Here is a 106,795-nt window from a genome sequence, read left to right as displayed (position 1 = left end):
CGTGGAAAGCCCCTTCGTCAAACTCGGGTCTATTGAGTAGAACGTTGTACATCTAGGAGACTTCCAGGCAGTGAACAGATAGATAGCCAAGCTTTTCAGACATAAAACAAAGGCTTTTGCGGTTGCCGACTGAGAGAAGTGGCGCCTCAGGGTACAGCACAGGCGTTTTCCAACACCCAAGACTAGTCAGTCTTTCTACTCATGGAAGTGCCAGCAGAACTTTGGAAATAACCTTTTTGTTTACTAAAGCTTTGCATTTTCATTGAGGAAAGGACAAGCATCAGTTATGCATCCTGAAGAGATTCCTACAAGCCTCAGTAAGAGGTTATGCTAATTATTACTACGAAATACTCTTTAAGGTGGGATATGAAATACCATCTGCAATGGAAACATTAGATTGTGAGCCAACTCAAATGGTTTTAAGCTTTCTTTTGTGCCTAACTCTACTTCTTTTAAATGAACACCTAGTAGGATAATGTCCTTAAGTTCCATTTGAGGTGTTTTTGGGGTGAACCAACAACATTGGAACTAGATTTAGTATTGGTGAAAACACAGGGAATAGTGATGTGACACAGAGGTAGAAGTGGTGAGCCAGGCTGGGTCACATCAGGAGCTATCCTCTCTGCCTCTTAACTCATGAAGGTTTTGTTAGTATTTAGGCAGCCTGCTGTGGGTTGCCTAGCAATATATGATGTCATCGTGTGTCCTCTGCCAGGTAGCCACACCTTATAGGGGTGGTTAAATTACTCTTTAAAAGGACCAACCTGCCACTTTGTCTCTCTCTTGCCCTCTTGCTCTCTTGCTCTCTTTCCTTTCTGTGTCGGGGCACCCCTCCCTTTCCCCTATCATGTCTTGCTCTCTCCTCTCTCTCTTCATCTCCATCTAATAAACCTCGTTCATATAAAATCTGTTGTGTGCATCATCATTTCATTGGTCCTAACACTCTGACTGTCTTTGACCCTAAGGAATAGAAGGAGGAGATATGGTATTGAGTGAGTTTCAGATAGGAGGAGGGCTCATCCAGGCTCCCTGGCCCTGAGTCCTCAGCGGGCCTCACAGAGCCATGGGTAACAGGACACTGTTGGCTCCTTTCATCCCACTTGTAGGGGCTTCAGGTAGTTTGCTTCAGGTAGCTGAGTTAGAGCTTTCCTTCCTGTTACAAAAGCTGGGCTTGTGTGTCACCACAAGGAAGTATACAGCAGTACTTCCTCCTAAAGTCAGTCAGGAGCCATACCTCCCTGCTGACCATGCTGAAAGGTACCCTCCCATGCTTATAGATGGACCTCCCACTGGCACAAGCACATAGACGATAGAGGCTCTGGCTCTGACTGTGTCTCCCCAGACAAGTGTTAGCGCTCAGTAGCTATGGGCAGAGGGTAATGAGGAGCCAACAAGAGAGACGTACATTAGGAAGACTCTTAAGCAGGGGCTCCACAAGGGAAGAATAAAGCTGTGGCTGAACCCACAGTGCCTGTCGTCCTTGAAGGCAAAAGCTGTTGCTATCTCAAGGAGTGAAGCAGGGGTAGAGGAGACTCCCACACTATTCCCATTGCTTCTCCTCTTGAGGAGGCTCTGATCCAGGGCCAGCTTGCCTCCTGTTGCAACTGTCCATTCTTTTTGTTTTGTTTTGTTTGTTTTGTTTTTCGAGACAAAGTTTCTCTGTATAACTTCTCTGGCTGTCCTGAAATTCGCTTTGTAGACCAATTTTGCTTTAAATTCACAGAGATCCACCTGCCTCTGCCTCCCAAGTGCTAGGATTAAAGGTGTGTGCCACCACACCCAGCACAATTGTTCATTTTTATAACTCTTCTCCCTAGCGGTATCTCCACCAATCAAGATCAACATTAGTACTTGGCAGTTATCACTATATTACCCCGAATCCCCGCCCACTGAAATATACAGATGTCATGCATACAGCCATGTTCTCATGGCTGCTTTGCATAAACATAGTTGGTGTGGGCCTAGGGGGCCTGCATTATGTAAGTATCTTACCTTACTCATTAGTTTAACTCCAGTGAGGGAGACCACATCCTGCTCTTAGACTTTGCCCATAGTAGCACGGGAAACAGTTTAGTGAGGAACGTGAGCTGGAAGTGATCTTTGATATACTGTGTGGATAAACTGTGGAGTCATTGGGTCTCATGGCTGGCGGTGTGGCCAGGGAGGGAGTCTGCTCTGTCTGCGCTGGGCTATAGCTCACCTCTGATTATATTTAGAAAACACCTCTGGTTTGAATTCTGTCCCGTTTATGAAAAGGTGAAAGCTCAAAATAGTGATCCAGGTTCCACTAATCAGAGCCTGTAAAGTCGGCTGAGACCAGGCTGAACTCACCTCCTGAGTTCCTGAAGCTGGGCTCTCCGGGAGTTTGAAAACACTGTTATCAACATTGGAGCAACGGTGAGGATGAGCCATTGGCACTGTCCTGCCCTAGGGATCCAAGGCTGGACCATAGTAGCTGGGTTACCTGTAAGAGTTGTAGTTCTTGGAAAATAACAACACCACATGGAAATATAGTGGCCATGTGGTTTGCCCTTAAAAAGCTTCTACAACATGTGACTCATAACCACTTGCTGAGATTCTAGAGAATCACCTGACCAGTGTCCATCCTGGTCAGTATTTAATTAAAGCCTGCTTCAAATTTGGCTCAAAATTGTACTACCCAAATCCAATGGTCTGGGCCACACTGACAAGAAACCCAAAGACTCCCCCATGGTCTCATAGGCCAGAGTCAAGCCACTTCTGTCCAGGACTGGACAGCCTTAGCAGTTATCTAGCAGTGAGCCTGAAGGAGCTAGTTCCCGGCAAGCTCATGTAAGGGAAATGTCTCTACTTCCAGTTTCTACAACTGCTTGAGCTCTGTATCACAACATCATAAGTGGTGGAGGCTCCAAATGTATCCACCAGACCCAAGAGCTATGATTCTTCCTAGGTGAGCACAACAGCTGAAACAGGCAAATGCAAGTTCCTTTTACGGGCATCACAGTGGTGATCACCAGATGGTGGTCCTCATAGGCTTGGTTCTCTGATATGGCACTCTTCCTGTGTGTGACCTGCCAGATGGTGACCCTGCTGTCCTCACATTGCAGGTGGAGAATCCCCAGGCATGACCCTCCAGGGAGAAGCTCCCTGGGCATGAACCCCGAAGATTCTATCCTTTAGGCAGAAATTGCCCAGGGCCTCACCCCATAAGGAAGAGCCTTTTAAAGTAGAACCCTGTGGTTCTCTTCCTGCCTGGGGAGCAGAGGAGCAGGAGACGAAAGAGCTTGGAAGGCCATTGAGCACTACAGAGATCAAACACTCTGGGAACCACTTTAGGGAGCTAGTTCAACTTTAATTCCAGAGAACAAAGGCTATATACCCATGGGAAGTAGGTGGAGACTCCAAGGATAGGTGTACAGAATTGATTGGAACTAGGCACTTCAAGGACGCTTGATTCCCATTAAACAGCAAGCTCCTATTATATGAACAGGAACACAGCACCTAATTATCCGATAGACACAGGGAGGGGTAAGCTAGCAGGAAGCTGTGTCAAAGACCATATATCAAATGTGGTTAGTGGCATCTATGTCCAAAGACACTCTCCAGATGAAGTCAGGCAGAGAGCAGAAGGCCCTGCTGGGGAGAGGGAGTCCTGCACCTTAATGCCAATCTCAGAATAGCTGTCTGGACTAGGAGGACTGCAGCCTCAAACAGTAGCGTCCTTCCAACAGACCTCTAAAATGGAGACAAGCCAAATGTGACCCCAGATGGTGCTATCTAAGGCACAAACTCTCAGGCATGCTCCCACAGGCGTGGTGCCACATGTGTGCCCCTTCAGGTGGTGATTCTTCACTGGCAGTGACTTCCATGGTTGTGCCCTTCCTGGTGTGACACCGTTAGGCAGGCAGCTGCTCCATCAATGCTGAACTGTGACCTTCAGAGAGGAAGATCAGGTAACTAAGCAGCAGCCACACTCTGGAGCTGTATCTGCAACTCTCAGATAATAACCAACTGCAGTGCTGGGATGTCTGAAGAATGCTGTGGCACGCAACACCCCATAAACACTTGTACCCTTGTCCTCACCAGGAACTACCCTATTACCACCCCTGACTTTCCCTCAACCATGTACTCAGACAAACTATCTGTACTGAGGCTTGTAAGTTGCAACAAGAGACAGAGTAAGGGCCCAGTCTAGGTGGATCAGGCACCTTCTGCCAAGGCCCAGACCTTCTGAGATCCAGGCCCACTCTGTCTAGAGGAGCTCCACATCCCCTAGAGGCTCTGGAGTTGGGAATTCACTCTCCATCTAGAGTAGACAGTGTGACCCAGGTAGCCAGGTTGTAGAAAGCCAATGGCCACCTATAAGTTGGAGCTTGCACCCAGCCTCACCTATTACCATCTCACAAACTTGCCTTCACTTAACAGCCTTAGTCAGCAGGCCCAGACCCTACTAGCTATGCCAACCAAGCTCTGCTCTCTTGGTCCTCAGGATTCCCAGTGTCAGCCCTGCCATGGAATACTGTTCTCATTAGGCTTTTACATAGCAACACACTGTGTATATGCTCTATGAGGCCAGGACCTGGGTGAGCACTGCCACCCATTTCTGTTCTACATTCACATACCTTAATGTGACCACAAAAGGCACAGAGCATGGGCCAAAGTGTCCTCTCATATTGAGTATGAGGCTGGGGTTAGTGCAAGGATCAGAGGGAGACCTGGCTTTAAAACATATCAGCATATTGTCAGGGTCCTAAGAGTGGGAACTCATGGATTCTGTGGCTCTGGACTGGATTCACTTCAAACTTCAGTTTCTTTACCTCTAAAAAAAATGTAAAAAATAAAAACTTTATTCAGGGAACTAGTGGCTTCTAACTCTCTGAGCCTTGCCTTTCCCATCACAGGGGACGAGACCTATCTCTTACAGCTCAGGACAGCAAGTTCTGACAAGTGGGATGTAGGTATAATGCTACAACATTTTAAAGCCGAGTTTCTAGACAAAGAGTCAAGCCACATACCTTCTCTCTTTTCTTTGAAGCCAGAGCTGTGGTAGCCAGAGCTGTATCAGCCACCTTGGAGCAAAGAGGGGGAGAAATGGAATCACAGTGGTGCTCAACTTGGGCTCTAAACTAATTCACTACCTACTGCCATGAGTAGGGGAGAAAACACAGGCATTGTGTGACTGCCGTTGAGGCTGATCCTGAGGTCTGCCAAGGTGCTGGATGCAATCAATACATTTGTCACAGGCCACACCCACCACATAGAGGATGTGACTAAGGGAAGGTTTTAAGGACTCTACATGGGGGACTTGGGCATAGTTAAGGAGATCCAGTACCTGGAGCATAGGGACAGTTGGGAGCAGAGAAGAGGGAGGAGCTAAAGCTTCTTTAGAAGGGGAACCTGAAGGAATGTGACACCCTTGACAGGGATCCAGCTGGCTGAAGTCCAGGCAATGTGGGCAAGTGAAGGTGGATCTGGGCAAAGCACAAAGCAAAACTTGGGAGTTGTTTACCTGGTTTCCTAGTTGTATAGGCAGGGAGTAGTCTCAGAGCTTCATGCTGGCTTTTGTCATTTCTAATCATATGTTGACTCAATCCTTTCCCTGAGCTGAGGGATATGTCAGTATAGCATCCAGGAAAATAAAATAGAACTTTGCCTTTTAGAAGCTCTCAGTTAAGTGAGTGATGTGAGAGGAAAGGTTCTTTGTTAAGCTAACGCATGTTTTGTTTTATGGATGGCATGTTTATAGCCCCAAACCTACATATTGAAGTGTTAACCATAGTGGAAAAGGGTTAGCTCTAGATGCCTTGGGGAGGTGACATGGTAGAACCTCACACTGGGATCAGTCTTTTTCCAAGAGGTGTCAGCGAGCTGTTTTCTTATTCTCTGCAAGAGAAGAAGCAGGGACCTGATCCTGGATGCTAGGACTGAGAAGAAGCATTGCTGTTGAAGCACACAGCATCTCACAACAGCACGAATTGCCTGAGGTGCCCTGAAAAGTGCTCACATGGCAAATGTCACCTCATAGGACAGAAGACAAGGCTGCCCAGGAATTTTGAGATGACTTTGTTTTGGTTACTAGGCTGGCCCAGGTACAGTCCTTGTAGGAATCAAAAGATACTTCCAGGAGGAGCCAATTGAGGCTGAGGCAAAGGCTGAGGTGAGGCATCCCTAGTCTGAGAGCACCTGCGGTCATGGGAGCTAGAGGAAGCAGGAAAGACCCACACTGGCATCGCAGAGGGAGCCCAGTTATGGCCACACTTCTGTGTGGGGCTCATGGCCTCCAGGACTGTGAGACAAGAAGGCTCGGTTGTTCCAGAGCAGGTTTTTAGTAATTTCACAAAGCAGCCACAGAAACAAGATATACGCACATGTGTCAACCTCAAACAGAGAGTCTCTAAAGACTCTGTTGCATTTGGAATTGAACGCAACAAGGAGACCATGTAAGCCATGTATTGGAGGCATACTCGGGACATGAGGCAAAACAAAGTTTTCAAAGGTAAAGTGAAAAGCCTGCATAAGGTTTTTTGAAACACTAATCCTTGGGTATCAGGATCAGAAACCAGGATGTCAATAGCCCAAAAGTGGACAGGCAGTTATCTTAGCTTCTGCCTGGCTCTTACTCTGGCAGAGTCTTAGTCCACAGCTACTGCTTATCAGGCACTCTTTTCTGCTCCCTCCTATCAGGCACATGAGCATGAGAGTCCCCTTCTTCACAACCCCAGGTTGTTTTCAATTTATTTTGGTTAGTTTTGGTACAAACTACTCCATTTGATTATGACAACCTTTATACACTCCAAAAATGTATTAAGACATTAGAACATAGAAGACAGATTGATGAGGTCCTAACATAGAAAGCTGTTCACAGGTATCCACTATCTATCAGAAGCTCCAGAGAGGGCTGGTCAGGTCACACCATAGTCTGCAAGGACCGCTGTTTTGCAGAGTTTTCATCCACATCTCAGTGTATGTCAGCATGCATGGCTTCAGAGTCCTAGTCCTCTCTAACTCTCAGAGGCCATGCAGGGCTCTCATTGACTCTCTGCCCAGCTGACTCCTGCTGTAGCTCCTGCCTCCGCCCCTCCCCACAGGAGCGTCTAAGTTTGATTAGGATCCTAAGAGGCACCAAACCTACCAGTTCCCCAAGGACACCTGAGGCACAGTAGCCCACAACTTCACCTTTGGGCTGTTTGGGTGCAGGAGCATTATGAGTGCTATCAAACTTGAGAGCTCACCTTACAGAAGAGGAAAACTGAGGAACCAGGGATCCAGAGGCCTGACTAGGTCTGATCCAGAACCCATGCAGAGAAGGCCAAGCTTTCATCTATTAGACATAGGGATCCCTGGGAAGGCCTACCTTCCTTATCAGCCTGCTGTTTCTGTTGGTATATGTCTGCAGGTTTTTCTGTACTATCTCTCACTGGAGTAGTAGTACCTTCAAAGAAAAGACTGAGCTGTCTTCTGTGCACTCTGCTATTTTCTGTGCTTGCTTGGCCTCAGACAGCCATTTCAAGAACTCCATCCTTGCAGAACTTTCTCTCTCCCTCTTTCTCATCTCAGGTCCCTTTTAGTATCAAGGATCAGGAAGCACATCCTTTAAAAACCAATTAGCCATACACTTTTTCTGGTTAAATACATGTTTTACTTTGGACTCAATTGATTTTTCAGATACATGGAACAATGGGCCTGACTCACCTATTTGAGCTCACAACCTCTTTCCTGCCCAAGACCTTTGAAGTCCTAAGTCACTCACACCTGGTCCACCAGCAGGGCCAGCCAGCACACACCTGAATTCCCAGCAACTTCAAGGGGTGTGTTTGGCAACTGGCTCTTGATCTGCCGACTTGACTGATGTCTTAGAATCCCAAGGTGGGATGCACAGTATGACATGAAGTAGCAAGAAAAATGGGAAGGCATGCAATGAAGGGATGGGCAGGAAGATCCACCGGGCAGGGGGTCATTGTGTGTGAGGTAGGGGAGGGAGCTCCAACCCAGAGGCCCTCGCCCTTGCCAACTTCTCCACCCAGTTTCAGGGTCCTGACGCGGCCTCAACCTCTGACCCTTGGCCTTGTTCCCTGACTGCTATCTTTCTTGGCTTCCTGTGTTCTGGGAAGGCAGGTGTTCTGGGTCAGAGCCCAAGAAATTTCTTTGCTGGCTCACTTCCAAAGAAGGGCCTCATCCTTTGCTCTCAAGTGTCTATTGCAAGGCTCATAGGCCCTCGGGTCCTATTCTATGATGTGTAGCTTGCAAAGCTCTTGAAGAAAAGCAAATGATAGATGGAGATTACAGACCTAAAAAGTCAGAATGTGGCTCAATGAAGTAGGAAAAGACAGGCTGATCAGGAGGGTGCTAGGGACTTTGGGGAGACATCCAACAAAGAAAGATTCAGGCAATTTGGTGCCCTTGCCAGAAAGACTGGGAGTAGGGGTGGGCATGCACCTGTCTTACTCTTAACAAATTCTGCCGTTACTGACCATTGCCAGTGAGGATCCAGACACCGCTCTTCCTACGTCATGTTTCTTCTGCTTGGGATTATTTCTCAGCTGGCCTCCATTTCTTTATCTAATCACTGCATCTGGTCTTTCTCTGCTTCTGTGCCAATCTGCACCATACAAAACCAAATGGTAGCTATGCCACATACTTTACTCAGCTTTATTTTAATTTTCAAAATAAACATTACATTATTATGCAGTGCATTAAATGACTAGTTTAATACCCTTAAGTAAAAAAACTCTTAGGGATTTGAAGAAAAATCAAAGTTTCAGAGAGGCAGAACAGACGAGGAGTCAAAACTTGTGATCAAGTGTTTTTAATGAATTTTTTTTTCCCCAGACGTGTGCCAGTTTCTCTTTGCGATAAGCTGTTTCCTCTTGTATAAATCCAAGGCAAGGCTTTGCTGTCTTGTGTACCTTGTTCCCTTTCTTTTCTCTCTCTTGTGCTCTCTCCTAGATGCATAGTGGTATCACATTATCATTTTAGAGCTTTTCCCTCTGTGGCTAGCAAGGCTGAACATCTTTTCGTGTTCTCAGTTTTAATCCTTCTCACAAGGGATGGCTGAACTCTGAGTTGTGATCCCTATGTGTTCCCTGCCTATGAGTAAAGCAGAGCTGGTTCTCTGTGTGTCAACACTGGGATTTGGGACCTTGCCTAACTAGTTCTATCAGGGCTTGCCTCATTGTTAATTCCCTGGAATTAAACAGTGATGCCCTCAGCAGACAAATGGTTTCATTTCCTCCTTTGCCTTGGCTGAGTGTTGGGCACCCCTTGTTTTGTGACACGAGCTGGGGTTATTTCCGATGTTTGCAATCTATGATAAGAGCAGAACTTGTGCAATGTCTTTTTATTTCTTTAAAGAAAGACTTATATCTGTGTGTATATATGAGTAGGAGAGGTACCTTTGGAGGCCAGAAAAAGATGTAAAATCCTGTGGAGCTTGAAACAGGCAGTTGTGAGACACCTGCTGTGGGTTTGGGATCTGAACTCAGGTCCTTCAAAAGAGCTACAAGTGCTCTTAATAGGTAAACCATCTCTTCAGCCCCATTCAGTGTCTCTTTAAATATCAAACTTGAAGAACAATAGCTAGGAATGAAAGCCTAGTTAGTTTAAACTAAGCCTGATGTTAAGGGCTTGGTTTCAAGTGAATGAAGGCACCAGAAAGTAAATGAAATCATATAGAGATTCCTGAGGGAAATGGAAATCTGAAGAGTCTAGGATAGGGCTGTACTCCTGTGGGCTCTGCCACTGGCTATGCTGAACTTACTGTTTTGAAGGTACCCTGAGGTCAAGGGGCAAGTGTTGTCACTGGGACCCACAGGAAGGCAAGCTCTTCTTTCTAGCCTTTACCTGGTTAAATGAGTCTACTGGTGTCAAGGCTAACACCTAGCCTTGAGTATTTCAGGTAGCCCTATTCCTCCTGCTGGGTCAGAGCAGCATCAGATGGGATGTTGTGTCCAAACTTATGAAGAATCTAACACAAGTTCCAGGTAGAGAAAGAGAGAATGATATGGTTTCAGCTTGTTTCTATGATAATACGCACAGTGAGCAATTTAGCACATGTACCAGTGTCTAAAATGAAAGAAAAGAAACCATAAGCAATAAGAAGACAGACTACTGTGCAGGGAATTAGCCTGGTCATCACTTACAATCTTCAAATTGTCCTATCAGAGTATTCAAAGGGATAAATGTAAGGCTGAAAATAGAGAGCCAGACACTGAAAACTGAGCCATCAGGTTCAAAGACCCAAATAGAAATTCTAGAGCTTTATTACAATAGCTAAAAAAATTAAAACACACATGTACATGCAATAATGTGAGTTCAACAGCAGGGCAACAGCACTGAAAGACAGATCAGAGGAAAGGTCAAAAATGAGGCCAAGAGTGAAAAAGGAATCAAAGAAAGGGTCATGGGAGGAGGAGAGAAAATTTAGTAGGTACTGAATCGGCATTGGGAGAGAAAATGAACAAGAATCTTCAAGTACCATCAATAGATTTGGAATCTAGGCACAATGAGCTAGAAAGAAATCCATGTGTTTTGCACATTACAGTGAAACTGTAGAAAAGTAAAACAGAACAAAATCACAAAGGCAACTTGTAGATAGAATCAGATCAAGTAAAAAAGAACAACATTCCAGGAAAAAAAAATCACATGGCCATGAACATCCTGAGACATTGCAAGAAAAAATGACTTCTGGGCTAAAATTTATTTGGTATTAAAAATATCATTTTAGCATGACATTTTTATATCACAAAGAGATCAGTCTTTGGAGAACACAACACAGAAGCCACAGAGCAGTGGAGATGAGAACTTTTCAGAAGCTGAACTGACTGTATATCACATGGGGAAATTAATTAAATCCACCCCTTTCTTCTGAGCCCCTAGGATATAATAATGTCCTGTATGTCCCATCTGTCTTCCCGCCATAGGCACAGAGCCCACTCCCTGTAGCCTTCTGCCTCCATAAAGTTTCTCAGTGCATACAAGCTTATGGTAGCTGAGCATACTTTGATGAAGCTCTTTGTGGAGAATTCTTCTCCCCTGACTGGCTCTTATGGAAGGAAGTCTACAACTATTTGTTATTAATATAAGTGGAAATTCACACTTTAACATAAATTTAAATTCCTTTATAACATATTGTCTTACATCAACATTCTTAATAAGAAAATTATTCTTTGGGACTGGTGAGATGGCCCAGCAGCTGAAGGCACCTGCCTCTAAGCCTGATGACCTGAGGCTCTATATGGAGGAAGAATAGAACTGACTTCCACAGATTATCCCCTGACCTTCATTTGTGTGCTGTGGCATGGGTATATGCATGAGTGAACACACGCGCACAAACACACACAAACACACACACACACACACACACACACACACACACACACAAGCAACAGAGAGATGGAAGGTGGGGAGAAGGAGATGGGGAGGGATCGATCTAATAAAAACTCATTAAAATATTTAAGGACTGGAGAGATGGTTCAGCAGTTAAGGGCATGTACTACTCTTGCAGAGGACCAGAGTTTACTTCTCAGCAGCCATATGAAACGACTCACAACCATTTGTAGTTCCAGTTCCAGTGGATCTAACACCCTGATTTAACACTCCTTCAGGTTTCTGGGCACATACCCAGTGTGGACACACTTACATAATTCAACATAAAATAGGGATAACATTGTTAAGAAAATTATTCTTCCTGTTATCAGAACATATCTAGTTGCATTAACATTTCTTTTTATTGGTCATTGGCTACTAAAATTTATAGAAACACAAAAGCCACTGATCTTCATTCATCTGTCCACTTAAAAATCTTTTTGTTGTATATAAATTAACCTAAGAACATTTCTGAATCCCTAAAGGCAAGGGCTATGTGTCTTTCTTCAGAGATGAACTAGAAATCGGGATTAGATATTGATCACAGCTCTTTCATGAGTTAATTGTGACAAACCTCTGTCCCTCTCGGTAAGAATAATCCCTTTTGCAGCGATAGGAAGATCCAACAATGCATAGTTGTCTCCCTGTCCCTGAGGATATGTCCAAGAGTCTCAGTGGATGCCTGGAGCTTCAACTGGTACTAACATGTCATACATCATACCATGTACATGTGTATCTATGGTAAGGCTTAATGTGTATATCAGACACAGAGAAAGAGCAACAACAGGAAGATAGAGCAATTGTGAGCGAATGTTGTAACATACCTCCTGTGAGTGTCCTCTTCAGCATCTCCCTGTATGGTGCGTCTCCTCCCCTTCCTCCTGGATCCTGTGGCAGGCTGCAGAGTCCAAGTGATGAGATAGTGAGGCAAGCTGCTGAGATCACTGGGAAGCTGCCCTGAGTAGCCACCTGAGCTGCAGGCTGCCCAACTTTGTCCTCCCAGCATTGGACAAGAATCAAGCCTTTCGTGCAGCATGCTCTCACTAAAGAAATCAATGCCTATTTAATTATAGAGCAGGTGTCTCAGTTGGCAGATTAACTATCATGGTATAGTCATGTGTTCAAGTATCCCTCAGAAAGAGAGAGCAATTTAAAAACTTTCTGAAGATTTTCTTTTACTATCTTTATGCCACACTTGATGTTGGGTTAGCCTGTGGAAGACGAATGACTCATTTTCAAGGTCACACATCAGGCTGTTAATCAGCAGTTATTCAGAGCAAAGCAAAGCTGCCTAAACAGTGTCAGCTCCAAGCAGGTCCTGTTCACAGGAACCATGTAGGTGAGTGGTTTCTTGTCGTCACATCAGGGCTAGACTTTGGAACCATTTAAAGGTATCAAATGTGGTGGGTGTCACCTGAGATTCAACGGTAGACGGCTGTGGTGACATCCTAAATGCCAGCTCTGGATTGCCAGCTCTGGCGGCCTTAGGAAAGGTTTCAATGTCTCTACTGGCTTCATGAACATGACCTGGAAAAGACACAGCTTTCAGTGGTCCACTGCTCTATCCAGAGCTGACACAGCTACATAAAACCCTGTCACAGAACCAGCCATCCTTGTCCCTCCCAGATTCCTCATAAAGCTTCATCAAGGCTTGCTCCTATTTTAAGTTGACAAGGTCCTGGAGCTTTGTTTTTTGGCAATACTGGATGATGTAGGTGAAATGAGTTGGTAGTTAAAGCTCTGTGGCTGCTTGGCATCTTCCTTCTCATGTTCAGTGATGGTTCCAGGAGCCTTAGGTCTTCAGGGTCAACAGCGTGCATCTAATTGTGTTATTTAAAGTTCAAGCCAGTGAGACAAGGAGATAGCAGATCACCTACTCAGGTGAGAGTCTAGACAGCAACATCCTGCTGAGCCTGGGTTTCCTAAAACCACCCACCAGGCATTAGAGAATCCCCTTCTCGCCAGGCGGTGTAGACCTGAGCTGTAGGTCATAAGAAGCTATGCCATGCTACTGTGGGAGAGCGGGTGCCAAGAATAATGCCATCCCTGTGCTTCACCACAGTCCTGAGGGGAATTGGTTATGCCTGTTTGGTCCTATGATACTCAGCAAGCTGCCTTTGGCATTTTATGGATCTGGGGAATAGGATCTCACTCTGGCTTTTCTCTCTGGTCCTTGAGTTCTCTGCTAAATGAAGTCAGGAAAGACTCAGAGTGTGGTGTAGAAGAAAGAAACTTTATACAGCACAGCAGGAGCATTCTCAGGGATGACAGTGGGCAAGGAACCAAGGGACCACTGTGCTGCATGTGTGTTTAGATAGACTTTGCACTATCTCAACGTATCTGGACTACACAGCTTTCATGAGGGGCTTTTCCTATTTCATGATAGGCTTGTTTGAAATCACAAAGTTGTGTTTACATCTAGGATCAGTGACACAACTCAGATCCCTTAGATAAAAAATCATGTAGTAGAACAGATTGATATAAATAGCCACTTTTTCCTACTAAGAAACTTTACTGAGTCTTTTTTAAAATTTATTTTATTTTATATGCATTATTTTATTTTATATTATGTGTGAAGGTGTCAGAGCCCTTAGAATTGAGGTATAGACAGTTGTGAGCTGCCATATGGGTGCTGGGAATTGAACCTGGGTCCTTTGGAAGAACAGACAGTGCTGTTAACCACTTAGCCATCTCTCCAGCCCCTTTACTGAGTCTTAAGTTCTCTACCTCCACTTTCCCTTCATCTATAGCTATTTTTTCATATAACATTTTAAATCTGAAGGACAACATTTATGATACTTTCCCCATCGTTAAATCATAGTATTAACAATGACACAGAGGTGGGTCGCATAGCTGATCATGAACAGAGAGGTCCATCTCCAGTAACTTTCAAGCCTCCTAATTTCTAACTAATTGCCTAACTGCTCAGTCTAGACTGGAGACCCTAAAATGAGTTGGAAAGGATGTCACATAGATCTGACGTGATGCATGAAAAGTTTTGTGGCAAAAGGGTATCTTGATGATCAGAGGGCTGAGAAGTGCTTCAAAAAAACCACAGCACACAGCAGACCTCATACAAGAGTTCTGTTTGGGGGTGTGTGAAAGGCTGCTTCAGTGAGAGCTAGAGAGAGATAGGACACACACACACACGGACACACACACACACACACACACACACACAGAAAGCAGGCCATGATAGCATGGGCTTTATGGGGGAGGGATATGGAACATTCACATAGGAAAAATATGCAACAATGGTGACGTGGAACATGTCACATTGGCCAATAGTTATGAGAAACTGAGGGCGGGTGTGGACTGTGGTTGGTTCTTTCTTCGGTCTATTTTTAGGCCTCCTGGAATGATTAAGAGGTCCCAGGTATGCAGGGTTATATAGTCATAAAAGGGTGAATTGGCTGCAAATAAGAGGAGATAAAATTACAATAGCAACAAAGCACAGAGGTCAAAAGACTAATTGGCTTAGCATCAAGATTATATTAGATGTAACCCATTTCTACCACCTAAGTCTGAAGATTCAGTTACAAAGCTATTCTTCAGAAGAGATGGTAGTATCTAATGAGGCTTGATGCTGGTTTTATAGGTCTTGTGAAACAGAGAAGACATTGGTGGAATTACCAGAAAAATACATGTAGCAGTAAACCTTGATAATAGTATGAATGCCCATTTGAGCAGTCTTAGGGGTTGTCTTTTTGTTATTACTGTTTTGTTTGTGTGTTTGTGTTTGTTTAGGGAGGGATTCATGAGTCTATGTGTGCACATATGTAGAGGCCAAGGACTGATATCAGGTGTCTTTGTAAAGTGTTCTCCACCTTTATCTATCCATCTGTCTGTCTGTCTGTCTATTTATTTTTATTTTGAGACAGTTATCAGTAAAGAAACCACTGAAGTGGAAGCTCCATGGGTGGGGAAGAGTTTTATTGTAGGTTGGAGAAAAAGCAGCTAGATGTATCTGGAAGAGTCCAGCACGGAGAGAAAAAGGAGACTGGTCACGGCCGGGACTAGAAAAGCAGAGAGTGGAAAAATCGTGTGTGCTATTAGTAGCTGATAGCTGAGGGAAGCAAAGCCTGTGAAGTGGAACAGCCTGGGAGTCTAGGGTAGAGGGGGAGATGAGAAGGACCAGGAAATGCATAAGAGGTTCTTGTGAATAAGTGTTCATATGTAATCACAGAGCAGCCGCCCTTTCTGACAGGCAGAAACCCATTTCACAGGTTCCTGAGGAATGCTGCTTCTGCTATAGTCAATCTTAAACTGAGTAAAGACTGACATCTTGGGGTAATCCACTGCCTTTTGGGGAATTGGGGTTCCCTTTGGACCCGAGAGGTCTTTGTACATAGCCCTGGATGTCCTGAAATTCACTACACAGACAAGTCCGGCCACGAACTCAGAGCTCTGTCTGCCTTTGCCTTCCAGTACTTGGATTAAAAGTGTGCAGCATCACACCAGGATCTGCCTTTATTGTTTGTTTTGTTTTTTAGACAGTCTCTTGTCTCTCAATGAACCCGGAGCTCTGCAATTCAGCCCAAAGCGTCAAACCCTGGGGATTATCCTGTGAGTCCCTAGTACTGAGATTAAAGGCCAAACCTTTAACACAAAACAAAACAAGCAATCAACAGTAACAACAACAATGAAAACAATCAAAACCAAGCAAAAATGGGTGCTGAGAATGCAGAAAAAACTCAGGCTCTCAGTTGGTAAAGTGGCAAACATTTTACCAGTTGAACCATTTCCCCAGCCCTAAAGCTATATGGTTTTTATAACTGCTCTTTTATTCAGCTGGATTTTAGAAATTAAAAAGGGAAACAAGGGCTGGGGAGATGGCTTACTGGACAGAAGTACGTGCTCTATAACCCCGATGACCCAAGTTCACTTCCCCCAGAACCCACAGGAGAAGAGAAAACCGACTTTGGAAAGTTCTCCTCTGATCTCCACACCTCTGCTGTGACACATGTGCCTGTACTCACACATGTACATCAGACACACACACACACACACACACACACACACACACACACACACAACTATAAAAAAATTTAAAAGAAGAGAAATTCCTTTGGAGATGTCATGTAAAGCCTTCTGAGAATATTTAGTAAGAGTTTGAATGTGCCAAATGATGTCCTCCAGTGCTATAGATGAAATAAAAGTGGAAGCTAAATGATCATACCAATGGGAAACAATAAAACAATTATTTCTGTAACATAAGTGTAACAAAAAGTTGAATAGAACTAAAGATGGACAGTGAGGCATGGCTGCTTATTTAAGCATGTGCAGTGACTTCTGTGCTGACTTTTCCATGCTCACTGGGCGGTATTTTCTTGTGAGAGTCTTTCTGCAGTCCATATTCTTTGATACTTTGCTGAAATTTGTTGAGTCTAGAAATAAGTAGCTTAAAGATTGGGTTTCTTCACCTAAGAACAGATCTGAACATAAAAAGAGTACCCATCAAAACACCTCAACTGAACAAGGGTCTGCATCAGCAGTTTTTTACCTGTGGGTCGTGACCTCCTTGGAATATCCTGCATATAAGATATTTACATTATGATTTATAACAGTAGCAAAATTACAGTTATAAAGTAGCAACACAATAATTTTATGGTGTGGGGGGATTCACCAAAACATGAGGAACTGCATGAAAATATCACAGCCTTAGAAAGGCTGAGAACTTCTAATCTACATGAACTCTGAGGAACACAAACGATTATATTACCTTCCAGGGAAGGCCAGATTCCTGGAAAAGTGATTTAACAGATGACTATAGTCCTAATTAGCCCACCTTCCTCTCACTGAGGTCTTCAAAAGGAATGAGGGTTACTTATTTCCCACAGATCTAGCTGTAGACCAAAAGATCTAGGAAATAAAGGAAGGAATATTATGGCTTTGAAGCGATGTGGGGAGATCAATCAGGGGAATAACTTTAACGGTAAACATTGGAGCATGACCAGGTGACTCTTTAGAGAGGACTGTACTGGCTATAGGTTGGCGCCCTATTCAAGCCAGAGCAAATGTTGTTTATGGTCAAGGAAGGCGTTCGAGCGCCTTAACTAATTATAGCTGAAATGTCCGTGATTGCCCGACTTCCATGGGAGTAGCCCATGTCTGGGGATAATGAAGAGTCCTGTAAGTACTGAACCATTGTGCCTTGAAAAGAGGTGATCATGCATTTAGTATGCAATGCTGTAGGGGGGTATTGGGCAGGGACCTAATTAAAAGAATGTAGGGATCTAATTTTAAAAAAATAAAGTTTAATGCAGTTGAATGCTCCCATTTCTTTTAATTAGCTCCCTGCATGATACAGGGTGAAGAAGGCATTTAGGCATGACTAGAAAAGTATGGGAGCCTAAATTGTTATACAGAATAAAGGAAGACTAATATCTGCCCATAGGAGTCCCCTTTGATGCCGATTACATGGTAAGAGCCACTGTCCATCCATCTACAATCAGTCAATAAATCCTTTATCCACTCACCATCTACCCAGCGTCCACTTACTATCATTTCATTTATCCATCCACACACTACCCATCCATCACCATCATTTCACTTATCTACCTTCTACCATCCTTTCATCCACTCACCCTACCCCTACATTTATCTACTTATATATCCATTTATGCACACACCCATTCACGGGTCATGGTGCCAAGCCTCCCATTATGCTGATATAAAAAGCCTCTGGCAGCAGAGCATAGAATGTTCATTCTGTGACTGAAACATTTCATTGCTCCTACCATGTGTCTTGAGCAAAGTCCCAGCTCTCTACTTGTCAGAATTATCACTCTTGGCCTTTTGCTTTTGGCTCTGCTTAGACGGACGCTCTTCTTACTCACTCTCACTGCTGAATGCAGTGTCTAGCGCTGCCCCCTTCACCTGGTGTCAGCCCCTTGAACTTCACCTGGGATTGCCTTTTCTATTTTCTATCTACAGGTTTCAAAGGATACCCATGGTAGGAAACTCTAGGTAGCTGAGTGTTTCAGCCAACAATTTATGAAATTTTTGGGGAAAAAGGCAGATTTTACCTGAGACTAAATCAGCAGAAGGAAGTAAAAGTAAAATGTGGGTATAGTGATTTGAAGAAGATTTGCTCCCTCCCACAAGCTCATATAGTTGAATGTTTAGTCACAGGGAGAGAAATTTGGTAGGATTAGAAAAATTAGGAGGTATGGCTTTATTGGAGGAAGTATGTCACTGGAGGTGGGCTTTGACGTTTCAAAAGCCCATGCCAAACCCAATCTCTCTCTCTTTCTGCCTATGGATCCGAATGTAGCTCTCAGCTACTACTCTATCACCATATTAGCTGCCATACTAGATTATAATGGACTAAAACTCTGAAACTGTAAACAAGCCCCCAATTAAATGCTTTCTTTTATGAGAATTGCTTTGGTCATGGTGTCTCTTCACAGCAATACAACAGTGACTATGACAGAAATTGGTACCAGGGAGTGGGATATTGTTATGACTGGCCTGGCCATCCTGCTGTTTGTTGTAGAAATATAAAAGACTTTGGGACTTTGGACTAGAAAAGCAGTTGAACACTTTAAGGTTTAGTGGGCCATCCTATCAGGACCACGGAAGGCAGTGGTTTGAGAGTGTAGGTTATGTAGTGTATAATGGCCCAGCTCAAGGGACTTCAGAGGGGAGGAATGTCAGTAAGTGGCCTAGAGACTACTCAAGAGCTTTCAGAGGAGAAAAATACTACTAAGTGGCCTGCAGACCATTTTTGTGATATTTTAGTGAAGAATGTGGTTTCTCTCTACCGTTGTCCCCAAAAATCTCCCTGAGGCTAAATTGAAGAGTTTTGGGTTAATGATATTGGCAGGGGAGATTTCAAGACAGCCTAGTATGGACTTTATCATGGTGTTATTAGTAATTGCTCTTATGTGGATCTATAAAGAAAAGGAGCAAGCTGGACAAAGAGTTATACAGAATGTACAGTCTGAGGAGAAAAGGAGCACCGGGAAGTGTAATGGAGCTAAGTCCAGTGCTCAAGGAACTAAAAAGTTCAAAGAAAATCCTGAATCTAAATAGAATAAAGAGAGTGACCTCAGGGCAAGACCCCATCCAATTAACCTTCCAACTTGTGAAAAAGAGTTAAAGGGAAATGTTAGCAGCAAGGGAACCATTAACAAAAGAAAACTGATGAAAATACATTTGAACAAAAGGCCAAGTTTCAGTCCCATCAAGAAGCAAAACATGACATCTTCCACCATGGGGCTCTGACTTTAGAGACAAGGGTTGTGAAACCTCCCTCCACAGCTAAGGAAAACCACCGAAGCTAGGTGTGTCCCTGCATGGAAGCCCAGAGAGGCATTGCATGTAGCTGTGAATGTAAAGCCTGGATTGTGCTGGAGAGCCCAAGATGTTGGAAAGGGCAGAGTTATGGAATACCTGGCAAGGAAAGCTGCAGACTGGGTGTGGCACCAGTCCAAGGGAGGGAAGTATGTTGCAGTCAGTTGTTGGAGTTGACTCAGCACAAATGTTGGAGTGATGTTTTTGTGCACTGTGTATTCAATGCAGACTTCTATACCCAGAGAGTTGAGTACAGGTGGAACTTTGGAATTTCCATTTTTATATCTCAATGTTTTATAAACATTATTCTCTATCATGGTTTTAATAAAAAAATTAATGGCCAATAAACTGAAGCAGGATTAGGAGGTGAGGCTTCTGGGCAGAGAAAGGGAAGTCTGGGAAAGAAAGGGGCTTGAGAGGATTCACCTAAGAGACATGGAGAAAGTCACATGTACAAAACTGAGGAGAGGTAATGAACTGTGTGCTGGAACATAGATTAAACATTGGTTATAAGAACTATTTGGGAACAACAGTAAACCAAGGCCTAAAGCTGTTTAGTTAGTTAGTTAGTTAGTTATTCACTTTTTTAATTTTTATTTTTTGCAATTTATTCATTTTATATTCTGATTGTATCCCTTCCCTCATCTCCTCCCAGTCCCACCTCCCTCACTTTCCTCCTTCCCCTTTTCCACTGAAAGGGGGAGACCTTCTCTCCTATCATCTAACCCTAGCCTATCAAATCTCATCAAGACTGCCTGGATCCTTTTCCTCTGTGTTCAGGCAAGGCTGAACCATCAGGGGGAAGTGATCAAAGAGCTGGCAACTGAGATTCTGTCAGAGACAGGCCCTGCTGTCAGTACCCGCATGGAGACTGAGCAGGCAGTCTAGGTGACCTCCATCATGGTCATTGGTTGGTGCATCAGTCTCTGAAGGCCCTCCATGGGCCCAGATATTTTGGTTTTATTGGTCTTCTTGTGAGCTCCTGTCCCTTCCTTCTATCCTTCCCTTCTTTGAAAAGACTCCCTGTGTTCTGCCCAAAGTTTGGCTGTGAGTCTCTGCATCTGTACCCCTCTTGGGTGGAACTTTTCAGAGGACATTTATAGTAGGCTCCCATCCTGTTCCCTCTCTTCCACTGTTTCTGGTGTTTGCCAGACTATCCTGTTTGCCATTCTGAAAGAGAATTAAGTATCTTCCCTAAGGTCCTCCTTGTTGTTTAGCTTCTTTAGGTCTGTAGATTTTAGTATGATTATCTTATATCACCCACTTATAAGTAAGTATATACTATGTGAGTCTTTTTGGTTCTGGGTTCTCTCATTCCAATTGTCATTCCTCCCTTCTTTCTCCTAGTCCTACCCTCCTCCCTCTTCCCCCTCTTCCCCTTTCCCTACCCCTCAGAAAAGGGGCACTCCCCTTTCTACTAACCCACTCCAGCACATCAATTAACACCAGGACTGAGCACATTCTCTTCCTAGGTGGCCTGGCAAGACAGCCCCATCAGGGGAAAATGATCGAAAAGCATGCAACAGAGTCCAAGTCAGAGATAGTCCCTGATCCTCTTATTAGGGAACCCACATGAAGACCAAGCTGCTCATTGGGTACATATGTGTAAGGGGCCTAAGTCTAGTCCATGTATGGTCCTTTGTTGGTGCTCAAGTCTCCGAAAGCCTCCCCTCCTGGTTCTAAAGCTATCATATATAAATATAAGTGTCCATGTTATTATTCAGAACTAGGTCAGACATAGAAAACTGAACAGTTACACACAACAAAGTCAGAATTGAGAGATTGTATTGAGCCAGAGAGAAGTAGTTCTTATAGAACACCCTTGAAAGTATTTTACAGGGAGCTTTTAAAGGCAAAAAATACAGAAAACTGCATGCTGGTTGGCAGTTGCAGGGAGAAGTAAAGCAGGCAAGCAGTTTAACAGAAGCCAAAAACATGCAGTTAGCTGGGACCTTTCAACCCTGAGTTTTCTAGAATAGGGTTGGCTACTTTCCCATGTGACTTTTCATGATGGGACAGTTTTCATGAGGGGGCCAGTTTCAGGTTAGATAAAAGATGGCTCCAGCTGAGACAAGATGGAGGAATCTTTGCCCTGTCAGACAAAACTGAAAGGAGCTGGAGATCTGAAGAGCATTTTGACATCAGGCATGGAGATACAGAATTTGGAGTTTTTCTTTCATCCACTATTTCCTCACTATGTTCTCTTTCTTCCCTTTTGAAGTGGTAATGTACATTCTGTACCATTTTATGTTGAAAACATGTGATCTGTTTTTTTTTTTAATTTTTATTTTACAGGGGAGGGCATTTACAGTTAAGAGATTGCTTGGAGTCTCAGAAGAGACTTTGAAATTTGGACTTTTATACAGTGTTGGGACCATTAGACTACGGGGATGTTTGAAATTCGACTGAATGCATTTTTACACTATGATGTGGCTACAAGCCTATGGGAGTCAGGGAGTGAAAGGTGGTAGTCTGAGGAAGAATGGCTTCTGTAGTCTCATAGATTTGAATGCTTAGTCACCAGGGAGTGCAACACTTTGAAAGGATTAGGAGGATTAGCAGGTGTGGCTTTGTTGGAGGAAGTGTGTCACTGGAGGTGGGCTTTGAGATTTCAAAAGCCAAGGCCAGGCCTCTCTTTTTCTCTGTCTGCCTACAGATCAGAAGGTAGCTCTCTTCTACTCCAGAACCACGTGTGCCACCATGCTTCCCACCACGATGATAATGGACTAAACCTCCGAAACTATAAGTAAACTCCTAATTAAATGCTTTCTTTTGTAAGAATTGCTTTAGTCATGGTGTCTCTTCACAGCAGTAGAACAGTGAATAAGACAGTGGGCTTGGCAGATTTATGAGCTTGTCATTTAAGACCCTGAACACAGCCATTCCTGAAGAAGTTAGGCTGTCCTGGAGTTCACTGAGGAGATAATTCTGACTCCCCAGAAATTTTCTAGCCCAAGTATGCTGGCTTCTCCCATATAATCAGTCAAAGAAACATCTTTGGCAGTTCTATAATAAACGTAGTGCAAGATTAAAGATATAAACCAGTAAATATCTCTCTGGAGAAAGGACAAATAACCTACATTTACATTCATTGGTGTTATTGCCAAATGTACAGAAAACACACAGTGAAAAACTGCAAGATTAAAGTGTGAGGATGAGAAAATGTTAAGATAGAGTGGATAAGGTTAAAGAGAGGCAGAGTGATGGTGACACTGGCCTTACCAGAGACTTTTGGGTCCTCGCTGTAGGCCGTCTGTGGCCTGTGAATCTGTGTACATTCATAACATGAAACCAAGAAGTAAACAAGGAGTGGGGAGCTAGCATCGACTCTCTCGTTCTCTGGGCTCTTTTCACTCCACACAGGGGAAAACTGGAAAATGTTTACATTTCCATTATTAGCTTGAATGTATTAGTTAGGATGAAATGTCATTTGTGACATGCTTCCCTTAGAACAAGTCAGAAGTCAGCGTTTCAGTGGTTCTTCATCGGAGGGACCTTGATCCACATCTTTTCATGCGGCACACAATACCATCACTGTACTCGTGAATTGAGCTTCTCTGACAGTAAGATCCCAGCTGACCTCAGAACAGGCCCCACCTCAGCAGGCTTTGTGGATGCCTACATTCTCATTTTTCATGGGCCACATAGTAAGCCATGTGTTGTTTTCTGTCTGTTCTCCTGGTATGCTCTGGCTTGACAGAGATCTTACACTGACCATAGTAAGTTGGAAAGTCAGGCACAGAGAATCTGGTGAGTTGAGGGCGCCAAACAGGATAAGGAAACCGGGGAGGAGTTGGCGTTCTGCAGACACCCTTTGCTGCAGCCCCACAGTCTGCACTGTGGCGTTGTCTTGAACTGTTGTCTGAAGTTTCTCTTGTCTCCTGTGTGCTCCTATTAGAGGCCAAATCCTCGATAAAGAACCCATTAAACCCTGCTTCTTCATTCACTGTTATTTTATGTGACAGCAGTAGCCAATCTCTGCAGACAGGTGGCCTTTTATCTTCCAGGACAGGGAAGTGGGCAAAGGCTTTGAACTCCTGCCTGGAGGAAGTGGTTTGCTGCTTTGTAGGGAGATGTCTGAGATGGCAGGAGACATGGGCTGCCCAGAACAAGGCTGGGCCTGTGGTCAGCAAAAGGGAGGGTCTGGACAGAGGAGGGAGAGCCAGATGTCCCTCTGATATCTATAGAGCAGCTGGGCATGTGCCTTCTCAGATCAGGACTGCCTGTTGACAAGCTCAGGCAGAAACCCAGCCTGTCGGAGCATAGCCCCCACCATGTGGACATGGGAGTCTGACAGTTTGTGTGCCCTTGTTCTACTGGCCTGGCTGGTGGGTACGGCTTACCCCCAGGGACTTTCGGGCCCAGGCATGGGACCAGAGCTTTTCCATCCTTGGAACAGCAGTGGGCTCTCAGTGGTCAGTCTACAGTGGCTCTCTGTGCGGGTTCCCTTCTTCACCACTGTATGGATCTTGGTGGCTCTTTTCTCTGTCCTAGGTAAGCAGCCTGCATTGGCTTGAGGTTTTTTGTTGTTGTTGTTGTTGTTCTGTGTTCATTAACAGAGCCTTTTCTATTTTGTGTTCTACTTTCTGAGTATCATGAATAATCTAGTAGCCTTGCCCTTTCCATATAGAAATGGCCTCCAAAGACCTGGCATGTGTCTATTGGACATAGTCACTCAGTGATCTTCCTGAGGCTTCACAGAGACCCGGATGCCCTCTGGGCTCTCAGTCCAAAGAATCTCTCAGCTGGTCTGATAAAAAGAGGCTGCATGTTGAATTTTGATTAGACACCGAGGTGAAATTGGTTCTGAATACACTAGATTGAGTAGCTCCTGAGAACATACAAGATGCTCTACAGGAATCCTTTCTCTACAGTTGGGGAGGGCCCCTGGGCCTGGTTGCTGTCCATATGTGTACAAGCTGCATAGAGAGGGACGTGTCCCTTGCATGAGGTCAGCTGTCCCATCTAAGTGCTTAGTATCTTCCTCAGATTTTATGCTACCTATAAAAAGAGACTGAAGGAAGCCAGGCACGGTGCTGCATGCCTGTAATCCCAGCACTTGGGGAGGCAGAGGCAGGCAGAGCTCTGAGAATCCAAAGCCAGCCTGGTCTACAAAGCGAGTTCAGACCAGCCAAGCTTACACAGAGAAACCCTGTCTCAAAAAAAAAAAATCTGAGGGGAGAGAAAGAGAGGGGGGAGAGAGAGAGAGAGAGAGAGAGAGAGAGAGAGAGAGAAATTGAGGTCTAGCGTCATTGTTTGTACTGAACCATATACCCAATGAGTAAAACTACACAGAATTGGTAACTCATCTCTAAGGCAAAATCTTATCTGGGTTGTTGTATCCAATTAAATGGTAGCTGACCAATACCTGGAAATGATCAAATCAAGATGAAGAAAACAGAATGTTGGGGACAAGAGTCTGCCCTTGTTAGGAGGATCCACTGAGTTGGGGCACTTCTGTACAGTCTGCTGGTCACTTTTGTTGGCAGCTGGTCTAGACCCACTTTGGCACCAGGGCCATTGACACAGATTAAGGAGTATGAAGAAATGACATGTCAGGTGGAAGCCTGACCGGGCCATAGATTTTCAACAGAAAAGTCATCCCTTGACTGGGGCAGCCCTTCTCCACTCCTCCCCAATCAAAACATCCCAGCAACCTTGCATGCCAAACAAGTGGGGAAATAAGCTCACCACATAGAAGGTATGAACTGATTTCTCTCTCTTAGGAAGAGGTTATGTCCCACGACTGGGGCCATAGCTCTCCATCCTTTCGGACTTTCATATGAGTATGTGTGTATCATCTATCATAACCAAAGAAACCTAGGCCCTCATTATTCATCATATGCCCTTTTGATACCCAACAACCCTGAACAGTTTTTCATGGCTTGGGTGCAAAGCCTGGGTGAGATAATGTCTTTTCTTTTCATTTGCTGCAAATACATTCAAGTGAGCAAGTGGGCTCCTGGTGTCCCACTGCCATATATGGCAGCACTCAGGAATTGGATTTGGGGATTCAGGGAATTGGGGTTAACATCTGGTGAAGGGTTCTCTCAGCAGAGCACTTACAGGGAGAGCTGGGAGATGAGAATCTTAATAAGAGGATAGATCTTGCCCCTCTCAGGTGGGAAACCAGAAGATGGGGCAGGCTAGAGCTGAGGTCCACTGGTCCTTAGGAAAGTGGGACATTTGGCAAGAGAGTATAGCTTCCAGTATGGGCGAAGTAAACGAACTGAGCCTGAGGTCTGTCTGACGGCCTTCACAAGGCCATCGGCACCACCACACATTCCTCTTGCGCCAGGTTCTCACACCCTTTCCATTGTTTCCATGTAATATAGTTACATACTCTTCGCAAGTTTCATCTGTGCTGAGGTCTCATGCCTTTCCCAGGGTCTCTGTATGCCGAAAGCCCGCAACCCTTTTGTGGTCCCTGTTTATTAAGGTCTCACATACTTCCCAGGGTCCCTGTGTGCCGAGAAATCATACCCTCTCAGAGTCTCTGTGTGCCAAGGGCTCACAGCCCTCTGCAATCTTAGGGACTTATTCTTGTTCCAGGGTCCCTCTGCTCTAGACAAATAGATGAATAGATCTTCACTATGGAGGAAAACAGGCCCGTAGTGGAGGTTCATGGTGTGTGGGCAGCTTATGAAGGACCTGAAGAAGCAACTGATGCTCCATCTAGCCCCAGGGAAGGTTGGCTGGGATGTAGAACCTTGGGAAGAGGAGACTAGAGGGTATCACATAGGTGGAGAGGTCTAGAGGAGGCCCTGAGGCCACCCTCTGGCTATTGTGAATTGGATTCTCTATGTTAGGGGAAAAATACTCTTCAAAAAACACTCAGAGGAGTCAGGGAGGGAACCTTGCTTGATTCTCCACCCCTTCTAGAGTGATCGCACCACTATGCCCATACCCATGTGGCCTTGTGTGGTGACACCTTCCTGTACTTATCTTTCAGTTTCATGCAGAATTGTGCTGTCCTACTCTAAAATCTCTCAAATCCTCAAAGGGTGCATTCCTGACTTTCTTGTCTTCTAGAGTACTCTAGATTATCGTGAGAGGTGTGTGCAGGTCTGTGTACTGTTTGGAATGTATTCCCCTAGTGGAGCTCAAACCAGCTGAGATTACACTGAATTGTCAGTGAACTCTTTCCTGCACTGTCAAGCCTTCCCCTCTAAGAATCTTCTACAGTTTGCACCAAGTGAGGCTCCTGCCGGAATGCAAGGCCTTTAGGCTACAGGCTGCTACAGGCTTTCCTTCCTATCTTATCTCCAGCAAGGAAGCTCCAATTTTTAGGAGTAGCTGGGGAGCACCACCTAGCCCTAGGCATGTCCCTCTCTCTAGGAGAAGTTACTGGGCTGAATGGATCATTTAACTTCTGTTTATCCTACTGAGTCCATGTTGCATGTTTTGCTAGTCACTGGGTGGTGACTTTAATGCCTGCACTTGGGAGGCAGAGGCAGGCGGCTCCGAGTTCAAGGTCAGCTTGGTCTACAAAGTGATTCCTAGCCATTGCTACACAGAGAAACCCTGTCTTGAAAAACAAAAACAAAACAAAAGTTTTCCTAGTCAAGTTATGACTAGCAAACTTGTCCACAAGTTTCAGTTGTGAAAACTGACTGATCTTACCTAACTTGCAATGAAGAAGTATGGATGCCATCTAGCCATGTGTCATCCATCTCCTAATGTCTTTCATCATAAGATGTGCCCTCTCTCTCCTCTGTTCCAGCCAGTTCTATGCACATTGATGTTACTTCTTATGCAATGAGACTCAGCTTCGGGTCTGGTCATTGCCCAGTCTTATTTCCTCCACTTTCTCCTCCACTGAGATTCCATCTCTATTGTCTTCCACCCAAAGAGACCCTATCGTTCTGCAATGGATCTGCACTGGCTCCCCAGAGCCCTTCATCTCCCCTTTGTGGCGGCAGGGCAGTTACTAGCAGGAACAGGAGCCAGAGCTAGCCAGCAGAGCTCCTTTTCAGAAGTTCCTGTTTTGTTCTGGAGAGGTAGCTTGGTCAGCAGAGCTCTTACTGCTGGAGCACCAAGAGCCGAATCTGATCCACAAAACTCACATAAAAAGTTTATGTGCTCTTGTAATACCAGTGCTGGAGAGGTGGAGCTAGGCAGATCCTGAGGCTCGCTAGTTAGCCAGCCTGGCATGGTCAGAAAGCTCCAGGCCCCAGTGAGAGGCCCTTTCCCAAAACAGGTGGATGCTCTCTGAGGAGCATCACACAAAGTCGGCCTCCGGCCTCCTCCACACTCATGTATGCACATATGTGCCCGCACATACATAGTGAACACTAGGATCAAAGCAACTGGGAGAAGAAAGGGCTTATTTCATCTTACAGTTGTAGTCTATCATCCGGAAGTCAGGACAAGGAACCTGGAGGCAGAAGTAAAGCAGGAGCCATGGAGGAGTACTATGTACACTGGTTTTCTCCTCATGGCTTTCCCAGTTTGCTTTCCTGCACCATCCAGGACCATCTTCCTAAGTGGTACCACCCATGGTAGGCTGGGCCCTCCCACATCAATCATTAACCAAGGAGATACCTGATAGATTTGCCTATCAGTCAGTCCTATGGAAGCATTTTCTCATTTAAGAGCCCCTCTTCCCAGTCATTCTAGCTTGTGTCAAATTGACAAGAACAAACAAACAAACAAACAAACAAACAAACAAACAGTAGCCAGAGCACACAGTTATCCTTGACAGTGACCTGTAAATTCCTTGTGACTCCTTTGGAGATAAATTTCAAAAGTTATTTATAAATTTAATGCAGTTCCGATCTTAATCCCATTGGGGCTTCTGATTATAAGCTAGCCAGTTGGGTTGAAATTTACACAGAAGGCTGACGTTTCAGAAGAGCCGTGCAGCACGGTCAAGAGCAGCAGGGGTCATAGCACGTCCTTACAGAAGTTTGCTCCCTATTTGTGGATGTTTGGTCAGTTTTCTGAGCTGTGTTCAACCTCTCCTGATCAGTAGTTTTGTTTTTGTTTTTTTTTTTCCTGCTTTCTTTAAAAAAATGTGTTAAAACATGAAATTAATTTGCTATGAAGCTCTCCTTTATGTCTTTGCATGGTTCACTAGTACTTTTCCACTAACCTTCCTCCCCTGAAGCCCACACCGTTCTTACTAAGCTGTTGTTTTAAAAAGCATGCATATGTTTGTTTCATTAATGATAAGCTAGTAGGTCGTTCTAAAGTATGTGGAATGATGCCCTTGGAGGGACTTGTTTTTCTCCAGCTGTGTCAGAGACCCAGGAACTCCCAACGTTCTGCGCCATTTTGGGGGAAGTACAGGGCCACGGAGGACGACAGTTCTAACAGCGGCCCCAGTGTGCTCAGGGGACTCATGTGTGTTTAAAGAGCTGAGCTTGGCACAGGGCCAAGACTGTGGTGAAGGCTGCAGGCAGTGTACACTGTCCTGTCGCCCAGAACTGCCAGCCGTAGCCTGTGCAGTAGCTCGCCAGGGCATGTACACCTACCAGGGGTGTGTGTGCGCTGGGCTTCTACCCTTTCTTCCTTTCAGTATTTGGCCTCCTGGGCTCTGGCTCCTCAGGGACAGAACTCTGCTCTCAAGCCTATATGGAACCATACTCACTTTCTCTTCCTCATCACTCTAAGCCCAACTGAACACAAGCATTTGGGGAGAGTGTGGAATACCAGAGAGACTCCAGAGACCATCATCTCACTGGCAGTCCCAGGTCTGCTCCCCACCCCTACCTCAGACCACCAACTACAAAGGACTGGGTTTGAAAGATGCGGACTCCTCTGAGGGCCCTTGTTCATATACCTTTATGTGAGGCCCTCAGAGGCCTGAGAACATAAAGCAACTCTTCTTGCCTACACAATCCCCTTAAGTTATTTTGTTTTTATTGACATGCATCAAGTATGCACGTTAGTGGCATTCTGTGTGATATTTCCACACACATACACGGCATGTACTGATCAAATTCATCTTCCATTGTTCTGATCTCTAACAGACACTTTCCTACACCCAGATTAACATTTTTAGGCTCCATGTAAGCAGGAATAGCACATGCACCTGGCTCCTCTCCTGTTAACATGTTTTGCAGCTTCATGTATTTTGCTAAAAATGACATTTAGTCTTTATTTATGGCTTGATAATATTCCATTGTGTGTGTATCACATTTTATTTATCCATTTTTTCTATTGATGAACACCTATGTAGGCTAATTTCATATGCTGGCTCCTTAGAATAGTACAATAAATACAGGTATGCAGGTGTCTCTCTAACATGATGTTTTAATTTCCTTAGGACATGTAGGCAGATAGTAGAATCATACGGAAGTTCTAGTATTTGTGTGTGAGAGGTCTCCATAATGTCCTCCATGTACTAAGTTACATTCCAGGCAATGCTGTGGGTAGAGCTCATTCCTCACACCCTCACCAGTACGGTTTTTATATGCCAATAACAAACTTGCTGAGAGAGAAATAACATCAATAATGTTTACTATAACCATAAAAATAAGTAAAATAAAACCTAGAATAAATTTAACCAAGGGTGTGAAAGACCTCTACAGCAGTAATTATAGAATTTCAATGAAAGAAAATAAACAAAGGAATAGAAATGCCTCCTGTGTTAGTGGATTAGAAGCAATGTTATTGCTAAAATGTACACACTGCAAAGCAATCTGCATATTCAACATACTCCACCATCAAAGCGCCAATGACATTTTCCACAAAACTAGAAAAAATGATCTCAAAATTCATAATGATTCAGAATAGCCAAAACAATCAAACCTGAGTAAGAACTGCAGTGCTGATGGTAGCGCCACACCTAATCTCAAACTACATGGCAGAGAAAGGTAGTGAAAACTACGTGGCATGGCATAAAAATGGACAGGTAAACTAATTAAACAGAACCCAGAACCCAGAAATAAATTCACCAAGTTATAGCCAACTGGATCTCAGCAAGGGCACCCCAAATATACATTGGTAAATCAGCCTCTTCAACAAGAGATGCTGAGAAACTGGGTATCTAGGTGTAGAAGATTGAAATTTAAATGGTCTCTCTTGTCCTGTCCAGCAAACAAACAATTAATCAAAAATCTGAAACTCAGGCAAAGATATATCTGGAATAGTATCTGTATAACAAATGCTAAGTCCTGCAATCTATTCCTAACACTGGAAGAAAAAGATGAAGGAGGAGAAGGAGAAGAAGAAAAAGAGGAAATTCCATAATCACTAGAGGAAAACATAGGGAAATGTTTTAATATTTGTATAGAGCAGTGAAAGTGAATCAAGAATTGAAGATGGAATTGCATCTACACTAAAAGGTAGTGTTAAAAGAAAACTGGGAGAAAAACTTTGTCAAGTATTCATCTGACAGGGGATTAACATCCAGACTGTACAAAGAATTCAGAAAACCTCATAAACCCAGCAGTCCAAATTAGAAAATAGTCAGATGAGCTGAATAGACACTTCTCAAAAGAAGAAACACAACTGGCCAACAAATGTATGAAAAAAATACTTAATATTATTAGTCACCACAAAAATGCAAATCAAAACTGTAAGGAGATGGCATTTCACCCCAGTTAGAGAAAGGAAACAGAGCTTTCCTTCTTCAGAGCAGAAAAGAGAAATGATTTCTTCAAAGAGTTATTGTTATAATACTTCGACAGAGCCCAGTGAAATTATGCTGAATAGGATAATATCTTTTAAAAAAAGTTTGAGCAAAAATGAAACATATTTTCTAAGTTCAGAATTTGTCAAAGGACAGCTCTGCTGCCCCTCAGCTCTCATACTCCTGTGGGGCTGTGTGTCAGCTAGGGCCATTCCACAGTGAAAGCCCATCATTTCTGCTTCAAGAAGCCACATGTTCCAGAAATGCCTAGTCAGAGAGTACACAGCATGTTCAGGGGACCTGAAAGTGACTAAGAAGAGACAGGATGTCTGCCATGGTGCCCACAACTGCTCAAGAAACAGTTGAATATAGTACATTCTAAACCATTTATGTCAAAGAAGGTCATGCAGGTTCTTTAGACTGATGAGACAACAATGGAAACACATACACGGACATAATAGGCAAATAGATTGATAACTGGCACATATAAGGCAGGTGATAGAGAGAGATGACAAATGTGAATAGATAGATGTAGGTGTGTAGATGCATCCGCATAAAGATGATAAGCATGTTAGACAAGAAAAAGACAGACGATGACGGTAGGTGATAGGTGACAAGAACAGAGAGCTTAGATAGGTGACAGTAGGTAGTAGATAATGGACAGATGATAAATGTACACTATTCAGACTGTTAGTACTAGAGAAAAATTAGGGAAATGTTCCAAGGTATTGACAGCTACTCACAGGCAGAAATTTCCAAGGCATTTTGGAAAGTGTATTACAGAGGAATGTATTTCCCATGCAAGAAGAGTGTACAAAACAAGTGTCCAGGCAAGAGCCCTGCACCTGAGCTTATACAGAATGGGCCAACACAGAATTATTTATCTCTCTCTCTCTCTCTCTCTCTCTCTCTCTCTCTCTCTCTCTCTCTCTCTCTCTGTGTGTGTGTGTGTGTGTGTGTGTGTAGGTCAGAGATTGATTTTGGGTATCAAAATTACTCTTCAAATTATTTTTTAAGAGTAGATCTCTCACTGAGCCTAGACCTCACTGTTTTAGTTAGATTAGCTGGCCAGTGCGATGTGGGATCTTCTTGTTTTTGTCTCCTAAACCCATGAGGGGTTATAGGTGCATGCTGTCATGGCTGGCCTTTATGTGCATGTTGAGGACCCAGACTCAGATCGCCAGGTTCACACAGCAAGCGCTTTAACCACTGAGCCATCTCCACACTCCTTAGTCTGCCTCTTTATTTTTTAAGATTTTTTAATTATGTTAAATTTAAACACATATAAATATGTTTAATTAGGTTAAAATGCACCATCACATAAACACCACAAGACAGAACTTTTGTCATTCGTGAGCCTAGGACAGAACCTGAAACATAGAAGACGAGTGAAGGGTGAGAGGGTGGAGGGAGGGAGGGAAGGAGAGAGATGGTGAAAGAAAGAGCTATAGAGGGAGAGAAAATAGAAGATGGTGGAGGGGAATAATAGCACTAAAGGTTGGTTTTCTGGAAATAGAATACACAATGGTGTAAAAAAAAAATGGGATGAAGCCCAGAAGCAATACTTGAAATGGTAACATAATAGATATAGAGAGATAGAAAGAAGTTTCTAGAAAAAGATAAATTGTCATTCAAGAACATATAAACTCACGATACTCCCTTAAGTCAAAAGCTCTGCCTGTCTGATCATCAGGAAAGCGTCCACAGAGCAGAAACCTCTGTGTCCATCTTCTAGCCTGTATAGACCCAAGAGAAGGTTGTGCTCCACTGCGCTCAGAATGCCGGTGGCTTTGTGCTTGAACAGTGGTTCTTCTCTAGCATTCAGCCATGACCTAGGACAGCGTCAGCAGGGTTTGGTGGCTCAGAGTCACCCACCTATGCTGGGGCCTGGAGCTGCCAGACCTGCAGAGTCCCAGTCTACTCAAGCCTGCTAAGTTTAAAAAAAAACAAAAAACACATCTTACAATGTCTCGGGGCTTCTAGGTGATGGAAGAACGGAATGGCACTGGGTGGAAGGGTCTCCTCAGTGAGAAAATTAGCTGTGAGGAGATTCTGTTTGGTGGGTGTGATCTTATTCAGGGCTCAAAACACCTTTGCACACAGACTTGGCTTTCATATGGCTTACTGTCCATCAAGATGGTGTCTGTGCAGGGCTGGAATCTCTGCAGGACTGGTATATAATCAGGGCTAAAGTTCGTGTATGGTGAGGTCTGCATATGAGCCTAGCTGGGGTCTACACAGGCCTGAGGTATGTGCATGACTGGTCTCTGCATATGGCAGGGGTCTGGGCAAGAGTGTTGTTCAGAGCTGGGGTTTATGCAGAGCTTGGATCTGTGTCTGACTGATACTTGCATAGGGGTAGTATCTGTTCAGGCCTGGAGTCTGGCTGAAGCTGGGTCTATGCAGAGCTGAGTTTGTGCATGGTGACATCTGAAGTTCTGGTGCTGCAGTAGAGGTTTTCCTCAATAGACACACCAAAGCCTGCCATGTTCTCAGCAAGGCTGTCCACCACATCTACCTGTGTGCTCATATGGGCAATGGCTCTCCTTCCAAGGGCCTTTACTAGGCCACAGCCAGCAGGGGGCAGGCAGTCCCCTCTTCAGGGTCACCAGCAGCGATCTGGAGGGGAGTCTGCTCCACTAACCAGTTTTGTCTTGGGAACCTATGTGCTCCTTTTGTTTGTCCCCGTCTATATAATTTTTATCAGAGATAAAGATTAGAAGTCAGAAACCACAGCTGAAAAAAGAAATCACCCTTGGGAAGGGTGGGACAGGTTAGGGATAAGAGTTGGCTGCCTCCTCAGCCCCACCTCCCCAGTATGCGCAGAGGAAATAACAGGCTATGAGGAGCCAGGCCTTCTCAGCACTTCTGTCTCTGACCTCCACATAAGCCCTCATGGGTGCAGCTGCGAGCACCAGGGTGGCTTTTCCTGTGCTGGGTTATCTCCCACACCCAGGATTCTGCCTGGCTTTTCCATCAGGGCTCAGAGAGAAGGTGCCATCCTGAGATGGAGGCTCACCTGTCCTCTTCCGTTGCTAGCTGAAGCTCGCACCACTTTCCAACACTGCTCTGATGTTAAGGATTTTTCTAGCACTGGCAACTTTCTAGGTTGGTGTCAGAGACAGTAGAAAACCTGATGGTTCATGGCTTAGCACTCCAGCAGAGGTACGAGCTGTGGCTTCTCATGGCTCCTGGTCCTCCAGGACTAACAAGCGTTAGGCTGTCTCAGGCCCCTGTGGTCCAAGCCTCAGCCCAGGGGCAGGTTAGCAGACTCAGATCTTCCCCACACAGTCCACTATAGAAGGCAGCAGGGCCGGAGCCTGTGTTCCCACCAGTGTGAAGTTCAGTCTTGTGCTCATTCCTACCCCAGTCCCACCAGCCAGGCCTACAGGGGTCCAAGAAGTTGGGACCTTAATTTTCTGGTGGTCCAGGAACTCTGCAGAGAAAAGGCTGCCCTACACAGGTTATTTTTTCAGTGGCCCGGGCCCAGCCCAGTCTACCAGGGCTCTGGCTTACTTTGGCTAGTTCTCACTAAATACCTGTGGTTATTTCTCACTAAAGATCCTGGAACAGTGGCCCTGGGATTCCCGTTCATTCTTCATGTGGGCCAGACACACTGAAAGAAGAACTGAAGACAGGCAACAGGCATTTCTAGCCTTGCTCTACTCTTCCTATAAATCCTACTCCCATTTTGAGTTTTGTATGCAAGATATCCAAAATCCATCTCTGGCACACACACACACACACACACACACACACACACAGAGAGAGAGAGAGAGAGAGAGAGAGAGAGAGAGAGATAAATAATTCTGTGTTGGCCCATTCTGTATAAGCTCAGGTGCAGGGCTCTTGCCTGGACACTTGTTTTGTACACTCTTCTTGCATGGGAAATACATTCCTCTGTAATACACTTTCCAAAATGCCTTGGAAATTTCTGCCTGTGAGTAGCTGTCAATACCTTGGAACATTTTCCCTAATTTTTCTCTAGTACTAACAGTCTGAATAGTGTACATTTATCATCTGTCCATTATCTACTACCTACTGTCACCTATCTAAGCTCTCTGTTCTTGTCACCTATCACCTACCGTCATCGTCTGTCTTTTTCTTGTCTAACATGCTTATCATCTTTATGCGGATGCATCTACACACCTACATCTATCTATTCACATTTGTCATCTCTCTCTATCATCTGCCTTATATGTGCCAGTTATCAATCTATTTGCCTATTATGTCCGTGTATGTGTTTCCATTGTTGTCTCATCAGTCTAAAGAACCTGCATGACCTTCTTTGACATAAATGGTTTAGAATGTACTATATTCAACTGTTTCTTGAGCAGTTGTGGGCACCATGGCAGACATCCTGTCTCTTCTTAGTCACTTTCAGGTCCCCTGAACATGCTGTGTACTCTCTGACTAGGCATTTCTGGAACATGTGGCTTCTTGAAGCAGAAATGATGGGCTTTCACTGTGGAATGGCCCCTGGGCTTTGGCTCTTTTGAGACACAGTCTTGCTTTGTAGCCCTGGCTGGCCTCAAACTCACTGACCTCAGACTTGTGGCAATCCTCCTGCTTTGGACTCCTAGGTGCTGGCATTACAGGAACATGCCAACACTTCGGCTATCCCATTTGTTTGAGACAGGAGCAACTGCAACCACAAGCCAGATTTTATGCTCCCCCATGGTCCTACTTGGATACATGTAAGAGCCATGCTCAGTTGAACTTGGCCTTTCTCACACATTATACTAGACTGGTAACATAGGGGGAGTGGCCACTGATCACACGTTTCTGTGTGTGCAAAGAGCCTCTATCATTGGGTATGGGCAAAGGTTGGTGGGGGTGTTCAGGATTCACACATAAGGGTTAGATCCGGGAGCCTTGAAGTCAGGGATTCTTTCATCACGGCTAGACATCTGGGTAGGTCTTGCCTCCATCCCTCAGGCAGTGGTGGGCACACGCTCTCCCAGAGGCACTACCGCTTACCCTCCTTAAGCGAAGAGGCAATTCCCTAATTTTTTTTTTTTTACGGGTAAGCCACCAATTTCCTCAGCTGCCGTGAGTTAAAATATGATCTCCGGAAGCAGATTACCCAGTTGCCATACCTGCCCTGTGCTAACTGGAATGGCTGTGCTGATTATTCAGGAGACAGCAGTGTGTGGAAACAGCATTGTCCCAGGCTGTGCACAGAAGCAGAGCCTCGTGGGAGTGCAAAGTCACCCAGTGAATTGGCCACACGTCATCTCAGAGCCCACTTCTGTAACCTTCCAGGCACCCCAGAAGAGGCCGGCTGCAGAGTTTCTTTTCTATTTATAGTTAGCTTGTTCTATGTTGAGGATAATTTTATAACCTGCTTGAAATTCCTGTAGGACGTGGGTAGGGGTGTATACTGTATGTACAGTGCCTTGTGATTTGGCAAAAGGTAATACTCATTTATTTCCCCTGCTGTAAACGTGATCTACACTACGAGTGAAGCAAGAGTTGACAGCCTGGGAGATGCCCCAAGGGGTGGAAGCAGCACTTGCTATTTTGCATACCAAACTCTAAAGGGGAGGCAAGTTTGTAGGAAGAGTAGAGCAAGGCTAGATATGCCTGCTGCCTGTCTTCAGGGATCCCAGGAAAGGGTGCTCAGAGGGCAGCAGCCTCCTCCTCAGCTGAGGCTGTCAGATGAATTCTTTCCCTCCTGCATGCATAGCTTAGAAGGAAAGACATAAAGATGGGACCTTGCACTAGGACAAGAATGAGCGGACATTTACTCTGGCAACTTGAGTGCCCTATGCAGAGAGCACTGGGATGTGTGTGTGTGTGTGTGTGTGTGTGTGTGTGTGTGTGTGTGTTTTAAGTAAGAACCAATATAAAGTTCCTCACTCATCCACTTTTTATTTAACAGCTTTACTGAGGGGTAATTGACATACAATCAACCCTGTAAAGCATCAATTCAATGTTCTGACATGTGTCTTCACTGGAGAAAATGCCTCCATAAACAAGATAAGAGATGTTTCCATCACCCATAGGTTTTTGTGTCCCTTGAAGCTCCCTCCCTGGCCATGACCCATCTCAGCAGAGCCAAACCGGCTCACCCTGTCACTAATAGCTACAATTCACCTTCTAGAAATCTTCCAGAAATGTGACTGTACACTGTTACTTTTAATTTTTTGTCTTTCTGCCTTTCCTCGGAAGAGCTGTTCTGAGCTCCAGCTCTGACCTGAGGCACAGCCTTCGTCCTGTTAAGAGGCTGTTGTATTCTATTGTATAAGTGTACCATAACCTTTCATCCTTATAGTGCTCACTCAGATTCTTTCCAACTTTGACACTGTTTTAACCTCTCTCACTTGCTTTGATTAGGACCAACACAATGTGGTTTTCTTCCAATACTTTAATTCTGGCTTAAAAACGTTAAGACAAAAGGTCTTTATATTTAAAGGTTTTGTTTGTTTGTTTTGTAAGAAGCAGATAACTGGGCCTTAGATGCTCCCACCTTCAGTCCAGCACTCTTTTTTTTTAAATTGTAGTGTTTAAAACATATGTATTTAATGTGGTTGTGAAAGGCTGAGTTTAAACATGAAAGTTCTGTTTTCTATTTATTCCATCTACTCTTTCTGTTCTGTCTTATTTTGTTTTCTCTTTTTCTGTGGTTCCATTTTGTTTCCTTTGGGACTTGGTTTTATATTTGCTGTCTTAGTATCTCTGATGCACATCTGGGATCCCTCATAGTCTACCTCCAAGTGAGAGCACTGAACTAAAGGTCTTACAACTTCGTTTTCTGTTTCCTCCCTCTTGGCCTTTGTGCTATTTCTGTCACACACTTTCCCTCCATATGCTATAATGCTCTGTATTACGGAGTAATAATTTTCTTCCCATATCTCAGAGATCATGCTACACCATGTCTGATGTCTAGAGTCTTGAGAGCTTTTGCTTCATGTCTTATTTCTGAGTCTTATTTGGTTCAGACCGCTGGCAGTGTAATCTTTGTCCTAGTTACTCTTTCTTACTTGGAAAGGGGCCTCAGCTAAAATAGTTGTTAAAAATAACCTTTCAAAATAACTTATTCTAAAAAAATAACTTTTTTTTCTTTGCTTCTATGTCATATGTGTTCAATATAAAAAGAAAAAAGGGAAGCTGTAGATGAAAAAGCTTCATATAAAAGTTAATAAAATCAAGTACAATATATCCTACATCTCAGCTTTCAGTGTACAGGAAGACCAGACTACATGTCTGCCCAGGAGCTTTTTTTTTTTTCCACACATCTGTATATGATATTATTTTTCTATTTAATGACAGTCACAGTATATATGGGTCTGAGTTTTTTCTCCTGACATCAAATAGTTTTCTATACCCTTAAAATTCTGTGATAACATTGCTTATTTATAACTTTTTATTTCCTGAGTTCACATAAGGGCCCATGCTAAGCAGAACTTTAGGTACATGGTAAGTCAGCTGGGATGATGGGACAGTGGCTCAGGAAGGGGCTCAACCTCCAGAAATAGATAACCAGCCTGTCACAGAAGTGGCTCATAGGCCTGCGGGAACTGGACTACTCTCCTTAAGGTGGTTGCTTGTCAGTTGATGATTTGGAATAGGTTAGGCAGGGACCACACTCCATTCCCTCTGTCGAGGCACACCACATGGGGATAGATGTGTATCTACTCATCCGATTGCCAGGATGGCCTTTCTCTCCCTCACTTAACAGCTCATTCCCTCTAGAGAACACACCTGAGTCTGGGCACCCACCCTTAAGGACCTGGGGGAATATCTACTTCCAGGGAAGGTGCAGGAGGACCTGAGTTTTACCAGGTAAAAAGCTAGATGTGCTAGTGTGGGCTTAAAATCCTAGCACTGGGGAAGCAGATCTCTAGCTAGCTAGCCTAGTGTACTTGGCAAAACCCAGGGCCAGCAGTTAACATGTTAACACGTTCCTAGACCATGGGGACGTTGACCGGGAGCTTTTCCAGAGCGAGCACTCCATCTTTTTATTCTTAGTCTCCACCACCATTGGAGGTCTGTCTACTGTTGAACCTCAGCCTTACCACTGACAGCCCAGAACTCTGGGCTGTGGCTGTCAGGCTGATGTCAGTGCTGTGTACTAAGCCTGGGGACATGACTGGGCTCTAAGCTGCTAAGAGAGTGAGGCCTGCCTTACATATCTGACATGCAAAATAACCTTATGTCAGTGATTCTGATGTTTAGTCTGTTAATCCATGGCAGCCCCCTCCCTCCCTAAATCCTGTGGTTCTTTGGCGTCCCCACAGCAATGTCTCTTTCTACCTTCTGAGCTGTCTTGTTTCTCCCTGTGGACTGAGGACCTCTAGCTGAACTCTTGGGAGCCTCTTGACCTGCCACACAAACTGAGGTCCTAATTTGTTTGTAGACAGAGGCAGCTACAGGCAGGAGCTGTGCTATGAACATCTAGAGGGCCTAGCCCTGAGGAGCTGGGCTCTGCAGCAAAAGGAAAGTTTCCTGCCTTATTCAGAAGCAGGAAATTTGTGTGGCTGTCTGAGAGGCAGGAATAATCAGATGTCACAAAGTCCAAGCCTTGTAATTCTGTGAACTTTATTAGTAGGAGTGGCTGTCTCGCAACGTGCTCACCCTATCCTAAACTCATTCAGGCATAAGCATGCGGTGTCCCAACCCAACAGCAAGGCTGTTGAGTGCATGAGGCTCTGAGCCTTGGCCTCCAGTGGGGGAAAGGGCATAGGACAGGAACAGGAAGACCTTGAGGGCTGGCTTCCTGGGACTGGAGCTGCTGGTGTAGGGGTCTATTGAGACACTATTATATGTTGTCACTGTGTGACCCATGGTCCCACTGACACAACCATACTTCAGACTAAGACCCCCACTCCAAGCAAAATCATAGTTTTTTTTTTTTTTTATGTCAACATTGGGGTCATACCAGGACAGGTGTGGCCTTGAGTGGACTTTCCTCCTGATAAGACCCTGGCAGCTGCTCTGGCCTTGGCAGGAGCCAACAAGGTGACTTTTCTCTACCTCCTCTTTCCTGTTATCTTCCCAAAGCTATCCAAGCTTTCCAGGAACTACAGAGGCCTGGACAGAAACATAGGCTTATGGCTCTGGGCCTACTAAATAACAAGAGGCTTACAAATCAGTTCAAGCTACAGGCATAGGCTTTGTAAACTCCACAGATGGCAATACATGGATGGAGTTAGGGAGGGCAGGGTCCCTGGAGCCTGAGGACTTGGCCACAGTCGTAGTCCCTGACCTTGTCCTAAGAGGGAAGGAGGCTCATTAAATTCTTTAATAGAAAGCTAGACATTTACCTCAGTCCTGGCATGAAATAATCTGGTTATCTTGGTTTTGCTAGTAGGTAGTCCAAGGCACACACTAGCCTGAAGTTACCCACAAAGCATAGGCCCTCTGATCATGTGGGCAGCTAGCCAGTGATGACCACTAAACTAAACTACCAAGCTAGTTTAAAACTATAAACTATAAGACTGCTTCCTGGGTGATGACTTAGGGCATGGCTGATCAAGGGAAGAGACAGAAAAATGTAGGACTAGACAGTAGAAGATTTGCTAGTCTGAAGCGATTATTGGAACAGATTTTTGAGGCATAAGAATGTGTGTCCCAACCCAGAGTGCTTGCTAACCTTCCACCATGAAGCAGAACCTTTCACCACAAGGCAATCCTGTGTACCCACAAATACATCATCCATGGAAAAGACCCTGGACAACTAGCCAGGACTACCACAAGGCAACCCTGTGTACCCACAAATACGTCATCCATGGAAAAGACCCCAGAGAGCTAGCCAGGAGCTTTGTACTATCAGAGCTCCATATTGACCAGGGTCCTTCACTAATCAGAGCTGGTCAATGAGCTAATTTGGCCACTAGCCACCAGGGACTAATTCTGACAAGGATCCCCTCATGACCACACTTTTAGATAGACAGTGTTGGGACTGAGGGAGATAGCTCAGCTGATAAAGTGCTTAAAATGAAAGCAGGAGGACCTGAGTTTTACCAGGTAAAAAGCTAGGTGTGCTAGTGTGGGCTTATAATCCTAGCACTGGGGAAGCAGATCTCTAGCTAGCTAGCCTAGTGTACTTGGCGAAACCCAGGGCCAGCAGAGAGGTCCTTTATTAAATAAAGAGATGGACAACTTCAGAGGAATGACATCTGAAGCTGACCTCTGGCTTCCACATACACATTCACACACATGTATATACTTTCATATATACAAACACACATGAAATACACCAGAAAAAGAGAGGAAGAGATAAAGACATAGATGGGAAAGAAAGTCTAGGAAGCCAGGTGTATCTCGAATCCCAGCAGTTGGAAGGCTGAAGCTGAAGACTGTCAATTTGAAGCCAGCTTACATTACATAGCCAGAGCATGCCACAAACAAACAAACAAACAAACAAACAGACAGACAGACAAACAGGAAAGAAGGCCAAGGCTTGTTTATTCACTATGGTTTGTTTGAGGGCTTGGTACTTTGAGAAAATACTGCAATAACCTCTCTGTTTCCTAGTCTGGTGGCAGAAGACAGTGACAGAACCAGCTGGCTCCTCTACTTTGGCCTGAGGGCAGACTCCTTTGGTGCCTTTTGGGCCCTATCTAGCTTGTGTGATAGCTGGGAATTCCCTTGTGGCCTAGCTAGATAGAACCCGGGGAGGGGTCAGTCGCCACAGTCTTGATCACAGAGCAAGAAACAGTTGTCTTTGGGTAGCTGTTCACTGCTTCGTGGCTCACCAAGGGCTCCCCATGGCATCACCAAGAGCGTGTCTGTGGGAAGGAAGCTGATGCCCAAGAAGACATCCAAGCACTTTTCCCTGTCTTCTGTCTTCCCTGGGATCCAAGGGCCCAAAGCCCAGCTTGAGATTTCAACCCAGTTGCAGGGCCCAGCACTGTCTGTTTCTACCTGTTCAAGTTAAAAGCCTATAAACCGAAAATGAGGTGAGGAAGTGGAAGGGAGAGGCCTCCACCTCCTCTGTGCAGCACTGGCCTGAATTTGGCAGACCTGCTGACTTCCTGGCTCTTCACCTCTCCCAGTAAGGAGAGTGGCTAAAGGTGAGGTGGTGGAATGAGTCCCAGTTTCCTGACTTTCCTGATGGTAGTCCTGCTGACCGGAATCCAGGTGAGACTGGATGTGGACGTGGCTTTTGAGAATTGCCTAGTTCCTAGAAGAGAAACATTTCTCCTAAACTGATTAGGACTCAGAAGACCTTGAGCGGCCTACAAAGGGTAGACCAGGAGCCACGGGTCTCCTCTGAGCCCTGGACCAGGCTGTTGGGGGTAATTATCACAATTCCATTCACAAGATTCTGTCTCATACTCCCACTCTGTCCTGAGCTACCCACCTTAGAAGCCTTAGGAATGTGAGCATGAGGGAAATGTACTGGCCAGTAGGAGGGTCCTCCCTGCTCTGACTACCTCAGAGGGGCATGTCAGGGTATACTTTGCATTTCTCACAGGGCTACAACAGGAAAATGACTTGTCCCACCTTTAAAAGAATAGCTCAGCCTCCAGGGTTAGAGAGGGAGCAATAGGACTAGCCATAGGCGCCATAAAGCAGTTGTCCAGGGTTTCCTCAAGGACAGGGCACACTGGCTTCTCAGTTAGTTCTCATCTCCAAGAATTTCCATTGTGATGACAACCAGTCAGAGCCACTATCCCTGGACCTTCATGATTAGGGACCTGAAGGAGAACAGCTTTCATGCCTCCAAAACCCTGGCAGTCATGGTGTGCCATGTTCCTTGATTCCTTCCTATGATGGCATAGGTCATCATAGCAGGTCTTTACTTCCACTTCCAGGTTCAGCTTTTCATCTAGATCGCCTAAACTTGGTTCCTTCACAGAGGCACTGTGTTGTATTTCCTCTTTTTTCTCTTCTTGGTCACAGGATCACCCACACTGTGGATGCTCCCACTCTACTCTCTGCACTCTTTCTGTTTATCTCAATGAGACAGCTCCATTGTGTACCACGAGGCCCCACTGTACCTGGAAGGACCCCTCAGTTGTTTTTGTGCCTTCTCTAGGCACCTCACCTCTCCAACAGTCACCCCAGAACCACATTCTCTGTGTTTAGGCCTTCTTCCATGAGTATTCCTGACCTCTGTATCCTCACCAGGTCACTGTATACCTGGCTACGGTCTGCCTACTTTTATTTCAGGGACTTGAGCTTGTTCTTCCATAATCTGATGATTATGTTGACATGCATATGCCCCATTTTGTGTCTTTCCTCCTGAACACACACACACCAGACCCTACACCCACAGACACTCCCATGGCTCTGTGCTCCTGTCTCCTTGCTGGAAGGTTCACCTGGTATCCTGAGCTCAGCTCTCTTGGTCCCTCCTTCCATTCCTGTTGAATCCAACTCCATGGAGTATTCTCATTACAGTAGCATTGCTAAACTGCCCTTTGTATAACTGCTCTGATCTGGGGTCCAAAGAGGTTAACTGAGGGACCTGCCACCGATTTTCAGGCTGAGGACTGCCTAGACTTAGAAAGACATATCACACTTGTGATTGTAAAACAGATCTTCTCCATGGTGGATGGCGGACTCAGGATCACCATTTGAGAATCTGGGTCATCTCCAATCTCAGAAGAACCTTGGGTAGAACCAAGGTGGCCCCGAGACACTCATATTGTTCCCATTGCCTTACCTTTAGCCAACAATGATGCAGACCTCGGTCAGCTCAGAGAATGATGCCTCCTGTGGCCTGTCTTGATACTACTAAAACCCTGGACCTCTAGGCCCCACCCACAGGCATGATACAGCCCAGAAGGGATGTTGGTTAGGGAGTCTGGGCAACAGTGATGGCTTAACTATCCAGAATGAACCTGGCACCGGGCTCAGCTTCTCTTTTGTTACCTGCTTCTCACAGACTGTAGCTATTCAGGAGATAAAGACTCCCACTGTCCTTAACTTGGTCCCAGACCCTCAGCAGGGACAAGCAACAGCCAATATATTCATGTGGGGAGGCAAGGGCAGTGTTGCCCACAGACTTAGGTCTTCTGGATTCTTTATGAAGTGATAAGAAGGCTGGAACACAGTCTCACCTTCTGAGTTCTGTCTGTATTTAACCAGAAATGTGTGTTGCTCTGCAGTATGAAGACAGAGATTTTGTCAAGAAGTTATCTAGATGCAGTTCTGCCTTGATGGGTGCATGTAAAGTCTGCCAGAGAGGCCCAGGCTCTCTGGTTTCCTGTCCCACTCTTCCCTCCTCTTACACATCTGATGCTTTCAACCCAGCACGTTTTCTGGAAGAATACCAGGAGGCTAGGCTAGAAGAGTCGGGTCCTAGTCCTATCATAAGTAACCATATATGACTGACTCTAGGACAAATTACAACAACCTCACAGGCCATCACAGGTCATCACCCTATCCTGGAGACCCTGACTGGCCTGTGCCTAGTCCGTGGGAGAGCCTTCCAACAGAGTGAGCATAATCCAGATTTGCATTCACAGATTTGCTGTGGTACAGCCAGTAGGACTGTGCCATTCACAAAGTGCTTCTCCTTGGGAAGGCTGTGGACATACCCATAGAATCCCCTCCTAGTAATATTGGAAGAAGCTTCACTGGAAGAGAAAAGAAGCCCTAAGATTAAAGATGGGCACCTGATGAGGGCTCAGAGACAGACATGTAGGAACAACCTAACTGCCTTTCAGTGTAATCTCAACCTGTGTCATAGCCTGCCTCTTCAGCGTCTCCGTGAGGCTTCTCTCCCTGCCTGTCCTGGCTGGCACTTTGGAATTTACTATGCTGAGGGCGAAAAAAACTTTTAAGCTGGGTCATGGGTAGCACTGCCTGCATCACATGCTCTTGGAAACTAAAAGCTATGCTTTGATGACCTGGAGGCCTGGTCATAGAAGGCATGGTCTGTGAAGGTAGCGCATTTCCTGGGAATCCCTTCTTGGTAGTCCTTAGCTCTGGACCATCAGGACAGCAGCGGGTGGTCCCTAGCATTAGGCTTCCTCCTCTGGAGTCACCTCTGTTCTAGTGTTCCCAAACTTCCTCAAAGCCAGGAAGTATTTGTCCCTGTACTGGTAATGTTCTTGTCCCCTGGTAGTCCTCTGACTTTGATGCCTAGCATATCTATCCTGAGGATTCCTGGCCTTCATAGTCATACCTGGCAACTGGCTCCTTTCCAGTCAAGGTCACCCTGAGGCTTCCCAGCATGCACTTCCCCACTGAAGTTGTTCAGATCTGCAGTGTGTCTGGGCTCCTGGAAAGGCCCTTGCACAGCCACAACAAGCCACAGTGTTCTGTGGAGCCTATTACACAGCTTACTTCACTTAATTCTTTCTGGGCATTCTGTATTGATCTTCCAGGCTTACTCTTGTAAGTAGCTCACTGTTGTCCTGACCTTCTTGCCACAGACATAACTACTGTCTTTATTATTGTGGATGAAATCATATCATGTCTGGATGAATCCAGAGCAATCTGCAAACTGGGAGCCCAGGAGAGAAACTACTATTTAGAGGAGAGGTTGGTAGGGTCCAAAGGTTAGGGTATACCTCTGAAAGCTGAGACCCTTCAACGAGAAAATGCCCTGAGGCCTGAGAAATACAGAGGCTTCCTTGGTTCCATTGGAAGTGGAAGGCAAGGCAAGAGGTAGAGGGCAGGAGAATTCTTCTCCAGTGGTTAGAGACGGCAGTGTGGAAACCACACACAACCCTGGAAAAACTACATTGGGAGAGTTTATCAAAGAGCATTGGAAGGTGGAGGCTGAATGCTTGAATAGAAAGCAGAGGGGATCACTTGTATCTGGAGTCATGGTAAATAACATAAATGAAGAATTTAAGATGGGTTGAAATTTTTCTTTCCACTGCAACCAGACCCTTTGCAGGCTTAGTGTAGAGACAGTGGCTGGATTAAAGGTAGAGGCTTCTCTACCACGCTGCTCAGCATTGCTCAGAAGTGAAGCATGGGCAGTAACTGAGGACAACTTCATGGGAACGAAGGGAGGAGGATTCTGGTGGGGACCTCGGCCAGCCTGGGAGGCCAAGGACTATGGAGGCAGCTTTCCAGGCTGGTCAGGACTATGGCTCAGGAGGGTAAGAGAGGTCCTAGCCACCACTGAGTGAAAGCTGTGGTTATGGTTGTGGCTAGTGGCATACAGCACCCTGTATCATAAACATTAATTAGCACAAGTTAATATATAATTCCACACCCTTCGGTATCTCATCAATGCCAGAGCTATTGTTCGATAAAGATTTAATGAGAAGGAAAGCTGATAAGAGCCTTCTCTCATTGTGAGATGCCAAGGTCATGAGGGAAGGGAGCCAACTTCTGACCACACACCAGGGGAGGACGTGGCCTTCCCTAGGCCTTGTCCCTCTCCTGTCTGCACCCACCACACTGCTCCCTTCCCCGACTATGGGATTCTTTAGCCCTTTCTCTATTGGAAGCTCCTCTGGGGGTTGCATATTTGGCATTATCTCATATCATTGTCCACTTCAGTTCTCAGGCCTTGGTGAGATGTTCATTTATATAAGCAGCCGCCACAGGGGCCCAGGCTGAAGTCAGGGCCTTCTTGCCTACAGAAGCCCATTTTCTCATCACAGTTATTCAGTTCGTGGGCCAGTAGCTCCCTTCCTGCAGACAGGTTATGGTAGGAATATAGTCTACCATAAACTAGGCTCCTCCCAGCCTGTCCTGAGAGCATGAGAGATGACAGGGTGCCATATTAGATAAATGGAGTGTGGAGAGACCTGGCCGCCAGCAAAGAAGCAGAGGCTCCGGGGCAGGCATTCCTCCCTTTCCAGGGCACAAGGGAATTAATTTCAGGAAAAGGAGCCGATAGGCCTCTTTTCAACTCTGCCCTTCTGTCATGATCATTCTTCCAGTGAAATAATTTTGTGTCGTCCTTGTTCAGGGGGAGTTAGGAAGTTAAAACCTCCTTCCTCAGGAAGGCAGTCAGAGCCCTGGTAGGACTCTCTGAGGCCACTGCTTCCTACATGAGCTGATGTAGAAGGGAAAAGTGGGAAGTTATGTTCAAGCACCAAAATGTAAAAACAAAACAGGCTCATGAGCCCTGATACCACAGAGCTAGTTCCTACCTGATGTCCTTGAGCTGAAGAGGTTGAAGCAGAATTTCTGTCATCTTCCTAGATCGTACATACACCAGCACATATGTGCTGTGACATGCTCTGTTTCAGACAGCTAGTCCTGTGAAGAACAGTTTCCTTGCAGATGCAGCTGAGGATTGGCTCTATGCCCTGCCTTACTTTGTTCCATCTCCCGTGCTCAGGATAGTGGGCCAAGCTGCTGGAGAAGCTGCTGCATGACAGGGCTGACCCCTCACTGGTGTTGGATGCTCTGACATTTGAGCCAGTTGACTGCAGGCATGTTGTGGGTTTCGTGAGCCTAGATTTAGGAACACCTGAGAAGAAATCTAGAAGAAGATGATATTTTATATATTCTATATTCACCAGCCAATCTATACCATAGCTGTCCCAACCTTGGAGCACAGATTACAGCTTGGGGGAACTTGTGGCAGTAATAGAGAAGCAAATCTGCTCTTCAGCAAATGTTTAGTCACTTGGACACCTAGATCCAGAATAAAGTCAGGAAGTCTAAAGAGGCTGTGACCTGTGTATAACTGTCCCGTGCACACCTGGGAGGTCAAGCCTGCACCCAGGCAGCAACGTTACAAAGGTACATGCAGTAGACTGATGATTCTTATTCTTGAATGCCCATAAGCTGCTCAGGGACAATCAGGACTCCTGGATCCTTACCCCATGAGCACCCCATGTAATTCCTCTGACATGCTGACTACTGGTTTGAGGAGCATATGGCAGAGCACTGGTAGCTCTGAGTTGAGGCTCTGTGCTGAGGCTGGGGACAGTGAGCATGGTCTGTGTCTTAGTCATTGTTTTATTTCTGTGAAGAGACACTATGACCAAGGAAACTATCAGAAGACAGAGCATTTAGTTTGGGGCTTACTTACAGTTTCAGAGGTTTAATCCATTATCAAGCATGGCAACATGCACACAGGTGTCAGAGCAAATGCTGAACTCTACAGGCAGAGAAAGAGAGAGAGAGAGAGAGAGAGAGAGAGAGAGAGAGAGAGAGAGAGAGAGAGAGAACCTGGGTTGCTTGGCATGAGATTTTAAAAACCTCAAAGTCTAACACTAGTGACACATTTCCTCCAACAAAGTCACACCTCCTAATCTTTCTAATCCTTTCAAATATTGCCACTTCCTAGTGACTAAGCTTTCAAATATATGAGCTTATGGGAACCATTCTTATTCAAACCACATTTCACTCCTGGCCCCCATAAGTTTGTAGCCATATCACAATGTAAAAATGCATTCAGTCCAACTTCCAAAGTCTCCATTGTTAGAGCTGGAGAGATGGCTCAGTGGTTAAGAGCACTGACTGTTCTTCCAGAGGACCCAGGTTCAAATCCCAGCACCCACATGGCAGTTCACAATTGTCTATAACTCCAAGATCTGACATCCTCACACAGATGCACGTATCAATGCACATAAAAATGAAAATAAATAATTTTTAAAAGTCTCCATTGTCTATCACAGTCTCAAGATTGTTTGAAAGTCCTAAGTCTCTTCTGAGCCTTGAGGCAATCTCTTAACTGTAACCCCCTGGAAAATGAAAATAAAAAACAGATCACATACTTCCACCATACAATGGCACAGACTATGCATTACTATTCTAAAAGGGAGGAAAGGAAGCATAGCGAGGAAATACTGGACCAAAGCAAAACCAGAAACAAAGAAGGCAAACTCCAAATTCTGCATCTTCATGCCTCATGTCAAAGTGCTCTTTGGACTCCGACTCCCTTCAGCTTCGTTGACTGGAACACGCTTGTCTCCCTTGGGCTGGTTTACACCTAGTCTGCGGCTCTCCTTGGCATATATCCCACGACTCTCGCATTTCCAGCATCTTATGATTTTCAACACGACTTAGACTTCACTTTCACAGTTTCATGTAATGACCTTTCTAGGCCTCTTTCTAGACACCCTGTCACACACCTGGCCTCAGCAGTTTTCCTTAGCCATGGAGAGTGAGTCCACAATCCCTTTCTTGTATTTTTGACAAAGCCAGAACTGTGTGGCTGAAGCTGTCAAGTTCTGCTGCCTGATGGGCTGGAACTTTTCCTCTTGTTCAATTACATTTGCACCAGTTTTCTGTTATTGGTGGTTTCCTTCATGGCTTAGGCTTTCCTTTAATTCTTTTTCACAAGTTAGAAGCTTGCTTCTTTTTATTATAGATCTCCATAAGACTGATTACTAGTAACCATATGTATGACACAGCCGATACTAGGCTCTCTTGAAATCTTCTCTGCCGAGGCCATTAATCCAAAACTCTTCAATTTATTCTTGGGAAGATTTTTATGAAGGGAAAAAGCAGCCACTTTCTTTGTTTCTAGACCACTTAGTAATATTTTTTCTCTCCAAAGTCTCTGGAGCTGGGCCATTATAATATACATCACTCTCAGCATTAATGCTTTCCATCCTCCTACTAGAACGATCTATTAAATCCCTGCTTAAAGCATTCAACCACTTTTTTCTAGTCCAAAGTTCCAAATTCTTCCATATTCATCCAGACAAAAGCATGGTCAGGCCTGTCACAGTAATACATATTACATACTGATCTATAGACAGAACAAGAGACCCTGGACACATGCTTCTGAAACCTCAAAGTGCACCCCAGTGATACACTTCCTCCAGTAAAACCACACCACCTAATCCTTCTAATCCTTTCAAATATCGCCACTCCCTGGTGAATAAGCTTTCAAACATATGGGTCTATGGGAGCCACTCATTCAGATCAACACTAACTGTGACCAACCAATGACTAACAGAACATAGCCATCAGAGCTTTGGGATAAATAAACCAATTCATTGTCCTTGTCACCAACTTGTCTGACAGCTTGCCACCCTTGTCTACCAGGGTGAGTGTGTTGTACTGGAGGAGCTCCATTTTAGCCAATCACCCAGAAGACTCATTACCAACAGCCTCTTGTGCCTGTAGAACACTTCCATAGGGTTCACAGTCAGGGTGCCATTTACCCATATTTGCCTTCACTAAGCCTGGAGTCTTGACTTTTTCCTAGAGTAGGTGGCTAAACACTTGTTGATCTCCCAAACAGCAGATATGGCATAAATTTTACAGGCTTTTGGCATGGACAGAATTCTTGAATCTTAGTGAGAATGCCCGAGACATAAGCAGCAGAGGGTGGGCATCAGGGCTGGGTGAGTGCAGGGCGCTGGCTCTGTGACCGAGCACCTCTACATGCCACCAAAACCTTCAGCTTCCTGGCTTTAAAATGGGATTAGGTGTACAACATGAATGCCAGGCCAGCGTGCCTTCATGGTTCCCAAGGGTATCAAATGAAACCCAGGTGAGGGTACATAAGGGGGTGCCAGCTAGAGGCTGTTGTTGTTTTTCTGTGTCTATAATACCAGTCTCTAAATAGGGAAACTCATAGACAGAACAATGGGTGCATTCATGTGCAGACAAGCACAAAGGGCCATCCACGTGGCCTACTACAGGGGCCCACAGCAGCCAGTGCCGTGGGAGAGAAGGAGCACCAGTGGGTGTTCAGCTGGAGGAGTGTACATTCCTTCCCAGCAGTCCCTTATCTCTTGCACAGTCAGGACACCCTGTCTGTGCCCCTGACAGATGCTGAGGAGGGACCCTGAGAGACATCCTTATCAGGGAGATACTGTTGAAGTAGAGTGCAACACACCTCAATTCAGCTGGAACCAGAATCCATGAGACATGTGTTCAGACGCTCTGACACTAGGGCAGTACAGATAGGGTAGGAGCAATGTGTCAGCTTGCATCTAAAGCTGCCAAAAGGTCACTTCACTCAGGGAGGGGAACATACCCCACACCCACGTCCAAGGAAAACACCCTTGTTTTTACAAGCTGAAATAGCGGAAGCATGAGATTGATCTTCGAAAATATTATTCCTGAAATATAAACTCGCAGCTGGTGTTCCTGGCAGCAAGACTTCAAATCTGCTCTCTGGTACCCCTCTCCCTCAGTTTAAGCTGCCAGGGAAGGCATTTCTGAATGATGTCTTACCCTGCAGATCTTGAAAGAGGGCTCTTCCTCCTCTCACCCCAGGCTCCTCTTGCTCAGGTGGGCTGTCCAGGTGGGGAGAGGCTCCCACACCCTCTCCAGGGCCACTAAATGGTGACTCAGATGGTGCTGGCGGCCTAATCCTCTCTCGGGATTACTCTCCATAAACCCACAGCTCCTGGTTCTGGGAAGAAGTCAGGGTTTATGCCCAGCACGACCATGTCTCCTTTACAACCCAATTGACCTAAGCCCAGGCAGGGCTGGTCCAGGACAGCCTGTACCCACCTGGGGTGAGAGTATGGCCAAGTTCCTCCTGCAAGGTCTCAGGTGGGCCTGGGTGGGGCTGCAGAGTTGCACACATGATGGAATAGGTCCCCTTCTGGTGGAGAAAGAAGAGGGGACTGGGGTGAAGAGGGACTCAGGAAGGGCCAGCTCTAGCCTGGGCTGTGTACATCCCACAGAGTTCCCAGGCCCAGCTGCATAGGGAATGCTGGCTGGCAGCCCACTTGCTGTCCCCCGGAATGATTGGCTCAGTGGGCATTCCTCTCCTTTCCCTGCTTGAGTTGGGCTAGTATGCGGAGTCCCACATCTATAATCCCTGAATGTGATGACAGATTTAAGAGAAGAGTCTGTGGGCTTGGAGGAGCCAGGGGGTCCTCATGTGCTAGGACACGGAGTCCTGCCCCATAAACTATTCTGTGCCACCAGGGTCTGGCATGAGTAACATTCCAATCTGAAAGGCTAATGTGCAAATGAGTCGTGTTCTGGCCTCTGCCTGGGAATTCCCCATCCCTCCAACATTCCTTGCTGAAAATTTCCACCCTCTGCTGAGCAATTTTGATATGCCCTGCTTTCAGGGGTTAGCACTACTTTTGGTTTTGATGATGCCTTTTCTCTTCCCTGGACAGTGGTGTCCAGGGACATGAGGCCTGGGGTTTCTCCTGAGGCTCTTTGTCTGCTGTCTTCTGTTAGGTCTTTGGAGTGCAGACCTGGGTCAGAGACTGTTATTAAAAGGCCCTAATTCCTTTTCTGGTACTCAAGCCAGGTATGCAGCCAGATTCCTTCCTATTCTGATAATTCCGGGCTTGGTGGGCAACCAATGGATTGATGTGGCTCCCACCAATCCAGATCAACCCATGAAAGTGACCTGACCGGGGCTGCATTTTCCATACCCTCTGCAGTCAGTCCCTACCTGAGCTTCTGATGGAGAAGTTTATCCACCCTGCTCCTGGAGGTGGCCATGTCTCACCTTCCAGAGGGTAAGAAGGGTTGTTATCACTCCAACAAGCCTTCCTAGTACCTGGGGCAGATGTCCAACTGGGGGCTTGCTTTAACTTCTGGATTTATAACACCGTGTGATGTGGAAGCCTGCAGACAGACTTTAGCCTCTGCTGGTACTCAAGAATGTCACTGGTGACAAATGCATTACCATTTCTACGACATGCTATTGGGACCTCTGGACATGTTCCTATAAACAAAAGTTTCATTCATCAGGGAAATCCCATGTATTCTTAAAAAAGCCTATTAGCAGTGATTCTGCAAACAAAGCTGTGTCTGCTCGTCATGAATAGAGCTCATCCCAACAGCCGGGGTCCCTTGCTGGGCCCAAAGGGTGGAATTTCTTCAAATGCACAATGCTCCTAAGGCAGTGCCACCCTAAATCCTTCGGCATACACCATATCAGACATAGACAAAGTCCAGCAGCCTTCTTCTTTTGGGCCTATTGTCATCCAACTTTTCAAGGCTTAAGACCATTGATCTCTAGACAAGGCGGGGGCCCTTAACAGCTGGGACAGCTGCACTTCTCAGGCTCAAGGGGACCTGGCCGTTTTCCAGCACCCTAAGCTGTTCCCTTCTCTGGAGCTTTCTCCTTGACTGATAGGGGAGCTGTATGTTGTTGCTATTCTGGAAGGTCTGGAGTACAGGTAGTGGGCTGGCCCTGCCTGCGGTGGGTCCCGGTTATGTTGTCAGGGATCTTCAAGGGGCACAATGCAAGTGCAAGAAGGTTGCTGCTCACAAAACTAAGACACAGACACATGGAGCAACTGATGGATAAAATCAAGTCTTGTCCAAGACAGGTAGGATCTGAGTCCAGCCAGGTTCAGAGTACTCTTCTCTGTCACACTGCACACAGTCTGGTATTCAAGAGGAAACCCCATGCAGGCATTGTAGTTAAGGACGCCTCATTTTACAGAGGAGAATAGGAAAATCAGGAGGGAGGGACATTCCTGTAATACCCCTCCCCTGAGACACCAGGACACTGTCCTCAGTCTGTGCCCACCAGCTACACTCGTTTACAGCTGTTTCTAGGGGCTCTGAAGACCACAAGGCTTCTGGGGTCTCAGCCAAGCTTACCGCTGAAAGAACGGCCATGTCTTCACTGTGACTAGTGACCCCCCGGGAAATGCAAGAAAATTATCAGGTTATGATCCCTGGAATGAAGCAGATGCACAAGCCCAGCCTGCAAGATTGGCCTACATCTGGCTGGACACACTCCAAAGATCCTGAGAGACCTAGAGGGAAGTTGAAGGACAATGTCTAGATGATCACCCAAGTGTGTGTGACCTGAGGGACATCAGTTCCCACCAGATTCCGTGTGAAAAAGAAGAGGGAGCACAGCAGTGCAGAGAGGAGAGCCAGCCCAGATGGTTGAAGGTGGACATTTGGCCTCTTGCAAACATCTAAGTGTGCCCACACCAACCAAACCTAAGCTGAGGTCACTAGGCTGTATAATCTATGACCACATTATGGAAAATTGTGCCTGCATGATGGTGATTTGCCTGAGACTTCTTCAGAATTTGGAGTATTCCCTTCCCTACTCTCAAAGTGCAGTTTTTAGAGCAGGAGACTGAGCTCAAAGACCAGGATGCAGAGAGGGCTGAAGGTACCTGCCATGTCCCCTGCTCTCAAGCTTCTCCTGCTACGTGGAGTCCCCAGTTTATCTTCTAGTTGTCAGGTTAGAGGAATTTTTTTTTTTCAGTTTGCAAGTTGTCCTGCCTGCCTGTCCAGCTTAGCCACAGCCTGCTGAGTTTTTCATCTACTGAATGCAGTTTGGTGGCTTTGTGTCCCAGTTCAGTCCACAACACATTTTAGGCCTTGTTCTTTCCCACAGCAGTTTGTCTGGGGACAGCCGGACACCCCGCCACTTGAGGTCAGCGTGGGAAATAGGGGTCCCAGGTCCATGTAGTCCTTTTCTATAAGGCCCTCAGTCTTGGCTGTACCACGGGGCCTATGCAGGAACTGTGGGGCTGTCAATAGAGGACCAGACAGGTGGGGACCCAGCCCAGGGATGGGAGGGTAAAAGGGGGACTTAATAATATCCACATACTAGGACACCAAATGTGGTCCTCTGGGAATCAGATCTAGCAAGGAAGAGAGCTGAAAAATTCCACCAAGTAGATCAAGAACTGGGAAACTTCCCCAGGAAAGATGGTGCCTCACAGAGTGTGAGTCAGGGTGACACGTGACAACTAGAAGATGAACAGGTGACAGGAAGAGCAGGGCAGGGTTAGGGGCTGGGAAAGTTGTGGTCCTGAGACCCTATTGCCTCTAACCCTCACTTCAGAATGTAATGCACTAGGCTCCTGTCTGCAACCATAGCAGAGTAATAGTGTCAGGGCCTGGCTCTCTTCCATGGGGTGGGTCTTGGGTTGGGCCAGGCATTGGCTGGACATTCCCTGAATCTCTCATCTATCTGCTCTATCTTTGTCTCTGCAGGTCTTGCAGGCAGGGTAAGTTTTGGATTGGAGTTTTTTGTGGGTGGGTTGGTGTTCTCCTCCCTTCACTAGGAGTCTTGTCTAGTAGAGGGTGTCCTCTTCAGTCTCCATAGCCTCTGCTACTAGGAGTCTCAGCTAGAGTCCCCCTCATAGCCTCCCAGAGGTCTACCTTGACTTAGGTCTCCAGCTTGTCACAGAGATGTCCCTACCCACAGTTTCTCTTTTCTCTGTAGGCCCTCTGTCCTCCCGGCCCCTGCTCTCCCCAGGTCTGATATCCACCCTTATTTCTCTGTACTCCCTCTCCTACCTTGTTCCCTCTTGTCAGCCACTACTTCTGTCTATTCTGTTTCCCCTTCTGAGTGAGATTTAAGTATCCTCCCTTGGGCCCTCCTCCTTATTTATCTTATTTGGGTCTGTGAATTACAGTATGTGCTATCTGGCTAAAATCTGCTTATAAGTGAATACATGCCAAGGGTGTCCTTCTAGGTTTGTGTTACCTCACTCAGGATGATCTTATCTAGTTCCATCTATTTTCCCTTATTTTTAATGGCTGAATAGTATTCCTTTGTGTAATTATATCAGTTTCTTTATCCATTCTTCAGTTAAGGGACATTTGGGTTGGGAAGAGGACAAAATCAGTCCTCAAGCCATTTGATAAGCTGGAGTGGGTGGGTAGGGGGTGCCCCTTTTCTGAGGAATAGGGGATAGGGAAAGAGGGTGGGACTGGGAAGAGAGAAGGGAGGGGACTATGACTGAGATGTAAAGTGAATTAATTAATTAATCAATTAGAAAAGAATGCAATGCAGCAGAGCCAGAGCAGCCTCTGGCCTCAGCTCAGCCCACTGAGAGCCGTCTGGGATTGGCAGCACAACAAATACGCCATTTCCCTATAGTGGCTTTGCTGCTGGCTTAGGTGTGCCCAGCCCAAGCAGCTCCCATGTTTCCCAGGAGCCAGAGACACAGTGATAGTGGCCTGCCCATCTGCCACGTGGGATGAGACCCGGGCTTACCTGGCACAGTCGGGAGCAGAATACAGGCCAAGTGTCCAAAGGGACTCTCCTGCAAGTTCCAGGCTGGGCAAAGGCCCAGGCCTGAGCAGGGAGTGTCAAAGGCACTAACAGGCAGACATAAAACACGATGCTCATTTGTTTTTGAGAAATGCAATCTTCAATTGTATACTAGCAACCAAGGAGAAAAAAAAGTAATAATAACTCTGCCTTGAGCGGAGATTTTGGTTTTGGTTTCTGGAAGAGTTCCCAGGTGGACCTCTTCGAACTCTGCTTGGTACCCCATGGGCGACTTCAATACACAGCCCAAGAAAGAAGGGCAGGGCAGCTCTGTAATGAGCTCGCCTGTCCCCAGGCACAGCTAGTGCTGTCACCACTCATACTGTTTTCTAAATGTGGGTGCCCTGGCCTGGCGAGATGGCATGAGCTTTCTAAAACCAGAGGCTTGCAGAAGAAAACTGCCACAAGAGCTGCCTGCAACCTGGCCCCGGTCCACTGATGAGCTACAACACCACATACCTATCATGACAACTTCTGCCATGGCTGGTGTCCATGACCACTGCTTCACTCCTTTCCATCACCAGAGTGTGGGAACACTCACTGCTGGAGCCTTCTAGCAAGCCTGGGGGCATGTGTAACTTAATTCTCAAATGCCTACAGACCCTGCCACACAGCCAAGCTCCCACCTGAGTAATGAGTAGTGGGTTATGGGGTGCCTTGCTTTTGTCTGTGACACTGCAGGGGTTCTTTGCATTCTCTCCCCAATTAGACATGTTTCACCTTGTCTTAGGAGGTGTGCAGTGTAAGGGGCACACCACATTAACAGGCATGGACGGCCTCAGTGTTCAGCTTGAGTTTTCATATGTACATTGCAATGTTATTCAGCTTCATTTGAATTGCCTGGGCTCCTGGCTGCCTCAGGTTAGGCAGGTACAGATAAAATCCTTGGAAGGCCATTGGACATCATGGACATACTCTTGTCATGTGGTCTGACCTTCCGTGTGTAATACAAGGGCAGCATCCAGAAAGTACGCCCACCTGAGGCTTTACCCAGGAGCATCTGAACTAGAAACAACACTGTTCTCCTTCTCCTAGCCTTCCTCTGAGACAGAAGGCTGGGAATGTGACTGGGAACAGCAGTTTCAGGTTGACAATATGAACTGGGAGCAATTCCAGCAACTCACTATACAATAATGCAAGTCTGATGGCCAATTACAGAGTTATGATGCCCTGTTCTGTGCCAGGCCCTGTGATTGGCTCGTTCCAACCACCCATCCTCTGCCTCAACACTCATCACCCAACAACCCAACCCTGCCACCTTGTCATGCAAGCCAACACCCATCAGCATAAAATAGAGAGACAAAAATAAAGCCACTCAGCTCAGTACTTCCCTCCTGGGAGCCCTGACCTCTAGGCTTAGATGCTAAAAGGTAACCCCACCTGTCCTGGGTCCAACCACCAATCCCTTGTTCAGTTAACCTCCCATCCCTTTCAGTATTTCATACATGCTGCTAGGCACTATTCCAAGTCCCGGAGATCAGTCATGCTCCCGCTATAGCCCCTCACTTACAAAGCACACATTCCACAGAGGACAGCCCAGGGAAGTACAGCCTAGTGGCTGGTGACTGAGCTAAGCTGAGGCGCAGAGCTGTCAGGAAGTCAGGAGCTCAGTATCAAAACACTAGACACGAGATCTAGACCTCAGGGAGGTGAGCGTGGGAATGTCTGGAGTCTCAGAGAAGGGTGTTGCCGGTCTGGGCAAACGGAGCAGGGGTTACCCGCGAGGGACTGTGGTCTGAAGATGGATTGAATCCAGGGAGAATTGGATCGATCTTCTGGGTTGGGTAAGGAGGTCCTAAAGCTGAAGAGTATCTATCCAAGAGCTTTCAAAGCTTGAGTGAGGTTGGAAGAGGAGCTGCCAGAGACTGTGGTTGAAAGGTAAGTTTGGAAAGCAGAAAGGGCCTAGAAAGTCAGCTCTTACGGGGAGCTAAGATGCACAAGTGAATACCTAGATTGCAACCCCCACTGAGGAGAAATTCTAACACCGATGGGCATTGATGACAATGAAGTGAGCTCTGTGTTTACAGGCCTAGGTAAGAACTGCTGTTACAGAAAGGGGAGACTCCCAGACCACAATATGCAGGGCTTAGGAGCTGATGAGGCCTGAATTGTGGTGTTACAGAGTGTGGACTGGTTGGCAACACTGGCTGCAGACACAGCACCTGTAGCTGAAGAGCGGTCTACACAGGTGGATTTGGGCTTCTTGACTGTGACACAGAAAGAATTTCAGAGGAGGTCAGTGTGAAGCAAAGCTGGAGTGTATAGAAAGATTGTAACAGATTTAGGCATAGGGGTTAACCAAAAAAGGTACCCAAGGGAAAGGACATTATGAGTATGTGTGTATGGGCATCTCTTAAAGTGTCTTTACAGTTACATCTTAAAGGGCTGCTGAGTTTTTCTTTTTCCCTAAATTCGATGGTAGGGTAGGTTTTAGGGTACACTAAATAGGATTACTGCTGATAAGGTGAAACCTTGGATCACAAAGATTGTGCAAGGGGGTTAAGACATGGCTTTTTGTTGTGTTTGTTTGAGTCAGGGTCTCATATATCCCAAACCGGCCTTAAATTTGCTTACACAGCCAAGGCTTGCTTTGAATTCCTTCCTCCACCTCCCAAATGTTGATGTAACAGCCAGGATCACCACCCCAGCTATGATAATTTTTTTTTGTTTTTGTCTTTTCTATAAACAAAATTTATAGTCTTATTTGTGAGATTCCCAGAAAATTGCAGGCTTATATCTGGGAAAGGGATTAAAGTCATATACGCTTAGGCATTAAACGTGGTTCACTGCCATTTTAACATTAAAGATTTTCCATATAAAAGGATACTGTACGTATGCAAAGTTCACGGCCGTTTTTAATTGTGATAGAATTCTTGACTCTCACTTAGCCAGAGGCTTGCGGATACTCTGAAATGAGAAGTCCCTTTCCTGTCCTATGTCCCCTTAATTTTCTCTTTCTATAACGCCTCATGTTTACTTGGATGACCAGGTGGCTACCCAGGACTCCTCTCACTGGAGAGGAGCCTTGCTGCGTGTAGGTAAAGGGGTGCGGCAGACCATCTGGTTCACTGAGGGGGCCACGGTGGGAGAAGTAGGTCCCACTGGCAGTGACACGTCTCGCGCTGCGTCCCGCTGTGAGGGAAGCGGCTGCTTGTGGACGGGGTACCGCTCGACCTTGGGGGCGAGCCACCTCGAGGACCTCGAAATCCACAGGTCCTGGCAGCTGTTTCAGGAGCCGAGGCACCCAGGGAGCCCAGACGTCCAAGCAGGGGGCCAACCAACTAGGTGGGCGTGAGCAGGGCAGTCCGGGAGCGCCTCTAACGCAGCACTGTTTGCGTTCACGTGTGCGCAGCGGGGGCGGGAAGGCCCCGCCCTGGCGCGGGAGGGGGCAGCGGGATTAAAGGCCACCCGGGCCGGCCAGGGGACCTGACGGCTGCCAGCTCCGAGATCGCGCAGAGGGCTGCGACAGAGAGCGCAGCGGACACTCACCAAGGTATGCGTTTAGGCTCCCAGAGCTGAGAGGCGGCGATGTGGCACCAGGCTCTGGGACCAGGCTGGAAGCCGCTGCTGTTGCTGGCGCTGGTGCTGACCAGCCTGCGAGGGGCAAGAGGCTTTGAGGAGGAACCGAGCGAAGGTGGGAGCTTCCAGGTGGTCACGTTCAAATGGCACCACGTCCAGGACCCGTACATCATCGCGCTTTGGATCCTCGTGGCCAGCTTGGCCAAAATCGGTAAGCAGGCGGTGGTTTGGGGGATCACGGTATCCTGTGACTGAGTCATAGCCATGCCCTTAGAGTCTGTACCACCTGCCTTTGCCCTTTCTATCCCCTCTGGGGAAGAGAAGGAGTTGGTGCAGGGAGCTGGTTGGAGAAGCGGACGTACCAGCTAACCCAGAGGCACCACACTCCATCCTACAGGATGGGCATTGCCCCACCATCTAGCTCATGGCCCTATTGTGCCCAAATCCTTCTCTGGATGCTACCCTTCTTGGTACCTTGGGACTTGATATTGCACTGAGAAAACTTACTTGTAAGTGAAGTCTGGGTCCAGAGTAGTCAAACAAACAAACAAACAAACAAACAAATGTTACTTATGACTAAATCCAGGGAAACTCATGACCCCTTGTCTGGAGGGAGGATGGTCCTCCTCTCAGATGGTTCAGTGAATCTGGGAGGTAGAACTGAAGGAGCTCCTGCCAAGGTGAGAGGAAGGTCAGACCTCTTACAAGTTCTAAGAGGATCACAGCTTCATTATCTTTCTGGAGGTACTGGGAATGTGGTCCCTGAGGAGTTCACTAGATACCTATTCCGGAAGAGCAAGAGCAGATGCAAGAGATCCCTAGCCTGCAATTTCCCTTAAGGTTCTGGACTAGAAAAGACAGAAGGGGGCATGCCTCTTTATCAGGATAGGGGAGGGCCGAGCTATGGAGACAACATTTGGAGAGCTCAGACTCAGAATGCCTGGTTGGTAAGCTTCTTTCTCTTTCTCTTCTTCCTCTCCTCCTCCTCCTTTTATTCTTTTCTTTTCTTCTTTCTTTCTTTCTTTCTTTCTTTCTTTCTTTCTTTCTTTCTTTCTTTCTCTCTCTCTCTCTCTCTCTCTCTTTCTTTCTTTCTTTCTTTTCCTTCTTCTTCTTCTTCTTCTTCTTCTTCTTCTTCTTCTTCTTCTTCTTCTTCTTCTTCTTTTGTACTTCCTGCTGCCTCCTCCTTCCATTCAGTTAGATTGTGGATCTGGTACTGGGTTCTCCTTGTGTATGTTGTCTGACAGAGTGTTTCAATAAGGTTTACGTTGCTGTGACTAGACAGTACTGACTTCTTCATACAGAGTACTCAGGAAGGGCCAGGGAGGTTGGAAGGATGCCCTTTCATCACGCTCACCTGCTTCTCCATGGGCTGCAGCATCCCAGAATATGAAGTGAGTGTGTGCCTTCTGTGTTGTCTAGGTGCTTTTCTCTGTACCCCTGGAGCTTACCATCTCATCTCAACAGCAGCCAGGTTTCTCTGCCATTCTCTGTGCTGGACAGCACACTGACTAAGGGCAGCCAGATCCCTAAGGGCTATAGTTCTGCAGGTCCCCAGGGCCCTTGCACTGGCTGCAAAAAGTCAGTAGCAACTTTCACCAATATTAGTGAAGAGGATCATCAGTGGACAGGCAGCTCTTCAGAAGGACCTCTCCATTTTAAGTAGTTTAGTGGGCCCAGATGCTCCTTGTCATTCAACTTTACCCCACCCCTGACTTCTAGAACTTATGGGGATGATCCTTCCCAGGTCCTTCCCAGGGCCTCCTGGTGGCTGAGTGGCTCTTACTGACCCAAGTACCTCCACCAGATCCTGCTTTGTCCCCCAAATTCCTTCCCTGATTAAGCCTGCAGAACTTGGCCATGTTGGTCCTCTCCCTGCTAGTCATCAGCATGTTCACCTAAGACCTGACACTTTTACCCTGGAGGTTCCTCAAGTATGGCTGTATTTCAGGCATCACAGCAGATATCTCCCCACCTTTGAGGACCAAAGCTGCTGTCCCTCAATTCCATCCCTTTCAGCCCCAACAATAGGCAATCACATCAAATCTTCACTGGTCTAGCTCTTGAGGCAGATTTGCTCTAATCGGGCAAATCTGCCTCAAGCAGGCACCCATTGTCCACCCTGAAGACTCAATACAGACACAAGAAGGGAGAGAAGCTGAGAGAAGCAACCTGCAGGTTCAGCTCTGCCCTTCCTGGTTCTAAGAACCACTGTCTTGGTAGCATGGACTCCCATACCCAGCCTTTGCCTTACAACTCTTTCCTCAGCTGTGAACTCTGAATTTTTTCAGATCCCTGTTGACCTTGACCTGTCTTTCAGAAGCCTCCCAGACTCCCTTCCTTTACAATCAGCTTCAGATGTGCTATCACAGATCCTCGTGCATAACTCTGTGGGCACATAGCTGATACATGTGTAAATTCAGGTAGTGTAGCTAAATCTACCACATCGTCAATATAAGGATGTGGCTTTCACTGGTTAATCCCTAGTTACTTAAAAAAATGTTTAGGACTGTCCACACTACTTCATCCTCAAGTTGTACAGGAACTGCCTTCCAGGAGAAGATGGGAAGGTCTTATGCTGAAGGGATTCACATTTTCTTCTGATTGTTTCTAACCCCAGCCCAACCTTGTGATTTGGAGGGTGTAACTCTTCCCAGCAGTTTTGACCCAGCTAGGGAGAAAGACACAGACCCTGGAACATAAGTAATGTAAGTATTACAGTTGGGGACTGAGGAAGGCCAAGGGCAGGGATATCAAGGCCAGGATGCCTGTCTACAGGGGCAGGGTTGGTAGGCTGAAAGGTCTGATTGTCTGTGGTGGAAGGCTAGAGTCCACTCAAGGTGGGTGAGGTGCCCCCTTCTGTGTCCACACACTGCCATTTGGGAGTCTCAGCCTCCCAAATGGTGGTGGGAATCAAAGCTGGGTAGGTGCTAGGCTACAAGGGCCCACATCAGGACACGGGCAGAACTAGGTGTCAGACTCCACCCAGGGTGGCCCCACACAGCTTCAGAAGCATGTAGTAGGAAGTTGTTGAGGCTAGGGAAAAGCAGAGGCAGGAGTCTGAAGGGATTCCAGGGGAGTTGGTGGAGAGGTTGAAGGGAGACTAGAAGTGGCCAAGAGCGGGTGAGAGGAGGCAAGGGGGGAACCTGTGGAAAAGAAACCGAAAAGAAACTAGGATTGGCTGAGGCAATGCTAGGGGAAGACGGAAGGGATTTCTATGCAGGCCTTAGAGGACTTTGGTCCTTGCTGAATTTGTGTAGAGGGTGGGCCTCAGTCATGACTGACCTCTCAGACCACTGCTTTGGTTGAAGACAGGGTTCAAGACCAGAGAGGCTGTGCTGAGAACAGTCAGCCTCGGGGCTTCAGGAAGGTGAGGAAGTTGCCCAGACTTGCTGGAAAGAAGAGCTCTGGAAGGAGGGCTATTAGCACACAGCTTTTGGGTCCTTGCCACTGTGCTGGGAGCAGCTGCAGCCTCTGTAGTACAGATCTCACCTCACGGTCCCTGAGCCTCAAAGCATAGCACCCAAACCTTCTGTCTCAAGCCAGAGAGGGAACTAGGAGTTGATGGAGGAGACTGGGAAAAGTAGAGGAGGAGGTCATTGTAGAGGACAAAACGTCCAGAGGAGCTCAGTGAAGGGGATCGAGACAGTAACAGTGACCAACCCTGAGCTGAATCCCATCAGTATGGAATCAGTAACCCCTCAGACCAGAGCAGAATGGCATGGGGACTATACTGGTCAGTGAGACAGAGGCACTGAAAGGGAGACAGTCTAGGGGCAGGCCATGGAGCAGAGCTCATGCGGCTGAGAGGATTCTCTAGAATCTGCTGGGAGGCATTGAAGTATACCTTCAGTCTTATTTTTGGAAACTGACCCTGGGCAGTTGCTTGAGCTGTAAAATCATGCACTGTTTTGAAGCTGAAGCACCCTGAGGAAAGACAGCAAAGGTTAGGAAGGGTTGAGCATCGCAGAGATAAGCTCTGACTAGCTCAGCCTGTTCATACAGATGGCTAGGCCACCCTGCCCCTTCTGCTGCTTTCTAGGATTCTCGTCCTGTGAAACCCCACTGTGGGGCACAGGTACTCCACCAGCCCTCTACAAACTGCTCACCATAACGAGCCAGACTGCTACAGTATATCTCTGGGCCCTGATACCCTCACATTCAGGTGACTTCAAGTCAGGTCATGGCTGTGGAATTCTGATCTATCCCTGTCATGTGCCGGAACTCTCCTTTCAGTTTCCTTGAACAAGAGCCTGAGGTTCGGGTGCTTTAAAGTTAGGGTTCCCATGGATGTGTATACCTCAAGAGTCTCATGGGGTCCTAGTGTAGTTGAATGAGCCTGCCCAGGTAAGGATCACCTCAGCTGTCCTTTCTCCACCCAGCCCCAGGGTTTGGAGCTCCCCTTAGAGAATGGCTTTTTATCTTTTCTATGCTAGGATATAGTTGCCCCTAGGATCACTGTGCCAAGCTGCTAGGGCTCAGGGCACCATGTGTCAGGGTGCCACATCTCAGTGTTGAGGCTGAGATGGGTGTGGTTTCTCTGACCAGTGTGGACAGCGGGGAGTCCTTGTTCACGCTCCTGGATACCTCCTACCAAGAGGAGCTAAGCAAGCCCCAGCAGATAGCCTGAGCTGCATTCTACCCTGCTGTCCCTCACGCCCCTAACTCTCCCTTCTCCTCTCAGCACTCCTCTCTTTCTGCTCTTCTCTAGGCTTTACTTTCTTCAGGTCTCCAGCCAGGTATATGAACGGGTAAGAACTGCGAGTTTAGGATGTGCCCCAGTTCTTCCTAACCTCATCCGCCTTGAGGAGTCATGGCCAGTACAGTGGAATGTCACGGGAGGGACAGTGAGTGACAAGAAGAAATAAGGTGAGGGCTGCCAGTGAGTGTCTCATGGCTCTGAGATGGGTGCCAGCTGAGTTCCAGCTATGTCCTTCTCCCAGGTCCAGCCCAGAATCTATCTCCCTCATGCCCAGCCTTATCCTTTCACACCTGTCTTCCTACTACCCCACCTCTTTCTAGCTTAGAAATCCCTAAGCTACCCCAGCTCTTGGGGATACCTTCCCTATCTCCAAGCTCTTTTTTTCTCAAGCAAGCATGCAATCTTGCTCTTGTTAAAGTCTCTTGTGGCTTTTCTGTCTGTAACTAGCAAGGCTTCTGGGAGGGAATGCATGTGAGCTTAGGCATGAACAGCTGCTAGCATACACGGATATGTACATGCATAGATGGATAAATAATATGTGGATAAACCTGGTGGCCTCCTCCCTTCAGCTCCCAGCACCACTCTGGTCCTGAGTCCAAGGAAGAGATTCCTAAGTTCTTAGCCAAATTCTTCCCCAAACTGTCACCTGGTTTTCTGTGCACAACATCCCTGGTTGACAAGTTTTCAGGCATGGCAGGCAAGGGGTGCTCCCATAAGCTTAGAGTACTGTGGCTGTCACACCTGAGTGTCAACCTAGCAGCTGGACAGGTGAGGTCTGTCAGGCTTGTGTACGCTGGGCTTTGCTTCTAGCTGGTTGCTCCTCTTGTCACTGTCTATCACTGAGTGTCATTTATCTAAGAAGGATCTCCTGTCTGAAGGAGAGCCCTTGGACTGCTGCTACAGGGGACAGAGTTCAGACTAAGGAGCTGGAGAGCTGCTAGAAACGCAGAGGGAGTGGCCCATCTTAGACACAGTAAGGAGACCTCCAGAGTAAAGGGACTGGACACTAGCTCAAGCACTGGGGACCCAAGAAATAGGGGCCAACAGGGTAAATTCTGAAAATATCAGGATCAGGGTCATTGGGGCTGCATCGTCAGTTGGAGAGAGTATGGTCAGGGACAGATGGAGGAGCCTCATTGTTGGGTAATAGTGTGGACTTTATCTGGGGCCCCTGAAAAAAACATTCAGCACCTGGGAAGGAGATGGTTAGGAGCACCTGCCAGGCTTATGTTCCTAGACATATATTTTGAAGGCTTTGTGTGAGGTCAGCAGTTCAGCCTGGAGTTATCCCTAGATGAAGACAAACCAGCATTGTTTTCAGGTCAGATTTAGGAGGAGTGGTCTGGTCCTCTCTCCCTCCTGGGCAGGTCAGGAAACCTGCTGAATTTACCACCTGCTGAGTTGATGTGCCAAAGTCCAGTTAGTTTTGAGTTCTCTACTGGGAAAGAGTTTCTTGCAAGTCAAGATGGGAAAGTTAAAAGGCCTGGTTTTATGCACTTTTTTGAAGAAAAGGAGAAGTAGAAAACTATTAGTTGCTGGGGGCTTTGTTCTTAGATTTGGACCACATTTGTTCAGGGGACGTGGACCAGCTCTCCTGTTGTTCTGAGGCTGCATTGGGTCCCTCAACCTAAGCTCTTAGCATCAGATAGGCTTTTCTCCTGGGCCCTCTCTGGGCATCCTGGGCCTCCAACTTTGGAGAAGCTGTCCAAGAGACAGTTGACTGACAGGTGACACAGGGAAGTAAGCATGACCGCTCCTTTGAAAGTGAGGACCCTGGAACTTCGGGAGCCCCAGCTGCAGGGCAGAAGCAGTGTGGTTTATCGAAGTCACACAGGAAGACTCACAAGCTAGCAAGAGATGTGGGAGGAGCCAGTGAGATGTGGATCCAGGAGGCCAGAGCCCTCTTAGGAAAGTGTGCCTGTGTGTGCAAACAGCACAGACCCATTAATTAGTTTGCTGAGTACATGTGTACGCACACAGCCACCTGTGTGTATATAAGTATGTGTGATTTTGCATGGGCAAACTCAGACTGTTCATATTCTTGCTCCCACACCTAGACCCCACTGAATGAGTGTGTAAGCATGCTGTGTATGCCATCTCTGGGCCTCATCTCTTCAAACCTCCTGTAGGAGTTTGTGCTTCCCCATCCAGGTCAACTCATGGCGGTGGCTCCAAACCTCTGAAATTAGAAACTCTCAGAGTAATATGGAACTAGAAGAGTTCCAGGACCTCAGGGAGGGACCGGTGAAGATGGATGGTAGATTCTTCAAGGAGGCACTGTGCCTTCAGGGTTCCTGGAAACACACACAGGGCTCCTGGAAGCGCCTCCCACAACTGGACTTGGGCACTCCTGTTAACTACCTGTGTATGTCGCGGCTCGTTTAACTGTCTGTACGGGGACAGGCTCCTATCTCTCCAATGCCCCAGGCTCTCCACAGGACATGAGCCAGCACCTGCATCTCTCTGTGAAGAGGTGTCAAGAATTGGGCTCTCTTGGTCTTTGCTCAGTCTTGATGTGACTTGATGTGCTGGGGAAAGTTGATAGGGCATGGGAAGGGGGATCTCCTTTTCCCGGGGGAGAGGGGTAGAGGAGAAGAAGGACTGAGAGGGGACACCCTTGGGATGTAAAACACATTTTTAAAAAGGAGGGGGAAAAAAGGAATGGGCTCAGCAGATGAGACACTTACAAGGTACCTGGCATCTGAGCGGCTACAGAACTTGATGGCAGACAACAAACAAAACTGTCAAGAGAGTCACACATAGATAGAAACAACATTTCCAAGCTGGATGTTGTATATGCGTGTATGTTTTTGGAGGTCAGAGAACAGCTCATGGGAGTCAGTTCTCTTTATTCCACCATGTGGGTCCTAGGGGTTGAGCTGAGGCCAGTGGGCTTGGTAGCAGCACCTTTACCTGCTCACTAGCCTGATTTTTTAAAAGACTGAGCACCCAACTTCGATTTCTGGGACTCACATGGCAGAATAAGAGAACTGATTCCTGCAAGTTATCTTCAGAGCTCTGTATGCATGTACACACACACACACACACACACACACGGCACACACGTGGGCACACACATACACACACGGGCACACACACACATACACACACACATGCACCCATGCATGCATGCATACACACTAATCCATGCAATGAATAAATAAATGTAATAAAAGGTATCTTTCTTTTGAAAATATGTGTGTCCAGGCATGTGTGAGTTGGCGTATGTGTGGAGGGAGAGAACAACTTTCAGAAATTGATTCTTTCCTTCCATTATGTGAGTCTCCAAAATACATTTCAGGTTCTCAGGCTTGGGAGCAGCATCTTTATTTGCTGAGCCATCTTGCCAACCTAAGGTTCAGTTTTTAATTCTGTTCTTTGAGATCTGAAGGCGCACAGATGGGAACTCACAAAGACCAGATGGCCTTTGAGGGCACAAAACCTCCCACATTGTATGATTGCTGCGCTGGGGTCATTCACTCCTGAGTGCTCGCTGTGAGGACAGACTAGCCCCTGGTGTTCTACCAGGGGAAGGGTCAGAGAACAAATGGCCTTTTGCCAGCAGGGTGGCCTGTGAGAGCCACAAAGCTGTGTTTGGCTGTTTATAACCCAACCCCAAGCATGGGATCCTGACCCCAACTATGGGAAGGTTAATTTTTTTATTTTCAAATTCTCTCTCTCTCTGTGTCTGTCTGTGTGTATGTATATATGTGTCTGTGAGTAATGCATGTTTTTGTGTGTTTAGAGGTGCATGCCACAGCACATGTATGTAGATAGAAGCCCAACTTTCAGGGGTCATTTCCCTTCCACTGTGCATTTAAGGGATCAAACTCAAGTGACCAAGCTCATGTGGCGACTCCTTTTACCCATGGAGGCATTTCATAGGCTCCAGTTCTGAGATGTTTAAGAATTCACAGTCTTACTTAGAGCATTCAGCCCTAAATTGGATGCCTTTATCACATCCTTCCCTTCAAGGTTCAGGGATTTAGGCAGGAGAGTTGCAGAAGTGGTGGGTGACGCCAAGGAAACAGTGATTTCCAGACACAACAGAGCTGATTCCCATATGAGCTCACCGAGACTGTGACAGAATGCACAGCCCTGCATACGTTCAAGCCAGGTGAGAATCCCAACATGCAGAAGGGGAAGTGAGCACAAAGTCCCAACCTAACCAAGAAGCTATTTGCAAGTGATAGCTTCTGGCAGGGGAGAAATTAGTTTTCTTCAGTGAAGTGACCTGAATTCTATCAGCTGCACTCCAGGGCAGGCTCAATGGTCAGTAGTAATTGGATAGCACAAATGGACACCATATTTCTGTGACTCTTTTTTCAAAGAGAAAGAGCATGAAGTTAGGAGGTAGTGAGGGTTGTGGGGAGTTGGGTGAGGGAGCAGAATATGATCAAAATATAGTGCATGAAAAATGTTTAAAAATGAACTGTCGTGGGGACAAGGATGGGTGCCAGCTGGCACCCATCCCCACCATCACAGAGAAGCTGAAGGGGTCTTTTACTCAGGGAACCTGTGCTGTGGGCTGGCACCCATCCCCACTATCACAGAGAAGCTGAAGGGGTCTTTTACTCAGGGAACCTGTGCTGTGGCCATTGTCTCACCCACTGGGGTTGCTAGGGTGGCCCTGGCACCCAGCCCTCTCAGAATGCACACACATGAACACTGTGGACATGCATTTGTGGCTGCTGTGGCATCTGGTACAGCGTGAGGCACATGGACAGCAATGGCTCACAATGGAGGAGCGTACACACTGTCACAGTGACGATTGCATCAGTGGTGTATAGGCGAATGAGGAACTTCCTGGGCTGACTGTGGGGTCAGACAGCATGCCTGCCCTGTGTATATGGCAGCTGACCTTGGGCCTTACTGTGTATCTAACCTCTCTGTTCCTGTCATGCTCTATGTCCTCAGAGAGGTTGCTGGGCTCTATTACAGAGTGGAGGCAGCGAAGGACGTCCATGAGATTTCTATATCCAGGCATGATGCTGTCCTAGGGCCATCTTCAACTCTCAAAAGGGTTCCCTTTTCTGGAAGTAGAAAGACAACAAAGTGGGGTGGACTGGGGCCTGGTGTGAATACAGAAGGTGCCCCTGGATCCGCGTATGTCAGAGCCACTAGCAGCTTGTTTCTTGAGATAGTGCTTCCCTCTTGCACACCGTTCAACGCGCTCCCTGCACATACAATGCCCAGTACAACATGAGGGCACCCAACACACATATGTTCTCTTTGGTACAGGAGTTTGAGGAGGACCCCATTGCATGACCCCAGTTCAGCTGTTGCCTTGAAACCCACCCTCACAGCCTCTGCATTCCTGTGGCTGTGCTCCGCAGGTGTGGTTCCTGCTCTTCCTTTATGATTGCGAGGTAAACGTCCTGGGGGCCCACAGCTTACCCCCCCCCGTTACTTTCCAGTGCCAGGCGGGCTTTCCCTTTACTCTAATCTTATTAAAATCTGAAGCTCTATTAGTGTGGTGGGATCACTGTAAATGTCTGGGGTGGCATGAAATTACAGCACTGTTTTCACACCTAATGAAGAGAGTGGGGCATTTAGCACACTCTCTGAAGTGGCCTGTCATACTAACCTGGCCTTTTGGAGCCTATGTTATTCATCCAGCATGATTTTGAAAAGCTAACACACTTAATTTTAAAGCAAAGTTTTAAATTTGGAGACTAATCAATCAGCTGCTATAGCTGATCCTATCCTTGTCCAACCTTTTCCTGCCTCCTCCTGTGGTTAAGAATTTTCACTAGAAGCATTCTTTGTCACAATCATAGAAAATTGATGCCTATTGTTAACCTAAGGTACTAGAAAATGGGCATCATGCATCATCACCCTTAAAATTCCTCTTGACCCATCTACTCACATCTTCTCTCCCCAAACTCCTGCCAACCATCCATCTTTTTACTGTCGCTAAAGTTTTATCTTTTCCAAAATGGAATCAGGTGGTCTGTGATCTTTTTCATCTGGCATTTAATTAGTAACACATGTTTAAGGTTGCTCCCCTTTAATGGCTTGATATCATAATTTCTCTTAGTGCTAAATAATATTCCATTATATGGATGCACTACAGTTTATTCATTTATCCATTGGAGCAAATATTTAAACTTGGGCAATTTTGAATAAAGCTAGCATAAAGATATGTGTGCAAGCTTTTGTGTGAACAGAGTTTTCGACTTCTTTGGAAAGTACCAAGGAAAATGGTGGTTTTACAAGCAGATGCTATGGATACAAGTAGTGTTGGAAGAAACAACCACTGCTTTCCCAAGCGGCTTCACTATTTTGTAACAGTGGCTGTGAGAGTCTATAACTCCAACTCCTTGGCAACAGTGAGTTGACAGTGATGTGGGCTGTTGCAACTTTGCTTGGTATATGGTGGACCCTCATGTTGAAACCTACAGTTCTCCATTAGTACCCAGTAATGCGGAAGATCTTTTCTTCTTCCTCTTTGTATGGAGTATTTTTATTCTTTGACAGTCTCACGCACATCTGCAATGTAGCTTGGCTGTATTCAACCCTGATCTTCCCTCTCATTTTCCCTAACCCCTCTAATACCTCCCCCCAATTTTACTTCCTTTTCTTATTTAAAAATTTTTCCTAACTCACCAAGTCCAGGTAGCACTGCCTGAAAGCTTGTACTTGTAGAGCCATATGCCAGAACATGGCCAATTTTTCAGTGGCCATGACGAAACATGACTCCCTTTCCCCCAGCAGCCATCAAATGCCAGTTGGTCCTCAGCTGGCAGATGGACCCTCACGAGCCCCTGCCCCCTTCAGCTGGAATGGTGACAGGTTTCTCCTGTGCAGGTTTGAGCAGGGGGTTATAGCCGCCGTAAGCTCCCGAGTGCGATACCCGGGTCACGTCCAGCAGTCAGCACTCCACAGCATTCCTTCAGCTATTCTTCCAGCTCTTTCCTTTTCTTCTCCCTATTCTGGGAGGGATATCTCTTCGTGTGCTTTGTTTGACATTGTACATCTCTGATAACGTTTCTCGTTTGACATTTGACTCACTTTTAATTGAGTTCTTTGTTTTCTTATTAATTTTAAGGAATTCTTTTTATATTTTGGAGAGAAGCCTTTAACAAATGTGTGTTTTACAAATATTTTATTCTAGTCTCTGTTACCTTTTAATTCCCTTAACAGTGTCTTTTGCAAAGCAAAAGTATTTCTTTTAGTTGGGAACAGTGGTACATGAACGTAATACTAGACTTGGAGTCCAAAGCAAGATGATAATGAGCCTGAGGCCAGTCTGAGCTACAGCTAGTAAGAACCTGTCTCTTTAAAATAAAGGTTTTTAATTTTCAGATTTCTAGTAAACTGTTTCATATGAGTGTATTTTGACATTTTCACACATATGTATTATGTACTTGACTCATCCACCCCCGACTGCCTTCTCTCGTACTCCCCCAAACCCCACCAACAATCTTCTGCTTATCTTCTCCTTCTTGCTGACCTTACTTCTTAAGAAAATTCTAGAATCTTTAAGTTGTTTAGGATTTAAGGAAATATGTTAAGGTCTAGAAAGATTTTTTAAGTTGATAGATACAAGATATGATAATGATTTAGGTACAAAACTTTCGACTTACCTAGATAGGACAGATAGTATTTTCTTCAAGGTTGCCAAATACAAATGAGCCAAACATTTTTGAACGTAACTCTTATATATGGCTTTCCTGATTGTTTCATAACTGTTCTTCCTGTGTGTAGTTTATTATAAATAAATAGGAAACTAGAATTCGTGTGTTTGTGTTAATTATTTTTCACACTGCTGTGAAAAAATGCCTCAAAACAAAACAAAACAAAAGCAAAGAAGAGGGGTTGATTTTGGCTCACAGTTTGAAGGTGCAAGGCATGGCAACAGCAGTGAAAGGCAGTTGGTCACGAGGCGTCCACAGTTAGGAAGCGGAGAGAGACAAATGCTCATGCTCAGCCCACTCTCCCCAGCCTTTGGAACAGCGTTGCCCGCATCTGGGGCGTCTTCTCACCTTGGTTAAACCCCTCTAGAAAGACCCTCACAGATGCACCCAGAGGTTTGCCTCCTAGGCAATTCTAAACCCCATTAAGTTGAACGTCAAGGTTAACCATCACCACATATTAGAGAAAACATGCCGCGTTTGTATTTCTGTGTCTGTCTTATTTTGTTTAACATGATGGTCTCCATTTCTATTTTATTCTGAATGATATAATTTTGTTCTTTATAAATGGAACTTTGTTTAGACATCACATTTTTGTGACTGCCACGCTTACATTCCCACCAGCAGTGTATAAGGGTTTCTCCCTGATCCCTGACGTCCTTTGCAGTCTTTGTTGCTTGTTTTCTTGATTACCATTTTGGCAGGAGAAAGATGGAATCTCGATGTAGTTTTAATTTCTTTGTTTATGTGATAATTAAGGATGTTAGACATTTTTCATGTGTTAATGTTTACTGGACACTTTTATTTCTTTTAAGAAGTTCTTTTGGTGTTTACTTTTAAAATATATTCTAGATATTAATTTTTGTTGGATGAATAGCTATAGACTTTCTCCCAAGTTTTTTAATTAATAAAATTGGGGGAGTGTTAAGGGATTGAACTCAAGGTTTTATGCAGATTAAGCAAGTGCTTCTTCAATGCCTGACATCCCTAGCTTTTCAAAGTTTTAAATTTTAGTCAGGTCCAACTTACCCATTTTTTTTCTTTCATGTTTCATGCTTTAGGTATTTTACCTAAAGATTCATCATTAAATCTGGGGTAATCTAGATCTTTTCTCCATGTTATTTTCTTTCTAAAAATTGCAAAATTTTGTGTTTAGCTTTCATGTTTTTAGTCCATTTTGAGTTAGTAGTTTGGTGGGTTTTTTTAATGAAGGTTGTAGGTTCTGGGTCTAGATTCATATTTACACATCTACTTATCTAATTATTTCGGTACTATTTGTTGAAAAATAATCTATCTCTGTTGAATCTCCATGCTTCTCTGCCTATGTTGTATTTGCAGATGTCTCTCTGTTGTCAGTCATTGGCAGTGATCTTTCTACTCTCCTAGCACTGGGTAGTTCCAAAAGCCTAACTGCCACAGATCTGGCAGTTGTGACATGAGTTTTCCTTTAACACCAAGCATCTTTCCCCAGGCTCCTGCCCTCCAGATGAACTGTAGACCAGGATGTCTGACTAGACAAAGGAACTTGCTGCAGTGAAGTGGAAAGAATCAGCATTTTTACAAAATTCAGACTTCTAATCCGTAAACATGGAACACCCTAATTTATTATTATCTCATTTATCCCATCAAAGTTTATGGCTTTTATGGTCTGTGTTTTGTCATTTTGGGGGAGGGTGAACTATGCATTAGTTTTGTGCTAAGATATATAGGACAGTGTTTTAAATTTCAAATGCTGTTTCCCCTTCCCTTCTCTCTTCCCTTCCCCCCTTCTCTTAATAAATCTCCCACGTGGAACCAAAAAAAAAAATTCAAATGCTATAGTTCTTTTTTCTGGTATGCAGAAAAGCAGTTGACTTTCTGTATGAGTGTTGCATTCTGTAACCCTTGCTGCAGTCACTCAGTTCCAGAAATCTTTTTTTACTTTCTGCATTGACAACACATTATCTGTGATGGACTCTCTTGATATCAGCAAACCAGGCCTATGGGGAGTTGGCTGTGGCCTGTGTCTTTACTTTGTGTTAGGTAATTTAGTGTATTGTGGCCAAAATATCACATGTGAGTAAGTATATGAATGATATTCCTTCCTGGGAAGGAATTTTGATGTAAGCTCATGAGGCAAGAAGATGGCGTTTAAAGTTAATAGGGGAAGAGAATCTGGCCAAGAAATACACAAGATCTGGGGTGACGGGTGACTTGGTCACAGAGGCACAACACAGATACAGCACAGCAGGAGCCATGGGAAATCTTGGGAGTACTGTAGCTAATAGAGGAAGTGGCAGGCCCTACAGTGGAACCTCTTGTTATACCCCCTCCCCCACTGGGCCTTTCTGTACTCTACTCTGCACATTTCTTTCTCTTGTCTTATAGCTTTCTGGGTCCCATCAAGCAGCTGATCCTTCAGCTCATGACTGCCTTCTTGGGCCTTGAATGTGCTGCATGTGTCCTCAATGTAGAAGAGGTCCCAGAGTCACTGAGTAAACACATTGCATCCTACAAATCCTCGGCAGCTAGCAGAGGGCTACTAACACAGCAGCTGCATCATCTTTTGGCTGTCCTCACTGAGGCCCAAACAGTTCTAGGATTTGCTGGAGAGGATCTGCCCCTCTTTCCTTATCCCTTACTGCCCAAGATGATCAAGTAATCTCAGAGGACAATGTCATGGTCAGCTGTCCTCCAGCCCAGGTTGATCTTGGACTAGTCTCCTGCTGCCTAACTCATATCATGTTCTTGGATCTGCTGTATTCCATAACATTCCAGGGTTGTACTTACTCTACCTGCAAACGTCTCTATAGCATGTGACACATACAACTGCTTCTCCATTGCCCATGTAGTTTTTCATTTTGCCTGAAGTTATTAGGCCCCTTTTTGTTATTGATATAATAATATATTATTGTGTGTGCATACCTACCTATGTAAGGGGATATGCTCATGACGTAGCGTGTGTATGATGGCCAGAGGACCACTTTCATTTTTTATTTTTAGTTTTTACAATTTATTCATTTTATATCCCAATTGGAACCCTCTTCCTCAACTCTTCCTGGTCGCACCCTCCCTCTTTCTTCCCCCCATCCCCTTCCCCTAGTCCACTGAAAGGAGGAATAGTTCTCCTCCCTTGCCATCTGTCCATAGCTTGTTAAGTCTCATCAGGACTGCCTGTATCCTCTTCCTCTGTGGCCTGGCAAGGTATCACCAGGGGGAAGTGATCAAAGAGCAAGCAACCGAGTTCATGGTAGAGGCAACCCCTGCTCCCCTTACTTGGGAACCTACATGGAGACTGAGCTGCCTATCGGCTACATCTGAGCGGGGGTCTAGGTCCTCTCTTTGCATGGTCCTTGGTTGGTCCACCAGTTTCTGCAGGACCCCCTGGGCTCAGATTTGTTTTTTAGCTTTGTTGGTCTCCTTGTGGAACCCCTGTCCCCTCTGTGCCCTTCTATTTCCCCCTTTCTTCTGTAAGACTCCCTCTGCTCTGCCCAAAGTTTGGAGACTCACAGCCAGAGGACAACTTTCAGGAGTTAGTTCTCTCCTTCTACCTTGCGGGCCCCAAGCATCAAACTCAGGTCACTTGGCTTGGTGAAAAGAGCTTTTACCTGCTGATTCATCTTGCCATCACTGCTGGCATCATTTTCTACGTGCTTGTTAGCGAATTTTTGCTCAAGCCATATGTTGCTGTGTTCTGCTTGAGCTCTAAGATTCTCTTGTTTTCTTCTTGAGGAATTCAGAGGGTCCTTGCCCAGCTGTGTCTGGTCCCCTGACATCATCTCTGTTGACTTGGACCATCTTTGCATCCTCTGCTTTTATGCTGAGGTCCCTCTCTTAAATGTATTTTCTTCTGAAGCTTTCACTTAGCCTTCTGAGGGTCAGAGCTGCAGGGCTGGGGCTGCGGAGCAACCTGCTGATCGCTGATATAACTTGGTCACTCTGGAGACAGAGATGTGCAAGGTGTAAGTACTTTCCTGTCTCAAGTCCGAGGCATTGCTTGACCTCTTTCATGGTTGACTTCTGACCTTGGAAACCTTCTTCAGCATTCTTTGGACAGGGATTCCTCTTCCTCATTTGGGATCAATTCTGTCTAAAACAGTATTTTGGGGGCAGGTCTACTTGCCTTATGGGCTCATACAGTTTCTGCCATCTAGTCTAGAAGCATGGCTCTTCAACATATGTATTTTCTTCCTTCTGTTTTCTGGTAAAATTTATTCTTTCAGTCTTCTGTTGATTTTTAAAATGACTGTTCTTGTGTTGGTAACTTTTCTGAGGTCTCTTTCCCCTCTTTCCATTTCTCTTCCTTCTCTTTCTCTTTCTTTGATGATCCCTCTGCCTGACTCCCCACCACATGCTGGGATTATAGGCATGTGCCACCACACCCGCTCCAAGAGGTGTTGAGGTCCTGTGCTTCCTTTCATGGCCATTTCCTTTCCTCAGAATATTAGTGTCGGCATTTCCCTACAACTTCTAGCCCTGTACTGGCTGAGTATGTGTCTCCTGCTATTCCCTGAGATTCTCAGAACCAATCCTTGGGCTGGGCCATGTTCTGGGGGCATAAAACCTCATCAGAACCTGGAGCAGAGGTATGCTAATGTATCTGTGGAGAGACAGGAATACCAGGGTCTTTAGCTCCCTACTTCTTTTTGGCCCATGGCAAAATCTTGGAATAAAAACAACAAATAAGCCCTTTGCCCTTTTGTCTTGTTTGGGTTGAAGAATAAAGTAAAGCATCTGCTTTCTGGGGATCCAGTTTTCACCCTCACAACATCCAGAAAAGATGAGATTGCCATCTTACACCAGGAAGCAAAGTCCAAAGATAAAACTGCCAGTTAGAAAGTGCACAGGCGAGTCCTGAGAACAGAGAGCCCTCGGTGAGCAGGAACTGTGCCCTTGGCTCCAAAGATAGGGGCTGCCTGTACCTTGCAGGAGCACCTTGCCCCAGGGAAGTAGGTGTTGGTGGGGGCCCTCAGGAGGCCCCCATGGGCTCTGAGGAGAAACTAGCTGAAGGGTGGACTGTTGGCATGAGGCCTGCCACTAACCCATCAACTTTTTCACATTCCACTGCCCAGTGTCTCCAAACCCCTCCCTCATGGAGGGCTTGTGCTTCTGGGCCACTTTATGGCTTCTTGTTCTTGTTCTTCTTCTCCTCCTTCTCCTCATCTTCCTCTCCCTCCTCCTCCTTTTAAATCTTTGGCATTCCAACTTATCAGACTTATCAGCTGCCTGTACTATATATATCAATAGCAAAGCTCAATAGTCCTGATGAGTTCCTGCTTTGTGTCCAGGAATTGAAGGGTGACAAAGTCCTGGCTTTGGAGAAAAGTTGTGAGAACCCAGGTGGTAGAACCATAACCATGTGAGTGGGCATAAGCCCAGTGAACAGCAGCCTGGAGACATTGCCATACAGTTTATCTGCACAAAAGAAGAGAAAATGCCTTGCTGGAATTTTTCACACGAAGGTATGAAGGTCAGAAAGATTCACCAGAATTACATTTGTGAACTCTTTGGAGCTCTTAAAGCATTTGCCTGTCTCCTGCCCTGTCCTATGTGAGGATCTTTGCTTTAGTGAATTTTATATCAATTTAACCTTGGGGTCACTCTTCTTACCTTCAGGCTCCTGTTCCACTTGCAGCATTTTCCTGTGATGTGATAAATTCTATTCTTCAAGCACAAAGCCATGAAAAAGAGGTGGCCCTGGCTTGCCTGGCTTCCGGCATTTTTCATGCTTTGGGGATGACCTGAGTGGTGACAGGCCACTGTTCTTGACTCTGATGGGAGCTCTGCTCCTCCAATCCTCACGTGTGTTAGCTGCAGCCATCATACTTGGCCCCAGTTACCCTGTTTCTATGCCACTGTCCACAGTTACCCCCTGGGACCAACTGGGTACATTCTCTATGCAAGATCCCTCAGATCCCTACCAGACACTCTGTCGGTCAATTCTGCTCTTAGGAAGCTGATGGCCAGCTAACCCATAGTTTGTGAAGACCCAGTGGGTACAGATGGGACAAGAGATCTAGGTGAAAAGAGGATTAGGGATGTCCCTGAAGGCCCTGCTCTGGGCTTAAGGGACATGGGAAAAAGTCACTCTGGCCATGTCTCATTGCTGGCTAGGAGCTGGATGATTCTTCTGCTTGCCTTTCAGTCTCTACATTTAAAATATGCAATATGGTCAGCCTTAAGGATTAGATGCCTCCAGGTGCCTGATGCCCCCAAGAGACCTGCTTCAGAAAGCCAAGGCTCTTCCGCAGTTCCTACCTGAGAGCCCAGGGTTCCTTCAGTGCCTTCTCAGCCCGTCATAATAAATACCAGGGATCTCCTGGAGGACTGTGGCCTCAGGGAGAGCCAGTTGTGATGGGAACAAGGGCAGAGCCTGCAGCTGCGGAGGCCACAGAGAACCTGTAATTGTAAGTGCCTCCTCTGTGGTGCATGGCACACTGAAGCTGCATTCAGAGCTCCACTTCTCTGCCACAGTTACCTTAGCGGCCAACGCCCGCCCCAGAGTCCCTGTGTCCAGCTCCTTAGGTCCTCCCAGGTAGCCATTTACTCAAATGATGGAAGAGAAACTAAGACAGTGGAGGGGTGCTTCCTGGGCGCTGTCCTCAGATGACCTCTGTGTGCCTGTGCCTGTCCCAGCCGGCCCGTTTGTCAGAAAGGATGTAGAGTATTTCTGCGATACCGTGGAGGTGTGGGCGCACCTTGTGTGGAGCCTGCTCGTGTCAGAGGTCCAGCCACTGCAGGATGTGCTGGCAACGACCCTTCCTTCAAGTAGCACAAGGGACTTTGTCCTGCTCGTCGGCAGCTTCGGCACAGCACCATGTGGTTGTTGATAAACCAAAGGGAAAACAGAACTGCTGAGCATTTGAGATCAGTTAGAACACCATTCATGGCACCTGCTTCAAAAGCATGATCTAAAAAGCGTAGTGCGGTGGAAGTTGAAATGTGGAGGGGTCTCGAGGATATATGATACGTTTAACAGAGTCAGGCTCCAGAACCCTGTCAAGACCACCAGCCCCTGAAGACAGAAGCTCTCTGAGGCAAGAGAGGCCACGCATTGATAGGCTTACAACAGACCCATGTTCTTTTCTGGTCCTTTGATGGGATAAAAAAACAAGAACAACAACAACAAAGCCCAGTTATTTGTATTTACACCTTGCTCACTTTTGGTTTTTAACTATTTGAACTTAATGGTCCTATGGAGCATAATTTTTAAAAAGTTATTGTTCAAAGTTGGCAGATTTTCTTAACTCTGAAAGCAGATCTTCCACCAAGTTGGGGTCATTTTCTGCTATATTTTTTTTTTCAAAATTCTCTCATTGCTTGCTTTTCCCCTCATTCTCAAGCCCCGACTACACACACACATTAAACCTTTTGATATTGCCCTGCAGATCATGGCATCTTCCTCATAAAAAAAAAAAAGTTTTCTCTTTGTGCCTCAGATTATGATGTTTCTATTGGCCTGCCTCCAAACTGCTAACTCTTGTATTATTGCTGTGCTGTGAAGTCAGTGTAAATTTTTATTTCAGATATTACATTCTTCATCTCCAAAATTTCCATTTGATTGTAGCCTTGGCTGTCCTGGAACTTGCTCTGTAGGCCAGGCTGGCCTTGAACTCAGAGATCTGCTTGCCTCTGCCTGCTGAGTGTCAAGATTAAAAACATGTGCTACCACTGCCCAGCCCATTTGAATGTTTTTGATAACATATTTTAGAGGTCAAGGAACCATGGTCCATGGACTAGACACTATTTATTTAAATAAAGTTTTATTAGAACAATTTTTCATAGCCTTGCCCTTTTGTTTCCATACAATACAGCAGTGTTCTGCAGTTAATTAATTGTATATCCCATAAATCTTGTGGTATTACTACTTTTCTTTCAGGGGAAAAAAAAACAGCTAACCTATATCCTACTCCAATTCCTAGACTGGTAATCCGTTTCAATTAACAATTACATTTTCTTCTAACCATTCTGAACAGTTGTGTTAAAGTCCTTCTTTCATAGCCTCAGCATCTGCATCATGTGGAGATCAGCATCAGTTGTTTCACGCTTGATCCTACTTTTCTACTTCATGTGTCTAGTAATTTCTGAATTGTGTTCAAGACACTGTGACTTGTACCCCAGAGAGACTGTGTGCTACTATTTTCCTCTGTAGATAACTGCTTTTTGAGGTGATGATCTTACCAGGCAATTGACCTTTGTGTGGACTGAAACTCCAAGTACTATGTGTTCCTATTGTGACTGATATTTTGTTCTGCTCTTTAGCTCCAGTCGACAGCATGGGAGCCACCATACTCCTGTGAGATTCACAGGAAATTACAAGGATTGGCTGGAGGTTAAGATTTTTCACAGAGAATATGGGGTCCCCATCTCTGGATCTCTGTTTTAGTAGCTTGCTGGATTTTTATTCCCTGGCTTTCTAGCTAGTGATCTAGAGGTTTCTGGTGGGCTCATCTGGTGCCTCAGCTGAGGCTGGGCCCTATGCTTAGGAGAATTCAGGGTGGTGGGAAGCGTCCAGGCTGTTCCCTTCCTAGGTTTGAATATCCTTCCAGTTTGGGCCCATTGTTTGCATATTTCTTTCAGAGATTTTAACTGTTGCTTGTGGGTGAATTGGAATAACAGACGCTTCTCTAATATCCAGTCATTAGATGTGGCTTCTCTCGAGGTTTAAGTTACATCCAATTGTGAGATCATAAAGTAAACCCGGAAACTCATCATCCTTTGTAAGTGGTGAGCTTCGGGAATCACGTGACTGCGGAGCAGGCGAGGTACAGCGCCTCTGGGAAGACTCTTCGGTGAAGAGGGACAAGGCTGGCACCTGGCTGGCCTTTGGCTGGCCGCAGGCTCGAGCCATTCCCACTCTTATACACAAGCAGTTACCTGTTGCTATTAAGGCACAGATTTGTGTTCAATACCATTAGAAACAGCTGCCACATGGTAGATGCCTGCCATGTTGGTAGGCAGTACAATGGGGCGGTGGAGTGAGCACAGGATGAGGCAATCACTGGCTTTGGGTCCTTTCCAGTGCTTTCTCCTGACTACAGGCTCTGATGAGCTACTTTCCCTTCCTTTCTGTTCAGGTCAACACCCTACTCCAATCTTCTAGAGTGACCCTTAGAAGCCACCCAAGACAAACAGTCCCTGAGGTTTTCAGCTTCGACAAGAATTTCGAGTTAGCTCAGGCCACAGGGAAGCAGGTCTTTAAGGAGCTGCACCCCAGGCGACCTGAGCAACTTCCCTCAAAAATATTAGTCTGAGTATATGTAAAATAGGGCTGTCTGGTAATGAAGACATAAAATAAGTCAAAAGAGTAACCTACAGAGTTGATGACCAACGAGGGAAACCCACAAACCATGAAAGGCTCTGGAGCCATCTCTCAGTACAGACCTAAGGACACCTGGGCTTCCCACCTGCTAATGACAAAGGCTACAGGTTTCCTGTCTGTCAGGACCAAAAGCTGTGGCAGGTCCAGAGACACTTGTCTGCACTGGTCTGGAGCACTGTGGGGCTGCAGGAGAAACTTGCTGCAGTTGCTCACCATGGCTTCCCTGGAAAGCCATCAACAAGCCGGGCATGGTGGTGCATGCCTTTAATCCCAGCACTTGGGGAGGCAGAGGCAGGCAGATAGCTGTGACTTTGAGGCCAGCCTGCTCACACACACACACACACACGCACGCACGCACACACGCACATGTGCGCACAGCCATCAAAAAATCATCAATTTAGAAATTAGCAGTGTTTGCCTAGGTTTTATAAATGAACAATGTGGAAAAATACCTTGCCATTTGTAAGCAGCAGGGCTAGTCTTGAGAATCTGTTCTCCAAGTTGTTCAGGCCCAAAGAAGGCCTGGCTCATGGACGGGCTCCCTGCCTACAACAGGAGAAAGCAGGTCCACTCTGACCGCTCTGAACTTCCAGGCACTTGCCTAGTGAGATGCAGGCAGGAGGAAGAACTGGCTAGACTCCAGCTGAACTATAAATACCTTTACCTCCTGCCCTGGATCTATACCTGACACACTTACTGAAATTCCTGCAAGGTGCCCAGTGGGCACAGCTAAGAACAGAAGGAATATTCAGGTCAAAACAATAGGGTCTTCTGTGTGTAGGCTAGGCAGTTGGGCTGGATCACTTGAGAATCTTCTTGGGCCCACAGGTGTCTGCTGTGTGAGTGTGCTTATGCCATCTACATGCTCGCCTCTATATGTCCACGGGAGCACAAGAAACTGCACATGCATGTGCAGACATGTGAGCTCATGTCTGACCCTGACTTGCTCTGCTGCACAGGAGGGGCCCTTGTGTCAGGTGCTTTCCCTTCTTTCCTCTGGGCAGGTTTTCACTGCTCGGTCCAGTTGCTCTGTTAGGCAGAGTTTAATTCTCGAAGGCTTGTAGCTGTTAAAGTAAAACCAAGGGATTTACTGTGCTGCTGCATTTGCAAGGACTCAGCTAAATCTGCCCGTCACCTTGAAAGATCCTTGGCAGTGGGGCTGACTCTGGCCTGACCAAGGCCTGTCCCCAGCTGCATTCCTAGGGCGTGAGGGGGTCAGGGTCAGCCGGTGCCTCCCTGAGAAGTGGCTGCTCTCTCTGGTGCCTAGTCTCAAAGTGTCTGCTTACGAATGCTTGGACCTTTTACTACTGTCAGAGAATTTGTAATTATAACTAAAGCATTTGCTGTCTGGTGTCACCATCAGTTGGTTGTGCTATTTTGTGCTTAATTAGCTGTGACTTTGAGCCTCAGCAATAAGTTACTTGTGAGCTTGAATGTCCCTCTGCCACACCTGCCCCGTACGCTATTCTCAGCTGACACAGAGAATCAGGGACTACACTGGCTTTCCTGTTCCTGGAGTATTTTATTTCTTCTCTAAAGAGACCCTCTCCCTGTCTCCTCCTGCTATTGGCTATTGTTTCCATGAAGTTTGCTTTAGTTTTGGCTTTGGAAGTTACACGTCTAAGCCCCATCCCAGCAGGACACATTTTAATAGATTCCGGACCACTGTCTGCCCCAAGACAGCAGGTATTTGTTCTCTTTGAGTTCTCAGACATCCTCTGCAGCTGTTCTAAGATTTCTGTCACTATAACAAGTGCCTGAGATGATCTAGTTACAAAGATTAAAAAAAAAAAAAAAAAAAGCTTGTTTAGGTTTATGGTTTTGGAGGTTCCAGACCATAGAATAGCTGGCCTATAGTGCTCTTGAACCATGGCAATGCATTGTGACAGGATCGTGTGGTCAAGCTAAACTTCTGACCTTGCGGCTAATGGCATAAAGATTTATGTATGTATTTTATGTAATATGGAAACTTCACCTGCATGTATATCTGCAGTTTTATGTCAGAAAACAGCATCAGACAGTAGAGAGCTGCCATGTGGGTGCTGGGTATCGAACTCCGCACTCAGTGAGTGCTCCTAACCACTAAGCCATCTCTCCAGCCTCATAATGGCATAAAGAAACAAAGGATAGAGATTTGCTAGAGAAGGGGCTAGAGAAATGGCTTAGGGGTTAACCATACTGACTGCTCTTGTAGAGGACTCAAATTCCATACCCAGCACCCACATCAGGTGTCTTGAAAGCTCCTGTAACTTCAGTTCCAGGGTGGTCAGTACCTTATGACCTCTAGGTGGCACATATAAAAACACATGCAGCTACACGGATACACATAAAAAATTACATCTTTGAAGAGAAAGGGAAAAAAAAAACACAAAGGAAGGAAAACTCTCATTAACTCCCTCAAGGCCAGATATCCAACAATGTAGGCCTCTCTGTAGTGCTACCTTCTACAAGCCACATAACACCACCATCCTGGGAACCAAGCTTTCATTTTATAGCCTTTGGGGATGTTAGGATGGCCTATAGGCCACACCTTCCCTAACAGACAAGTAGACTTGAGAATTTTTGTGTGGAAGACCACACTGCATGCCTATTTCTTATGTCACAGCCACAAACTCCTATCCTCTGCAGGTGTATGAGCTGAGGAGTCCCGCTCTCCCGTGTGGGGAAGAAATTCTCCTTCCATACTGCACCAGCATCTCCATGTCCCCAAGGCTGGGCTTCCAGCCATACACAGATGAAGGCCATTGTGAGGGGCTACTGAAACCTATTCCTTAGGCTCCACCAGGTCCTCTTTCTGCCTTGCTTCCTCAAGCCACTGTGCAGGCACAGCAGCCCCTACTTCTCAGTGAGAGAGGTACACCAAATGATGAGCGCATCTGTGGCATGGACAGAACATATAGGAAGGAAGAAAGGCCTGGTATATAGTGTATATTTCATCACAGAAACTTGCAGCCTGTATGGCCATCCATAAAGCAGCAGACCACAGTAGAAATGCACCCAGCACCTTGGAAGAAGCTGGCCCTGACCCGCAATAACTCATGTTCGGGCCATTCCTGTGTGCGAATGTCTCCTGCCACACGTCAGACCTGTGTGTCCAACTCCAGGCCTTCCCCCTTCCAGCAACAGGAAGCAGTTATTGTTTACTGTAGGATCGTTCTACAGCAGCTGGATTACTAAGGTCTAGAGTGCCCATCATGTCTGTAATTGCTGAGCCACTAGCAAATTGCTACTTAAAGCTAATTGAACCTCTAGCTTAAGTAGCTAATTACCATGCAGATTACTGCTCAGGAGTTAAGGGACATTCAAGAGCCAGAACGGACTGGGCCAGTGGGCCCCCATCCACCAGGTATTCCATTGAGTGAGGGTGATCCCAGACTATAACAGATGGTCAGCTGCCAACCCAGGGCCACTGAGGCCCAGAGCCAGGTCTCTCTGACGTTCTTCACTGTGGTCATGGCAAAACTGGCTGCAGAAGAATGAGGAGTAGAGGAGCCACCCAGCCCAGAAGAACACACAGGCCCCAGAAAATGTGGCTGAGGTCAGCAGGAGAGCTGTCCGAGTCAGGCAGGAACGCAATGCACAGAGATTGCTCAAGGGCAACTTAATGACACCATGAACCAGGAAAGGGTCCAGACCCAAGGAAGATGAATAAAACCTCAGATTCGCCAGAGATACAGGGTCAGAGTGCATATTTCAGGACCCAGAGTCCATTGTTAGATGTGATAACCTGGACAGGATTTTCAGAGACTTGAAAATTATGCACAAGCCCGCCAACATCAGGCCCAAGAAATAAGTGAGAATAGCAGAAAACAGCGAAAGATGGCTCAGCCTGCACAACTACAAGATGAAAAGCTTGAGACTTAAGAGTGAAAAGAAGATGAAGGGATAGCACAGAGGAGGAAACCTGGGTAGATAGTTCCATGTGTGGATACCTGCTGCTCCATTTCAGACCATTACAGAAACACCATGGGGAACTATCAAAGCACACAGAACCAGCCACATGCTCTGGAGTTCAGGATGCCCCCCTGCAAATAGAAGGAGCAAAGACCACAAGCTTCATGTTGTGGGGAGCATTCATGTTAAGATCTGTTCTCAAGTCATTCTTAAGGATGAAATGTGTCTTTTACAGCAAACTTGTAAAATAAGCAGAGCAGGCTAGCATGAGCCCTTCCTGAAGCACAAGGAGCAATGTCTACTCGAGGCTCTAGGAATAGATCACCCAGAACACATCCAGACAAATCTTGGTAAGAGCAGGACATTATAAGGGGTACATTGGCATGCTTGAAAAGATAGCTATTTGGCAGTAAAGGAAGGAATGAGGGTTTTACAGCTCAGTTTATGAAAGGATTGGGACTCTTCACTCCAATGAAGAAGTTATCAAATTCTGTAAATAACAGCTCACAGACCATAACAGAAGTATCTTAATCACGAAAAGATAGCCAGTACCCAGAGACAGTAAAAAGAAAGCGGGGGGTCAGTCTTCAATGAGATATTGGAGTATGAGGCAGGCAGGGGGCAGCAGCATTCTTCCAGGGGACACTTTGGACCTAAGAACATAGAGTCCTTCACTCTTCTGGCGTCTTTCATGTGTGTAAATTATGTCCAGGGTTGGTGCTGTCACAGAGATGGCAAGGGACAGAGGTAGTCCTTCCCCCACCCACGCCACACACAGGTGGGTATTCTGAGAAAATGAAGCGGTTGTCATTTTCCTGGGATTTTTCAGAGCCTACTTCTGAGGAAGAGCAGTTGACCTGAAACTAGCCTGTCTTCCATACCTCCAGACTCCAGCTGTTGAGATCTTACAGTCACCAGCAACCACACAGAAGGGATTAGATAATAGTGTCTAAGGGGCAGACTTGCCTTGTTGTTCTAGAGATAAGAATGGCCCTGGTACCTTTCCTAGTCTTGACTATCAAAGGGAACTCAACAGAGCTGAGATGTTTGTGGTCTGTACAACAGACAGAGAGTGTAGGAAAAGACCAAAGTCCTGAGCAGAAGGCAACCTCACAGCTTGGGTGTGGTCAGAGATCAGAGGTTTTCTGGTCCTTTTTCATGGTCTTTCAAAGAAACTCACCCTCCAGTGACCCAAAAGGCACAGGGCACCAGCTTTCAGGCTGAGATTATGAGTAGGGCACAGCAGAAATGAGACCCCCAACTGGAGCCAGCCCAGAGTATGGAGAAAAGCAGGACATGCACATGGACTCTGTGGCTGCTACATAACTTCCCAGAAGTCTGGGTCTTATGGAATTGGAGAAGAGAACCAAGGTAAGGCATGACTTTCACCCTTTAGAAAGAAGTTGAACCACAACCAGAACACATGGAAGCTATGGCCATGGAGCAGCTGCCATCAATCTTTGGGGACACAATGGCTTCAGACATTTCTGAATCCAGCCTTTGGACCCAGAGCCCAACATTTATAGTCACTGGGAAGAATAGGAAGCGGGCTCTTCTCTTGACTCAAGGAAGTGGGATGCCAAGGCTTGGGCTCTTAGAGTTCCTCTGGCATCACAGTCTCTCTGTAAGGTCCACAAGAACTCAGCACAACTCCCCTGGATCTAAGAATGCAGAGCTCTAAGATGGTTCAGCATCTGTTGCGTCTGGGGTCCCAAGTTGGGTGTCAAGACTTTCTGGGATTCTTGGGCTGCCAATACCCATGCCCATAGGATTTAAAGGGAAGATGCAAACTTTTTGTGTGGGGCTGGTGATGCCATACATATTTTCCTCAGCTTCCTGTGAGCAGCCCATATTAGGATTTTCTCATCCACATTATGGCCTCTCCCTATGAGAGAATGTAATGTAAACCCCAGCAACACCAGACCTCGCAGATATTTTTCTGCCAGTGGTCCTGGTACCACCAAACACTGATTAACCCTGTGCAGGGCCCTGAGGTACCCTCAGCAACCCCCTTCAGCAGCTTCCGTCATTCCAAGTTGGTGCCTTCTCTTACGTACTCAGACACCTAACATGTCCTAGAAATTATATCGTGTTTATGGCCACATAGCTAGCCCTAGCTGATATTAGTGGAAACTCTCAGAAAAGAGAGGAGAAACTTGATTCAAATTGGTAAGAAGTGCTGGGATGGGAAAAGCACCTGTGGAGCACAGGCAGGCAGTGCCTCCAATCCCCAAAGCATAATCCATTTGTCTGTGCCAGCTAAGACCTGACCCTCCCTGGAGCTCAGAGTCTGGATGGGGACTATAGGTGGTAACCAGTGACGTGACAGTCTCTATTATGTTAATGATTTTGGTGATAGGCTACAAGGTTGACAGTTTCTGGTGCCAAGATGATGTGACACTTTCTTCTCTCCAGGCTTGGAAAGCACTAGGGCACTGTTTGTATGCAGTTCAGGATTGCCATGGTTAAGGACAGAAGCAACCTCCACCCTTGGGTGGAAGAGCCCACCTAATCCCTGCAATCCCCGTAATTATCTGTGGAGAAACCAGCCGGGGAGCCCTGTCCAGGCTATCCAGTTCCAAAGGACGGGTCCAAAAACATCCTGGAGGCCCCACCATCATTACCCCGACCAGGAAATGCTTTATCTGAGACCAGACTCTGGTGGATTACCAACACCACCTAGCAAGCCCCTTGCAGGGTTGAGGATGGCTGAGGAGACTAAGGAGCCTGAAGGTTCTGAGGAAGATGGTTGTAGGTTTCCTGCAGACTTGAATATCAGGAAGCCAATCAGTTCCTGCCTGGTTTTCTGGAGACATTTGCTGTAGTGGCTGCTACTCCTAGGTGGCTGTGACCCCAAAGGGGATATGAGGAGCACGAATCTCCTAAAGATGGCAGCAACAGGATAGGTTTTACCTCAGGAACACAGAGGCCAAATGGGGAAATCTACCTGGGGGGCAAAAGATATCCATCTGCCCAACCTAGGCCACTTCCTCTCAATTGCTATGTAGCCTCCACCTGTGGCACCTGTCATGGGGTAGAAGGGTCTGTCATCCAGCATTCGTACTTTGTTACCCTTGTGTGAACGAGGAGAGTCCGTAAGATAAAGACACTGGCTTGGTGTGGCCGAGTTCTATCCTGCTCTTGGCCTTGGCTCTGTGTACATGTGCCAGCTTTGGGTGGGAACAACTTATCCCTAGAGGGACTTGCTCATCATCAGCATTCTCTCATCCATCACTAACTGTGGGTGGCTGTGAAGATAGATCTTTACATTATTCCAGGTACCTAGGAAGAGGTCCACCTAGGGCAGTGGTTCTCAACCTTCCTGGTGCTGAGACCCTTTAATACAGCGCCCTATGTTGTGGTGACATCCTAACTATAAAATTTTCATTATTACTTCATAGCTAATTTTGCTACTGTTACAAATTGTAATGCAAATAAATCTGTGTTTTCCGATGGTCTTTGGGGGTTGCAACACACAGACTGAGAACTGCTGATAGCTGCTCCTATAGCGAGGGTCTTCAAGCTTGCAAGAAACCAGTGACCACCCTGATCTCATGGGGCCTTGCTGTGGGGGTGGGGTCCTGGCCCCCCTGACTCCACCCACTTCTTCAGATTTTCTCTTTGCCCCTGGGGTCCCTTATGGGTTCTGATCTCCCTGACCCTCTTTCCTTCCCACAGTCTTTCACCTGTCCCACAAGGTCACCAGTGTTGTCCCCGAGAGTGCCCTGCTCATCGTTCTGGGCCTGGTGCTGGGCGGCATCGTCTGGGCAGCTGACCACATCGCCTCCTTCACTCTTACACCCACGCTCTTCTTCTTCTACCTGCTACCCCCCATTGTGTTGGACGCTGGATACTTCATGCCCAATCGGCTCTTCTTTGGAAACTTGGGCACCATTCTACTTTATGCTGTCATTGGCACTATATGGAATGCAGCCACGACAGGATTGTCCCTCTATGGTGTCTTCCTCAGTGGCCTAATGGGTAAGTTTATGGGTGAGTTCAAGTCACTCTGTATAGCCGAAGTAACAGTGCAGATCACAGATATAGAAGGGCTGGGGCTAAGGGTGCTGGGCAGCATCTCTGTGGACTTAAGTGAAGAACCTGGTATGTATAAAAGGGTTCAATCTACAATTAGCTTCCTTGGGACATCTGTAAGGTAAAGGCTTCTGTGTCATGTTCAGAACAGATGTGTGGCCACACAGACATCAGGGGAAGTAGGTATGTATAAGCAGCTATTATTACTCTTGTCACAGTTAGCAGAGTGGTAGGAACCAGCTGTTCAAGCCCCATGGGAGGAGGTGAAAGTGCTCCTAGCCTCATCAGTGACTTGCAGAGTTGAGCACCCCAAAGTCTTGAGTGGATTGGTGCTGTTTCTGCTTTAATATGCTGGTGGTTATTTTACTTAGTCTTGGTTACCTCCCAGGAACACCCACCCCTCTGGGCTGAATCTTTGTCCAGCTGAGGGACAGCAGGGGAGGCCTGAACAGATGTGAGTAGATGTTCACAGGAGGACTCAGAGCATTCACTGAGCAAATGATGCCCTTGAAACCTTAGAGACCAAGGAGAAACAGGGAGCAATAAAATCAAGAACTATCAATTACTTCAGATCTTATCATTTTAGGGAGCCCCCTCCTTGTCCCAGCTATCCATCATCACTAAACAAAGACCTCAAGGGCAAGGACATGCCTGGCTTCTAAAACCATAGGCACCCTGCTCTGAAGTGGGTACTACTGGTCACATTGGTGATGCCATAAGGTGATTTGGATCTCAGATGCCTGGCTGCCTCTGGCTTCTGAGTCTAGAGAGATGCCTTGAGATATAGAGCAAAGACTTTTGGATCACATGCTGGCCCTCACTTGACAGCTCTGTCACCCATAAGATTCCAGCATGCGATGTTCCTGGAGCTGTTTTTAGGGTACATGGAGAAGGCTCTAACTAACTGATTTATGATGTAAGCATAGGCTTTTAAATACAGTTGGCTGAACCTTGGCAAATGTGCTTACACAGGAAATTACATGGTCACCAAACTCTAGAGCATTTTAATCTCCAGGGACATCCCATGCCCATCTTCCAACCATGCCATAACCATGAAAAATTGTTACACTGCAGTGTTTTTTAATAACCAGTATTATTGTATATCACTGTCTTCAGTTAGGGTCACACTCTCATAATAGACATAGAACATTAGCTTGTGCTCCACCCTTGGGACATACCTGGCCAAGGTGGACAAGAAAGATCATCCTCATTCCATGAGCTCCATTTCTTTTGTGACTTTGGCAGATGGTATGCCCACAATTGCCTAGGCAGCAGTCAGTCTGTGTAGTGAGGAGCTCAAGGCTGGGTCGCACCCTTACCGTGAGGGTTAGCTCCAGATACAGGGAAAATGTGGTACACTGCCCAGGCAGCAAAGCCAGTCCTGATCAGTGGACTGAACATCTGCTGGAATCCAGCTTGTTTCTGGGATGCACTCTGGGTCTGCCAAGATTCTAGCCGAGAGGCTGGCCCTGCTGTAGCATTCCAAGGCTGGTCCAGAGCTAGTTTGCTCTGGAAAGCTGGGCAGGGCTTATATGATGTGGCAGTTAGGTGTGTGGTCCACTTCTGAGTGGAAAGTCCAAAAGGCTCTGGTGCTAGCTGAAGACAACAAAATTTAGTAATTGCAGCCATATGGGCTCAGGTCACGACAGAGACCACTCTGCCCTGTGTCCACTACTCCTTCCTGGGGTACTTCCCAATGTTCATTCCTTGGCCTTAAAGGATGGCAAGTTCTGCCCCAGATCCAAAAGGAGAGTAAAGCACCACGTTGGTGAACTGTGTAAGCCTTACACATTCTGGGGTGTCTGGCTGTGAGATCCAGTCTCTGAGCTCCGGTTTGTCACTGGGTAGCCCTGGGAAGACTTGTGCCTTACCTTTATTCCTGAGGTCTCTGACCTTCCAGAGACCTGGGAGATGTGGAGAGAAGGAACCACATGGCTAGTGCTTGTCCCATGGTCTGCATCTCTTGCAGGTGAGTTGAAGATCGGACTCCTCGATTTCTTGTTGTTTGGTAGCCTCATTGCTGCTGTGGACCCAGTAGCTGTGCTGGCTGTGTTTGAAGAAGTCCATGTCAATGAAGTCCTGTTCATCATTGTTTTTGGGGAGTCGCTGCTGAATGATGCAGTGACTGTGGTGAGTGATGGTGGGGTTCCTGGGGGGTAGCTACAGAATACTTGACTTGCTTGGAGGTTCTAGGATACCTTGCCAAGTGGGCATTACCCATATGCCTCGAATAGATAAGCTAGAAAGGGGGCCACTATCTGAACATGGCCTGCCTTTACAGCCACGTTTGTAATCTAGGATGGCCAGCTCCTGCAGGGCATGTCTGTCATCCATTCCTTCTCTTTGGTGCAACAGCCTTGGGGAATGAGTTGGAGGAGGCACAGGCTCTGACCCTCTTCTGGATCCCTAACTCACTTTCATCTGATTTCTCTCTTTCGCAGTCTTAGGCCCAACCATTTCATGACTTTGGCAGTAATGCTGCCCTGTTGAAATCCCCATATCTACACCCCCTAGAGCAGAGGTCTATAACTTTGGATCGCATTTGATATTCCCACTTCATAAGAAACAAATGGATGAATAAATGAACAAATAAAGTCTTACAGAAATTGCATTAATCTGTTGGGCCTACCATAACAAAATACTACAGAAGCCTGAAGCTTACACAGTGAGAATTTATTGTCTCCATGCTAAAGGCTGGAGGCTGAGAACTGAGCATGGCATCTGGCTCTGGAGGCCTTTTTCCTTAGCCTATAGATACTTTCTTCTCCCTGTATCCTTGCATGCTCATCTATGTGTGTCTATGTGCTTCTCTCTTCATATACATCAATATCTACCCTATTGCTCTCATTTAACCTCGACTACTTCTATGAAGACTTTCTATGAAACATCTACCCTCTGAGGTGTTGTGGTCAGGACTCGACATTTAAGTGTAGGGAATACATTCAGCTCCTTCATGAGTCAAGATTCCCCTAATGGCATCTGGGTTTCTCAGACCCGTGCAGTGGGGTAGATAGGGATAAGGGGTCCACAAAGATGGGGTTATGTTCATCCTGGCAGTGAGAAGCATGTTCACGAAACATGAGCATTGCTGCTGCTTTAGCGCAGCCCTGTGGAAATTTCAAAACCTGTCGCCAGATGGAGTACAGGTCTGTGGGAGGGGATGAAGGATAAGCTGGTAAGAATGGACCCAAGCACTTAGCTGACACCTGAGGAAGTGTGTTTGGTTTCTTCTGCCCTCTGAAATTGCCCATGTCTTATGCAGGAACACAGTAAGGTGCATAGTATCAGGTTTCTCTGTGTGGGACTCTGAGGCCCACCTGAGACCTAGCATGGAGCTCAGAAAGTCGCTCTCTGCCTTCCCGAGCCACAGTGGCCCTGAGCACTTCCCTGTGTATGTAGCTGGGTGAGCTTCCTGTGGACTAAGGGGTCCCTCCTGCCCTCATGGTTCATGCCTCTTCCTCCTTCATCCTCACAAAGAAGCGCAACTCCACAGAGGGCTTGCTGAGGACTCAGTGCCCACCATGGCTGTGTCCTAATGCTTCTTAAACATGTCTGTAAGCACACAGAACATGAGTTGGAGACTGGGCCTGTTTCCTGGATCTGGGACACTCACTTGTCTGCATATCCCACCTGCTGATCACATCCCTCTGAGTCTTGTTGACCATTGTCACCTTGTGCAGACTTTACAAGTGCTTTTAGCTGCTCCAAATGTCACATCTGGGGCCCAAACCCAGGAAAGAGGGGACACTGGATAGGGAGGAGTCGGCGTGGCTGCAGGGTTGACTAGTTGTATTCCTGTCTTCTGTACCCTTAGGTCTTATACAATGTTTTTGAATCTTTTGTGACGCTGGGTGGTGACAAGGTGACCGGTGTGGATTGTGTGAAAGGCATAGGTATGTATTGGGAGTGTTCCTGTCTGGCTGGTCTCAGATATAATGGTCAAAGAGTAGCAGAGGCTAGTTTCCTCTCTAGAATGGCATCCCTGTGGCCTCTGCTATCCTGGGGTCTCCAGCCTATGTCCTAATTACTGCCAGGCTAGGTTTCTTTCCCAGACCAGCACACAAACACTACTGGATGAAGTCCGTGGGGAATCCTGTGTACTCTCCTGAGAGAGATATGGACAGTCAACCCAGGTCTCCTTAGCAATGACAGATGGACAGTGTATAGGGACACAGGGTTCAGACCTTGCTACTGACCCAAGTCTGCAGGGCTATCAAGGTAATGCTCCCTACCCTGGGTCCTGTCTCCTGTGTACCATGCCTCTTCCCTCTGCCTCCTGCACTAAACTCGGAGGCCAGACACTCTCGCCATAGAGAGCAAAGTTGCCTTATTTCCTAAACTTTTGCATTGCTGTGAGTAGTTACCAGGATCTCTCCATGGGGAATGACTGGCCAACCTGGTCAGCTTCACTCACATCACCAGCCACAAAGGACCATTCATTCCTTTCTCTCACAGTGTCCTTCTTCGTGGTGAGCCTAGGAGGCACTCTGGTGGGTGTTATCTTTGCCTTCCTGCTGTCCTTAGTGACTCGCTTCACCAAGCATGTGCGCATCATCGAACCTGGCTTCGTCTTTGTCATTTCCTACCTGTCCTATCTGACCTCCGAGATGCTGTCCTTGTCAGCCATCCTGGCGTAAGTGCCCCTCAAGAAACAACCTTCTGCTGTTAGCTAGTCTGGGTAGGTGGCTTTCCAGCTGTGATGTGCCAGAGATCCCCTGCATCCAAACTGGCAGTAGGTGGACAATGTGAGCAAAGGGTACCTTGGGTTCCTTGCCATCATCCTGGTGAAGGGGCTGTGAGAATGAGCCCATGGTCCCTACCTATTGTCTCCTGGTGAAGGGTCTTTGAGAGTAATCCTGGTCCCTGCCAATTTTCTCCACCTTGGAGCATGAATTTGCCAGCATGTAGCTGCCACCTCCATGGATTTCACAGTTGGGTAGAAATTCATTGGCAGGGACAAATAAGTCAATCTAACTTTTTGTTTTGTTGTTTCAAGACAGGGTTTCTCTGTGTAGCCTTGACTGTCCTGGACTCGCTTTGGAGACCAGGCTGGCCTCGAACTCACAGAGATTCACCTACCTCTGCCTTACAATCTAATTTTCTTTTTCTAAAATAAGAAGTTGCTAAGTCCTAAGAGTTGTCCTTGGCTAGACAGGTACCTGGTGAGAGGTAGGTGTGTGTTATGGCTTGTGATCCAAGAATGATCTATCCAGAAAACCTGCCAGAGCCTCTGCTGCCATGCAGCCTCAGACAGGAGCCTCCCGACACCAGCGTTGGCCCAAAGCTTCTAAAGCTAGTATGACCTGGTCACCCCTCAGTTACCAACAGGCACACACAGCTGTGTGTGAAGGCGGTTCCTTCACTGGGACTCCATGTCTAGTCTCAGAGCAAGGAAGCAGCTAGGTAGGCCAAACTCAGGGTATCAACCCTCTGGAAGAGCAGGGTTCCCCAACAGAGGACTGGCCACTGTAAGCTATATCTGCTGCAATGCAGAGGACTGCAATGCCACCCAAGAAACTGGAGACTGTGGGAGCTGGGCCTGAAAAACATCTGGCCTGAGGGATCAGCCTGCCTGAACAGAGGCAGGGAGACCTCACACTGCCCTTCCTCCAGCATCACCTTCTGTGGCATCTGCTGTCAGAAGTACGTGAAGGCCAACATCTCAGAGCAGTCAGCCACCACGGTGCGCTACACGATGAAGATGCTGGCCAGTGGGGCGGAGACCATCATATTCATGTTCCTGGGCATCTCAGCGGTGGACCCCCTCATTTGGACGTGGAACACGGCTTTTGTGTTGCTGACGCTGGTCTTCATTTCTGTGTACCGAGCCATCGGTGAGAGTTAGGCACTCTCGTGGGAGTTTCTGGGGTCCCTTAGTTTAGATGACAGATTTGAGGGCCACCAGGGCAGCTCACTAATAAGTCCAGAGTGGGAGATAAAAGCTGGGGTGAGTGCAGCATTATCGCCTCATTCCATGGAGGGCCTGATGAATAGACCCATTGCTCAGCCTTCACAGTCAGCCAAGAAACAGAGGGGCAAAAGGCTTTGGGAAACCCTGAGGTGTGGCCTAGGGGCAGCAGCCGTGGGGCTGAGTGACCTCTTGCTACAGGTGTTGTTCTGCAGACCTGGATCCTGAACCGCTACCGCATGGTGCAGCTAGAGACCATTGATCAGGTGGTCATGTCCTATGGCGGCCTTCGTGGGGCGGTAGCCTATGCCTTGGTGGTACTTCTGGATGAGAACAAAGTCAAGGAGAAAAATCTGTTCGTCAGCACCACTCTCATTGTGGTCTTCTTCACGGTCATCTTTCAGGTGTGGCTCAGCTTGCCCATGGCCCTGTTTTGGGATGTCCAAACTTTGATCCCACCTCAAATCAGCTGGCCCTGCCTCAACCCTGCAGGTTGATTGCTTCCAGATTCCACACTTTAATTGGTTTTTATAATTTTAGTAACTAGGAGCATTTTGTAGGTTTTCATCTGGCCCCACAGGGGACATAGCACAATTTGTCCTAAAAGTGCTACTTGCCGGCCAGGAGTGATGAGAGGAGACCTAGTTACATTCTGACTGCTGATTGGTCAGGCCCTAACAGGCATGTACTACACCTTCGGTCAAAGTGATGGTTGGAGGTTCTGATGTTCACAGCACAGAGGCTTTGGGGCACCTTTTTTATACGGCAGTGCCAATGGATTCATGGGTTCCCAGACTGTTTACAGTGGAAGAAGAGATCTAATGTCTATCTGGCTTAGGCTCAGAGGGCCCTGAGGGTATGGGGATCCTGCCTGGCACTAGAATTAGGGAGGCTGTCTTTCAGGGTCTGACCATTAAGCCCCTGGTGCAGTGGCTGAAGGTGAAGAGGAGTGAGCAGCGTGAGCCGAAGCTCAATGAGAAGCTACATGGCAGGGTAGGGAGAAGGTGGAAGGGCGCAGTCGGGAGAGACGTGGTCCGGGCCTAGGCAGAGGGCGAGGAAGGATGGTCAATTAAGTTTGTTCTTTTGTTTTCCCCTCTGAAAGGCTTTCGACCACATCCTCTCAGCCATTGAGGACATCTCAGGACAAATTGGACACAATTATCTCAGAGATAAGTAAGTATAGCCCAAGCTGTAAAATTCTTCCTTCTGCCACCAACTTCTCAGACATAGAACTGTGGGTCCCACAGATGCAGGTAAGGCCACTAAAAGCATGGGAAGCTGTGTTGATTGTGATACCACAATATAAGAACCGCAAAACACAATTTCTGGAGGACCTCTGTTTTCAAAAGAGCCAGAGACAAGCTATCCAAGTCCTAGGATGGTTTTGAGGTATATATACATATATATGTTGGGGAGAATAATGAACAGATGACAACATATGGACACTTTGTTATGGTGCATGAACCCCCATTCCCAGGCTAAGGGCTTAAGTGTGCTTTAGACCCCCAAGTGTGAGCAGTTGAAAAACAAAGTTAATGATAACAGAGAGGACAGAACATTCAACAAACCAGGAACCTGAATCTTATTCCTGATGATATTCCTAGGCACATAGAAAGACACTTTTTACTGACTAATTAATGCTAAGCTTAAATAATGTAGGAATTAAAAATCAGGAAAATAAATCACTTCCCTCTTTTATTAACAGAAGAAAGATTTAAAATTATCTTGTTCATGAAACAGAAGTAACCGGTTTGTATTTTACGACAACATGAAGTGATACCTAGAACCGTATGACTAAAGCACTTATCTCACACTTGTTGGGACCTGTTTTGAGATAATTTCCCAGAGTCCACGTGAGCCTGCAGAGTTAACCTGAATAGCGTACCTTAGGCAGCAATGTCTCGGTAACTGGAACTATGGCCGCTGGTATCTTGACATTGGCCTCAAAAGCACCTGGAGGGTCAGACGGCCACGGGAAACATGCTCGTTTTGTCATTTGAAAAAAATGGCATATAGTTCCACTGCCAGCCACTGTCAAAAATAGGAGAAATCAAAGGGTGAGACCTGAGGTGGCATGATGGCCTTTTGCTTTAAAACTCACTTTCAGATTGTTCCAATAAAGAAAACCCAGGATGGTCCTATGTCTGCCTGTTCTGACCTTGTTCTTATTCACGCGGGGCAGGCAGTCCCAAACTCCCAGTGCTGATATGATCTTTTGTCCCTTAGGTGGTCCAATTTTGATAGGAAGTTCCTCAGCAAAGTCCTCATGAGAAGATCAGCTCAAAAATCTCGAGATCGGATCCTGAACGTTTTCCACGAGCTGAATTTGAAGGATGCTATTAGCTATGTGGCTGAGGTACTGGAATAACCCGTGTATCCCTCTGCTGAACCTGAGGGCTAAAGTAGGCAATGGATGTGATCTAGGGCGTGGGCAGAGAGAGTGGTGAGGGACTCGTGTTCCCTGCCTGGAGAGCTCACTGCACAGTGCGGCACAGGCACAGCGACTATCTAGATACTGAGCATGGAAACCAGGGTCTAGAAGGGAATGAATGCCTGTATTTTCCCTTAAAAGTACAGAAGATGTAACTGGATATGAATCTCAGTCTTCAAGGCTCTATAAGCAGAGTGCATGGAATCTTATGTAAGAAGTGGGAAATAGTAAGATCTGGAGAGGACAGGAACTCCACAAGGAGAGCAACAGAACCAGAAAATTTGAACACAGGGGTCTTCCCAGAGACTCGTACTCCAACCAAGTACCAGGCATGGAGATAACCCAGAACCCCTGCACAGATGTAGCCCATGGCAGTTCAGTGTCCAAGTGGGTTCTATAGTAATGGGAAGAGGGACTGCCTCTGACATAAACTGATTGGCCTGCTCTTTGATCACCTCCCCCTGAGGGGGGAGCAGTCTTACCAGGCCACAGAAGATGACAATGCAGCCACTCCTGATGAGATCTGATAGACTAAGATCAGAAGGAAGGAGAGGGGGACCTCCCCTATCAGTGGACTTGGGGAGGGGCATGTGTGAAGAAGGGGAGGGAGGGTGGTATTGGGAGGGGAGGAAGGAGGGGCTTATGGGGGGATACAAAGTGAATACAGTGTAATTAATAAAATAAAATAATAAAAATATATTTTAAAAAAAAGCACAGAAGAGGTTGGGAAATAGAGAATAATGGGCCCAGGTCCTCTACCTATTGACACATATACTTGTATCATATATATATATATATATATATATATATATATATATATATATATGACATGTGACACATATATATGCACTCATCAACAAGTTGGTAGATATTTTCTACTGGCTGACTACCTTAAGGAGCAACCTTACCTGTGCATAAACAGAGTCATGGCTGATACATGCACACTCAAATGTATAGTAATGTTCACATACATATACATGAACACTCACATCCCAAATACATGCACACTAATACACATACATATATACATTCATACATACTCATGAACAGATATATGCATAGATACAAAAGACATACATGTATGTACACATTCATAGCAACTCCTTCAATGACACATGTGTGACTATCTTGTGGCCAGTGCATTCATGACCCATGCACTCCTGTCTGGGCCCCATGGTATCCTTTATAAATAGACATAGGTCCCAACCAGGCACCACATGACCCCATGGCCATTGCCACTCAGAGTAATACTAAGGTGCTCAGTCTGAAATGCCTCCTCTCTTAGGCAGAACTTATAAAAAATTCCAACCTTTTATGTCCCTAGGTGACCTGGTCACCAAGACATTGATGGAGGATAAGAATGAAGGGGTGGGGGACTGGGGTCACTTGTCACTTTTTCTCAGTCTTTTAAGCAAATGTTTAGCTCTGACTTCACACTCCCCAGGGCCCTGAGCCTCAACTCCTGTTCCCCATTGCACCAGCCAGAATATCTTGAGCTTTGCACTATCCTTTCCATCACTGTTGGAGAAATGGTACTACAGGGGTGGTTTGTCCATCTGTCCTGCATCACCCTGATTCTTGTCCTCTACCCTTGGATTCCATTTGTCCAGGAACCCAACCATCCTGTCAGCTCCAAGCCTCTGTCCTAGGGTCCCCTTAGGGTGGGGAGTACCTGGCATCACCAATGATATGGGGCAGACAGCTTCCCACACCTGAAGAGGATGAGTGACAGAAAAAGAAAAAGAACACTGGGTTGTTTGGAAGCAAAAGACTGAAAGCCCCAGCCCATACCAGTGAGCAGTGAAGTCAAATACCCTGGAGTGGGAAGTCCTGGTCAAGTCTCAAGTGTTTCCTCTGTCACCAGAATATCCAAAAAAAAAAAAAAAAAATCCCACCCTCTTCGAAGGGCTCCCAAGAGAGCACTTTGCAAATTATAAGGTGCAATGATGTGTTGACATAGTTAAGAGAGGAACACCTCTGATGGGCCATCACCCTCCCAGCCCTGGCACAAGCTATCCCTTAGGGACCCTACCTGATTTTACTGTAGTCTGTGAGACTCAGAAGCCTCTTACTTTCCTGATTGAAGCCCCCAAAAGAAGACAGCTTTCTACTCTCTGGTGATTCCGCTTCCTGCCTAGCTCTGTTCTGACTTGCATCTAAACTAAAGCCTACAGGTTGAGGCTCCAGCGGGGGAAAAAACAACCTCCTCAACCTTCAAGTGTGAGTGGTATACTCCAGATTTTTTAGCTTTCTTTAAGAGATTCTGTTTTCTACCTACTGCTCTGTCTGCTCAACTTTTAGCTCTGCTCCTCTCAAGGGAGGCTTTGATGACTTCTATATGGGCCTAATCCCGTGTAGCTAGGATTAGGTCTTACTCTGTAACTTGGACCTTCCTGAGATGTGAGATGTCCCTAGTCAATGGACAGGTCTCAGGAAAGCTTAACTTCCCTGGGCTCCATCTCTGCCTCCCAGAGCCCACAGGCCCTTGAGCTTGGTCATAGGATCTTTTGACATCTATGTGGTAGGTACTGCCTAAGGGTCATATGAGAGTGCTAACGAGTCTATGTCTCCCTTGTAGGGAGAGCGCCGTGGGTCCCTGGCCTTCATCCGCTCCCCAAGTACAGACAACATGGTCAATGTGGACTTCAGCACGCCCCGCCCATCTACTGTGGAGGCATCTGTCTCCTATCTCTTGTATGTGACCAGTTCATAAACTTCCCTGGAAAAGTACACTCCTTAAAAGCATTTCTCTCGTTACTCTTAAGCCTACTAGTTCCTATTGCAGGGCCTAAGGCAACTGAGTGAGAAAAGTGTGAGTGGACCAGGACAGGAGAAGGATACAGAAAGTTGCTTGCACCCCCATCTGTGGAAGCATATCGTTACTCAGCAGTCAGCAGGACTGTGATTGCGGAGCACTTTACTAGAGAACAGAAAGAGGGTGGGAAGGGATAGCGGCAGATTCCTGACATGGCCCACCATGTCATACCCTCTGGCCCTGGGCAGGTGATGGCCAGTTCTTCGATGATGGCTGTTTTAGCTTTCTAGTGCTGTGGGCCCCAGGACTCATAGTCGGGCTGTGGAGGGGGACTGTTGTTACTAGGGTTCAACCTTAAACAGAAATCTAGAAGGCACCTTGAGAGAGCATCTGAGCAGTCCTGAGGCAGGGAGGGACCACTAAGTCTCTAGGCAGGGCAGGAGACCTCTTTGCAGCTACTTCCCTGGGCTCAGTGTTGGTCCATGCAGGAGGGAAAATGTCAGTGCTGTATGCCTGGACATGCAGTCCTTGGAGCAGAGGCGGAGGAGCATCCGTGACACTGAGGACATGGTGACCCACCACACGCTGCAACAGTACCTGTACAAGCCTCGGCAGGAGGTGAGTACCATGGGATGCGTCACCCAGAGCCCTCCTATCCCGCGGGGTGAGCCTTTGTCATCCCCTCGTGTGCTGTGGCTGGTGGAACCCAGCCCCACACCCAGAGCAACGTCTGCCTTCTTCTTAGATGAGGGGTCTACAGGGAAGAGCTGGAGGCTCTGTGACCCACCTGGGCCATACAGGCTCAGCTGACTGCTACTTGCTTCCACAGTACAAGCATCTGTATAGTCGGCATGAGCTAACACCCAATGAGGATGAAAAGCAGGACAAGGAAATCTTTCACCGGACCATGCGGAAGCGCCTGGAGTCCTTTAAGTCAGCTAAGCTAGGCATCAACCAGAACAAGAAGGCAGCCAAGCTGTACAAGAGGGAGCGTGCACAGAAGCGGGTGAGGGAAGGTGGGGTCAGTGGTTGTTGGGTGGGCTCCTGAATACCAAGAGGGGTCAGGGAACCCTTTGTAGTTCTGCTGGCCAGGAAGGCTGCCAGGTGAACAGCCTTTCACCAGAGCAGAGACCCTTGGGATTTAGGACAGGAGACCAAGTCCCTGCAAATTAGGGGCCCGGGTGTGGGTACATCTGTAAGAGCTCATGCTTGTCCACAGAGGAATAGCAGCATTCCTAATGGGAAGCTGCCTGTAGAGAACCTGGCACACAACTTCACCATCAAGGAGAAAGGTAAGAACTGCTTCTCTGAATGTGCTTGACTCAGGAGGGGCCCCTGCCTGTACCCGAGGCTGCACCCAGGATTCCGACTTGGCCCTCCATGCACCCTTTGGGTGGGGTGAGGGGTGCCTTTAGGGTAGGCGCTCTTAGTGCTTTTCTCCCAACCTCTTGTTGCTGCAGCCTAGAGAAGCACTCTCCCTATGGGAAGGACAGACAGTTCAGTGGTTAAGAGTGATTGCTGCTCTTCCAGAGGACCCAAGTTCAGTTCCCAGCACTAACATAAGGCAGTTTAAGTCACCTGTGACTCCAGTTTCAGGGAATCCAATGTCCCTCTTCTGGCCCTCTTGGACACCCAACACACCTGTGCACCCATACACACACACCACTTTAAAAGATAAGTGACCTTTCTCCATTCCTTTATGTGTAGGCCTTAGGGTCGCAGCCCCAGTAGACCTTCCCAAATACCAAGATTGGTTGGGGTCACAAAAGGAAGCACACAGGAGTCATCAGGCCTTTGCATAACAGGCCCTAGTCACTTGGACACTGGGCTATCTAAGTGTTGTGAAAAACCACCAGTGTGTGTGTGTGTGTGTGTGTGTGTGTGTGTGTGTGGTGGGAAGATGCCACCAGTCATCAAGCACTTGAGTCATCCTTACCCAAAGTCTTTTTTCCCTTTGCTATATAGAATTGGAACTTTCCGAGCCTGAGGAGGGCCCCAACAATGAAGAGACCAGTGGGGGCATTGAGTTTCTGGCCAGTGTCACTAAGGATGTAGCCTCTGACTCTGGGGCAGGTGAGATGGGAGAGATGTCCCTGCCACCCAAGGGAGCTTGGTCACTGAAGGAGGAACCAAAGGCTTGGGGAGGATTAGAATTGGTCTTGGAGTTGTCACCTCTTCCACCTAGATGTCTTCCCAGGGCAGATGGGCAAGTCTATCTGGAAGAACAGGCCAAATCTGAGAAAAGGGCGGTGTCACTGAACTTGTATGGATCGGATGAGGTCTCAGATGTGAAGGGAAGGTGTGGGATGAGGGGTAAATCTCTGACAATCCAGGTCACTCTGAAGGTGGCACCCACAGAGGACCTGACACAGTCACCAGCACAGAGCCACACACATAGCCTCCTGCTGCCCCTGAGAGGACTTCCTAGAGTTTGACCAGCTGCCCTTTCTCTTAGGAATTGATAACCCCGTGTTCTCCCCTGATGAGGACCTGGACCCAAGCATCCTCTCCAGGGTGCCACCCTGGCTGTCCCCTGGGGAGACTGTGGTGCCCTCCCAGAGGGCCCGTGTCCAGATTCCCAACTCTCCCAGCAACTTCCGCCGCCTGACACCATTCCGGCTCAGCAACAAGTCAGTGGATTCCTTCCTGCTGGCTGACGGACCTGAAGAACAGCACCGACCCGCTCTCCCTGAGTCCACACACATGTAACTGGCCTCTTCCTCTAACACCTGCTTTCTTCCCAGCTGTTGCTTCAGGCCTTTCTCTGGACCTGCACCTTTTTCCGACTTTCCAGCAGCTTTCTTCACTCCGTAGATGCTGTCTTGGCCATCTCTCCAGCTGTGTACTTCTTAGGAGACTGGTGGAGAACTCCCATTTGAGTCTGTGTCTCTAGCTAATGTGTAATATCCAGATAGATTTAAGGGCCTGGTGTGGTGGTGTATTCCTATAGCCCCAGCATTTACAAGAGAGGTAGGAGGACTAAGGGTTTGAGGCTAGCCCAGGCAATGGTATAGAGATATCCAATGGTCAGGCCTCAGGTTCATTTCAGATGAAAATGAAAGTGTTTTTCTGTCTGGTGGACATTTGCAGAGGCCTTTTATCAGTCTAGTGGAAAATGAAATGGAGCACACTCCTTTACAATTGGAGATTCTGGCCAGCCCTGCTGGCAAGGCCTGGTAACACATTAGATACATAAACAGTGGCTCCAGTTCTGAAATGATGTAGCAGGAACAGGACACTTGTGTGGTCCCAGTGCTCTTCCACCTGCTTGCTTCTGTCTTTGGCCTTGCCACCCTCTTCTGCTCTTTTGACAGGGTTTCCCTGTGTATCCCTGGCTGTCCTGGAACTAGCTCTGTAGGCCAGGCTGTTTTGGAACTCAGAAATATGCCTGCCTCTGCCTCCCTGAGTGCTGGGTCTGTAGGTGCGCGCCACCACGCCCACTTCTTTTCCTCATTCTTAAATTCCACTGTTGTAAGCAGAGCCTTGTGTGCCTCTAGGCTTGTGACAGGTTTCTGGGGTAAAACCGTAGTACCAGAAGTAGGTCTGGCACTGCCACCGCCTTGTAGAGGGGGCTGCTGTGAAGGGCAGGGTTGAAAGGGCAGAACATCGGAAGTGACCCAGATCTGCTTGCTGCGCCATGCACAGCTGCCTAGAAAGGCTCAACGACACTGGCTGGAACTTCCTGCGACTCTGCAGTAGTGCACAGCAGAAAATGCCTTGCACGTGAGCCGGAAGTCCCCTATCCATGGGCAGGCCTAGTTTCAGGCAAGCCACAGAGGAACAGCAAAGTTAGGGGGAAAGGAATCCTGGCTGAGTACAGGTTTCTGTAGGTCAGTGTTGGACTGGTAGCCTCTGACACCCTGTCTTCCCGCAGGTGACACAGGCTCTGACACACCGCTTACCGGGCGCTCGTCCCCTCGTCGGCCGTCCGCTGCTCCCCAGCAGCCCTTGCTCCCCCCACGACTCGCCCGCCCTCGAGCCCCGAGCCCAGCCCCACCTGAGCGCATCTCCTCAGCCACTTTTGCCTCTGAACCCGGGGCGGAGCCGGAGCACAGGGCCCTACCCAGTGCGCATGCTCGCTCGGCGGCTGCGCGCCGGGTACACAGTAGGCGCTCCTTCCAGAGGCCTCGTCCGCGCAGACGCCCAGCTCTGCTAAAGCTCGCTTCTCTTCCGGGCTCTACAGAACTGCCGCCACACGCTCTGGAGCAAGAAGAGACGCCGCTGTGATCGCTGCCTGTACGGTAGCCCAGCTCCGAGGGTTTCCTTCAGGTGGCCCCTCCCCTGCCAGCCAGGGAGTCTAGGACGAATCTTTTCATCCATGTGGTGTCGCCAAGATACCACACTGCTTCCTGCCGTCTTCTTGCCCTGGGTCAGTCCCTAAGGCTCCGAGGTGCTGCCTCCCTGTCCCCACCCCCGAGGCAAACACTAGTTTGCCTCCCTTCCTCGGAGGGGAAGAAGACCCCCGAGAGGCCTCTGGCGGATTAATACTGCTGGTAAAAACGAAGGTCTCAAAAGATTGAGATTCCTGGGAGTGGCACCGCTCACATCATCCTCGTCCTAAATGGGCAGCAAGGTTCTTGTGCATGCCCAGAAATATACACCCCCGAGGCTCCTATCTGACCCCCTTCCAAGTTAGTTCTCCATACTGTCCTACCACCTTGTGTCTTGTAGGATCAGCTGCAGAAATATTTGTTCCAGGTTTGGCTCCTCTAGCTCAGACTTTCCCTGTGCAGCTCCTCCCAGCCTGGGCCTTGCCCATACAAACAAGTTGTCTGGCCTGAGCTGGCCTGAAGTTGGGAACACTGCTGCTGTTGGCCAGGCTGGCTGGGCCAGGGCACTAGAGGGGGTCCAGAGGAAACCTTGGTCAGAACTATAGCCAGCTCTCTGGCTCCATCTGCTGAAGGCAGGGGAAACCTCATCACTTGGAGGTGGGGAGGCATGCAGGGGCCCACTGTCTGTCTGGGCTTTTCCCCTGTCCCCAGGACTTCAGGGCCTAAACCTTAGAGTGCCGTCTCCCTGCAGTGGTAAGAGGGTGGGCCCTCATCAGAAGTCCAGTCTTGGAAGAGTTTTGCGCACTGTAAATCTGGCCTACACCACAGGGGCTCACCTGAGGGATACTGAGATGGGGCTAAAGGTGGACTTAGGGACCTCCTGGAGACTTCTGAAACAAACCACTCAGGTCTCTGCTCAGGAAACTAAATACCGTGTCTCAGGAACAAGGTTGACAGTTACCTTCAGAGGAGTCACAGGAGGGTCCATTGATGTGTATCAATGCTGCAGTTGAATCACAGATAGGAAGGCAGTTAAGAGAAATGAATGAAAACAAAGCAAGTTCGCTCAACATATTGCTTTGTGCTTCAGAGTGTCATTCCCCAACTGAACCAGTCCGCTGTTGACTGGAGGGCTCAGACTCCGCCATAAGATACTCACCATTTGGTTTCTGCGGCCCTTCTCCCTTGCTGCATTTGACCATTTCTGAATTGAAGTCCAGCCACTGTGCAATGCCTTGGCCAATAATTTCATCAGACTTCTCTGGCGCTGCCGCTGGAGTACCTCCGAGATAAGGCTGTGCCTGGCTACTGTACCAGGGGGTGGTTCTGAGAGGCACCTCTCAGCCCAGCTTTGCAGACAAGTTTCTCATACCTGCCTGTGCCAGGACACTGCCTTAACACCTCACTTGATCTGCTGGACATGGACTCTAATTCCCACTGCAGAATTAGAAGCCAACTCTGACTAGACAGTGCCTCAACAGCTGTCACCTTGCACCAGATACCCAGAGATACCAAAGCTGGCAGCCAGGTAATGAATCTGTGGAACCTCTTGACACTCTGTCCCGCGTTTTAGCTGTGCACAGGGCATGCCCTTTGAGCTGTGAAATATGCCACTGGGCATAGCCACATGTAAGCAGTTTTGACAAGAAAGCCTCATTCACAAAAACCCATTTCCTGGGATTAGATGACACAGTGGCTACATTTCATGGTTGAGGACCCTCTTGTTCTTGTCATTGTTGTACAATAGAATAGAAAATCCTATGAATGTATTTCCTTAGGAAAACTGTTGTAAAAGTTTTTTATTAGAGAGAATTTCTATTTATTTAATACTGAACTTTGACATACTTTGTGGTACTACAAAGTATAAAAATTTAGGAAATTTATATTTCCACTTCTGTATTTTCTTGAAAATAATTTTATTACAGTGTTCAATATGCTATGTATTACTGATCTTTTTATGAAAGGAAATTTAAGTTTCATCAAAGCTAGAAATATATTTTGAGTGGTTGAATGTATATTGTGCATTGATGTCATGAACATAATCATAGTTGAATTTTGTTTAATTTTGATCACAGAATACTGGTGCCTTAAAATGCAGCTAATTTGGGCAGCATCTGCAGAGTCCATCAGCAAAACTGCAATGACAGCTTGTTGAAGTCTATTAAAAACATTTCAAGGCATTCTGGTGCAAACTTTGTTTATAAATGAAAAGTCCTGCCCAGGATAATTTAAAGAGCACTTTATTATGCACTGAGATTGAGATTAACAGATGGTATATTTCTGAGGTCACCCCTATTAGGGGTGGGAATAGGACACATCTAAAGCCCCAA

At 46.7% G+C, this 106,795-nt stretch overlaps 1 protein-coding gene across 4 annotated transcripts; it reads left to right on the top strand.

Annotated features, from left to right (window-relative positions):
* The first annotated feature begins 59,429 nt into the window (after positions 1-59,429).
* Positions 59,430-106,028, top strand: Slc9a3 (solute carrier family 9 member A3). 4 transcript variants are annotated; one of them, XM_021631419.2, is made up of 17 exons: positions 59,430-59,745; positions 88,744-89,046; positions 91,070-91,230; positions 92,915-92,993; positions 93,556-93,733; positions 94,714-94,934; positions 95,210-95,412; positions 95,912-96,001; positions 96,111-96,181; positions 97,235-97,364; positions 100,018-100,133; positions 100,683-100,812; positions 101,024-101,200; positions 101,414-101,486; positions 102,160-102,267; positions 102,650-102,899; positions 104,069-104,208. In XM_021631419.2, the coding sequence occupies exons 1-17, from the start codon at positions 59,544-59,546 to the stop codon at positions 104,070-104,072; spliced, it is 2,496 nt and encodes an 831-aa protein (XP_021487094.1). In that variant the 5' UTR covers positions 59,430-59,543; the 3' UTR covers positions 104,073-104,208. The 4 variants fall into 4 exon arrangements, with proteins under 4 accessions (XP_021487094.1, XP_060236331.1, XP_021487096.1 ...); XM_060380348.1 differs by lacking the exon at positions 102,650-102,899 and having other exon boundaries at positions 104,069-106,028; XM_021631421.2 differs by lacking the exon at positions 104,069-104,208 and having other exon boundaries at positions 102,650-102,903.
* Positions 106,029-106,795: the final 767 nt, after the last annotated feature.

The sequence above is a fragment of the Meriones unguiculatus genome, chromosome 3, assembly GCF_030254825.1.
Source record: "Meriones unguiculatus strain TT.TT164.6M chromosome 3, Bangor_MerUng_6.1, whole genome shotgun sequence".
NCBI lineage: Eukaryota > Metazoa > Chordata > Mammalia > Rodentia > Muridae > Meriones > Meriones unguiculatus.
This window is presented reverse-complemented; position numbering and strand designations above follow the sequence as displayed.

What these genes read in the sequence shown, in the direction of transcription:
- Slc9a3 (XM_060380348.1), top strand. Translation starts at nt 59,544, where the DNA reads ATGTGGCACCAGGCTCTGGGACCAGGCTGGAAGCCGCTGCTGTTGCTG. An exon ending in GCATCTGTCTCCTATCTCTT is followed by an intron (nt 100,134 to 100,682) that starts GTATGTGACCAG and finishes TGGTCCATGCAG; the next exon opens with GAGGGAAAATGTCAGTGCTG. An exon ending in TGTACAAGCCTCGGCAGGAG is followed by an intron (nt 100,813 to 101,023) that starts GTGAGTACCATG and finishes TTGCTTCCACAG; the next exon opens with TACAAGCATCTGTATAGTCG.